This window comes from Bufo bufo, chromosome 6 (genome assembly GCF_905171765.1).
Source record: "Bufo bufo chromosome 6, aBufBuf1.1, whole genome shotgun sequence".
Lineage (NCBI taxonomy): Eukaryota > Metazoa > Chordata > Amphibia > Anura > Bufonidae > Bufo > Bufo bufo.
In genome coordinates this window covers 232,585,362-232,729,540 of record NC_053394.1, presented here as the reverse complement: position 1 = coordinate 232,729,540, position 144,179 = coordinate 232,585,362, and positions in this window count along the sequence as shown.

Sequence of the window (144,179 nt, the reverse complement as noted above, 5' to 3'; positions counted from 1 at the left end):
ACACAGATTATATTTGTTGACATTCAGGTCTTCCAAAAATTTGGATAAGCTAATCTCATCTTTGCGCCAAATAAAAATAATATCATCTATATAACGCCGCCATAGGACCAGGTCCCCCCCCAGTCTAGAACCAATGGTCTCCTGTTCCCACTGGGCCAGGAACAAATTGGCATAACTGGGGGCGAACCTGGTTCCCATGGCGGTGCCCCTCAGCTGTAAATAAAAATCTTCCTCAAACAGGAAATAATTGTGGCGTAAGATATGGTCAACTCCCTCCACAATGAAGTCTATCTGTTCTGTTTTGAGGGTATTATCCCCCTTTAATTGCTTCTTAAGAGCCTCCACTCCCTGCTCATGATCTATCACCGTATATAGTGATTGGACGTCCAATGTATTTATAATCCATTCTGGTTGGACGTCCAAACCTTCTAATTCTTTTATTATTTGTGTAGTGTCTCTAATATGAGACATAGATTTTTTAACAAAGGGCTGAAGTAAAGTGTCCAAATACTGCGACAGATTGGATGTCAGGGAACCTATTCCTGATATAATAGGGCGACCGGGGGGATTGGTCAAGTCCTTATGTACTTTTGGTAAACAGTAAAATATTGGCAATCTCCCCGGTGTGCCCATGATAAATCTGTGTTCATGTTCTTGGAGGATCCCCTGCTGTAATCCTCTGTTGCAGTATTCTAGTAAGGAGGCTCTGAATATTGTCAGAGGATCTGCTTTAATCAATCTATATGTGGATTGATCCGTAAGTTGTCTCATACATTCATTATGGTATTGTTCTTGTCCCCAGATAACTATAGCGCCGCCCTTATCAGCCGGTCGAATAATTATATTATGTTCTTTCTGGAGTTCCTGTAAGGCTTTAAACTCTCCTCTAGTTAGATTATTACTATTATAATTTCTTTCTTTCATCCGTTCTAGATCCGTTTCCACATTTTTTTGAAAAGCCATCATTTCAGGACTTATTTCGGCTCTGGGAAATTTTTTTGATTTGCACTTTAGTTGAGTATGTGTAAATGGGTCACTTCGTTCATTGTTAATAGTTACCGGATTTTTTTAAAAATATTTTTTTAAACATAATTTTCTAATAAATTTTTGAATACCTATATAGGTATTAAATTTATTCAATTTAGTGGTAGGGGCAAATTTCAAACCTTTGTTTAATAACGTGATCTGTTGTGAACTAAGATTAATAGTGCTAAGATTAATTATATTATTTGAATCCATATTTAATAGTGTCTTCTGTGCTCGAATTTTCTTTTTTCCTCTTCGTGTCTTTGTGATTTTGGAGGATACTGTTTGTGATGTTGTTGTTGATTGTCTTGTGTGTAATTTTTCTGTGTGTTGTGCTCGTGTTTTCGTAGATGAGCTTTCGCATAAGTGGGTTTCCTTTGTTCTTGTGGTGAAATTCTGTGTCGCAAATTGTAAGGGGGTCTGTGAGGGGTTTGTGTCATTATGTTTTGTTCCGGTGAACGTGACCCTCTCCGCCGAATTCTCGGTGGATGATGGGGGGGAGTTTGATCTAAAAAAGAATGATGTGTCAGGGTTTCATATCGATTTTGAGTTGGTATATTATATATCTCGCGTTCAGGGGTTTCTTCCCGTGCATAATCATGTGCATCCCCTATTGCGTCTATCCTATTTGTCCGATTTTCATTGCTGTAAGGCTTGGATATATTTTTATGTTTTTTGGCCTTCTTCAATATAATCTCCTGTTCCATTTTATCAAGACTCTTACAGAGTCTCTCCTGCCACATATTATATATCTCATTTTTTGGTAGTTTATCTAATATAATTTTTAATTCAGAGATTTTCTGAGACAAGTTAGCCAAAATCTCAGATCTCCTTTTTATAATTAATTCTACAAGCTCCCGTGATTGTTTCATAAGGAGCCCTTGCCATTCTTTGTCGAACTCTTCCCCCATTAAATCTTGTGCAGGTGTTTTTATTAGTTGCAATCCTTTTGGGATTCTATCATGAGTTAAGTACTGTTTTAAAGATCGTATCTCCCAAATTTGCCTAAGTTGTTTCTGCATAATCCATTCAAGTTCTCTGAACATATCCGAAACGGATGTCTCCCCACTTTCGCTATGGGAATTGTCCGTACCATTAAACATAAAGGTTTCTGCCTTTTGTTTTTTGCTTTCCATATGACTCCATATGTCCATGGCGGCGATATGGGGTGCTAAATTTCCTAATTGGGTGAAAATCAAGTCAAAGTAAAAGAAATATAGGAAATAGCTCACCCACTCGCATCCACTACGAGGTGCTCTAGTCTAAATGTGAAACACCCTTCACGGCAAAAATAGTAAAATAGTAGAAGACTGGCACTCTCAACACAGGGGTCATTAGGTTGCAAATCACAAAATTTAATGTAGGTACATAAAAGGTTAAAATTAATATTGATAAAATGCGTAATTACATACACTGTTGATAAATAAACACAGTCTGGTGTCAATGGTAACAAATAAATCAAGGTGATAAATTTTATCAATGTTGCAAGTCCTTGAGAAATTAGCAATAAAGGGATAAAACTTCTTTTTTGTTCCTAATGGAGAAAGATCCAGTATTGAGATACTTCAGTTATGTTGAACTTTAGGTATAATGTTCCTTTTCAAGCAGGCTGTATATTTTAACAGCTCAGAGTATATCTGATAACGCCCACTCTATTAGTATGCTTCAATAATAATCAGTCCCTCCGGTATTTCAAGACATATATATTATCAGCCCGCTATACGGGTATGTCTCTATATCAGTCCGGCACTCCGGGACGGTGTACAGATGACAACCCACTATGTGGGCTTACCTTCTCCTTTGTGTCGGACAATCCTCCAAGTGATCTAAACGCTGCTGAGAGCCGGCGTCCCGGCTGTTCCTTGGTCAGCGTTCCACGTGGAGTCGGAGACAAGATCGTCACTCCGGAAGTGACGTAGCGGCCAGTTGTATAGGGCACAAGCTTCGTTTTCGTCCGATCAGGGATACAGTGCACTGTTGTCCCGCAAAATATAAGGAAAATCTTCTTATAGCTGGGTCATATATAGATCTTTGTCCAGATCCCTAGAAACCAAACGCGTTTCGAGGACACCTCTCCTCTTCCTCAGTGGTAATGACCCTACTCCATATTGGATTGATTTTTATACTCCTGGTTGGAAATTCCAAAAGTCAGAAATGGAATATTTTTCAACAACATTTTTTCTCTTTTTAGATGCATTGGATATCATTTTTTCTTTTTTCATGTATATCCTACACATTTTTTCTCATCTACTATTTCATAAATCGCATTATTTTTCAATTTTTCTACTTGCGTTTTTATTGCGTTTTAGGTGCGTTTTTGTTTGGCACATGCGTTTTTTTGACAAAAACTGCAGATCTTCTCAGGATACAAAAATCCTTCAAGGATTTTGTTGCAACAACTCTACTTAAACTTTTATAGTGATTTTTATCAGCCAATTTTTTAAAAAACATATTTCAATTATATCTCATTAGTTCATTTGCCATCTTTCCTCATATACTGTATACCAATCAGCATCATAAATACATATAAAAAATTATAAAACTTTTATTATTAAAAATGATAAAAATGTGAGCTGCATTATTATAATTCCCATCCAAATAACATCCTATTCGGATTGTTCAAAGTACAATGGATATTTATCAAAATATTCATCCAATGTCAACAAGATATAGAGAGTGAGTCGATTTTGTATTTTAAAGATATGGCAGAAGTTCTTTTGGGATTATAGATCATTTTCCGGATATACAATATTAGACATGTGTACCCTTTTCCCTGCCTAATATTGTATATCCGGAAAATGATCTATAATCCCAAAAGAACTTCTGCCATATCTTTAAAATACAAAATCGACTCACTCTCTATATCTTGTTGACATTGGATGAATATTTTGATAAATATCCATTGTACTTTGAACAATCCGAATAGGATGTTATTTGGATGGGAATTATAATAATGCAGCTCACATTTTTATCATTTTTAATAATAAAAGTTTTATAATTTTTTATATGTATTTATGATGCTGATTGGTATACAGTATATGAGGAAAGATGGCAAATGAACTAATGAGATATAATTGAAATATGTTTTTTAAAAAATTGGCTGATAAAAATCACTATAAAAGTTTAAGTAGAGTTGTTGCAACAAAATCCTTGAAGGATTTTTGTATCCTGAGAAGATCTGCAGTTTTTGTCAAAAAAACGCATGTGCCAAACAAAAACGCACCTAAAACGCAATAAAAACGCAAGTAGAAAAATTGAAAAATAATGCGATTTATGAAATAGTAGATGAGAAAAAATGTGTAGGATATACATGAAAAAAGAAAAAATGATATCCAATGCATCTAAAAAGAGAAAAAATGTTGTTGAAAAATATTCCATTTCTGACTTTTGGAATTTCCAACCAGGAGTATAAAAATCAATCCAATATGGAGTAGGGTCATTACCACTGAGGAAGAGGAGAGGTGTCCTCGAAACGCGTTTGGTTTCTAGGGATCTGGACAAAGATCTATATATGACCCAGCTATAAGAAGATTTTCCTTATATTTTGCGGGACAACAGTGCACTGTATCCCTGATCGGACGAAAACGAAGCTTGTGCCCTATACAACTGGCCGCTACGTCACTTCCGGAGTGACGATCTTGTCTCCGACTCCACGTGGAACGCTGACCAAGGAACAGCCGGGACGCCGGCTCTCAGCAGCGTTTAGATCACTTGGAGGATTGTCCGACACAAAGGAGAAGGTAAGCCCACATAGTGGGTTGTCATCTGTACACCGTCCCGGAGTGCCGGACTGATATAGAGACATACCCGTATAGCGGGCTGATAATATATATGTCTTGAAATACCGGAGGGACTGATTATTATTGAAGCATACTAATAGAGTGGGCGTTATCAGATATACTCTGAGCTGTTAAAATATACAGCCTGCTTGAAAAGGAACATTATACCTAAAGTTCAACATAACTGAAGTATCTCAATACTGGATCTTTCTCCATTAGGAACAAAAAAGAAGTTTTATCCCTTTATTGCTAATTTCTCAAGGACTTGCAACATTGATAAAATTTATCACCTTGATTTATTTGTTACCATTGACACCAGACTGTGTTTATTTATCAACAGTGTATGTAATTACGCATTTTATCAATATTAATTTTAACCTTTTATGTACCTACATTAAATTTTGTGATTTGCAACCTAATGACCCCTGTGTTGAGAGTGCCAGTCTTCTACTATTTTACTATTTTTGCCGTGAAGGGTGTTTCACATTTAGACTAGAGCACCTCGTAGTGGATGCGAGTGGGTGAGCTATTTCCTATATTTCTTTTACTTTGACTTGATTTTCACCCAATTAGGAAATTTAGCACCCCATATCGCCGCCATGGACATATGGAGTCATATGGAAAGCAAAAAACAAAAGGCAGAAACCTTTATGTTTAATGGTACGGACAATTCCCATAGCGAAAGTGGGGAGACATCCGTTTCGGATATGTTCAGAGAACTTGAATGGATTATGCAGAAACAACTTAGGCAAATTTGGGAGATACGATCTTTAAAACAGTACTTAACTCATGATAGAATCCCAAAAGGATTGCAACTAATAAAAACACCTGCACAAGATTTAATGGGGGAAGAGTTCGACAAAGAATGGCAAGGGCTCCTTATGAAACAATCACGGGAGCTTGTAGAATTAATTATAAAAAGGAGATCTGAGATTTTGGCTAACTTGTCTCAGAAAATCTCTGAATTAAAAATTATATTAGATAAACTACCAAAAAATGAGATATATAATATGTGGCAGGAGAGACTCTGTAAGAGTCTTGATAAAATGGAACAGGAGATTATATTGAAGAAGGCCAAAAAACATAAAAATATATCCAAGCCTTACAGCAATGAAAATCGGACAAATAGGATAGACGCAATAGGGGATGCACATGATTATGCACGGGAAGAAACCCCTGAACGCGAGATATATAATATACCAACTCAAAATCGATATGAAACCCTGACACATCATTCTTTTTTAGATCAAACTCCCGCCCATCATCCACCGAGAATTCGGCGGAGAGGGTCACGTTCACCGGAACAAAACATAATGACACAAACCCCTCACAGACCCCCTTACAATTTGCGACACAGAATTTCACCACAAGAACAAAGGAAACCCACTTATGCGAAAGCTCATCTACGAAAACACGAGCACAACACACAGAAAAATTACACACAAGACAATCAACAACAACATCACAAACAGTATCCTCCAAAATCACAAAGACACGAAGAGGAAAAAAGAAAATTCGAGCACAGAAGACACTATTAAATATGGATTCAAATAATATAATTAATCTTAGCACTATTAATCTTAGTTCACAACAGATCACGTTATTAAACAAAGGTTTGAAATTTGCCCCTACCACTAAATTGAATAAATTTAATACCTATATAGGTATTCAAAAATTTATTAGAAAATTATGTTTAAAAAAATATTTTTAAAAAAATCCGGTAACTATTAACAATGAACGAAGTGACCCATTTACACATACTCAACTAAAGTGTAAATCAAAAAAATTTCCCAGAGCCGAAATAAGTCCTGAAATGATGGCTTTTCAAAAAAATGTGGAAACGGATCTAGAACGGATGAAAGAAAGAAATTATAATAGTAATAATCTAACTAGAGGAGAGTTTAAAGCCTTACAGGAACTCCAGAAAGAACATAATATAATTATTCGACCGGCTGATAAGGGCGGCGCTATAGTTATCTGGGGACAAGAACAATACCATAATGAATATATGAGACAACTTACGGATCAATCCACATATAGATTGATTAAAGCAGATCCTCTGACAATATTCAGAGCCTCCTTACTAGAATACTGCAACAGAGGATTACAGCAGGGGATCCTCCAAGAACATGAACACAGATTTATCATGGGCACACCGGGGAGATTGCCAATATTTTACTGTTTACCAAAAGTACATAAGGACTTGACCAATCCCCCCGGTCGCCCTATTATATCAGGAATAGGTTCCCTGACATCCAATCTGTCGCAGTATTTGGACACTTTACTTCAGCCCTTTGTTAAAAAATCTATGTCTCATATTAGAGACACTACACAAATAATAAAAGAATTAGAAGGTTTGGACGTCCAACCAGAATGGATTATAAATACATTGGACGTCCAATCACTATATACGGTGATAGATCATGAGCAGGGAGTGGAGGCTCTTAAGAAGCAATTAAAGGGGGATAATACCCTCAAAACAGAACAGATAGACTTCATTGTGGAGGGAGTTGACCATATCTTACGCCACAATTATTTCATGTTTGAGGAAGATTTTTATTTACAGCTGAGGGGCACCGCCATGGGAACCAGGTTCGCCCCCAGTTATGCCAATTTGTTCCTGGCCCAGTGGGAACAGGAGACCATTGGTTCTAGACTGGGGGGGGACCTGGTCCTATGGCGGCGTTATATAGATGATATTATTTTTATTTGGCGCAAAGATGAGATTAGCTTATCCAAATTTTTGGAAGACCTGAATGTCAACAAATATAATCTGTGTTTTACGGTTGGACCGGACACAGAAAAAACTGATTTTTTGGATATTCAGATCATGAGAAAAGAAAACAAATATATTTGTAATACTCATCACAAACCGACAGCAAAAAATGGGTTCATCCTTTTTTCAAGTTGTCATTTGCCAACCTGGCTTATGAATATTCCTTTTGGACAGTTTCGACGTATTAGAAGAAACTGTACAGAAGAAACTCAATTTGAAAGAGAAGCCTCCATAATGAATATACAGTTTAAAGAAAAGCTCTATCCAGATAAATTATTAGATGAGGCACTAGACAAAGTGAGAAAGTTGGAGAGAGCCACTTTCTTTGATGAAAATAAAATACAGAAATCAAACCAAAATTCTGAATTTAGGATGATCCTGCCGTATAACGCCTGCTCCAAACAGATAACGGGAATCATAAAACGTCACTGGCATCATTTCCTCCATGACAAAATTATTGGTCCATTACTCCCAGTAAATCCCCTCATAACTTATACTAAAGCGCCCAATTTAGGTATTCAGATAGCGCCGACTGTTAAAAGAAAGCAGAAGAAAATAAACCAAAACTGGCTAAAACCAGATGGCTTCTTTAGATGCGGGTCCTGTATAGGATGCAAAAAAACTAGATTTCCCAAAAAAACAGAAAAAATCTCCTCAACTCAGAATGCATTCTCGATGGATATTAAAGGCTTTTTGACATGCAACTCCTCCAGCGTGGTCTATCTGATCCAGTGCCCATGCAATAAACAATATGTTGGGAGGACTAAACGACAGTTAAAGGTTCGCATGTCTGAACATTTAAACAATATAGCCAAAGGCTGTGAAAATAATGCTCTATCAAGGCATTTTAAAGAAATCCACAATAAAGATGGCGGAGGCCTTTCCTTCCTAGCACTGGAGCAGATAGATCATGACTGGAGGGGTGGCAACCACATTGAAAAAATGTCAAGGGCAGAATCGAAACGAATTTATGATTTTGGAAGTCTTTACCTAGAGGATTAAATGCAGATTTGGAGATTTTTGGCTTTCTTTAATATTATGGGACATATGTTTCTCTCTGTTAGGGAATCGCATGCTTGACTGTTTATCAGTGCTGCGGCTCTCTCTCGGAGACAGACATGTGTACCCTTTTCCCTGCCTAATATTGTATATCCGGAAAATGATCTATAATCCCAAAAGAACTTCTGCCATATCTTTAAAATACAAAATCGACTCACTCTCTATATCTTGTTGACATTGGATGAATATTTTGATAAATATCCATTGTACTTTGAACAATCCGAATAGGATGTTATTTGGATGGGAATTATAATAATGCAGCTCACATTTTTATCATTTTTAATAATAAAAGTTTTATAATTTTTTATATGTATTTATGATGCTGATTGGTATACAGTATATGAGGAAAGATGGCAAATGAACTAATGAGATATAATTGAAATATGTTTTTTAAAAAATTGGCTGATAAAAATCACTATAAAAGTTTAAGTAGAGTTGTTGCAACAAAATCCTTGAAGGATTTTTGTATCCTGAGAAGATCTGCAGTTTTTGTCAAAAAAACGCATGTGCCAAACAAAAACGCACCTAAAACGCAATAAAAACGCAAGTAGAAAAATTGAAAAATAATGCGATTTATGAAATAGTAGATGAGAAAAAATGTGTAGGATATACATGAAAAAAGAAAAAATGATATCCAATGCATCTAAAAAGAGAAAAAATGTTGTTGAAAAATATTCCATTTCTGACTTTTGGAATTTCCAACCAGGAGTATAAAAATCAATCCAATATGGAGTAGGGTCATTACCACTGAGGAAGAGGAGAGGTGTCCTCGAAACGCGTTTGGTTTCTAGGGATCTGGACAAAGATCTATATATGACCCAGCTATAAGAAGATTTTCCTTATATTTTGCGGGACAACAGTGCACTGTATCCCTGATCGGACGAAAACGAAGCTTGTGCCCTATACAACTGGCCGCTACGTCACTTCCGGAGTAACGATCTTGTCTCCGACTCCACGTGGAACGCTGACCAAGGAACAGCCGGGACGCCGGCTCTCAGCAGCGTTTAGATCACTTGGAGGATTGTCCGACACAAAGGAGAAGGTAAGCCCACATAGTGGGTTGTCATCTGTACACCGTCCCGGAGTGCCGGACTGATATAGAGACATACCCGTATAGCGGGCTGATAATATATATGTCTTGAAATACCGGAGGGACTGATTATTATTGAAGCATACTAATAGAGTGGGCGTTATCAGATATACTCTGAGCTGTTAAAATATACAGCCTGCTTGAAAAGGAACATTATACCTAAAGTTCAACATAACTGAAGTATCTCAATACTGGATCTTTCTCCATTAGGAACAAAAAAGAAGTTTTATCCCTTTATTGCTAATTTCTCAAGGACTTGCAACATTGATAAAATTTATCACCTTGATTTATTTGTTACCATTGACACCAGACTGTGTTTATTTATCAACAGTGTATGTAATTACGCATTTTATCAATATTAATTTTAACCTTTTATGTACCTACATTAAATTTTGTGATTTGCAACCTAATGACCCCTGTGTTGAGAGTGCCAGTCTTCTACTATTTTACTATTTTTGCCGTGAAGGGTGTTTCACATTTAGACTAGAGCACCTCGTAGTGGATGCGAGTGGGTGAGCTATTTCCTATATTTCTTTTAGTTTCCAATGTAGTATTAATAACTAAACAATTACATAATAAACATATTGCATTGTCTACTTACCACCAGGACAATAAGATGATCTGGTCTCTGGCTGCAGTATGGCTCTTGGTCTGGCTCTGGGGACTCCCTTGTCACTCTCTTCTCCCCCCTCCCTCCCTTGTCACTCTCCCCCCTCCCTCCCTTGTCACTCTTCCCCCCCTCCCTTGTCACTCTCTTCTCCCCCCTCCCTCCCTTGTCACTTTCTCTCCCCTCCCTCCCTTGTCACTTTCTCCCCCCTCCCTCCCTTGTCACTCTTCCCCCCCCTCCCTTGTCACTCTCTTCTCCCCCCCCCTCCCTTGTCACTCTCATTCTACCCCCCTCCCTTGTCACTCTCATTCTACCCCCCCTCCCTTGTCACTCTCATTCTACCCCCCTCCCTTGTCACTCTCATTCTACCCCCCTCCCTTGTCACTCTCATTCTACCCCCCTCCTTGTCACTCTCATTCTACCACCCCCCTTGTCACTCTCATTCTACCACCCCCCTTGTCACTCTCATTCTACCACCCCCCTTGTCACTCTCATTCTACCACCCCCCTTGTCACTCTCATTCTACCACCCCCCTTGTCACTCTCATTCTACCACCCCCCTTGTCACTCTCATTCTACCACCCCCCTTGTCACTCTCATTCTACCACCCCCCTTGTTACTCTCATTTTACACCCCCCCTCCCTTGTCACTCTCATTTTACCCCCCCTTGTCACTCTCATTTTACACCCCCCCCTGTCACTCTCATTTTACACCCCCCCTTGTCACTTTCATTTTACACCCCCTCCCTTGTCACTCTCATTTTACACCCCCCCCCCTTCCTCTCTTGTCACCTCTAGTGTAGCGTGGTTGAGCTTTGTTCGGTCCGCGGTACAGGAGCATTTGTTTCCTGTACCCGGCCGGACTGAAAGGAAGTGCACACTAAGTGAGCACTTCCTGTCAGTCCGGCCGGGTACAGGAAATAAAAGCTCCTGTACCACGGACTGAACAGAGCTCGGCCACGCTACATTAACAACAGCAGTAGCACAGAGCAGACACAGCAGTCGCAGGCAGGCTGCGCAGCACTGAGCCGGCGGCCGGAGATTCTTTAGAGCGGCAAGTGCTCAGGAGGCGCAGCATGAGGGGCACCGCCGGCCGGCCGCCCGAACTTATATCACCAACTTTTCTTTACACCGCAAAAGGGCGCCCCCTGCTAAATGGCGCCCTAGGCGACTGCCTAAGTCACCTTACTGGTGGCGCCGGCCCTGATAGTAATAACTGATCAAATAACTGAAGTGTGAACTCACCCTAAAGTGTGTAGTATCAGGCTGCTATTTCACAACTCTGCAACTACTGATTATGGCATCGAATTAAAGGGGTTGTCCAGGTTCAGAGCAGAACCCGGACACACCTCCATATTTTCACCCCGGCAGCCCCCCTGACTTGAGCATTGGAGCAGTTCATGCTCCGATGCTCTCCTTTGCCCTGTGCTAAATCGCGCAGGGCAAAGGTATTTTTTGGAGATCCGGTGACGTACCGGGGCTCTGCATGGGGCTGCCAGTAAAACGGCTAGGTGGCGTCACCGAACACACTGCTGGGCGGAAGAGTCCGCCAGGCAGTGTGTTATTGAAAACAAAAGAGCCCGTGCCCTGTAGCGCAGGGCAAGGGAGCGCATCAGAGCATGAGATGCTCCGATGCTAGCCTCAGGGGGCTGCCTGGATGAAAATAAGCTCTGAACCCGGACAACGCCTTTAAGTCTAAAATAATTTGACCACCCTAAAAGTGTGTAGAGAAGAGTTCTGTTTCGGCGAACGGCGGCCTTGGTGGCTAACCCTTTTCGGGTTATCTGTTCTCGGCCTGTTTGTATCAGAAAACTGTTTGTATCAGATCAAAGGATTAATGGACATACTTTTATATATTTAAAATAAATGTGAGATTGAGAAACAGTTCCCATTGGTTGAACACTGTGTGTGGATTACATTAAATGTTCTGGACTGATGTTCTGCTGTTTGGCCACAAGATGTTGCTGTTTCCCAGGCACAGCTGACTGACTGCATATATATCTCCATATTAATGATAGGTGTGGTTTAAGGACTTGCTAGAAGAAGCTGCAGCCATCTTAGGAGCAAGCTGAGAACTGAGGAACTGTGTGTGAGAAGAGAAGCTAATGGATCCAGGAGTAAGAGGACCTCCTCTGTGACCACAGCTGCAGCTGAGTGAAGCTGATCGTTGTCCAAGACCCAGATCCTGTCCGGGAAAAGGAGGATTGTTTCCAGGAAGGCTGACAAGAGCTAAGGAACAAGCTGCATACCCTGTGGGACCTCATGCTTCAGTTTAGAGACATCAGTGGATAAAGAGCAGACCCGGGTCGGTAAGATCGTGCATGCATCACACTGCAGTGTTGGCACCTAGAGACTTAGACCAGGCCTGTAGTGAGATACATAATTAGGGTCTCTGCTTTGTCAGGCCTAAAGTGTTGCTACTGTACTACAAGGATTCCATTGCTAAAAGGGACATTGCACATTTTAGAGCTGATTAACACCCCCACAAACTCTATCCAGTTCAGCATTTTGCTTAGGAGAAATAGTCAGGCACATGCTACCGGACTAGTTATGGGAGGGGGAATAATATAGAGCACGCTAAGATTATGAACTGTTGTGTTGCACCATAGACCAGCCCGTACTAAGCACCCAACCAATTGTTCGTGTTTGTTTCAGAATAATAATAGGTACAGCGAGGCAGTTTTAGTTGTGCCCGCCACTAGGTAAATGACCGCAAAATCTCCTCTGGCATCATTCGGGGGCGCCGTGCTGTGCAACACAGGGGTCTCAGCCTTTGGTTTGGGTGTATGTAAACATATTTTATGTTCTCAGCATTTGTGGTTGTGTTTATTAAGACATGTTAGTAAAATTCAGTTTTTGCAAAAGCTATTGTCAGAGTTGCTTTCCTCATTCGTGATTTTGCTGTATCCTGGTGAGCCCACCCCGGTACAAGGCTTACATAAACACACCCCAGAACTGGTTGTATCAGGCCGAACCTTCACCCCAAAAGCAAGGATGAATACAGTACTTTTAATATGAAATAAACACACCACAAAACTGGTTGTATCAGACTGCAAATTTACCCCAAAAGCAAGGACTAATGGAAGTACTTTTATATATGAAATAAACACACCCCAAAACTGTTTGGATCAGGCCGCAAATTCACCCCAAAAACAAGGATGAATGGATGCACTTTTATATGTTTAAAATAAATACACCCCAAAACTGCTTGTATCAGACAGCACTTTCAATCCAATTACAGATGCTAGGATTACTGCAATTACTGTTTAAAACAACCTACAATTTGTAGTAATATCACTTTTAGCAACCCCAATTAGTGCAGCAAGGTATAATAGAATAGCTCATATTATTCAGGTTTTACACTCTCCTATTGGTCCCTGCTCTCTCCCTACAGTGTGGATAATACCTCCCTATCCCTACACTACGAATAATCTTTCCCTGAACAGCTAAATCTTTTTTATTTTTTTATTTTTATAAAGTCTTTTCTAATCACTGTCCCTAGTGCCTGCAACGTCTCTCCCTGCACTAAGTTCAATGTAAAATGGTGGGGACTGGGCATGAGGAGCAGTGATGGCCAGTTCGCCATGTTTGCACGCAAACACATGCGGGCTGCCATCTTGAATCACAAGTCCGGCGATGCACAGGTAAGTCCCTACCTGTGCCTGCGCCGCGGGCCGGTCTAAAACAAATGCTGTCACCAGGAGCAGGCAGTTCCAAGAACAGCCCGATGAAGGCCCCCGGCGGCTGTTCTCCGAACTGCCTGCTCCCGGTGACCGCATTTGTTTCAGATCGGCTCGCGGCGCAGGCAAGATAAGGACTTACCTGTGCATCGCCGGATTTAAGATGGCAGCCCGCATGTTCGCGGGCGAACACGGCGAACTGGCCATTACTAATGAGGAGGCTTTTTATAGGGCTGTGACATCACAGGGGCTGGCTATCTCCTGATTGGCTGTCTGCATGGCATTGTGGGTGCTCTCTTGTTCCCAGGCTTCTTACTTTCACTTTGTAACATGTGCAGCAGACATTTTTTTAAAAATGTGATTCGTTACCACGAAGCACAAGGAAATTTGTCTTCGAGACTAATCAAATTTCTTCTGAAATTCAGATCGAATTCCACTTCGTCAACTTCGCTTCACTCACCTCTACCCACACTCCTTCTCCAGTAGTCAAGGCTCCACCACCTCAGCAGAAGAAAGTTGTGTTTCCTTCTCATCATTTACTGATCCTGATACTCCTGCTCCTTCTCCTCCTACTCCTCGTCACTCATTTAATCAGCAATCAATCACTGAGGCAATTGCAAAAAAACAACAGTATGCGTGCACAGAAGCTGAATGTGCTCCTGGCCAAGTTGCTGATACTACAGTCCTTCCCATTTCATGTGGTGGCCTTTGTACCTTTCAGACAACTGATGGCTTGTGCCGAGTCAAGCTATCATTACTAGGGATGAGCGAACCCGAACTGTAAAGTTCGGGTTCGTACCAAACTTTAGGATTTTTGGACCCCAGACCCGAACCCGAACATTTCAGTAAAAGTTCGGGTTCGTTGTTCGGCGCTTTCTTGGCGCTTTTTGAAAGGCTGCAGAGCAGCCAATCAACAAGCGTTTAACTGTCTGACCTTAGAAGCCACCACAGCCATGCCTACTAATACCATCGCTGTGTTTGGCCAATGCAGCATGTGACCCAGCCTCTATATAAGCTGGAGTCAAGTAGCGCTGCACGTCACTCTGCTGGTACTAGTGTAAGGAGAGGATGCTGCTGGTGATTTCAGGGAGAGAATAGGAGAGAATCTTTGTTCAGAACGTGAATCTAACTCAGCGATCGACATACATTTAGATGTGTGGGTGCAGGGCACAATCTTTTTACCCTGCTCTGAGCCCAGTGACCGAAAAAAAATTACTTTTATCCGTCTGTTAGTTAGGTGGGCGGTGGCGGCGGCCATTTTATGCAAGCTCAGTGCACCAGCACTGCATCTGAGCTTTTGTGACATTGAAATCCAATCTTGAAAAACTGCACTAATAATCTGGTTGTAAAAAATCACCCCTTTTTTGGCAATAAAAAAACATCTGGTGCATTTGCAGGATTAGTCAGTGTACAATTTAAGCTAGAAATACAGCCATAATTTTCTGTTTTTTTAAAAAAAATTACTTTTTGTGCAAAATACACTATTTTACATCTCTAGCTGCATCTTGACATTCAAACGTTATATACAGCTTTCATATTCTGTTAGTAAAAAAACACACTTTTTTGGCAATATACAACATCTGGATTAGTCAATGGTCAATTTAAGCTAGAAATACAGCCCAAATTTTTGGGGTTTTTAAAAACACACTTTTTTGCCAAAATACACCATTTTACAGCCCTTGCAGCATCCGCACGTGTAAAATTCAAGGGTTATATAAGGATTATATACTGCTGTCATATTCAGTTATTAAACAAACACCCGTTTTGGGCAAAAAAGTTTATTTTGCTGCATATGTCATTGTGAGATACAGACAGTGGCGTTGCTAGGGCTGGTGTCACCCGGTGCGGTAGAAAATGGTGTCACCCCTTCCCCCCCCACCCCCTCCCCGAAGCAAATTTTTTAGCCATATATGGGGGCTATGGTGGTGCTACTGCCATAGGGGGCATCCGTTAGCTCAGCAGACCCCCCCTAGCAGTCAGAGCCTGGTCTCGGGAGGGGCACTTCCAGATTATTTTCTGTCCGCCGCCACAAAACAATGGTGCTTATAGAACAGACTACACAGTGTAGCGGTATACTGTATATTGTGGGGCACAGTGTAGAGGTATACTGTATATTGTGTGGCACAGTGGAGAGGTATACTGTATATCGTGGGGCACAGTGTAGCGGTATACTGTATATTGTGGGGCACAGTGTAGAGGTATACTGTATATTGTGTGGCACAGTGTAGCGGTATACTGTACATTGTGGGGCACAGTGTAGCGGTATACTGTACATTGTGGGGCACAGTGTAGAGGTATACTGTACATTGTGGGGCACAGTGTAGAGGTATACTGTATATTGTGCGGCACAGTGTAGAGGTATACTGTATATTGTGTGGCACAGTGTAGAGGTATACTGTATATTGTGTGGCACAGTGTAGAGGTATACTGTATATTGTGTGGCACAGTGTAGAGGTATACTGTATATTGTGTGGCACAGTGTGGAGGTATACTGTATATTGTGGGGCACAGTGTAGAGGTATACTGTATATTGTGGGGCACAGTGTAGCGGTATACTGTATATTGTGCGGCACAGTGTAGAGGTATACTGTATATTGTGTGGCACAGTGTAGAGGTATACTGTATATTGTGTGGCACAGTGTAGAGGTATACTGTATATTGTGTGGCACAGTGTAGAGGTATACTGTATATTGTGTGGCACAGTGTAGAGGTATACTGTATATTGTGGGGCACAGTGTAGCGGTATACTGTATAATGTGTGGCACAGTGTAGCGGTATACTGTATATTGTGTGGCACAGTGTAGCGGTATACTGTATATTGTGTGGCACAGTGTAGAGGTATACTATATATTGTGTGGCACAGTGTAGAGGTATACTGTATATTGTGGGGCACAGTGTAGAGGTATACTGTATATTGTGTGGCACAGTGTAGCGGTATACTGTATATTGTGGGGCACAGTGTAGCGGTATACTGTATATTGTGTGGCACAGTGTAGAGGTATACTGTATATTGTGTGGCACAGTGTAGGCTATATGTGTATAACAAACATATTTCACATATCTCTATATATGATAGCTGCTCCAGCAAACCCAGCTCTGCTACATCTATACACATGACAGCTGCCCCAACACACCCAGCACTGCTACATCTAATACACATGACAGCTGCACCAGCACACTCAGCTCTACTATATCTCTATATATGACAGCTGCTCCAGCAAACCCAGCTCTGCTACATCTATACACATGACAGCTGCCCTAACACACCCAGCACTGCTATATCTCTATATGACAGCTGTCCCAGCACACTCAGCTCTGCTATATCTCTATATATGATAGCTGCCCTAACACACCCAGCTCTGCTACATCTAATACACATGACAGCTGCACCAGCACACTCAGCTCTACTATATCTCTATATATGACAGCTACTCCAGCAAACCCAGCTCTGCTACATCTATACACATGACAGCTGCCCCAACACACCCAGCACTGCTACATCTAATACACATGACAGCTGCACAGCACACTCAGCTCTACTATATCTCTATATATGACAGCTGCTCCAGCAAACCCAGCTCTGCTACATCTATACACATGACAGCTGCCCTAACACACCCAGCACTGCTATATCTCTATATGACAGCTGTCCCAGCACACTCAGCTCTGCTATATCTCTATAAATGATAGCTGCCCCAGCACACGCAGCTCTGCTACATATGATACACATGACAGCTGGAGCAGCTGTCATATATAGAGATATAGTAGAGCTGAGTGTGCTGGAGCAGCTGTCATGTGTATCATATGTAGCAGAGCTGGGTGTGCTGGGGCAGCTATCATTTATAGAGATATAGCAGAGCTGAGTGTGCTGGGACAGCTGTCATATAGAGATATAGCAGTGCTGGGTGTGTTAGGGCAGCTGTCATGTGTATAGATGTACAGCTATAACAGTAGAAGTCTCATATATTTTCAGTCAGCAGCAAGGCTGTTCTTATGGCCGTGTGGTTAGATGCTTTGCCTCTGATACAGAAGGTCGTGGGTTTGAATCCCAGCAGAAGCTTTTCTGAAATACACAAGCACTAACTCCATATATGGACATATACAGGGCGGGACACAGGAAGAGGCTGCATCGCAGTGCTTTGCCTCTGATACAGAAGGTCGTGGGTTCGAATCCCAGACACATCTTTCTCTCTCCTGAAGACGGCAATACAAATGGTTCGTAAAAGCCGGCCCTGCTGGTGTCACCCCCATCAATGGTCGCACCCCCCGCACCCCCCTTGCAACGCCACTGGATACAGACTTTACATAGTTTAGTTCTAGTCAGTTATTTGAAATACAGCCATTTTGGGCACAAATCTTTAATTGCGGCCTAGTGTGGGTCAGGGCGTGTGACATACACCCTTTATATACAGGGGATATATTATTCTATTAATAAAACACCCTTTTTTGGGCAAAATACAAAATTTTTCTGCCCTTGCAGCATCAAGACGTTTGAAATTCCAGGGTTATATACTGCTGTCATATTTAGTTATTAAACAGACATCCGTTTGGGGAGAAAAAGTTTATTTTGCACCCTTTGCTGCATATGTCATTGTGAGATACACCCTTTATATACAGGGGTTATATTGAGTTATTTGAAATACAGCCATTTTGGGCACAAATCTTTAATTGCGGCCTAGTGGGTCGCAGGGCGGTCTAGTGGGTCAGGGCGTGTGAGATACACCCTTTAAATACAGGGGTTATATTCAGTTATTTGAAATACAGCCATTTTGGGCATAAATCTTTAATTGCGGCCTCGTGTGGGTCAGGGCGTGTGAGATACACCCTTTATATACAGGGTTTATATTCAGTTATTTGAAATACAGCCATTTTGGGCACAAATCTTTAATTGCGGCCCAGTGTGGGTCAGGGTGTGTGAGATGCACACGTTAGATACTGTGGTTCTATTCAGGTATTTGAAATACAGCCATTTTGGGCAAACAAATTTAATTGAGGCCCAGTCTGGATCAGGGCATGTGAGTTACACCCTGTACATACTGTCGTTCTATTCTGCTATTAATTAAACACCTATTTATTTGAGAAATATGAGGAGAGCATCAAATAAGGGACGTGGCCCAGGTCGTGGCGCTGCAGGTGGAGCTCCTGTTGCAGGGAGAGGATGTGGTTGATCTGTGCCAGCTACACCCACAAGTTAAACCCCTTCCACAGGTGCGAGTAGGTGACAGAACCTGCAGCGGCATTTGTTCGGGCCTAATGCGGCTCTACGAATGGTGAGTGTAAAGGATCTCCTGACACCCCAACTGTGTACCTCCGTTGATGGATGCTCCTAGTGCTTCCCGAGGACTCCAAGCACTCCAATGGACACCGATACCACCACAGGAACCAGGAACAGGAACAGCTCTTACAAGAGCTATGAGTAATAGCCAGGGGAGTATACACGTATAGCAATCCACACACACATGAGACGAGGCTCTATGTTGAATGTAAAACAGGAACTCTTTATTGAACACACAGCATTGACTTATATAAACATGACATACTGAGGACATGACATAGCAGCCAATCCTGTAGAGTTTAAACACAAAACTAACCCTATTCAACAAACACAATGGCATTGTCTGTGACGCAATTAACAAACACACTGGCATTGTCTTTGATGCAATCAACAAAATACAATTACCAAAACACATTGGGCTCTGCCTGTGATACAATTACCAAACATAATGGGCTAACTTAATCACTCACAGACAGAAACCACACATTTTTCCCAAAACACAGAAAACACCTCAAAACCCCACATATCCCCATAATGTATACATCCATGGATAGCTCTGATCTGGGTGAACAACATATCCAAAAATCACCCAGATCCGAGTAGAGGGTCCCGAATTCAATGGAAGTCACATTTGGCTGGCCGCAAGCATGGCTTTCCTGCTCAAAACCGTTCCACAGATTTAAGCTGTGCGGCCGGTCTGTCTTCCCCTTCAAAGTAAGTATGGGCCATAATTCTGAGGCAAGAGGCTGGCAAACAGGCACCTCCAAAACCCAGTGGCGAGGTTATTTTCGCCACAGTGAGGCCTGAACAAGTACAGGCGATAGTAGATTGGGTTGCAGACAGTGCCTCCAGTTCCTTCACATTGTCTCCTACCCAGTCTCCTGCTGAAAGATAAGAGTTGGCACCTGCAGCCGATGTCCATCAGTCTTTCACCTCACCCCCTTGCAAATCAGCCAAGCAGTCTGAGCCCCAAGTCATGCAGCAGTTTCTTCTGCTTTTTGATGACTCTGTTAGCAGAGTTTCCCAAGGCCAACCACCTAGCCCTGCCCCAGAAGTGGAAGACATTGAGTGCACTGATGCCCAACCACTTATCTTTCAAGATGAGTACATGGGAGGACCATCGCAGCACGTCTTGGATGATGACTAAACACAGCTGCCAACTGCTGGGGCTATCGAAAGTGTGCAGACCGACAAGGAGGGCAGGGGTGAAGACTGGGTGGAAGATGATGTGGAGGACGATGAGGTCCTCGACGCCACATGGAATCAAGGTCATGTGAGTGACCTATGTAGTTCGGAGGAAGAGGCGGTGGTCGCACAGAGCCACCAGCACAGCAGAAGAGGGAGCAGGGTGCAAAAGCTGAGCGGCCGTCCTCTAAACAGTTCGACTGCTACTGCCCACCGCAGCAAGGGACCGAGCACACCAAAGCCAGCTCCAAGGAGTTCCCTGCCGTGGCAGTTCTTCAGACAATGTGCTGATGACAAGACACGAGTGGTTTGCACGCTGTGCAATCAGAGCCTGAAGCGAGGCATAAACGTTCTCAACCTGAGCACAACCTGCATGACCAGGTATTTAAGTGCTAAGCACGAGCTGCAGTGTAGTAGACTCCTCAAAAACCAAGAAAGGTCTCTGGCTCCTCCTGCTTCCTCTTCTGCTGCAGTCTCGGCCTCTTCATCCACCTCTGGAGTGACAGTGCCACCTGCCACCCCGCAAACAGAGGATCTTCCAGCAACACCACCACCTGGGACACCAAGCATCTCCACATTGTCCCACGGAAGCATTCAGCTCTCCATCTCCCAAACACTGGAGAGAAAGAGGAAATACCCCCCTACCCACCTGCGATCCCTAGCCCTGAATGCCAGCATTTCTAAATTACTGGCCTTTGAAATTCTGACGGATAGTTTTAAAGGCCTTATGGCGGTGGCTGTCCCACAGTACATTGTGCCCAGCCTCCACTACTTTTTTAGGCGAGCCATCCCTTCCCTGCATAACAAAGTAGGGGACAAAATCAGGTGTGTACTGCGCAACGCCATCTGTGGCAAGGTGCACCTCACTACGGATACGTGGACCAGTAAGCACGGTCAGGGACGTTATATCTCCATAACAGCACACTGGGTAAATGCAGTGGCGACTGGGCCTGAGGCGGATAGAAGTTGTCCTTCTACCACAGAGGATTGCAGGGCGCTTCAGTTTGCTTCCTGTTGCTTCCTCCTCCTACTCCGCTTCCTCATCCTCTACCGGCTCCTCATCTGGTCAGCATAACACCTTCACCACCAACTTCAGAACAGCCAGGGGTAAACGACAGCAGGCAGTTTTAAAACGTATCTGTTTGGGGAACAAACCCCACACTGCGCAGGAGCTGTGGACGGGCCTTGAACAACAGACCGATGAGTGAGCCTCATGATAGAAACTTTTAAATAGTCGTTGGTGGTTGGTGCCAGTGAGTGGTTGGTGCCAGTGAGCCTCATGAGAGTAGTGGATGCATGGAATAGCCTTCCTGCAGAAGTGGTAGCTGCAAATACAGTGGAGTTTAAGCATGCATGGGATAGGCATAAGGCCATCCTTCATATAAGATAGGGCCAAGGGCTATTCATAGTATTCAGTATATTGGGCCAAATGGTTCTTATGTGCCGACACATTCTATGTTTCTATGTAAGCCCGGCCTGGTGGTGTGCGATAATGGGCGAAATCTCATTGCAGCTCTGGGACTAGCCGGTTTGATGCACATCCCTTGCCTGGTGCATGTGCTGAATTTTGTGGTGCAGAGATTCCTTAAAAATTACCCAGATATGTCAGAGCTGCTGCATAAAGTGAGGGCTGTCTGTGCGCACTTTCGGCGTTCTCACCCTGCTGCTGCTCGCCTGTCAGCGATGCAGCATAACTTCGGCATTCCCGCTCAAAGCCTCATATGCCACGTGCCCACAAGGTGGAACTCCACCTTCCACATGCTGGCCAGACTGTGCGAGCAGCTGCAGGCGATAGTGGAGTTTCAGCTGCAGCACGCACGGGTGAGTGTCATGGTCTTACCTGCTTGCTGCTCTCCTTCGTTTGACATGTGCTGGCGGCCATCTTGGTTTCTGGGTTTCTTGTAGCCTTCCACCCTGCGGCTCCTCCTTCCCCTGGGAGGAGCTGGATGCCTAGCTCATATATATAGGAGGTCTGTGTCTTCAGTTCCTTGCTTGGTCCTCTTGTGTTCACATGCTTCTAAGACTGCTGCTGCTTCTGGTTCCTGATCCTGGCTTCGTCTGACTACCCTGCTGGTTCCTGATCCTGGCTTCGTCTGACTACCCTGCTGGTTCCTGATCCTGGCTTCGTCTGACTACCCTGCTGGTTCCTGATCCTGGCTTCGTCTGACTACCCTTCTGGTTCCTGACCTCTGGCTTCGCAAAGACTCTGCTCGGTTTCACCATCCGTTTGGACTTTTGCTTTACAGCTTTATTTTCAATAAAGCCTTCTTATTTTCACTTATCTCTTGTTGTACGTCTGGTTCATGGTTCCGTGACATTAGGACCAAGCCATGAATTCTGACGGTACAGGGCCATCCTCGCTACCCACGCTGGTTGCCAGACTTGATCAGCAGGATCACCTGTTGGGTCGGTTCGCTGTGGCGTTGCAAACCCTGCTTGAACGCACGGCTCATTTCGCTCCCGTTGCCGATGGGTCGGTTGTCGCTCCTGGGCTCGCTCCTACTGCCGCTCCGGTTGTTGCGCCAGAGTCTACCCCGACACCTGTTGTTGCGCCTGCGGTGTTTCGGGGTATGACCGGTTCTGCCCCTCTTCCACAGCGCTTTGGGGGAGAGCCAACTCAGTGCCGAGGTTTCCTTAACCAGGTGGGCATTTATTTCGAGTTGCTGCCACATGCCTTTCCTACTGAGAGATCAAAGGTGGGCTTCTTGATCTCGCTGCTCTCGGACAAGGCCTTGGCCTGGGCCAGCCCTTTATGGGAGAACAACAATCCGGTGGTTGCCGAGTTTTCCGGTTTTGTTGCTTCTCTTCGGAAGGTATTCGATGTGCCGGCTCGTGCTGCCTCTGCTGCGAAGCTCCTTATGTCCATCAGACAGGGTTCACGATCCGTAGCTGAATACGCCATTGAGTTTCGTACCCTGGCAGCAGAGGTGGGCTGGAATAATGAGGCTCTGGTCGCTGCTTTCTCTCATGGTCTCTCGGATGCCTTGAAGGATGAGGTTGCAGCTAAGGACCTACCAGTTGAGCTCGAGTCTCTTATTTCTTTCCTGATTTTGATTGACACCAGACTCAGGGAGAGACCTTCCTTTAAGGAGAACCTGCGGAGGTCTTCTAACAGATTGGTGCCTACGTTTGCTGTCCCACCCGTGCCTCCCTCTCCTCCCACGCCTCCTGGGGATGACTTGTCTGGGGGTGAACCCATGCAGCTGGGGTTTGCTCGCCTGTCCGAGGGGGAGAGGGCACTCCGGAGACGCGAGGGCCGATGCATGTACTGTGGTCTCGGTGGGCATTTTCGGTTGGCATGTCCGAACCGTCCGGGAAACGCTCGTACCCTGAGATCCTGTCGGGGGCAGATCTTGGGTGGAGTCTCCTCGTCCCCGGTTTCCCGTGTTGACAAACCACTGATCACTGTTGTCCTCTCCTGGGTCGGGGGCTCGGTGACGACCCAGGCGTTGGTGGACTCTGGTGCTGGTGGTTTGTTCATTGATAGTGTGTTCGCTGCCGCCAATTCCATTCCTCTGCAGGCTCGAGGTTCCCCACTGGCTCTTGAGGCGATAGACGGCAGACCCCTTCTGCCGCCACACGTGACTCATGAGACCCTTCCAGTGGGGATAGCCATTGGTGCCGTTCACAGAGAGTCGGTCTGCCTCCAGGTTATTTCGTCTCCACACTACTCGGTGGTCTTGGGGTACCCCTGGCTCCAGAAGCATAATCCGACTTTCGATTGGAGATCGGTCGAGATCCTCTCGTGGTCACCGCAGTGTGGGGCTAGTTGCATCCATGGGTCTGTCAAGTTGCTGTGTACTTCCTCGGACTCTCTGTTGCCTCCTGAATACGAGGAGTACCGGGATGTATTCGATAAGGTGCGCGCGGTTGCCCTACCTCCGCACCGCCCATACGATTGTGCCATAGAGTTACAATCTGGTGCCGTTCCTCCTCGTGGCAAAGTCTATCCACTGTCGGTAGCGGAGAATGAGGCCATGGAGGAGTACGTGAGGGAGGCGCTTTCACGCGGACACATTCGCAAATCTTCGTCCCCGGCAGGGGCTGGATTTTTCTTTGTGAAAAAGAAGGGCGGTGAGTTGAGGCCTTGCATCGATTACAGGGGTCTCAATCGCATCACGATCAAGAACGCTTACCCGATACCCTTGATTTCCGAGCTGTTCGATCGCCTTAAAGGGGCCACGGTCTTTACCAAACTCGACCTGAGGGCGGCATATAACCTGGTAAGGATCAAGGCGGGCGATGAGTGGAAGACCGCGTTTAACACCAGGACCGGTCATTACGAATCCTTGGTTATGCCCTTTGGGTTGTGCAATGCGCCCGCAGTCTTTCAGGAATTCATCAACGATGTTTTCCGTGACCTGTTGCAGCAGTGTGTGGTAGTCTATTTGGATGACATCTTGGTATATTCTGAATCCATGGAGGCCCACATTCTGGATGTCAGACGAGTGTTGCAACGGTTACGAGAGAACAAGCTGTTCGGTAAGCTTGAGAAATGCGAATTTCACCGATCCCAGGTAACCTTCTTAGGTTACATCATTTCCGCTGAGGGGTTCTCCATGGATCCTGAGAAGGTTTCGGCTGTCTTACAGTGGCCCCAGCCCAGTGGTCTTCGTTCCCTGCAGCGCTTTTTGGGCTTCGCCAATTATTATCGGAAGTTCATCAGGGACTTTTCCATGCTGGCCAAGCCTCTCACGGATCTGACCAGGAAGGGCAGTAATTCCCAGGTCTGGCCGCTCGAGGCCATCCGAGCTTTTGAGGCCCTAAAGTCTGCCTTTGTGTCGGCTCCGATTCTGTCGCATCCCAACCCTGGGTTGCCCTTTGTCCTCGAGGTGGACGCGTCTGAGATGGGAGTAGGCGCCCTTCTGTCTCAGCGTAGAACACCAGAGGGTCCTCTGCTTCCTTGTGGGTTTTACTCCCGGAAACTGTCTTCCGCGGAGTGCAACTATCAGATTGGTGACAGGGAGTTATTGGCCATCGTGCAGGCCCTTAAAGAATGGAGGCACTTGCTCGAGGGTTCGGTGGTTCCGGTTCTCATCCTGACGGACCACAAGAATCTGACCTACCTTTCTGAGGCCAAGAGATTGACACCACGTCAGGCCAGATGGGCTCTGTTCTTGTCACGTTTTAATTACGTGGTCTCCTACCTACCCGGTTCCAAGAACATCAGGGCGGATGCCTTATCACGGCAGTACTCCGAGCTGTCCAGGGAGGAGTCGATTCCGACTTCGGTCATACCTCCGAATCAGATCCTGGCCGCCATTCGCACCAGCCTGACCTCTCCCCTGGGTGAGCAGATTTTGGCGGCTCAATCTGGTGCTCCCTCTGGGAGACCCAACGGCAGATGTTTTGTGCCTGAGGAGTTGCGCACTCGGTTGTTGCGAACCTACCATAACTCCAAGACCGCGGGGCATCCTGGAAAGAATCAGCTGTCCTGGGCTGTTTCACGTCTGTTCTGGTGGCCTTCCCTACGTTCCGACATCGCCGCATATGTAGCGGCATGCTCCGTTTGTGCCCAGAGTAAGTCCCCTCGGCACCTTCCGTTGGGCCTTCTGCAACCCATAGCCACCGGGGAGCACCCATGGTCACACCTGGGGATGGATTTCATTGTGGACCTCCCTGCATCCCGAGGCCATACGGTCATTCTCATGATTGTGGATCGGTTTTCCAAAATGTGCCACTGTGTTCCTCTCAAGAAGTTACCCTCTGCACAAGAGTTGGCCACGATTTTTGCCAGGGAGGTCTTCCGGTTGCACGGTTTGCCTAAGGAGATTGTGTCGGATCGGGGGAGTCAGTTTGTGTCCAGGTTCTGGCGCGCCTTTTGCTCCCAGTTGGGGATTCATCTCTCCTTCTCCTCGGCCTACCACCCTCAGTCCAATGGGGCCGCAGAACGATCCAATCAGGCCTTGGAGCAATTCCTTCGTTGCTATGTCTCCGATCACCAAGACAATTGGGTTGACCTCCTGCCTTGGGCTGAGTTTGCCAGGAACACGGCGGTGAACTCTTCCTCTGGGACGTCTCCCTTCATGGCCAATTATGGGTTCCAACCTGCTGTGTTACCGGAGGTATTCTCTCCCCAGGATATTCCGGCTGTGGAGGATCACCTTTCCGTCCTACGTGCTTCTTGGGTACAGATCCAGAAGTCCCTTGAGGTCTCTGCGCAGCGCCAGAGACTCCAGGCTGATCGCAGACGAGCGCCTGCTCCTTCCTACCAGGTCGGAGACCGTGTATGGTTGTCCACCCGCAACCTCAACCTTCGAGTGCCCACTCCCAAGCTGGCGCCTCGCTTTGTTGGTCCCTTCCGAGTGCTTCGCAGGGTAAACCCGGTAGCCTATGCCCTTGCACTTCCTCCTGGCATGCGGATCTCCAACGTGTTTCATGTCTCCCTGTTGAAGCCACTGGTGTGTAATCGTTTCACTTCCTCGGTTCCTCGGCCTCGTCCGGTCCAAGTGGGCAATCGTGAGGAATATGAGGTGAGCAATATCCTGGACTCACGCCTGGTCCGCGGTCGGTTGCAGTTTTTGGTCCATTGGCGTGGTTATGGTCCAGAGGAGCGTTCCTGGGTTCCCTCCGCAGATGTCCATGCTCCTGCCTTGCTCCGAGCCTTCCACGCACGCTTCCCTCAGAAACCGTTTTGTGCTCCGCGGAGGAGGGACCCTTGAGGGGGAGGTACTGTCATGGTCTTACCTGCTTGCTGCTCTCCTTCGTTTGACATGTGCTGGCGGCCATCTTGGTTTCTGGGTTTCTTGTAGCCTTCCACCCTGCGGCTCCTCCTTCCCCTGGGAGGAGCTGGATGCCTAGCTCATATATATAGGAGGTCTGTGGCTTCAGTTCCTTGCTTGGTCCTCTTGTGTTCACATGCTTCTAAGACTGCTGCTGCTTCTGGTTCCTGATCCTGGCTTCGTCTGACTACCCTGCTGGTTCCTGATCCTGGCTTCGTCTGACTACCCTGCTGGTTCCTGATCCTGGCTTCGTCTGACTACCCTGCTGGTTCCTGATCCTGGCTTCGTCTGACTACCCTTCTGGTTCCTGACCTCTGGCTTCGCAAAGACTCTGCTCGGTTTCACCATCCGTTTGGACTTTTGCTTTACAGCTTTATTTTCAATAAAGCGTTCTTATTTTCACTTATCTCTTGTTGTACGTCTGGTTCATGGTTCCGTGACAGTGAGTCACTCGGCGGAACAGCACCACTTCACCACCAATGACTGGGCCTCCATGCAAGACCTGTGTTCCTTGTTGCGCTGTTTCGAGTACTCAACCAACATGGCCAGTGCCGATAACGCCATTAGACCTGTAAAAAAAAATTAAAAATTTGTCAGTTACATTTTCTGGTGAAATTCACAAATTTTTGGGTGTGATGTACCACTGCTATACCAAGTAGACAGGTAAAAAATTATGACAATAAATTGTCTGTTACATTTTCGGGTGAAATTCACAAATTTTTGGGTGTAATATCCCCTCCTCCTAGTTGACAGCTTAATAAATTTCAATAATTTTTCTTTTACATTTTCGGGTGAAAATAAACAATTTTTTTCTATCATAGACCCCTGCTCTACCAAGTAGACAGGTTAATAAATTTCTGTAATTTTTCTGTTACATTCTTGGGTTGACATTTTACAATTTTGGACGTGAATAAACCCCTGCTCTGCATAGGTGACAGGGAATAAAATTTCAGAAATTCTTCTTTAATTGATGCGTGCCAACTCCTTTCAATGCTTAAACTTTAACAAGTTGTACCACATTTGTGCTTCAGTAACTTTTTCCCACATTTGTGCTTCAGTAATTTGTCCCATATTTGCACCTCAATAACTTTTCCCACATTTGCGCTTCAGTAATTTTTCCCACATTTGCGCCTTAATAACTTTTCCCACATTTGCGCTTCAGTAATTTGTCCCACATTTGCGCCTCAATAGCTTCTCCCACATTTCCACTTCATCCCATTGCAGACATTGACCTCCCTTGGATGAGGTCTCCCTTTCTCAAGCTCCCTCTCTGGCGTGGAACCCTGATTCGACGATAACCGCAATCAACATGGTAGGCTCAGAAAAGAACATCGAAAGTTATTAGAGAAGATATCCAAATGGATGGTGGATGTCACTGGGGAACCTCTACATAGGTGACAGGAACATAAATTTAAAAAAATCGTCTGTTACATTGTCAGGTGACATTTTTCAAAGTTGACAGGGAATACAATTTAAGAAATGCTTCATTAATTGATGTGCGCCACATCCTTTCATTGAATGCTTAAACTTTAAAAAGTTGTCCCACTTTTACGCTTTAATAATTTATCCCATATTTCCTCGCTATAATTTAAAATTTGAAAAAATGAATCCTCCCTTGGATGTGGTCTCTCTTTCTCAAGCTCCCTCTCCGGTATGGAACCCTGATTCGCCGATAACCGTGATAAACATGGTAGGCTCAGAAAAGAACATCGAAAGTTGATAGAGAAGATATCCAAATGGATGGTGGATGTCACAGGGACATTTGATCAGGCAGAAGTTAGCTAGAGTCAATAAAGCGGCAGCAGGGCCTCTCCTGGCTAACGTTTACAAATAAAAAATACAACAGTGACAGTCCCTATAATTTTTTATTAATCATTCCTATAACAGGGCATCTTAACTTCTTAAGGACACAGCCTTATTTCACCTTAAAGGGCTTCTGTCACCCCACTTAACAGTTTTTTTTTTTTTTTTTGGTTACTTATAATCCCTATACTGCGATTTATGTATACATACTGTAATTAATCATTTTGGTTCAGCAGATTCTGTTAAAAACATACTTTTAAAATATGCAAATTACCTTGCTACCAGCAAGTAGGGCGGCTACTTGCTGGTAGCAGCCGCATCCTCCTATCCTAAAGACGCCCCTTCCGCATGTTGATTGACAGGGCCAGCGGACGGGATCTTTCTCTGCTGGCCCTGTTTGCTATTAAGATCTCGCGCCTGCGCCGTAACGGTATTCAGTCGGCGCAGGCGCACTGAGAGGCGGATGCTCGCTCGGCCGCTCCATTCTCAATGTGCCTGCGCCGATGACGTCACATCTACACCCGACGCAGGCGCATTGAGGAAGGAGCGGCCGAGCGAGCGTCCACCTCTCAGTGCGCCTGTGCCGACTAAAGACAGGTACGGCGCAGGCGCCAGATTTTGAATGCAAACAGGGCCAGCAGAGAAACATCCCGTCAATCAACATGCGGAGGGGGCGTCTTTAGGATAGGAGGATGCGGCTGCTACCAGCAAGTAGCCGCCCTGCTTGCTGGTAGCAAGGTAATTTGCATATTTTAAAAGTACGTTTTTAACAGAATCTGCTGAACCAAAATTATTAATTACAGTATGTATGCATAAATCGCAGTATAGGGTTGACCCTGTACCTCACAGTCAGCAGACACATTCCAGCCAATCAGCATACCCTCCCTCCCAGACCCTCCCACCTCCTATCAAAAAGCAAGGACAGCATCCATCTTAGATTCATTCTGAAGCTGCAGTGTTAGTGAGAGCAGGGAGAGTGCTGCTGCTGCTGAATTAATAGGGAAATCGTTAGCTAGGCCAGTGTTCTGTGTCCACTCCAGTCCTCAAAGACTCATCTGATCTGCTGTAAGGACAGCGTCCTGACAGCACCCCAAAAAGCCCTTTTTAGGGCTGGTACATCAGTCTGCTTTTTTAAAAATATATATATTGCAGTTGCCTGCCCGTGTGTGAGAGGCCACAGGCCCACAGACTGTACTGTGTGCCCACCACTCATATCGGGTGGCACAGTACCTTGCAGATAATAAAGTCATTCAATTTTTTATCTGTAATATAATTGCAGTTGCCTGCCAGTGTGTGTCAGGCCCACTGACTGTACTGTGCCCACTGCCAGTGCCCACCACTCATATCGGGTGGCACAGTACCTTGCAGATAAAAAAGTCATTAAATTTTTTCTCTGTAATATAATTGCAGTTGCCTGCCAGTGTGTGTCAGGCCCACTGACTGTACTGTGCCCACTGCCCACCACTCATATCGGATGGCACAGTACCTTGCAGACAAAAAAGTCATTACATTTTTTCTCTGTAATATAATTGCAGTTGCCTGCCAGTGTGTGTCAGGCCCACTGACTGTACTGTGCCCACTGCCAGTGCCCACCACTCATATCGGATAGCACAGTACCTTGCAGACAAAAAAGTCATAACATTTTTTCTCTGTAATATAATGGCAGTTGCCTGCCAGTGAGTGTCAGGCCCACAGACTGTACTGTGCCCACTGCCCACCACTCATATAGGGTGGCACAGTACCTTGCACGCATAGTACCACTAATCTAAAAAAAAATTACAAGCAGAGGCAGTCCACCCCGCAGGGGCCGTCGTGGTAATGGTGCTGTGATTTCCTTTGGCCCTAGAATAGTGTTTAGAGGCCACATACCCTGAACTCGAAAAATTCTGAGGACATAGTTGACTGGCTTACACAGGACACCCAATCTTCTACAGCTTCTGCTCGGAACCTTGACGCACCATCCTCCTCCAGCTCAGCTTCGGGCACCTCTCAAGTTAGGGTACTTTCACACTTGCGGCAGGACGGATCCGACAGGCTGTTCACCCTGGCGGATCCGTCCTTCCGCTATTCCGCCGTGCCGCCGGACCGCCGCTCCATCCCCATTGACTATAATGGGGACGGGCGGAGCTCCCGCGCAGCGCGGTAGTGCAGGGCGAAAGGCCGCTGGACTAAAAGTCCTGCATGTCCGACTTTTTAGTCCGGCGGCCTCTCACCGCGAAATGCCATACTGCGCCCCAGTCAAAATTATAGTCAATGGGGACGGAGCGGCGGTCCGGCAGCACAGCATAATAGTGGAAGGACGGATCCGTCAGGGTGAACAGCCTGTCGGATCCGTCCTGCCGCAAGTGTGAAAGTACCCTTACCACTCGCCCGCCCACCACCAACACTAGCACCACATCCGCTTCACTTGATCTGTCAGAGGAGTTATTTACACATCAGTTGGAAGAAATGAGTGACGGGCAACCATTATTGCTAGAGGATGTGGATAACAGGGATATGTCTCAGTCAGGCAGCATTACACACATGGACGTACGGTGTGATAATGATTATGTTGTACCCGCTGCTGCTTCCTTTGCTGAGTTGTCAGATACAAGTGAAGCAGTTGTTGATGACGATGTGTCTGTGGATGTCACGTGGGTGCCCGCTCGAAGAGAAGAAGAACAGGGGGAAAGTTCAGATGGGGAGACAGAGAGGAGGAGGAGACGAGTTGGAAGCAGGGGGAGGTCATCGCAAGGAGCTAGTGGCACAGTCAGACAGCATGTATCGGCACCCGTGGTCAGCCAGACAGCACGCCAATCAACGCATGCTGTTGCCACCACCAGAATGCCATCATTGCAAAGCTCAGCAAGTGTGGCATTTTTTTTGTGTGTCTGCCTCTGATAACAGCGATGCCATTTGCAACCTGTGCCAAAAGAAACTGATTTGTGGGAAGTCCAACACCCACCTAGGTACAACTGCTTTGCAAAGGCACATGATCTCACATCACAAACGCCTATGGGATCAACACATGATGAGTACAAGCAGCACACAAACTCAAAGCCACCATCCTCCTCCTGGTCCAGCATCTTCAGCCACGTCAACCACTGCTGTCCTCCTTGCCCCCTCTCAACCACCTGCCACTCCGCCTCTCACCTTCAGCAGTTCCTGCTCATCTACCCACAGTCAGGTGTCTGTCAAGGAAATGTTTGAGCGTAAGAAGCCAATGTCACAGAGTCACCCCCTTGCCCGGCATCTGAAAGCTGGCTTGTCGGAACTCTTAGCCCGCCAGCTTTTACCATACAAGCTGGTGGAGTCTGAGGCCTTTAAAAAATTTGTAGCTATTGGGACACCGCAGTGGTAGGTACCCGGCCGAATTTTTTTCTTTCACAAAAGGCAATCCCCAACCTGTACTCTATTGTGGAAAAGGAAGTCATGGCATGTCTGGCATACAGTGTTGGGGCAAGGGTCCATCTGACCCCTGATACCTGGTCTGCAAAGCACGGTCATGGCAGGTATATCACGTACACTGCGCATTGGGTAAACCTGCTGACGGCTGCCAAGCATGGAATGCGTGGCTCTGCAGAGGAGTTGGTGACACCGCCACGACTTGCACCCCCCCAGCTCCCCAGGGGCTATTCCACATCCCGGATACGACAGTGTCACGCCGTCTTGGGGTTGACTTGCCTGAAAGCAGAGAGTCACACCGGACCAGCACTCCTGTCTGCCCTGAACGCACAGGTGGATCAGTGGCTGACCCCGCACCAACTGGAGATCGGCAAAGTGGTGTGTGGCAACGGAAGCAATTTGTTGGCGGCATTGAATTTGGGCAAGTTGACACATGTGCCGTGCATGGCACATGTGTTGAATCTGATCGTACAATGCTTTGTGCATAAGAATCCAGGCTTACAGGACGTCCTCAAACAGGCCAGGAAGGTGTGTGGCCATTTCAGGCGTTCCTACACGGCCATGGCGCCCTTTTCCGATATTCAGCGGCAAAACAACATGCCAGTGAGCCGCTTGATTTGCGACAGCCCGACACGTTGGAATTCAACACTCCTAATGTTCGACCGCCTGCTCCAACAAGAAAAAGCCGTCAACGAGTATTTGTATGACCGGGGTGCTAGGACAGCCTCTGCGGAGCTGGGTATTTTTTTGCCACGTTACTGGACGCTCATGTGCAATGCCTGTAGGCTCATGTGTCCTTTTGAGGAGGTAACAAACCTAGTCAGTTGCACCAAAGGCACCATCAATGACATCATCCCATTTGTTTTCTTCCTGGAGCGTGCCCTGCGAAGAGTGCTGGATCAGGCCATAGATGAGCGTGAAGAGGAAGAGTTGTGGTCACCATCACCACCAGAAACAGCCTTATTATCATCGCTTGCTGGACCTGCGGCAACACTGGAAGAGGAGTCGGAGGAAGAAGAGTCAGAGGAGGAATGTGGCTTTGAGGACGAGGAAGACCAACCACAGCAGGCATCAAAGGGTGCTCGTTGTCACCTATCTGGTACCCGTGGTGTTGTACGTGGCTGGGGGGAAAAACAGACCTTCAATGAGATCAGTGAGGATGAGGAACGGGACATGAGTAGCTCGGCATCCAACCTTGTGCAAATGGGGTCTTTCATGCTGTCATGCCTGTTGAGGGACCCTCGTATAAAAAGTCTGAAGGAGAACGACCTGTACTGGGTGGCCACGCTACTAGACCCCCGGTATAAGCAGAAAGTCGTTGAAATGTTACCGAATTACCGGAAGTCGGAAAGGATGCAGCAGTTCCAAAACAAGTTAAAAAGTATGCTTTACACCGCGTATAAGGGTGATGTCACAGCACAACGGGAATCAAACAGGGGAAGAGGTGAAAGTAATCTTCCTCCTACCATGACCACGTTGGCAAGGACAGGATGCTTTACAGACGTGTTGTTGATGGAGGACATGCAGAGTTTTTTTTTATTATTTATTTATATTTTTATTGATTTTTCAATAAGGAACATAAAGTAACAAGGTTACAAGGTACTGGCACGCAGGCCATGATGCATGAGATTAACAGATAAGCATGGTGAAATTGATTAAACAAGTAAATGGGTATGTGAATGAAGCAACCAGGGATGATGGTTATGGTTGAGTGAGATGAAGTGATAGTAGATGTACATATTACGACTGAGTCGGTTGTGGGATGATTTATAGCGCCTTCTCAGACGAACGAGTAAGTTAGAAACCTTTAAACTATGGCTGTGATAGCCAGTAGGGAACCAATGGGTAAAGGGTTGGTGTCGCCATATGGTTGGTTCGTTATCGTCTTGAGCCTACCTCATTTGGCCTATGGGCCAAGAATCTCTATTTGTATTTGGGAGCTCTATAGGATGACCAAGGGAGCCATTTTTTGAGGAACACAGTATGCCATGAGGACATTTCCTCAAACCTATGCAGTTGATCAACCTTCTGTAGCCATTGTTCCAAAGAGGGTGTTTGAATTTGCAACCAGTATGTAGGGAGTAAGAGGCGAGCGGCTATCAGCATTTGAGAGAAGATGAAGGGAAGTTGTGGGTGATCCTTTTCCTGACTAAGGGACAATAGAGCCAGTTGAGGCAAAGGCTGAAAGGAGGTGCGACAGATTTCGTTTGCCAGAGAAAATATGTCGGACCACCATTTGTTTATGAGAGGGCAAGTCCACCAAATGTGAAGGAAGGTCCCTTTCTCTTGTAGGCACCTCCAGCATGTGTCCGAAGCAGATTGAGAGAAGAGGGCGGTTTTATCTTGCGTGTTGTACCACCTAGTAAGAATTTTGTATCCATTCTCCTGGATTCGGACACAGCGGGAGGCCCTTTGTGGAGATTCAAGTAGCTTGTGGAGAGATACAAAGGGGATGGTGATGTTCAGGTCCAGTTCCCATTGCTTTATGAAAGCTGGCTTAGTCAGCATAGGTGGGGAGCGTAATCTGTTATAGATTTGTGAGATCGGCTTTTTAGGGTTGGAAGGAATGGAGATTATTGATTCAAACCACACCAGGGGGCGCAGGAGGTCACCCATTTGGATGTGTTGACTTATGTAGGCCCTAAGGTATAGGACTGAGAAGAAGTCACCTGGGCGGGGGTCGAGAAGAGCTTTCATGGCTTCCAGATCTAGTAATTTACTGACGTGGTCCATCAGCGAGGATAGCGTTATCGCGTCTTTTATTGTTAGAAGTGGGGAGGGGAAAGGGATGGAGCAGTGGGATGTGGATAGCCACTTCCAAGCCTCAAGGGTAGCTTTGACAATTGGATAATGTGATAGTGATCCAGATAGGGCATTTTGACGTCCTAGCAGGAGTGCTCTGATTGGTGTATTTAGTATCTCAAGTTCCATTTCTACTGCGGCTGATTGCATAGAGGGACGTAACCAGGCCACTGCTCGGGAGAGTAGTATGGCCTTGCCGTAGAGTTCTGGGTTTGGGAGGCCTATACCCCCAGCTTGTCTAGGTTTGATGAGGGTGGAGAATGCCAATCTAGCTTTCTTCCCATTCCAAATGAAGGATCTGAATTTCTTTTGCATTGTGGCGAAATAATGCTTGGGTATAGGAATCGGGAGAACCTGTTGTAGGTAAGTGAGGCGGGGAAGGATTAGGGAAGAAAGTAGATTTTTACGACCAAACCAGGACAGTGTGGGGCTGGATTGATTGAGATTGTCTATGGCTCTAAAAATTGATGACTGTAGTGGGACATAGTTAAGAGAGAATAGATCTTTTATTTTAGGGCTAATTATAACGCCCAGGTAAGTGATGGTGGGAGAGGACCAATTGAAGGGTGAGTTTTCCATTAAACGTTGTTTGGTGGTGGGGGAGATACCTGAGCATAGGACTAGGGATTTGTTGGCGTTTATTTTGAAGTCTGAAACCTCGCTGTAAAGGTTGAGATGGGACTGAATGCAGGAAAGAGAGACTACCGGATTTATTGTCATCATGAGGACGTCATCTGCAAAAGCTGCGATTTTCTGCTCCTTGCCTCCTAAATATAGACCTTCAATTTTCCAGTCTGACCTTATGATAGATAAGAGAGGCTCCAAAGCTAGAATGAATAGAAGTGGGGACAAAGGACAGCCCTGTCGCGTCCCATTTTTTATAGCAAATGGGGAGGACAGATTCCCATTAACCACAACCAGTGCTGTTGCTTGAGCGTACATGGCAAAGGTTGCTTGAACAACGGGATCAGGAAGGCCAAACTTGAGCATGACTTGCTTAAGGTACATCCAATTAACTCTATCAAATGCTTTCTCAGCATCAGTGCTGAGAAGGAGCAGGGGGGAGGAGATATGGTTGGCATGACAGAGTGCATTGATAACTCTAGATGTATTATCTTTGCCCTCTCTGTTGCAGATGAAGCCGACCTGATCCCCATGGACAAGGTGAGGAAGAAGGGTAGCCAGTCTGTTGGCTAGCATTTTGGCCAGAAGTTTGAGGTCTATATTCAGGAGGGATATGGGCCTATAATTGGAGCACTGTTTGGAATCTTTCCCTTCTTTAGGGATGAGAGCGATATGGGCCGCAGTCATATCGCTGGATAAAGGAACACCCTTAAGTGTTAGGTTTCAGACCTCAAGAAGGTGGGGGAGGAGTATTTCGTGGAATGTTTTGTAGTATGAAACTGGGAGACCGTCCGGGCCTGGGCTCTTCCCTTTCGGCATTTGACTCAAAGCTTTGTAGAGTTCGGATATTGTGAAGGGGGATTCTAATTGTAGTTTTGGTCTGGAGATATGGAAGGAATGTGGGATGAGTCTAAGAAAGTTGATATAATAGAGGCCTATTTTCTGCGGTTACACTGGAGGGGAGGTTATAAAGGTTTTCATAGAAGGAACGGAACTAAGCAGCTATCTGGGGGGCAGAAAAGACCGGTTTACCCGCGGGTGAAGTGAGCTGATGGATATAGTTTGCGGCTTTTCTATTTTTTATCCTACTCATTAGAAATTTGGTGGCCTTGTCGCCATGGGCAAAATATTTGTGCTGGGAGTTCATATAAAATTTGGCCGTTTTAGCTTTGAGGAGGACTTTAAGTTCTGCCCTGAGATTTGATAATTCCTGTAGGTGGAGATCAGTGCGACTCTTTTTGTGATGGGATTCAAGCCTTTGGATGTTTTTGAGGGTTTCGTCTATTGCTTTTTCCCTAAATTTTTTCTGGTAGGAACCAATATTGATAAATTGGCCCCTGATGAAGGGTTTGTGTGCATCCCATAGGGTGTTAGCTGAAAGGTCAGGGCACTCATTTAACGAAAAGTATTCTTTGATGTATTTAGAGATTGAATCAATCGTGGATTGGTGTCCCAGTAGAGATTTGTTTAATCTCCAGTTATAACATGTGGGGATACTATTTGGTGCCATTACAGAGAGGAAAATTGGGGAATGATCAGAGAGGTGCATGGAACCTATTGAGGCCTCCTTACAAAGATGTAAGTGTTCTTTAGAAATCAAAAGGTAATCTAGGCGATGATAGGTACCATGCATTGGGGAGAAGAATGTGTAGTCTAATGTGTTAGGGTGATGGGATTGCCACACATCAATCAATTGGAGGTTCCAGAGATTATCTCGAAAAATTTTAAGGGATTTAAGGGAGTGGTGTGACTTTTTGGAGGACGTATATATTTGTGGGTGTAAGGCCAAATTTAAGTCACCTCCTAGAACTACTATCCCTTCTTTAAAAGAGTCAATGCGTGGGCAGATATTTGAAAACCACCGGGATTGGTTAGAGTTGGGAGCATAGAGATTTATAAAGGTGTATGTTTGTGGGCCTATGGAGCCCTTTACTAGTATATATCTCCCATCAGGGTCTTGTGTGTGGTTAATATAAGAGAAGGGGATTTTCCTCCGAAATCCTATGCTAACTCCACTGGAGGCTGATGTACTTCCCCCGCAGTGAAACCATTGGGAGTAGTGGGAAAATTGCTTTCCTAAGGATGGTAAAAATTTGACTTCGCTTTGAGGGGGATTGGAAGCCTTTTACATTGTAAGAGGCTACATGGAGGTCAGCCATTGCAGGCTATGTGTGGTGGGATACCTTGTAGCCAATGGTGTGTCCTCCAGGAGAGTGCGGTGATGTAGAGGGATGACATCGTCTGGATCAGGATGCAGGAAGAAGTGATGAGGATCTCACAACGTGTTGGTGGGATTGACAAGTACCTTGGGGGCAGGGAAAAGAGGATAACAAATACAAAACAGGTCAAAACAACATAACAATATGAGACGAGCATACAAAGGTATACTTTGGGCATGGGGGGATAGAAGGTCAGGTGACCAGATAACAGACCATATAGCACCTTAGTCGGGGCCATAAGGTAGCGGGTGAGGGTGAGACTAGCATTCACGATATATAGAGAGGGTGTAACGGGGTTCCGAAGGTGCACTCTGTCCCCCATTGCCCGCAGAACTGTTGCTTAGCTTTGGGAATGAGGATCTGTGTTTGACCTCATTCCCAGGGCGGCTTTACTAGCTGGGTGGCTCCCTGCTCCTAGTCTGCCTTGAGCGTCGAGCTGATCACTCGGTGCTCGACTGGTTGGTCTGTCGGTCATGTGACGCTGGCCACGTCACATGACCCTCACTCCCCACTATAAATACAGGCAGCCTGCTGGCCACAGGTTGCCTGTTAATTTAGGTTCCACCTGTGATTTGGTCTTTCCTGGCGTACTTACCTCCTGCTGAATTCCTGACGATCCTCTGCCTGCTCCTTGTGTACTTTGCTGCTCTCCTGGTATTTGACCCCGGCCTCCTCCTGACGATCATCTGCTGACTCCTTTGGTACTTCACGTCTCTCCTGGTATTTATGACCCCGGCTTCTCCTGACAATTCTCTGCTTGCTCCATTTGTACTTTGTAGCTTTCCTGGTATTGACTCGGTCCGTTCACGTCCTGTTGTTTGTTTGTCTGTCTGTCATCCCTGCACTTATTACCAGTTAGGGATTGCCATCCAGTTGTCCCCTGTCATTAGGACTCGCGAGGCAAGTAGGCAGGGCCAGCGGTAAGGGTGGAGCGCAGTGGTCACTTCCCTCCCCCCTGTGTGTGTGTGTGTACGCGACTGTTACAGAGGGGAGAAGGAAGCAGGAAAAATACTTAATGCATTTCGAGTCCGGTAGTGACGATTTGGGGGTTCACTGAACCTCAAACGGCGATACTTTGGGAAGATCTGGTAGGTCTCCAAGGTCACGATATACAATCGCCTAAAGAATTATTAGGAACACCTGTTCTATTTCTCATTAATGCAATTATCTAGTCAACCAATCACATGGCAGTTGCTTCAATGAATTTAGGGGTGTGGTCCTGGTCAAGACAATCTCCTGAACTCCAAACTGAATGTCAGAATGGGAAAGAAAGGTGATTTAAGCAATTTTGAGCGTGGCATGGTTTTTGGTGCCAGACGGGCCGGTCTGAGTATTTCACCACCTGCTCAGTTACCGGGATTTTCACCCACAACAAGTTCTAGGGTTTACAAAGAATGGTGTGAAAAGGGAAAAACATCCAGTATGCGGCAGTCCTGTGGGCAAAAATGCCTTGTTGATGCTAGAGGTCAGAGGAGAATGGGCCGACTGATTCAAGCTGATAGAAGAGCAACGTTGACTGAAATAACCACTCGTTACAACCGAGGTATGCAGCAAAGCATTTGTGAAGCCACAACACTCACAACCTTGAGGCGGATGAGCTACAACAGCAGAAGACCCCACCGGGTACCACTCATCTCCACTACAAATAGGAAAAAGAGGCTACAATTTGCACGAGCTCACCAAAATTGGACTGTTGAAGACTGGAAAAATGTTGCCTGGTCTAATGAGTCTCAATTTCTGTTGAGACATTCAAATGGTAGAGTCTGAATTTGGCGTAAACAGAATGAGAACATGTATCCATCCTCTGATGGCTACTTCCAGCAGGATAATGCACCATGTCACAAAGCTCGAATCATTTCAAATTGGTTTCTTGAAGTCACCAGATCTCAACCCAATAGAGCATCTTTGGGATATGGTGGAACGGGAGCTTCGTGCCCTGGATGTGCATCCCTCAAATCTCCATCAACTGCAAGATGCTATCCTATCAATATGGGCCAACATTTCTAAAGAATGCTATCAGCACCTTGTTGAATCAATGCCACGTAGAATTAAGGCAGTTCTGAAGGCAAAAGGGGGTCCAACACCGTATTAGTATGGTGTTCCTAATAATTCTTTAGGTGAGTGCATTTCCCAATTTTCGATCTGTAAAGTGGGTATATCCAGTTCTTCAAGGATCGGCGCGATGTCGGCAAAGGATGAGATGTTGGACCGCTTGCCTGCTATGAAAAATGAAAGTCCAAATGGGTAGGACCAGCGGTATAGGACTTTGTTGGACCGAAGCCAGTCGGTCAGAGGCTTTAGGGCTCTCCGCTTCTTGAGAGTAGAGGGGGCAAGGTCCTGATATATTTCCAGTCTGGCATCTTCATAGGAGAGGTCAGCGTGATTGCGTGCATCTTCCAGGATGGCCGTCTTAACTGGAAAATTCTGAAATTTGCAAATAATGTTGCGCGGTGGCTCAGACGGTTTGGGCTTAGGGCGGAGCGCCCTATGAGCGCGTTCAATGGTAATTTCTTGCGGGTAATCAGGGCCTAATAAGGAGCCACAGATGGAGATAATGGTGGTAGAGATCTCTCCTGGCGGTACCGATTCGGGGATCCCTCTGAATCTTAGGTTGTTGCGGCGCCCTCTGTTCTCCTGATCCTCCAGGGCGTTGTGTAACTGATTAAGGTGCGCCGTGCAACGCTGGAGTGAGGCAGAGACCGCTGTCTGGTGATTCAGGGATGCGGCCTGGTGAGTTTTAAGTGTTTCCACCCATTCCTTAATGTGTCTCACCTCTTGCCTAAAGGCAGAAAGTTCGGTAAGAATGGGCTCCATAACTCTGCTAAGTGTCCGATCCAGGTATCTTCTGGTGAGCGGCAAATCGGAGCTAGGTAGGTGTCCTTCAGATTCGCTGTCGCCTTCAGAATGTGCGGGGACACGCTTCAGGGTCTTAGGCTGCAGGTCCGGCGCCATCTTAGGCTCTCGTGATGCGACCGTTGCGGCTGCTTTTTTCAGGAATTTATCCATATCGCCGCCTGGGATCTGGCCTTTGGGTGTCGCGGGGTGATCACCGGTCTTGGGGTTCCCAATTTTCACCATCCTCACTCGCTGATGCTGATTATAGCTGGTGTTAGGGACGGTCGGCTTGACGGAGCAGAGAACTAAGCGTCCATCTCAGTCTGGCGCTAGCTCCGCCCCCTACATGCAGAGCTTTTTAAGTCCTACACATCGCCACAGCCCTTCGGAGTCCACCCTCAGAGAACGACTCGACCGACAGGTAGCAGACTACCTCGCCTTAACTGCAGATATCGACACTCTGAGGAGCGATGAACCCCTTGACTACTGGGTGTGCAGGCTTGACCTGTGGCCTGAGCTATCCCAATTTGCAATAGAACTTCTGGCCTGCCCCGCTTCAAGTGTCCTGTCAGAAAGGACCTTCAGCGCAGCAGGAGGTATTGTCACTGAGAAGAGAAGTCGCCTAAGTCAAAAAAGCCTAAATTACCTCACCTTTATTAAGATGAATGAGGCATGGATCCCGAAGGGACTGACAGTGGGGGATGCATTTGACTAAAAAAGACCTGATGAGATGCCTTGGGCTAAAAATGGTCCACACGCTGCTGTATTTAATCTCTGCATGCCGAATGACTTGCGTGACTTCTCCACCATCTAGGGTTCAAGCCACAATGTTTTAGTGCACTTTCTGCCTGGAAAACATAAATTTTTCCGGCCGCTGCAACAATACCAGATTTTTCAGGCATGTGTACATGCCTAATTCTTCTGGCCTCTGGTGCTGCACTGTGGCTGCAAAAACAAAACAGCAAAAAAAGGCACATACATGTGTCAATTCCCCTTCGTGATCATTACCTTGTTGTGGTGAAGGGGCTTGCGTATCACAATGAAGCGATCACCTCTATGAGTGTTTTGGCACACCCCAGATGATAAGGTCGTTGCTTCATTGTGAACAGACCAAAAGCGATCGGCTGGATAATTTTGCATAGAAAAAACATTTATATTCTTTGTGTTTATCTAAGGTGATCATTAAAGCCTACTAGGCCAACAATGGGCCCTCACTGCAGAATCATTGTTTTCTGGGTCACTTAACTGTCACTGAACTACCTCAGCATGACCATAGGCTTTGAAAAACCGCCATCGCCTGCAATCTCCCAAATGTGCACACGAGCACAGTCATCACTACACCAAGATTGACGTATAGAGGAATAAAATTTATGTCATGAGTGTGTCAACTATTGACAACTCTTTGCGGTTGTCTAAAATCTATTCGATACACGTCTCCTGATAGGGGATGTAACAGGGCTTAAACTGATAAGAATAGTACTACTTAACACACCACTCATATAGGGTGGCACTGTACATTGCACGGCGCACGCGCAGTGCCCCAAATTGGAAGTAAGAGGACCGACCAACCATCTTTTTCCATCTCCCGGTTCCTAAAATCTATTCCATACACCGGCCCCTGATAGGAGACAAAACAGAGATTAAATTGGTAAGAACAGATTTTTTTAATAAAAAAAAAAAGAGGACACCCTCTGCGGAGCTAGGTATTTTTTGGCCGCGTTACTGAACGCTCATGCACAATGGCTGTAGGCTCATGTGTCCTTTTGCGGAGGTGACAAACCTGGTCAGTCAAACCCAAGGCAACATCATCGACCTCATCCCATATGCGTTTTTTCTGGAGCGTGCCCTGCGAAGAGTGTTGGATCAGGCCGTAGATGAGCATGAAGAGTTGTGGTCACCATCACCACCAGAAGCAGCCTTGTCGTCGTCGATTGCTTGACCTGCGGCAACGCAGAGAGAGGAGTCTGAAAAAGAGGAGTCAGAGGAGGAATGTGGCTTTGAGGAAGTGGAAGACCAACCACAGCAGGCATCCCAGGGGGCTTGTAGTCACCTTTCGGGGACCCTTGGTGTTGTACGTGGCTGGGTGGAGGAAGAGACCTTCAATGACGTCAGTGAGGACAAGGAACGGGACATGGCTAACTTGGTATCCAACCTTGTGCAAATGGGGAGTTTGCGGTTGTGCAAATGGACTGTTTGCGGTGCGTTAAACGGGGAGTTTGGCTTGTCAGAGTTTGGTCTGTCACTGTGAAGTGGGCGTAACCCTTACACTACGTGATCGATACAACATCATACCTGATCGTATACACACACTGGATGTTTTAAAGCACGTTATTCCAAACAATTTAGGAATTTTAGGTGATTTATGCCCTTTATGGATTAAAACCCGACTCTGCGTCAACTACGTAATTTTCCATGGGAGTTTTGCCATGGATCCCCCTCCGGCATGCCACAGTCCAGGTGTTAGTCACCTTGAAACAACTGTTCCATCACTATTGTGGCCAGAAAGAGTCCCTGTGGGTTTTAAAATTCGCCTGCCTATTGAAGTCTATGGCAGTTCGCCCAATTCGCCCGTTCGCGAACATTTGCGCAAATTTGCGTTCGCGAATGGAAAATTTTATGTTCGCGACATCTCTAGTGAAGACGTGCTCTCTCTGAGCTCCTCTGCATCCCTGGCGATATCAATCTGCACCCAGCCTCTCCAGATGGGGAAAACAGTCAAAAAGGATAGAGCCCGACCATCGGCTGGCTCCCCTAGCAGCCTCACAGGGTGATTTACCCCTTCTCTTTGCCCGGCAAGTCTCCTCTCCGGGTTCCGGACCGACAGGCCTCCATGCAGCCTCACAAGATGGCGCCGGCGCTCGGACCATGCGCCCACCTCCGACTCATTCGGACACACCGGGGAGCCCCACCGGCACCGATCCCTCTCTGTGCCCCCACTGCTTTTCACCTCACCTGCAGTTGCAGAGCCGCGGGCCTGGGATCGGACCTCCCCGGCCTCCCTGGAGTTGCGCTCATCGCTCCTGGCGTGCGCACCTGACCTGGACCTGCAGGCGCCCGCCGCAGCGCTGAACACAGCCGACTTGCGGGTCAGTCATGGGGCTCCCCACAGGACTCTAGCAACGGGGGACTAGGGGCTGGGGACCCCACCACTCCACAAAGCTGCGCCCTGAAGCCCCTTGCCCACCCTTTCTGGCCTAGTCAGCCCTCACCTGGCACATGGACGACTTCTGAGATGGCCGTGATTCACTTCAGAATTGACTCTGTCGCTCAAGACCACACATCTCTAACGGCCACGGTCTCGGCCCTCCAAGACACCATCCAATCCCACGAGACCCAGCTCTATACTTTACATCAGCACCTGGATGACATCGAAAATTGCAATTGCCGTAACAACATACGGATTCGAGGCCTGCCAGAATCGGTGACGGCCCCTGACCTTCTATGCACCATAGTTGGTTTGTTTAACAAAGTCCTGGGTCGTCCGCCCGGCTCTCACATAGAAATAGAGCGCATAGAGCCCTTAGAACCCCCAACCCGGATGGTTCTAAACCGAGGGACGTCATCTGTAGAATCCATTTCTACATGATCAAGGAACAAATCCTGAATAACGCTAGACAGTCCTCGCCTTTGTCATTTGACGGGTCCACTCTCCAGCTTCTGCAGGACCTTTCCCACTACACTCTGGCTCAGAGAGCTGCCTTACGACCCCTCTTGGACCTTCTCAGGGAGCGAAGCATCCCCTACCGGTGGGGCTATCCTTTCGCCCTTTATACAGGACCCAAAGGACATGCTGCGACACTCCGCAAACCTCCGGACCTTCCCGAGTTTCTTCACCTTCTGAACCTCCCGACATTTGATCTAGGCCCCTGGCCTTCTATTCTCCAACCCGCGCCATCGCACCAGGGCCGCACCCGCCCACTCCAGCCTGTCAACTCCAGGTCGCCGAAAACAACCCTACCGACCCCCTCTATACGGGGGCAACGTCGCTCCCCAGCCCATGGTGGCAGATCCCCACCCACAGCAGATATAGGCTCCTGAAGTCGGACGATTCGCCTTGTTTAAAACTTCCGTTACATTGCTAGTGAGGCGCCCTAGTACAACTAACCCTCATTTACCCTCTTGGTAGCAGGCATGGTTATTATTACTCTTGTTTTAGGCCAGGGTTTGCAGCTGGCTCGCTTTTCTCCTGGTTGTCACTTTCTCCAAATAGTTTGAGACACCCTCTGGGGATTGGTTGATTCCTAGCGAAATTTCAGAATTTTACTTTTTTGGCAGATTTTCCATTTTAATCATTTTTTTCCACTAACAAAGCAAAGGTTAACAGCCAAACTCAATTCAATATTTTTTGAACTGGGCAGGGCTCAGAAGGAAAGGAACGCCATATGGTTTTTGGAAGGCAGATTTTGCTGGACTGTTTTTTTGACACCATGTCCCATTTGAAGCCCCTGATGCACCCCTAGAGTAGAAACTCCAAAAAAGTGATCCCATTTTAGAAACTATGGGATAGGGTGGAAGTTTTGTTTGTACTAGTTTAGGGTACATATGATTTTTGGTTGCTCTATATTACACTTTTTGTGAGGCAAGGTAACAAGAAATAGCTGTTTTGGCACAGTTTTTTTTTTTTTGTTATTTACAAAATTCATCTGACCGGTTATATCATGTGGTATTTTTATAGAGCTGGTCGATACGGACGCGGCGATACCTAATATGTATAAAAAAAATTATTTATGTATTATTTTGCACAATGATTTCATTTTTTAAACCAAAAAAATCATGTATTAGTGTCTCCATAGTCTGAGAGCCATAGTTTTTTTCAGTTTTTGAGCGATTATCTTGGGTAGGGTCTCATTTTTTGCAGGATGAGATGACTGTTTGATTGGCACTATTTTTGGGTGCATATGACTTTTTGATCGCTTGCTTTTACACTTTTTGTGATGTAAGATGACAAAAAATTGCTTTTTTTACACTGTTTTTATTTTAAAAAAATTTACGGTGTTCACCTGAGGGGTTAGGTCATGTGATATTTTTATAGAGCCAGTCGATACGGACGCGGAGATACCTAATATGTTTACTTTTTTTTATTTATGTAAGTTTTACACAAGATGGTTCATTTTTTAAACAAGAAAAAACATCTTTTAGTGTCTCCATAGTCTGAGAGCCATAGTTTTTTCAGTTTTTGGGCAATTATCTTGGGGTGCGTATGACTTTTTTATTGCTTGCTATTACACTTTTTGTGATGTAAGGTGACAAAAAATGGATTTGTTTACACCGGGTTTTTTTTGTTTGTTTTTTACGGTGTTCACCTGAGGGGTTAGGTCATGTGATATTTTTATAGAGCAGGTTATTACGGACGTGGCGATATCTAATATGTATACTTATTTTTATTTACTTACTTTATTTATGTTTTACACAATAATATCATTTTTTAAACTAAAAAAATATAATGTTTTAGTGTCTTCATAGTCTGAGAGTAGAGTTGAGCGAACACCTGGATGTTCGGGTTCGAGAAGTTCGGCCGAACTTCCCGGAAATGTTTGGGTTCGGGATCCGAACCCGATCCGAACTTCGTCCCGAACCCGAACCCCATTGAAGTCAATGGGGACCCGAACTTTTGGGCACTAAAAAGGCTGTAAAACAGCCCAGGAAAGAGCTAGAGGGCTGCAAAAGGCAGCAACATGTAAATAAATCCCCTGCAAACAAATGTGGATAAAAATCAACCAATATCAATTAGACAGAGGTCCCATAGCAGAGAATCTGGCTTCACGTCAGCAGAGAATCAGTCTCTTCATGCCATAGCAAAGAATCTGGCTTCATGTCAGCAGAGAATCAGTCTCTTCATGCCATAGCAGAGAATCTGGCTTCATGTCAGCGCAGAATCAGTCTTCATGTCATAGCAGAGAATCAGGCTTCACGTCACTCACCACTGGAACAGGCCACTGTCACACATTTAGGCCCCGGCACCCAGACAAAGGAGAGCGGTCCCGTAACAGAGAATCTGGCCTTATGTCAGCGCAGAATCTGTCTTCATGTCATAGCAGAGAATCAAGCTTCACGTCACCCACCACTGGAACAGGCCACTGTCACACATTTAGGCCCCAGCACCCAGACAGAGGAGAGAGGTCCTGTAACAGAGAATCTGGCCTTATGTCAGCGCAGAATCTGTCTTCATGTCATAGCAGAGAATCAGGCATCACGTCACCCACCACTGGAACAGGCCACTGTCACACATTTAGGCCCAGGCACCCAGGCAGAGGAGAGAGGTCCCGTAACAGAGAATCTGGCCTTATGTCAGCGCAGAATCTGTATTCATGTCATAGCAGAGAATCAGGCTTCACGTCACCCACCACTGGAACAGGCCACTGTCACACATTTAGGCCCCGGCACCCAGACAGAGGAGAGCTGTCCCGTAACAGAGAATCTGGCCTTATGTCAACGCAAAATCTGTCTTCATGTCATAGCAGAGAATCAGGCTTCACGTCAGCCACCACTGGAACAGGCCACTGTCACACATTTAGGCCCAGGCACCCAGGCAGAGGAGAGAGGTCCCGTAACAGAGAATCTGGCCTTATGTCAGCGCAGAATCTGTATTCATGTCATAGCAGAGAATCAGGCTTCACGTCACCCACCACTGGAACAGGCCACTGTCACACATTTAGGCCCCGGCACCCAGACAGAGGAGAGAGGTCCTGTAACAGAGAATCTGGCCTTATGTCAGCACAGAATCTGTCTTCATGTCATAGCAGAGAATTAGGCATCACGTCACCCACCACTGGAACAGGCCACTGTCACACATTTAGGCCCAGGCACCCAGGCAGAGGAGAGAGGTCCCGTAACAGAGAATCTGGCCTTATGTCAGCACAGAATCTGTCTTAATGTCATAGCAGAGAATCAGGCTTCACGTCACCCACCACTGGAACAGGCCACTGTCACACATTTAGGCCCCGGCACCCAGACAGAGGAGAGAGGTCCCGTAACAGAGAATCTGGCCTTATGTCAGCGCAGAATCTGTATTCATGTCATAGCAGAGAATCAGGCTTCACGTCACCCACCACTGGAACAGGCCACTGTCACACATTTAGGCCCAGGCACCCAGACAGAGGAGAGCGGTCCCGTAACAGAGAATCTGGCCTTATGTCAGCGCAGAATCTGTATTCATGTCATAGCAGAGAATCAGGCTTCACGTCACCCACCACTGGAACAGGCCACTGTCAATCATTTAGGCCCCGGCACCCAGACAGAGGAGAGCGGTCCCGTAACAGAGAATCTGGCCTTATGTCAGCGCAGAATCTGTCTTCATGTCATAGCAGAGAATCAGGCTTCACGTCAGCCACCACTGGAACAGGCCACTGTCACACATTTAGGCCCAGGCACCCAGGCAGAGGAGAGAGGTCCCGTAACAGAGAATCTGGCCTTATGTCAGCGCAGAATCTGTATTCATGTCATAGCAGAGAATCAGGCTTCACGTCACCCACCACTGGAACAGGCCACTGTCACACATTTAGGCCCCGGCACCCAGACAGAGGAGAGAGGTCCTGTAACAGAGAATCTGGCCTTATGTCAGCACAGAATCTGTCTTCATGTCATAGCAGAGAATCAGGCATCACGTCACCCACCACTGGAACAGGCCACTGTCACACATTTAGGCCCAGGCACCCAGGCAGAGGAGAGAGGTCCCGTAACAGAGAATCTGGCCTTATGTCAGCACAGAATCTGTCTTAATGTCATAGCAGAGAATCAGGCTTCACGTCACCCACCACTGGAACAGGCCACTGTCACACATTTAGGCCCCGGCACCCAGACAGAGGAGAGAGGTCCCGTAACAGAGAATCTGGCCTTATGTCAGCGCAGAATCTGTATTCATGTCATAGCAGAGAATCAGGCTTCACGTCACCCACCACTGGAACAGGCCACTGTCACACATTTAGGCCCAGGCACCCAGACAGAGGAGAGCGGTCCCGTAACAGAGAATCTGGCCTTATGTCAGCGCAGAATCTGTATTCATGTCATAGCAGAGAATCAGGCTTCACGTCACCCACCACTGGAACAGGCCACTGTCAATCATTTAGGCCCCGGCACCCAGACAGAGGAGAGCGGTCCCGTAACAGAGAATCTGGCCTTATGTCAGCGCAGAATCTGTCTTCATGTCATAGCAGAGAATCAGGCTTCACGTCAGCCACCACTGGAACAGGCCACTGTCACACATTTAGGCCCAGGCACCCAGGCAGAGGAGAGAGGTCCCGTAACAGAGAATCTGGCCTTATGTCAGCGCAGAATCTGTATTCATGTCATAGCAGAGAATCAGGCTTCACGTCACCCACCACTGGAACAGGCCACTGTCACACATTTAGGCCCCGGCACCCAGACAGAGGAGAGGTTCATTCAACTTTGGGTTGCCCCACAATATAATGGTAAAATGAAATTAAAAATAGTATTGAATGAGGAAGTGCCCTGGAGTAGAATAATATATTGTTAAGGGGAGGTAGTTAATATCTAATCTGCACAAGGGATGGACAGGTCCTGTGGGATCCATGCCTGGTTCATTTTTATGAACGTCAGCTTGTCCACATTGGCTGTAGACAGGCGGCTGCGTTTGTCTGTAATGACGCCCCCTGCCGTGCTGAATACACGTTCAGACAAAACGCTGGCCGCCGGGCAGGCCAGCACCTCCAAGGCATAAAAGGCTAGCTCTGGCCACGTGGACAATTTGGAGACCCAGAAGTTGAATGGGGCCGAACCATCAGTCAGTACGTGGAGGGGTGTGCACAGGTACTGTTCCACTATGTTAGTGAAATGTTGCCTCCTGCTAACACGTTCCGTATCAGGAGGTGGTGCAGTTAGCTGTGGCGTGGTGACAAAACTTTTCCACATCTCTGCCATGCTAACCCTGCCCTCAGAGGAGCTGGCCGTGACACAGCTGCGTTGGCGACCTCTTGCTCCTCCTCTGCCTTCGCCTTGGGCTTCCACTGGTTCCCCTGTGACATTTGGGAATGCTCTCAGTAGCGCGTCTACCAACGTGCGCTTGTACTCGCGCATCTTCCTATCACGCTCCAGTGTAGGAAGTAAGGTGGGCACATTGTCTTTGTACCGGGGATCCAGCAGGGTGGCAACCCAGTAGTCTGCACACGTTAAAATGTGGGCAACTCTGCTGTCGTTGCGCAGGCACTGCAGCATGTAGTCGCTCATGTGTGCCAGGCTGCCCAGAGGTAAGGACAAGCTGTCCTCTGTGGGAGGCGTATCGTCATCGTCCTGTGTTTCCCCCCAGCCACGCACCAGTGATGGGCCCGAGCTGCTTTGGGTGCCACCCAGCTGTGAACATGCTTCATCCTCATCCTCCTCCACCTCCTCCTCATCCTCGTCCTCCTCGTCCTCCAGTAGTGGGCCCTGTCTGGCCACATTTGTACCTGGCCTCTGGTGTTGCAAAAAACCTCCCTCTGAGTCAGACTGGCCTGAAAGTGCTAAAAATGACCCCTCTTCCTCCTCTTCCTCCTGGGCCACCTCCTCTTCCATCATCGCCCTAAGTGTTTTCTCAAGGAGACATAGAAGTGGTATTGTAACGCTGATAACGGCGTCATCGCCACTGGCCATGTTGGTGGAGTACTCGAAACAGCGCAACAGGGCACACAGGTCTCGCATGGAGGCCCAGTCATTGGTGGTGAAGTGGGTCTGATCCGCAGTGCGACTGACCCGTGCGTGCTGCAGCTGAAACTCCACTATGGCCTGCTGCTGCTCGCACAGTCTGTCCAGCATATGCAAGGTGGAGTTCCACCTGGTGGGCACGTCGCATATGAGGCGGTGAGCGGGAAGGCCGAAGTTACGCTGTAGCGCAGACAGGCGAGCAGCGGCAGGGTGTGAACGCCGGAAGCGCGAACAGACGGCCCGCACTTTATGCAGCAGCTCTGACATGTCGGGGTAGTTGCGAATGAACTTCTGCACCACCAAATTCAGCACATGCGCCAGGCAAGGGATGTGCGTCAAACCGGCTAGTCCCAGAGCTGCAACGAGATTTCGCCCATTATCGCACACCACCAGGCCGGGCTTGAGGCTCACCGGCAGCAACCACTCGTCGGTCTGTTGTTCTATACCCCGCCACAACTCCTGTGCGGTGTGGGGCCTGTCCCCCAAACATATGAGTTTCAGAATGGCCTGCTGACGTTTACCCCGGGCTGTGCTGAAGTTGGTGGTGAAGGTGTGTGGCTGACTGGATGAGCAGGTGGAAGAAGAGGAGGAGGAAGCTGAGTAGGAGGAGGAGGAGACAGGAGGCAAAGAATGTTGCCCTGCGATCCTTGGCGGCGGAAGGACGTGCGCCAAATAGCTCTCCGCCTGGGGCCCAGCCGCCACTACATTTACCTAGTGTGCAGTTAGGGAGATATAGCGTCCCTGGCCGTGCTTACTGGTCCACGTATCTGTGGTTAGGTGGACCTTGCCACAGATGGCGTTGCGCAGTGCACACTTGATTTTATCGGACACTTGTTTGTGCAGGGAAGGCACGGCTCTCTTAGAGAAGTAGTGGCGGCTGGGAACAACATACTGTGGGACAGCAAGTGACATGAGCTGTTTGAAGCTGTCTGTGTCAACCAGCCTAAATGACAGCATTTCATAGGCCAGTAGTTTAGAAATGCTGGCATTCAGGGCCAGGGATCGAGGGTGGCTAGGTGGGAATTTACGCTTTCTCTCAAATGTTTGTGAGATGGAGAGCTGTACGCTGCCGTGTGACATGGTTGAGATGCTTGGTGACGCAGGTGGTGGTGTTGGTGGTACATCCCATGTTTGCTGGGCGGCAGGTGCCAACGTTCCTTCAGAGGCAGAGGCCGAGGCGGCGGCAGCAGCAGCAGAAGAGGCCGAGGCGGCGGCAGCAGCAGAAGAGGCCGAGGCGGCAGCAGCAGAAGAGGTAGCAGGGGGAGCCTGAGTGACTTCCTTGTTTTTAAGGTGTTTACTCCACTGCAGTTCATGCTTTGCATGCAGGTGCCTGGTCATGCAGGTTGTGCTAAGGTTCAGAACGTTAATGCCTCGCTTCAGGCTCTGATGGCACAGCGTGCAAACCACTCGGGTCTTGTCGTCAGCACATTGTTTGAAGAAGTGCCATGCCAGGGAACTCCTTGAAGCTGCCTTTGGGGTGCTCGGTCCCAGATGGCGGCGGTCAGTAGCAGGCGGAGTCTCTTGGCGGCGGGTGTTCTGATTTTGCCCACTGCTCCCTCTTTTGCTACGCTGTTGGCTCGGTCTCACCACTGCCTCTTCCTCCGAACTGTGAAAGTCAGTGGCACGACCTTCATTCCATGTGGGGTCTAGGACCTCATCGTCCCCTGCATCGTCTTCCACCCAGTCTTGATCCCTGACCTCCTGTTCAGTCTGCACACTGCAGAAAGACGCAGCAGTTGGCACCTGTGTTTCGTCATCATCAGAGACGTGCTGAGGTGGTATTCCCATGTCCTCATCATCAGGAAAAATAAGTGGTTGTGCGTTAGTGCATTCTATCTCTTCCACCCCTGGGGAAGGGCTAGGTGGATGCCCTTGGGAAACCCTGGCAGCAGAGTCTTCAAACAGCATAAGAGACTGCTGCATAACTTGAGGCTCAGACAGTTTCCCTGATATGCATGGGGGTGATGTGACAGACCGATGGGCTTGGTTTTCATGCGCCATCTGTGCGCTTTCTGCAGAAGACTGGGTGGGAGATAATGTGAACGTGCTGGATCCACTGTCGGCCACCCAATTGACTAATGCCTGTACCTGCTCAGGCCTTACCATCCTTAGAACGGCATTGGGCCCCACCAAATATCGCTGTAAATTCTGCTGGCTACTGGGACCTGAGGTAGTTGGTTCACTAGGACGTGTGGCTGTGGCAGAACGGCCACGTCCTCTCCCAGCACCATAGGGTCCACTAACACCACCACGACCATGTCCACGTCTGCGTCCGCGTCCCTTATTAGATGTTTTCCTCATTGTTCCCGTTCACCACAATTTTGAGAATGGCAAATTTGGGAATGCTTTGGTTTTTCTGAATGATACTATCAATAACTTTAATGGAAGATTTTCTTTTTGGGATAGATTTCAAGTAGGCCTGAAATACCACAAACTAGTTATTTTCAGAATGGCAAATTTGGGAATGCTTTTTCAACCCAGAACAAAAAGTCTGATTTGACGGTCACTACAAATAACTTGACCAGCTAAAACTGTGCAGATTTGGTTGAATAGAGATGTGAGACCTGTTTTTTTTTGCGCTGTGTGACAGTTATAGCTTTAATCACAGAATGACACTTCTATCAGCACGCTAGCGTGTGTCTTAGGTTTTTCTGAATGATACTATCAATAACTTTAATGGAAGATTTTCTTTTTGGGATAGATTTCAAGTAGGCCTGAAATACCACAAGCTAGTTATTTTCAGAATGGCAAATTTGGGAATGCTTTTTCAACCCAGAACAAAAAGTCTGCTTTGACGGTCACTACAAATAACTTGACCAGCTAAAACTGTGCAGATTTGGTTGAATAGAGATGTGAGACCTGTTTTTTTTTGCGCTGTGTGACAGTTATAGCTTTAATCACAGAATGACACTTCTATCAGCACGCTAGCGTGTGTCTTAGGTTTTTCTGAATGATACTATCAATAACTTCAATGTAAGATTTTCTTTTTGGGATAGATTTCAAGTAGGCCTGAAATACCACAAACTAGTTATTTTCAGAATGGCAAATTTGGGAATGCTTTTTCAACCCAGAACAAAAAGTCTGCTTTGACCGTCACTACAAATAACTTGACCAGCTAAAACTGTGCAGATTTGGTTGAATAGAAATGTCAGGTCTATTTTTTAGGCGCTGGGTGACAGGCTCAACTTGCCCCTGATGTAATATATGGCCAAAAAATAACCAGACTGTTGATGGTTAAATGCACTTCGGTGACACAGGCTCAGCCTGCAGCTGATGTAGTATATGGCCAAAAAATAATCAGACTGTTGATGGTTAAATGCACTTGGGTGAAACAGGCTCAGCCTGCAGCTGATGTAGTATATGGCCAAAAAATAACCAGACTGTTGATGGTTAAATGCACTTGGGTGAAACAGGCTCAGCCTGCAGCTGATGTAGTATATGGCCAAAAAATAACCAGACTGTTGATGGTTAAATGCACTTCGGTGACACAGGCTCAGCCTGCAGCTGATGTAGGATATAGCACAAAATAACCACACTATCGATGGTTAAATACACTTGGTGATAGCTCGTGCTGGCGCACCACAAGTCACAAAATGGCCGCCGATCACCCCAGAAAAAAATTGATCTAAAAACGCTCTGGGCAGCCTCAAAAAAGTGAGCAAGTCAATAATAGCACTTCAATGATCCACAGCTGCAGATCGATCACAGAATGAAGTCTTTTGGAGGAGTTAATCTGCCTAATCTCGCCCTAACGTCGCAGCTGCAACCTCTCCCTATACTGATCATAGCAGAGTGACGTGCGGCGCTACGTGACTCCAGCTTAAATAGAGGCTGGGTCACATGGTGCACTGGCCAATCACAGCCATGCCAATAGTAGGCAAGGCTGTGATGGCCTCTTGGGGCAAGTAGTATGACGCTTGTTGATTGGCTGCTTTGCAGCCTTTCAAAAAGCGCCAAGAAAGCGCCGAACACCGAACCCGAACCCGGACTTTTACGAAAATGTTCGGGTTCGGGTCCGTGTCACGGACACCCCAAAATTCGGTACGAACCTGAACTATACAGTTCGGGTTCGCTCATCCCTATCTGAGAGCCATAGTTTTTTCAGTTTTTGGGAGATCATCCTAGGTAGGGTCTAATTTTTTGCGGGATGAGATGATGGTTTGATTGGCACTATTTTGGGGTGCATATGACTTTTTGATCGCTTGCTGTTACACTTTTTGTGATGTAAGATGACAACAAATGGCTTTTTTTACACCTTTTTCTTTTTTTTACGGTGTTCACCTGAGGGGATAGGTTATGTGATATTTTTATAGAGCCGGTCGATACGGACGCAGCGATACCTAATATATATATACTTTTTTTAATTTACTTAAGTTATACACAATAGCAGCTTTTTTAAAACAAAAAAAAATGATGTTTTAGTGTCTCCATATTCAGAGCCATAGTTTTTTTTATTTTTTGGGCGATTATCTTAGTTAGGGGCTCATTTTTTGCGGGATGAGGTGACAGTTAGATTGGGACTATTTTGGTGTGCATTACGTCTTTTTGATCGCTTACTGTTGTACTTTTTGTGAGGTAAGGCGACAAAGAAATGGTTTATTTAGAACATTTTTTTTTTTTTTTTTACAGTGTTCATCTGAGGGGTTAGGTCATGTGATATATTTATAGAGCCGGTCGATACGGACGCGGCGATACCTAAGATGTCTTTTTTTCCCTATTTTTTACCAATTTTTTTTAACTTTATTTGGGGAAAATGACGTTTTTGAAACTTTTAATTTTTTGGGGGGAAAACTTTATTTTTTCAACTTTTTATTACTTTATTTATTGTCCCACTTTGGGACTTCAACTTTTTGGGGTCTAATCCCTTTTACAATGCATTCCAATACTTCTGTATTGGAATGCATTGGCTGTATGAGTAATACTGTGTGTATTACTCATACAGCTTCCGGCCTGTGAGATCCAGGGGACTGGATCTCACAGGCTCGTTACAGGAAGGCATTGCTCTGCCTTCCATGTCATCGGGTCCCCCTTACAGGCCCATGGGGACCTGATGGCACCGCCGCCAGCCGCCGCCGCAACATTGAAAAGCCGCAAACCGCAGGTCTTAATTGACTTGCGGATCGCCTACACGGGGGGGTCACGGGACCCCCCCGCGCATTTAGCCAAGGTGCCTGCTCAACAATTTGAGCAGGCACCGGGTTCCGATCACCGCCCGCCGAGCGGCGGTGATCGGAAATACACTTGACGTACCGGTACGTCATGTGTCCTTAAGTACCGGGACAACATGCCGTACTGGTACATCATGTGTGCATAAGAGGTTAAGAGTCCTGTATTGTTATTTATCGCCACTACCTCGCCAAGTCGGGAGTGGGTAATTGCCGCATGCCCCCTAATTTCCTCAAAATTTTTCCGTTTTAATAGATTCTCCTACATTTCCGCTCGATCACAATTAAATTTCATTCATTGACCTCCCTTGCATGTGGTATTCTTTTCTCAGGCTCCCTCTCCGGCCTGGGACCCTGATTCTCCACCACCCGTGATCACCATGGTAGGCGCATAAAAGAACATCGAAAGTTGATAGAGCAGATATCAAATTGGATCGTGAACATCACGGGGACGTGCGACATGGTGGAGTAGTAAGTGTGCACACGCCTACACGAACTGACTGACAGGGGTCCGCCCCTGCAACTTCTGGGTCTCCAAATTTGGCACATGGCCTGAGCTTGCCCTTTACCCCTTGGAGGTGCTGGCCTGCCCTGCAGACAGTGTATTGTCTGAACGTGTGTTTAGCACGACTGGAGGGGGTTATCACAGGTTATATTTCCCAATGTTTTGGGGTGTACCCTAATTTAAAAAAATAAAAATGTATTTAAAACCAAAAAGCAGTGTAGGCTACCTCCTCCTCCTCCAGTGCCACTTCCACATACACCGCCACATCCACCGCCTCCTCAAACTCCTACTCCATATATTTTTACGTATTTTATGTTATTTAAAGTCATTTCCCTATCCACATTTGTTTGAAGAGCACTTGCCATGCTCTTAACCACATTTTGATGCCATTTGCAGCCCTCTAGCCCTTTCCATGACATTTTTACAGCCATTTTAGTGCTCAAAAGTTCGGGTCCCCATTGACTTCAATGGGGTTCGAGCTCGGGGTCAAGTTCGGGTCCCGGACTCGAACTTTTTTGTAAAGCTCTCCGAACCCTTCGAACCCAAACATCTAGGTGTCCGCTCAACTCTAATCATTACTTCTCCAAAAAGGCTGTACCAGCCATGCACACATATGTTCAGCAGAAGGTAGGACAGTCTTTAAGCCTATCAGTGTCTACTAAAGTTAGCGGCGGTGCCGACGTGTGGTGCTGTAACTACGGTCAAGGACAATATATGTGTCACGGCCTCGGTGTTGTGCGTCGTGACACTTTAGCCGTGCATGCTGGTTTCCAGGGGCAATGCGTTGTTGTTGCAGCATGTATGTGCTTTGCTCCCCTTCTCCTGGTTACTTCCTTGTTTGGTGTCTTTGGGGTTAACTTTCTGGCTGGGTGTGGCCACTGGGTTCATATTGCCTATGGCTTCCAGGCTGGGGTCTGTTGTCCTTCAGCCTTGGTGTGTGCTGGAGTTGCTCCTGTACTGGATATGTCATAGATCCAGTTTGAGGGCCACCTAGTTGGACATCGATGTCACCTTGATGTCTTCCCTTTGTTCTGTACCCTTCCTTACATGTTTGGTGTGAGTTTATGTTTTGGGCTTGTAGTAATGTCTAGTTTGGTGTTTCATGTCTGGTATTTTTGGTGTTCCCCAGCATGGTTGCTAGACATTTCCCCTGTCTGTTGTGTCCTCTGGAAGGGGGTCCCTGGGTTCCCTGGAGGGGGAACTACCAGTCAGTTAGCAGCTCTGCCTAGGGCCGCCATGCATCCTGTCCACATGGGGGTCCAGGCAGTTTCTGGTTCGCTGGACTCCGTGTTTGTTGTCTTTGTGCTGTGTCCTGGTAGGTGATCGGGTTCCAGAACAGAGGCACGGGTTCTAGTTGTTGTTGCCTCGGCAGGTGAGTGCTTATTGTTGTGGGCTTTTACCTGCCTATCCAGTTGCTGTTTTCTGCCTTTCCTTTCCTTGCACCTAGGCCTGCTGGAGACTTCGGTTCATCCGTGTTGTGGATGAACTGGTTGTCTCCTTTTCCTTATCCCAGGGATCTTTAGAGCCAGTTAGGGTCTGAGGTTCTGGTGCATGAGCCCTCCTACCATCTGGGTTCGCTCATGTGGTTAGGAGGTCAGGGCTAGGATGAGGGTTGCAGTAGGAGGTGATCAGCTCCCTTTTCCCGGCATCCAGGCCTAGTTGCTACCCCATCTTCCCCACATTGTACGGTGGGGGGTTTTTCCCACTCCCCACCATGACAATATGTCCTTTGCGGCCCACTGAGTAAATGTGGTTCCTGCCCAGCCACCAGCCATAACAGCAACTTGGTCAGGTGACAGCACCGCCATCTCCGCGTTCTCAAGCTGTAAGTCCTGCGCCAATGTCCTCCTCTGCCTCCTCCTCAAACTTGTCCTCAGCCTTCACTGCAGGAACAATTCGGAGTTCTCCCCAAACATGCCACCTATGCAGAGCACAATGGTGTCATACTGTTCTGCAACTGGTTTACATAGGCGAATGGAGTCACATCCATTTTTTTATGCTTTGTAAATGCTTTTAAGAACAGATCAGGCAAGATGGCAGCCTCCATAGTCATGTTGGAATCTGGTTGCTATGGGCAACTGAGATAGTTCTACTTCTCACCAGTTTGATAAATCTGCACCCTATGTTTGCATCTGAGGATAGAAGGAGGAGAAGACTTCATTCCAACCTGCTTGGCGCCCCATTTCTTATTTCCTATGAAGCTAGGAGTGTGAGACCCACAGAGGGAGGATGTGGTGCCACAAAGTGGAATGTTTTCCTATTACACGTTACTAATCCCCCTGACCACAGGGCACTCAATCCTGGTGCCAAATGTCAGACTGATGGTGTCAATATGTTGGGTTAAACTCAGCTCTGGCAGCAAGATGCCACTTGAATATTCATGACATATCCCTGGCATTTCTACCTGCCTGTTTCCCAATGCTGTTCACCTACACTATTCAGCTCTACTATGTCAATCTCTGCTGCATTATGTTCAGCTCCACTACTGTAGCTTTTCTGTGTCAGTTCACGAACTCTTGGCTGCATCAACCCTGCTATATCAATTCGGCTCTACCTCAACCTCAACTCCATTACTCCTATTTAACTGTGCTGCATTAGGTCTACATTCTGCCACACCAGTTCTCCAGCACTGCTACAACTGTCTCCATGCTGATGCACTAGCAACACCTTTCCATGAGGCTCAAAACCCACTATCCTATAAAAGCTGCTTAGGCCAGCTCCACATATATCTAGAAATTCCGGTTCAGTTCTCCTCTGGCATTTTCTACTTCATGCCAAAGGATAACTGAAGCTAGAATTGATCCTATAGTTTTCTATGGGATCTATCATAATTATCTGGCGCATTACTGATGATGCCTGACGTCAATCAGTGCTGAATAGAAAAATGCAGCATGCAGTATTTTCCTGTCTAGCACCATCAGTGTATAGATGCCAGATCAATGCACTGTAGGGCAGTGCACATATGTCAGTTGTGTATGACTACTAGTCTAAATACACAACTAATATATGTGAATGAGGCCTTAGAGGATACACGATATAACAGAAGGGCATATGGCATCAACACAGTGTAACTAAGGTAAGCTAGAAGGGAAATATCACTGTACTACCCCAGACCTGGGGTACTCCAAATTGTTTATTGTTATGCATTGTATTTTACTGCTTGCTTCCTGCCATTACTACCAGCAAGGAAGATATAGCAAAGGTTTTTAGGAACAGGGTTAATCACCCTGTTCCTCCACTCTTGGGGGAAGTAGTTTTGTGCTGCTTCCTGCCAAGAGTTGGGGAGTTCCTGTCTAGACACAGCGAGAAAAGGATGCATCCTGCATTTCTCCTTATCCTACACATTTATCCAGAGCTAATCATCACTAAATTGCCTCAAGTAAAACCTTCAGAGTATAGAGACAGCAGAGTGAATTGCTATATACAGCTTCAGCAGACCCTGCTGCTAGGTGAGGGAAAACATGCTAAATTGCCACCAACCAACCTGCGCCAATATCCTTGCTGGTGCCAGAAGAGAATTGCACTAAAACTTGCTGCTACTGATTGTATTTTCAAGTTCTACATTGCGCTTAGTAAAAACGACTTTGTTGCGTTCAACTCTGGCCTCTTTCTTCAGTGCTACAACTTTCACTACAATGGACCCCAGGGAGATACGGCTCTACATCAGGGCCACTACCACTCCCATCCTCTACAACAGCTCCTATGGGGGCTCGCTGCCCCACCACCACTGCTCCAGCCCACTTCTTTGTGAGACTCCGGGACATGCTCTCCCTCTGGACCCTGTATGGACACAGGTGGTTCGAGGAGAGACCTATTTAACCTCTTTTTTCTTGTTCCTACATTTTTTAAATAATAGATTTTTGCACCGCTAATGCAGTAACCCAAAGCACCCCCAACTCCAAAGAAAAGTTGCCAAGCAACTTTTGCAAACTCAAGCATTAACCATAAAATGGAGGACTTTTTAACAGTGTCTTAATTTGCTTTGGAAAAAATCTTGGAGTCTTGGAGTTAAGAAGGGACTAAATAAGCCTTTCTGGTGCTGCTTAGTAGTTAAAAATTCTGCTTATGGGGTGGAACATTTCTGCATATAAAACTCGTTGTTTTATGCCATTCTTATTGACTGTCTGAGGTATCTAGTTAACGCTCACTAATACAATTCTAAGGGGGCATCTGAATGATGCTTTAATTTAGTTGAGACATCTGTGCACAGCACAAACCTTCCAGTATTAAATTTTACTAGAACTTTGTGCATTATTCCTTACATATTTGCAATACAGATTTTCATTTGAATCAGCACAAATTGCATTTATGATGTGATCCTCACCTCTCTTTGTAGTTTTATTTTTCCTGTTATCCTTCAACTTTTTACACCTTCTAACAGACACGGTGTCTGTCTAAATATAAGTTCTTACTGAAGTGTGAGAACTGATTTATGGGTAGAGATTGATGATAGAGATATTATGCAGGTTATAATATTAAAGATTGTGGTTTTCATGGCAACATAGCCTCTCATAAGGGAACCAATCTAAAACTTTCCTGCTGAAAGATGACACTAAAAAAGTGCAGACTTTTATCCCCTGCTACCCTATCTTTCACACTTTCCAGAAATGAATAAATTAACAGTTCTCCAGTCATCCAATTAAAGTGGTATAATGAGCAATTATAAATGGCTGCTTAGTAATTCACTCCAATTTTTTTTTTTAAATGCACATCTTGTAATGGTGTGACTGGCATGCCGGTGTATCATACGCAAGTAATAGAAATAGGCTTTAGTTGGACTCACCTTAAAACATATATAAATTCATTGAAGACAAAGGTAAAAAGGGTCTAGTAAGGATGAATGAATCATTCTAAACTAACCAGGTTCATTACAAATTTCACACAAATTCATTCGACTAACGAACCTGAATCTTTTTTGGTTGGCTTCAGATAAGTATTGTAAAATGTGGCACAGTGCCATTTTACTGTACATGTTGGAGGGCCAAGCCACAAGAGAGGCAAAAAAAGGATGGTCTCATGACAGTGGGAGGAAGTGAGGAAGAAGGCTTTCACTGATTGGCTCACAGGCTGACAGAAAACCTTCATTAGCCAATCAGGGGGGCAGCAGACAGGGAGGTACTATTGCAGAGTATCATTGTGCATTTGTACTTGCAGCCTGGGAAGAAGGGATGAAAATTGGCTCTTAGCAAGCTCATGTCTCAAGGACCATTTAAAGGGTCGAACATGGACATATAGGTTAGCTGCCTTACATCTGGTAGCATTAGAGGCGGAGCGTGCTAAGATATCATTTCCACCCTTTTTTCCCAGAATTCCAGAGGAGCATGTATGGCCTATAAGCCTCCTCATGCCGATTAAGACGCTCTCCGCAAGGAGAGATAGTATCCCCCAAATACTTGTAACCTAAAGGGAAACTCTAAGGCCCTTTTCACACAGGCGAGTATTCCGCGCGGGTGCAATGCGTGAGGTGAACGCATTGCACCCGCACTAAATCTGGACCTATTCACTTCAATGGGGCTGTGTACATGAGCGGTGATTTTCACGCATCACTGGTGTGTTGCGTGAAAATCGCAGCAAGCTCTATATTGTGCGTTTTTCACAGAACGCAGGCCCCATCAAAGTAAAAGGGGCTGCGTGAAAATTGCAAGCATCCGTAAGTAAGTACGGATGCGGTGCGATTTTCACGCATGGTTGCATCAGTGCGCTTATCACATGTTCCATCACCATGGTGATGGACCATGTGATGGACCATGTGATCAGCGCAGTGACGTCATCAAAGTTCCTTTAGCCAGGTCCTGAAGAAAGTAGAAAGAAGAGGAGATCCACTACGCGACCAAGTGGATGGGGTGAGTTAAATTTGTTTATTATTTTTAACCCCTCAATGGACATTTTTACTAAGCATTCTGTATTAAGAATGCTATTATTTTCCCTTATAACCATGTTATAAGGGAAAATAATAAAATCTACAGAACACCAAACCCAAACCCAAACTTCTGTAAAGAAGTCCAGGTTCAGGTCTGGGTACCAAACATGCCGATTTTTCGAGTTTCCTGGATAAAAGACTTCTTTGCTGAATATTTCTGCTCCGCTGCAGGAAGAGTGGACTGGCAGGACCAAATGATTTAAATTGATTTATTTTTTTCATGAAAAATTTATGTAATTTGAATATATTCTAGATGCAGTTTGGTTGCATGGTTAAGTGGGTGGATACAGTTGTGTGTTTATCGATCTTTTAAATTTGTTTCAGTTTAATAAACTTTTTTTTACACCTTATAATGAGTCTTTATGCATATATTTATCTCCCCACGCTGGAGTAGCGACAAATACTTGTGTCGCTCCGCCAGCGTTGGGAGATTGTCAGGCCTCTCTTCTGCAGACCAGTCTTCAACATACTCTCCCCATGCTGGAGGAGCGACACATACTTGTGTCACTCCGCCAGTGTTGGGAGAATATGTGAGCACTAAAGCCCTCCATGTCCCAATGCTGGAGGAGCGACAAATACTTGTGTCGGTCTGCCAGCGTTGGGAGAATATGTGAGCACTAGAGCCCTCCATCTTCCTTACACTGGTGGAGCGACAAATACTTGTGTCGCTCCGCCAGTGTAGGGAAAATTTAGAGGTTCCAAAAGAACCCATTTGGTATCCCCAACTTATAAAACCCATAAAAAAAGTGTAGGATGGGGAATAGGTGTGGGATGGGAATAGAGTTGGGGAGGGGGATAGGATGTGGGGCAGTGTTGCACTTGCCACAAGGCGCAGTCCACTTGTCTTCTGGCCTCAAACAATTGGTCGGGCATAAACTGTTCCATCATGGGGACTAACAAATTCAAATAAAGTTGCACCAGACTCATTTGCGAAGTCAACACAGCCCCCTCCTGAAGATGACGCAAATTATCCTCCAATCTGGCAACTCTATTTGTGAATACCATCAAGGACTTATAAATAGGGATGAGTGAACCCGAACTGTAAAGTTCGGGTTCGTACCGAATTTTGGGGTGTCCGTGAAACGGACCCGAACCCGAACATTTTCGTAAAAGTCTGGGTTCGGGTTCGGTGTTCGGCGCTTTCTTGGCGCTTTTTGAAAGGCTGCAAAGCAGCCAATCAACAAGCGTCATACTACTTGCCCCAAGAGGCCATCACAGCCATGCCTACTATTGGCATGGCTGTGATTGGCCAGTGCAGCATGAGACCCAGCCTCTATATAAGCTTGGGTCACGTAGCGCTGCACGTCACTCTGCTGTTACAAGTGTAGGGAGAGGTTGCAGCTGCGATGTTAGGGCGAGATTAGGCAGTGATTAACTCCTCCAAAACACTTAAGACAGTGATCGATCTACAGCTGTGGATCATTGAACTGCTGCTATTAAATTGCTCACTGTTTTTAGGCTGCCCAGAGCGTTTTTCTGTCACTTTTTTCTGGGGTGATCGGCGGCCATTTTGTGGCTTGTGGTGCACCAGCACAAGCTGCCACCAAGTCCATTTAACCATCAATAGTGTGGTTATTTTTTGCTATATCCTACATCAGGGGCAAGCTGTCACCAAGTCCATTTAACCATCAATAGTGTGGTTATTTTTTGGCTATATCCTACATCAAGGGCAAGCTGCCACCAAGTCCATTTAACCATCAATAGTGTGGTTATTTTTTGGCTATATCCTACATCAGGGGCAAGCTGCCACCAAGTCCATTTAACCATCAATAGTGTGGTTATTTAAATCTATCCCTAAAAGGGTATATTAGATTCAAGGTGCTAATAGGGTCATTCTCAATAACTTCACACACACGCTACTGTGCATATCCAAGTCTAATTCTGTCCGTAAACGTATACCTGTCACCCAGCGCCTATATAATAGGCCTCAAATTTATATTCAGCTAAATCTGTCATTACTGCTGTGCCTGTATTAGTGTAATACGGTACCTAAATAGATAGCCAGATAGTGTTAGGTGTCTGTAAAAAAAGGCCTGAATTTGAATTCAATACATTGGGCCAAATAATATTTTTCTTATTGTGGTGAACGGTAACAATGAGGAAAACATCTAGTAAGGGACGCGGACATGGTCGTGGTGGTGTTAGTGGACCCTCTGGTGCTGGGAGAGGACGTGGCCGTTCTGCCACAGCCACACGTCCTAGTGAACCAACTACCTCGGGTCCCAGTAGCCAGCAGAATTTACAGCGATATTTGGTGGGGCCCAATGCCGTTCTAAGGATGGTAAGGCCTGAGCAGGTACAGGCATTAGTCAATTGGGTGGCCGACAGTGGATCCAGGACGTTCACATTATCTCCCACCCAGTCTTCTGCAGAAAGCGCACAGATGGCGCATGAAAACCAAGCCCATCAGTCTGTCACATCACCCCCATGCATATCAGGGAAACTGTCTGAGCCTCAAGTTATGCAGCAGTCTCTTATGCTTTTTGAAGTCTCTGCTGGCAGGGTTTCCCAAGGGCATCCACCTAGCCCTTCCCCAGGGGTGGAAGAGATAGAATGCACTAATGCACAACCACTTATGTTTCCTGATGATGAGGACATGGGAATACCACCTCAGCACGTCTCTGATGATGACGAAACACAGGTGCCAACTGCTGCGTCTTTCTGCAGTGTGCAGACTGAACAGGAGGTCAGGGATCAAGACTGGGTGGAAGACAATGCAGGGGACGATGAGGTCCTAGACCCCACATGGAATGAAGGTCGTGCCACTGACTTTCACAGTTCGGAGGAAGAGGCAGTGGTGAGACCGAGCCAACAGCGTAGCAAAATAGGGAGCAGTGGGCAAAAGCAGAACACCCGCCGCCAAGAGACTCCGCCTGCTACTGACCCCCCGCCATCTGGGACCGAGCACCCCAAAGACAGCTTCAAGGAGTTCCCTGGCATGGCACTTCTTCAAACAATGTGCTGACGACAAGACCCGAGTGGTTTGCACGCTGTGCCATCAGAGCCTGAAGCGAGGCATTAACGTTCTGAACCTTAGCACAACCTGCATGACCAGGCACCTGCATGCAAAGCATGAACTGCAGTGGAGTAAACACCTTAAAAACAAGGAAGTCACTCAGGCTCCCCTGCTACCTCTTCTGCTGCTGCCGCCTCGGCCTCTTCTGCTGCTGCCGCCTCGGCCTCTTCCTCCGCCTCTGGAGGAACGTTGGCACCTGCCGCCCAGCAAACATGGGATGTACCACCAACACCACCACCTGCGTCACCATGCATCTCAACCATGTCACACGGCAGCGTTCAGCTCTCCATCTCACAAACATTTGAGAGAAAGCGTAAATTCCCACCTAGCCACCCTCGATCCCTGGCCCTGAATGCCAGCATTTCTAAACTACTGGCCTATGAAATGCTGTCATTTAGGCTGGTGGACACAGACAGCTTCAAACAGCTCATGTCGCTTGCTGTCCCACAGTATGTTGTTCTCAGCCGGCACTACTTCTCCAAGAGAGCCGTGCCTTTCCTGCACAACCAAGTATCCGATAAAATCAAGTGTGCACTGTGCAACGCCATCTGTGGCAAGGTCCACCTAACCACAGATACGTGGACCAGTAAGCACGGCCAAGGATGCTATCTCTCCCTAACTGCACACTGGGTAAATGTAGTGGCGGCTGGGCCCCAGGCGGAGAGCTATTTGGCGCATGTCCTTCCGTCGCCAATGATCGCAGGGCAACATTCTTTGCCTCCTGTTGCCTCCTCCTCCTACTCAGCTTCCTCCTCCTCTTCTTCCACCTGCTCATCCAGTCAGCCACACACCTTCACCACCAACTTCAGCACAGCCCGGGGTAAACGTCAGCAGGCCATTCTGAAACTCATATGTTTGGGGGACAGGCCCCACACCGCACAGGATTTGTGGCAGGGTATAGAACAACAGACCGATGAGTGGTTGCTGCCGGTGAGCTTCAAGCCCGGCCTGGTGGTGTGCGATAATGGGCGAAATCTCGTTGCAGCTCTGGGACTAGCCGATTTGACGCACATCCCTTGCCTGGCGCATGTGCTGAATTTGGTGGTGTAGAAGTTCATTCGCAACTACCCCGACATGTCAGAGCTGCTGCATAAAGTGCGGGCCGTCTGTTCGCGCTTCCGGCGTTCACATCCTGCCGCTGCTCGCCTGTCTGCGCTACAGCGTAACTTCGGCCTTCCCGCTCACCGCATCATATGTGACGTGCCCACCATGTGGAACTCCACCTTGCACATGCTGGATAGACTGTGCGAGCAGCAGCAGGCCATAGTGGAGTTTCAGCTGCAGCACGCACGGGTCAGTCGCACTGCGGAACAGCACCACTTCACCACCAATGACTGGGCCTCCATGCGAGACCTGTGTGCCCTGTTGCGCTGTTTCGAGTACTCCACCAACATGGCCAGTGACAATGACGCCATTATCAGCGTTACAATACCACTTCTATGTCTCCTTGAGAAAACACTTAGGGCAATGATGGAAGAGGAGGTGGCCCAGGAGGAGGAGGAGGAAGAGGGGTCATTTTTAGCACTTTCAGGCCAGTCTCTTCGAAGTGACTCAGAGGGAGGTTTTTTGCAACAGCAGAGGCCAGGTGCAAATGTGGCCAGACAGGGCCCACTATTGGAGGACGAGGATGAGGAGGAGGTGGAGGAGGATGAGGATGAAGCATGTTCACAGCGGGGTGGCACCCAACGCAGCTCGGGCCCATCACTGGTGCGTGGCTGGGGGGAAACGCAGGACGATGACGATACGCCTCCCACAGAGGACAGCTTGTCCTTACCTCTGGGCAGCCTGGCACACATGAGCGACTACATGCTGCAGTGCCTGCGCAACGATAGCAGAGTTTCCCACATTTTAACATGTGCGGACTACTGGGTTGCCACCCTGCTGGATCCCCGGTACAAAGACAATGTGCCCACCTTACTTCCTGCATTGGAGCGTGATAGGAAGATGCGCGAGTACAAGCGCACGTTGGTAGACGCGCTACTGAGAGCATTCCCAAATGTCACAGGGGAACAAGTGGAAGCCCAAGGCGAAGGCAGAGGAGGAGCAAGAGGTCGCCAACGCAGCTGTGTCACGGCCAGCTCCTCTGAGGGCAGGGTTAGCATGGCAGAGATGTGGAAAAGTTTTGTCACCACGCCACAGCTAACTGCACCACCACCTGATACGGAACGTGTTAGCAGGAGGCAACATTTCACTAACATGGTGGAACAGTACCTGTGCACACCCCTCCACTTACTGACTGATGGTTCGGCCCCATTCAACTTCTGGGTCTCCAAATTGTCCATGTGGCCAGAGCTAGCCTTTTATGCCTTGGAGGTGCTGGCCTGCCCGGCGGCCAGCGTTTTGTCTGAACGTGTATTCAGCACGGCAGGGGGCGTCATTACAGACAAACGCAGCCGCCTGTCTACAGCCAATGTGGACAAGCTGACGTTCATAAAAATGAACCAGGCATGGATCCCACAGGACCTGTCCATCCCTTGTGCAGATTAGACATTAACTACCTCCCCTTAACCATATATTATTATACTCCAGGGCACTTCCTCATTCAATCCTATTTTTATTTTCATTTTACCATTATATTGCGGGGCAACCCAAAGTTGAATGAACCTCTCCTCTGTCTGGGTGCTGGGGCCTAAATTATATGACAATGGACTGTTCCAATGTTGGGTGACTTGAAGCATGATTCTCTGCTATGACATGAAGACTGATTCTCTGCTGATATGAAGCCAGATTCTCTGCTATGGGACCTCTCTCCTCTGCCTGGGTGCCTGGGCCTAAATATATGACAATGGACTGTTCCAGTGGTGGGTGACGTGAAGCCTGATTCTCTGCTATGACATGAAGACTGATTCTCTGCTGACATGAAGCCTGAATCTCTGTTATGGGACCTCTCTACTCTGTCTGGGTGCTGGGGCCTAAAAATATCTGACAGTGGCCTGTTCCAGTGGTGGGTGACATGAAGCCTGATTCTCTGCTATGACATGAAGACTGATTCTCTGCTGAGTCGCTGACATGAAGCCTGAATCTCTGTTATGGGACCTCTCTCTTCTGTCTGGGTGCCGGGGCCTAAATTATATGACAATGGACTGTTCCAATGTTGGGTGACGTGAAGCATGATTCTCTGCTATGACATGAAGCCTGATTCTCTGCTATGACATGAAGACTGATTCTCTGCTGACATGAAGCCAGATTCTATGTTATGGGACCTCTCTCCTCTGCCTGGGTGCCGGGGCCTAAATATCTGACAATGGACTGTTCCAGTTTTGGGTGACGTGAAGCATGATTCTCTGCTATGACATGAAGCCTGATTCTCTGCTATGACATGAAGACTGATTCTCTGCTGACATGAAGCCTGATTCTCTGCTATGGGACCTCTCTCCAATTGATATTGGTTAATTTTTATTTATTTTATTTTTATTTTTATTCATTTCCCTATCCACATTTGTTTGCAGGGGATTTAACTACATTTTGCTGCCTTTTGCAGCCCTCTAGCCCTTTCCTGGGCTGTTTTACAACCTTTTTAGTGCCGAAAAGTTCGGGTCCCCATTGACTTCAAAGGGGTTCGGGTTCGGGACGAAGTTCGGGTCGGGTTCGGATCCCGAACCCGAACATTTCCGGCAAGTTCGACCGAACTTCTCGAACCCGAACATCCAGGTGTTCGCTCAACTCTACTTGTAAACGAGCCTTGTGAGATCCTCGTAGTCCGCCTGATGGCTCCTACCTGCCCTGTAGCGACGCATGATAGCCTCAAATAATGGGGCTAATTTGGCCATCGTTGCGTAGCCAGGGGACGGAGGTAGGGGAACATGGGAGTCCTGACTAGTTGCTTAAGCAGGACAAGAGGGACCCGAGGTGGCCGGCTCATCAGGGACCGCCTCCTGAGGAGCTGCGGGCGCCCGAGTACTGCTTGATGTTCTGTAAAGCAAAGAAAAAAAATCCACAATGAGCAATTTGATTTAGAGGTGAGCAAAGCGACTTCTGATGCTACATAGGAAGTTGCATTGCAAAAAAAAGTCATACAAATGCTGTACATACAGGGAGTGCAGAATTATTAAGCAAGTTGTATTTTTGAGGATTAATTTTGTTATTGAACAACAACCATGTTCTCAATGAACCCAAAAAACTCATTAATATCAAAGCTGAATATTTTTGGAAGTAGTATTTAGTTTGTTTTTAGTTTTAGCTATTTTAGGGGGATATCTGTGTGTGCAGGTGACTATTACTGTGCATAATTATTAGGCAACTTAACAAAAAACAAATATATACCCATTTCAATTATTTATTTTTACCAGTGAAACCAATATAACATCTCAACATTCACAAATATACATTTCTGACATTCAAAAACAAAACAAAAACAAATCAGTGACCAATATAGTCACCTTTCTTTGCAAGGACACTCAAAAGCCTGCCATCCATGGATTCTGTCAGTGTTTTGATCTGTTCACCATCAACATTGCGTGCAGCAGCAACCACAGCCTCCCAGACACTGTTCAGAGAGGTGTACTGTTTTCCCTCCTTGTAAATCTCACATTTGATGATGGACCACAGGTTCTCAATGGGGTTCAGATCAGGTGAACAAGGAGGCCATGTCAGTAGATTTTCTTCTTTTATACCCTTTCTTGCCAGCCACGCTGTGGAGTACTTGGACGCGTGTGATGGAGCATTGTCCTGCATGAAAATCATGTTTTTCTTGAAGGATGCAGACTTCTTCCTGTACCACTGCTTGAAGAAGGTGTCTTCCAGAAACTGGCAGTAGGACTGGGAGTTGAGCTTGACTCCATCCTCAACCCGAAAAGGCCCCACAAGCTCATCTTTGATGATACCAGCCCAAACCAGTACTCCACCTCCACCTTGCTGGCTTCTGAGTCGGACTGGAGCTCTCTGCCTTTTACCAATCCAGCCACGGGCCCATCCATCTGGCCCATCAAGACTCACTCTCATTTAATCAGTCCATAAAACCTTAGAAAAATCAGTCTTGAGATATTTCTTGGCCCAGTCTTGACGTTTCAGCTTGTGTGTCTTGTTCAGTGGTGGTCGTCTTTCAGCCTTTCTTACCTTGGCCATGTCTCTGAGTATTGCACACCTTGTGCTTTTGGGCACTCCAGTGAGGTTGCAGCTCTGAAATATGGCCAAACTGGTGGCAAGTGGCATCTTGGCAGCTGCACGCTTGACTTTTCTCAGTTCATGGGCAGTTATTTTGCGCCTTGGTTTTTCCACACGCTTCTTGCGACCCTGTTGACTATTTTGAATGAAACGCTTGATTGTTCGATGATCACGCTTCAGAAGCTTTGCAATTTTAAGAGTGCTGCATCCCTCTGCAAGATATCTCACTATTTTTGACTTTTCTGAGCCTGTCAAGTCCTTCTTTTGACCCATTTTGCCAAAGGAAAGGAAGTTGCCTAATAATTATGCACACCTAATATAGGGTGTTGATGTCATTAGACCACACCCCTTCTCATTACAGAGATGCACATTACCTAATATGCTTAATTGGTAGTAGGCTTTCAAGCCTATACAGCTTGGAGTAAGACAACATGCATAAAGAGGATGATGTGGTCAAAATACTAATTTGCCTAATAATTCTGCACGCAGTGTAGATAGAGCCCATACATTCAATTAGTGTTCAGAGAAGTTTCTATGTACAGTGTGATTTTTTTTTTTTTTGTTAAAGCATCTTCAGATGTATAATCTGAAGCACGCTTCGCTCATCTCTACTCCATAAAATACTATGTGGATGTCCAAGACAGAGTGCCAAATGACAGTCTGCCTGGGTCATACTCATAGATTGGATAACATAATTCAAAATCTCTATAAACATAATTTCTTACCTTCGCAGCTCTAGGGTTCTTCGTAGGAACCCCAAGGCGGAATGATAGCGATATTCCCGCCTTTAGGTTCCTCGAGATCCACCTGAGGCCGGAAGTTCCGTGTTGTAGTCTTTCTTGTAGCGGTCCCTGATGGACCGCCACCGAACCCTGATTATCGCCCCTGGAAAACAAAAAAAAATAAAAAATAAGGTTAGTCTTTAAAACACATGATTTTGTGACATCAAAAATGGTTTACTATTTAATTGATCTAGCCACAACAACACAAAAAATTAATTTGTTGTTAAACTATCAGTGGCAGTGACCCACATCAACTAGACGGTAAACCACTTCTGAGCAATAAAACATATGTGTATGCAATCTACAAATAAAATACTGTATACTTACGGCACTGCTCCCGTTGCCTGTCTACGAGGTCCTCCCAATTTGGCAAAATTGCCTCTCCGATTTCATGCCAGAGAAGCCAGGTTGCTTGATGGTCTGTGTGGCGGCGGTCGGTGCGGTCCTATAACGGTGGCCGCTCCTCCACCATTTGGATGAGGAGGTCGTTATCAATAAAAAAAAAAGCCGACCTCCTCTACATCCATTCTGGTGGAGACTCTGGAACCCTAAAAAAAAAAAATTATGTAAAATACAGTTTGAAAGTTTTTTAAATTTAAAACACTTTGATTGCAAATACTCACATGACCCCGACTGCCGCGCGTTCCCCAAATTCCTCTGGCAGAGGCTAGAAGTCCTCTCTGAGAGGCAACGGGACGAGATGGCTGTAAAATAGAAAACAAAATTATGATTTCAGAACATACAATAACTTTTATTTTTGGGGACAAAATTTAAAAGTAAACACCTACCATTTGTTGTCCTCCACCCACACTTTCCCCCTCTGAAATTTCTTCTTGGCCGGGATACATCTCCTCCACAGATGTTGACTGCGAGAAAAAATGTAAAACATAATTAGAATAATGGCAAAATATTACAGTGTGGCTTGCTGTAATCCAACTTGACGTACCGTATCATGTCGGCGACGTCGGCGAGGAGGAGAGCAAATTGGTTTTTAATGTGATGTGAACAAGTGTCGATCTTGTAAGTAAAATAAAATACGTATTGTTTCAATAACCCGTGGGTATTGCACTATGTCGTGTTCCTTTTAAAGGATAAAAGAGCTGTGATTGCTGGTGGATATTGAGACCGAGGAGCTGGAATTGTTTTGAATCGAGATAAAATCGCCTTGTGTAAGTGTTGCTGTGTGTGAACTGTTCCTTACTGATGAAGTTCAACCGCGGACCCTGAATTGCAGTTTATTTGGACTAACTGTGAAAGAACAAATAGAATCCAGCTCCTCATAAAAATGTGCTTTAATCGACTTCCATAAAATCCGACTTCAAAAAGAACAATTTGCTGTGACTCGTTTCGGGCTGTTACATCTTAGTCCTTCATCAACACAAACAAACAGACTTAAAAACCTAGGTTTTATACAATTGCATGAAACACCACTTGATTGAATAATCGACACCACCAGGAATCGACACCTGACGGTAAGTAGAATCTTGCAAAAGGAAAATCCAATCAAGTGGAACGGAGACTCAATACAGATAAAAAATATATAATTTATATTGTAGGGTTAAATCCTGCTTATTCAATCCCTTTAGTATACATGTTCCAAGGTTAAACATCCAGTATGTTTCCCTAGGGAAAAGATTCTGTCTGCGATCTCCCCCCGATCGGTGTAATGACTCTTTCAATGCCCTGCACAAAAAACGCAGAGGTATCGCCTTTGTGAACTGACGCAAAATGTAGAGTGGCTGCTGATACATTGCGCATTGAAACATGCGGGACATCACTTAAATGTTTTCGTATTCTAACCTTAAGCTGGTTCGTAGTACATCCCACATATTGCAATGTGCAAATTCGACAGGTGATGACCTACACAACATATTACGTGTTGCAATTTATATACTGTCGCAATTCATGTGTACTGCCATTGGACGTGGATACAATATTTTTACTTATTGACATATGAGAGCAGCAAATGCATTTTTTACTTCCACATTTAAAGTTCCCCTTTGTATTCAGCCAAAGTGGTTGGCAAATAACATTTTCAGAAAATAAACTGGGACTCACTTTTTGTCCAAAGGTCGGTGCTTTTTTCGCTATACACTTAATACCTGCTTCTGCCACAACTCCCCAGCCCTCATCATAACCTATAACTGAGAAATGTTTGCTTAAGATGTTGCAGATAAGGGAATACTCATTACTATAGTTTGTGACAAAAGTCACTGGCTCACTTAGACCTAGGCAGTGGCGTACATACAGGGGTCGCAGTTGCGACCGGGCCCGGCACTCCAGGGGGCCCGACCGCCTGTGGACTCTTCCTGGCCCCTGCAGTCAGTGTCAGAAACATCTCCGTCATGCGCCTCCTGCCCCGTCTGCCTGCTCCTCCCACTTTATGAATGAAGCAGGTAGGCGGGGCAGGAGTCACATGACGGAGGTAGAGTTGTTAAGCTCAAGCTGCCGGCGGCGAGTCTGCATCTCATGCCACCCTAGTTAGTAAGTACAGCAGTTTTTTTTTTTTTACAAAGATTAAAAGCTTTGTGAATATACTTTACAGCTGTGTATTAGAGTAGAGTCACTGCACCGGCCCCGCCAGTGTCCCCGCCTCCTCCCTCCCCACTGACACATTGCAACAGCAGGCCAAAATGAGCGAGGGAGAGGAGAGTGAGGAGGGACTCGAGTAATTGCTATGCTTCTTCCCAGGGCCGCTGTAACCAGAGGGCGAACCCTGTGAGATGACTCAAAGCTCTTCTATTCCTGTCTGTTTCAGACAGGAATAGAAGAGCAGGCCTGACATAGTAGACCTGACCTGGACGCTCCTCAGAGTCTCGGCTTCCCTTGTGTGCTCTCTTCTGGCTGGCCTCCGGTCTAGGCTCCCCCTACCTACTTGCCATTATCCCCACTGTTCCCAGTTACCCCATACCAGGCCTGGACTGGTCATATGGAGTCTGTGGCACTGTCTGCTGTCCCTAGAGCACTGGCTCAGCCCCCTGTCTTTACCTGCCGGCAGAAGTTCTTGTGATCTGCCTCCTGCTGAAACCTGAAGCCTGGCAGCTACATCCCATAATGAACTGTGGAGTACTAGATTTACACTAGGTAGGCACCAGCAAGCCTGTATAATACCCATAACGGGTCAGGCACAGTGTAGCAGCTGGCTGGTCTGCAGGACATGGGATAGTGTGAGCCGAGGTGCAATACTCTGCACAGCCTGCAACTGCTGTGGTTAGGGGAGGAGAGGGTGCACTGCAGACACTGAAGGATTCCTGATTGTGTCCTTCCACTAATGGGAGGCAGGGGAGGCTTATTCACTTCTTGGTATCTGGGATAAGTGGCAGCTGATAACAGACAATGAGGTATTTATTAAAACTGGTGTAAAGGAAACCTGGCTTAGTTTCCCATAGAAACCAATCAAATTCCACCTTTCATTTCCCAAAGGAGTTCTGAAAAATGGAAGGTGGAATCTGACTGGTTGCTATGGGTAACTAAGCCACTTTTCCTCTACACCAGTTTTGACAAATCTCCCCCAATGGCTATAGCGTGCACACTGCACAGTGCTACAGTTACTTCATACACAGGCCAGTGCTTCTATTATCTATGGAAAGTAGTCCTGTGCATTATGTCACACCTTGTAATTTACTGACCCTAGGCTGGATTAGGTAAACCCTGGTACTGTTTATGAGCGATACAAGAGTCTGGTGTAACAGTGTGCACAGTACTACTACATGAGCAATACTTCTGTACTCCCCTGTAGTATATTATCTCTGCTCATCAAACACAGCGCTGTACAGTACATGGTATAGCGGCTGTACTGGGTGTCACAGCTCAGCGCCATTCATTGCACCTAGGCCATGTGACCAATGAATGTGATGTTACATGGTTTAGGAAAAGCTGCCAGAAGGCAGCGGCGCTACTGTGAGGTGTCGGACCCCCACCGGTCAAATACTGCTGACCTATCTACACAATAGGTCATTAGTAAAAGAGAAAACACTTGGGAAAACCCCTTTAAACTGCTATAGAAATGTCCTATCCATGTTTGAAAAACGGACAAGAATAGGACATGTTCAATTTTTTTTGTGGTCAGACCGAACGTACAAACGGATGTAGACAACACACAGTGTGCCGTCCGCATTTTTGGCAATCGATTGAAATGAATGTCTGTATGAATAATACCTGGCCTGCTTGGAGATTTTATGTCATGCAACTACTACAACCACATGTGGTCTGCATGTGCCCTCCACAGATCCCCCCCCATAACAGTGTCCTCCACAGATCCCCCCATAAGTATGATATCCACAGATCCCCCATAAGTGTGTCATCGACAGATCCCCCATAAGTGTGTCATCGACAGATCCCTCATAAGTGTGTCATCGACAGATCCCCCATAAGTGTGTCATCGACAGATCCCTCATAAGTGTGTCATCGACAGGTTGGGCAGGGGTGCCGCGGTGGGTTGGGGGGCTTGACGGGGAGGGGGCCCCATGGATCAGTTTTGCACCGGGGCCCCATGGATTGTGTGTACGCCACTGGACCTAGGACTATCAAGTAGTCCTAGGTACTACTACTCCTAGCATCACCTATGTACTTATAACATACACCTCCTATGTATAAGTACATAGGAGCTGCTTATATTTCATTATTGTTGCCCAACATAAAAAAAAACAACTTTATACTCATCTTCAATGGCGTGCTGCCTTCTCCCTCGCAGGCTGGAGCAAAGATGCAAACAGGAAGCTGCAAAACCAGCTTCTCCTACATCCTGGCACAGGCACAGACCGGAAAACCGGATCCAGCGACGCAGCAATTTCCTGAACACTTGGTACCAGATCCGGCATTAATACATTTCAATGGAAATTAATGCCGGATCAGGCATTCCGGCAAGTGTTCCGGAATTGTGGCCGGAGAAAATATTGCAGCATACCAAATACCGTAAAAGGGATGGAACGGAAGATAGCCTGATGCATACTGATCGGATTGCTTTCCTTTCAGAATGCATTAGGATAAAACTGATACGTTTTTTTCCGGTATTGAGCCCCTATGACGGAACTCAATATAATGTGTATAACTTTAACGCTAGTGTGAAAATAGCCTTACATTCAGGCTTTCTCTTGGTTCCAGCAGGCTTTGGCATAAACTGGCATGCAAACTTGGTAACTCTACTTTCTCTATTTCTCTGCTGGGCTGACAGGCTTGCTTATCGACTGTGCTTTCTTTCTCTCTGCTGTGCTAAACTCTGCTTGGGTCTGCTTACTGGACTTTTGGTCGGTTCTGGTATCCTTGGATTGAGGTGCCTTGGGCTGTTAAACCCCTCCTGACACTCAGTAAAGTTAATTAGCATGGAGTACTGGTGCTCTACAAGCTACTTCCCTTTGGTGGCTCCTGCTCCAGCCGAAGAACACTTTCCTCTGGCTGCTACTTCTTTCAGCTCCACTATGGAGTCTAAACTGGAATATTCTAGAACTCCAACCTCTCCTTTTTGGTAGGAAGCAGGACTAGCCCACTTCTGCCCAAAGGGGGTAGAATGGAATGGTAAGTTCCATTCTGTCTAAGGATAGCTCTGCCATGTACACTGCCACCTCCTGGTGAACCAGACATAATACTTAAACATAACAGTTGCATAACCATAATAGAAATGCACAGTCTTGAAGGACCTGGAAATAAATACAAAGATGACATACAGGTTAACAGGTAGAGCCAGTAGCAGAATGAAGGAATGGTAATACCATTCCGGGTGTTACATAATCAGGGAGAGGGAGTGATAACTTGTCACTATCGGGTGTATTCGCTGGAAGGCTACTATCAACTCAACTGCTGGCAACTAGTTTTACATTACAGAATCCTGCAAAAACAGGCCTTTTTTTAAAGTTTGTCTCTACACTTCTATACAAATTAGGCTACTTTCACACTAGCGTCGTTCTGTTCTTTTCCAGTATTGAGATCCGGCACAGGGTCTCAAAACTTGAAAAAACGCATCTGTTTTGCCCGAATGCATTCTGAATGGAAAGAGATCTGTTCAGTATGCATCAAGATGTCATCCGTTCCGTCGTTGTTACGTTTTTTGGCCGGACAAAATTCTGGAACACTATCGCACTTGCCGGCATTAAATGCCATTGAAATGTATTGGTGCCGTATCCGGCACCAAGTGTTCCGGCATTTGACGCGTCGCCGGATCTGTTTTTTTCATTCTGCGCCTATGCCGGTATGTAGGAGGAGCTGCTATTGCTGTTTCTTTTTTTGTCATTTTAGCTCCAGCCTGCGAGGGTTCGATATCAAGAGACTGTAGGTGAGTATACAACTTTTTTTTCTTCTTTATTTTAAGTAAAAAAAGAACTCCCTGCAAATATATAAGCAGCTCCTATATACTTATACATAGGAGCTGTTGTTTGTATAAGTCAAATCTACCACTACTCCTAACATCTCCTGTGTACTTCTACTAATAGCACCTATGTATAGGTACATAGCAGCTGTTGGTAATACAAGTATATTGGAGATGTTAGGAGTAGTAGTCACAGCTACTACTACTCCGAACATCTCATATGTACAGTTTGTATTACCAACAGCTGCTATGTACTTATACATAGGAGCTGCGGGTTGTAGAAGTACATAGGAGATGTTAGGAGTAGTAGTCACAACTACTACTACTCCTAACATCTCCTATGTATTTGTATTACCAACAGCTGCTATGTACTTATACATAGGAGATGTTGTTAGTATAAGTACATAGGAGATGTTAGGAGTAGTAGTAGCTGTGACTACTACTCCTAACATCTCTTATGTACTTCTACTAACAACAGCTCCTATGTATAAGTACATAGCAGATGTTAGTAATACAAGTATATAGGAGATGCTACTACTGCTATCATCTCATATGTACAGTTTGTATTACCAACAGCTGCTATGTACTTATACATAGGAGCTGCGGGTTGTAGAAGTACATAGGAGATGTTAGGAGTAGTAGTCACAGCTACTACTACTACTACTCCTAACATCTCCTATGTACTTGTATTACCAACAGCTGCTTTGTACTGTTGTTAGTAGAAGTACCTAGGAGATGTTAGGAGTAGTATTAGCTATACAAACAGAACAACAGAATAAAGTGGTCCTTATTGCTCAAAACCCCATATGCTGTTGCGCATTTCTAACCGGGGGAGCAAATCCTGCACATTTAGTCCGTTGTTAACAGCAATCCCCAGCAAAAATGCATACAATGGTGGATGCCTGCAGTGGACCACATGTACCATAAAGACATCCTACATAGGATAGCCAAATGTGTGGATGTGATTGGCTAATGTGGGGCTTCGCTCTGGTAGTTAGGACTAGCGGATGCAGTATAGAGGCAAGGTACACAGTTCTTGAATCAAACAGCAGTGTTTATTCACACATTGGTGTATAACAAAACGCAGGTGGCTTGGTGTTTGTTCACACACAAGGAAAGTCCATAAACAATAAAAAGTCACCTTTATTCCTCGGTGTTAATTCACACTCTGTTAGGGCTCTTTCACACTTGCGTTGTCCGGATCCGGCGTGCACTCCACTTGCCGGAATTACACTCCGGAAAAACGCAAGTGTACTGAAAGCATTTGAAGACGGAACCGTCTTCAAAATGCTTTCAGTGTTACTATGGCACCCAGGACGCTATTAAAGTCCTGGTTGCCATAGTAGGAGCGGGGAGTGGGGGAGCGGTATACTTACAGTCCGTGCGGCTCCCGGGGCGCTCCAGAGTGACGTCAGAACGCCCCATGCGCATGGATGACGTGTCCAATGCGATCACATGATCCATGCGCTTGGGGCGCCCTGACGTCACTCTGGAGCGCCCCGGGAGCCGCATGGACGGTAAGTACACTGCTCCCCCACTCCCCGCTACACTTTACCATGGCAAACAGGACTTTAGCGTCCCGGCAGCCATGGTAACCATTCAGAAAAAGCTAAATGTCGGCTCCGGCAATGCGCCGAAACGACGTTTAGCTTAAGGCCGGATCCGGATCAATGCCTTTCAATGGGCATTAATTCCGGATCCGGCCTTGCGGCAATTGTTCCGGATTTTTGGCCGGAGCAAAAAGCGCAGCATGCTGCGGTATTTTCTCCGGCTAAAAAACGTTCCGTTCCGGAACTGAAGACATCCTGATGCATCCTGAACGGATTTCACTCCATTCAGAATGCATTGGGATAATCCTGATCAGGATTCTTCCGGCATAGAGCCCCGACGACGGAACTCTATGCCGGAAGACAAGAACGCAGGTGTGAAAGAGCCCTTAGCAGTTCAGCCTCATCAAGTCCACAGGCCGTCTGAGTCCTCCAGCCTGGCTCAAACCACAAATCCCAGCACAGCCCGCAATTCACAGCACACAGACTCCTGAGCTCCACTGTCAGAGGAAAGTAAATCCTCCCACCTGGCAGTGCTGGCTGGTTTTTATGCCTGGCAAAACCCGGCCTGGAACATGGGGAGTAGTCACCCACCCAGCACTTTGACTACTCCCAGTAAGAGCTGTCCCGGATCAGCTATGACAGCCATGCTAACTCTCAAGGTGTCAATTAGCAATAGCTGCTGCTGACACATAAAATACTGGCTCTTATTTCACCAAAGTCAGGAACCTCGGTAACACATACCTTCCATCCACGATGATTCCAGGTACCTTCTTACACTATATAAAACAGAAATTTACAAAAAAAATGGTGCACTACAATGATAACTGCAATTGATAATATATGGCTAAACCCTCACACTGATATTAAAATTAGACTTTCACCACTATATTCTTATATTAAGAACATACCGGAGCCCGCACACCCTGTCAAGAAGGCACGGGACCTAACCCTCACCTACCTGTGACGTATGGGCAATTACAGGGGCCGTATGGGCAATTACAGGGGCATAAGGTCCTACACACAGCGAACAACTCCCAGTTACCTCAAGCGTAAAATCACACATACAATGGGAGGAGGCTGGTGGTAACTGGGAGTTGTTCGCTGTGTCGGACCTTATGCCCCTGTAATTGCCCACACGGCACAGGTAGGTTAGACTTAGGTCCCATGCCACTTTGAGATACCTTGACGGGGTGCGCGGGCTCCGGTATTTTCTTGATATAAGAATATATTGGCGAAAGTCTCATTTTAATATCAGTGTGAGGGTTTAGCCATATATTGTCAATTGCATTTACCATTGTAGTGCACCATTTTTTGTAAATTTCTGCAGTAGTAGTACTTATACATAGGAGCTGTTGTTAGTATAAGTACATAGGAGATGTTAGGAGTAGTAGTCACAGCTACAACTACTCCTAACATCTCCTATGTACGTATACTATCATAGAGCCCCAATGTACAATAATATAAGTACTAGCATACTGCACCAATGTTCAAGAATATAACTTCTACTATACTGCCCCAATGTACAAGAATATAAGTACTACCATACTGCCCAATGTACAAGAATACAAGTACTACCATACTGCCCCAATGTTCAAGAATATAAGTACTACTATACTGCCCCAATGTACGAGAATATAAATACTACCATACTGCCCCAATGTACAGAATATAAGTACCACCATACTACCCCAATGTACAAGAATATAACTACTACCATACTGCCCCAATGTACAAGAATATAACTACTACCATACTGCCCCAATGTACAAGAATAAACTACTACTCCTGCTATGTATAAACGTATTATTTATTTTCCGTTTTCTTATTTTCTAGACTTTTATAAACCAAAGGAAAAAACGAATAAAAAAATATTAAAAATAAATATACCACTCCGCAATAATATGACGCACCTGCCCATAAGACGCACCTAGGTTTTAAAAGGTGAAAATAGGAAAATATAATAATTTGAACAAAAAGTGTGTTAACATTTTTTATAAAGTAACAGAATTATATCTTAACACTGTAAACATTAACAGTAGTAATCCCTGGAGTTAATGTAAACATTAACAGTGGTAAGAGGACTCCCCTGTATAACGTAATTGGGACAGATCCGTTTTGCAGCCCATAGACTTCTATTATGATGGACTGAATAACGGAATGCCGCTAAAGGCATTCCGTTATGCATTCCATCATAGAATTGCGTTATGGTCCGTGGTAACGGAATCCATAATGCAATTCTGCTTTTACCATCAAACAAAGTGTGAACGAATTACAAAATATGAAATTCGCTCATCTCTAGTCACTTTATTAGGAGGGAGGTCACTTTATTAGGAGTGGGTTCACTTTATTAGCGGGGAGCACTTTATTAGGATTGGGATCATTAGGGGTACCCTAGGGATGACTTTCAGATTCAGGGCAGAGCACAGCTCTCACAGTGTACCGTACATAGCCAGGACCAGGCACATGTCAAGACAGAGAGGCAGAGCAGGCATGTGTGACAGGGAAGGCTGCTCCGCCCCTCGTGTGTCTGCTCCCGCGCTCCCATTCAACTTTCCTTCAGCACATCACATCGCATTCAGGCCGGCCGGTCCCTACCACCCAGCCCTTGCTGCGGCCGGCCCTTACCACAGACAACGAGCAGAGGCGACTAGCCCCTGCATCCCCAGAGGGATGTGTAGAAAAAACTGCAGCGTGCCCGACCTTTCCTCCCTGCACCTGCAGCGCAGCCGGGACTTCCACTCCAGCACTGCAGCGGCAGCAAGGTTAAAAGAAAAGCGCTGGACATTTTTTCCCTATATTCACCCTATAAGACGCACTCACTTTCCCCTCCCATTTTTTGTGGGGGGGGGGGGTGCGTCTTATAGGGCGAAAAATACGGTAAGTAAAATTTTTATAGGTCTGCGTGTCTTTTGTACAGTTCAAATATTAATATTTGTTTCTTTTTATAGACATGTCTTCTTCAAGTGAAGCCGGGAGTCCTCCTCGCCAACGTAGTCGAATTGTTGAGATATTTCCAGTTGGCTAGCAAGCCAAACTGTACTTTTTTATTGTTGTTTTTGAATTAATTAATTAATAATTATGCAATAATTTGATTGTTTCTCGCAGTCATCTTCTGAAGAGGAGTTGCTTCCCGGCCAAGAGGCTCCGCAAAGCCCATTGCAGCAAAGTGGGGGTGGAGCAAATCCAGAACTGCAGCAGCAATTGGTAGGTTTTTTTATTTAGTTTTTTCAAGAAAAATTCTTCTACATTCTGTATTGTAATTTTAATTTTATTTTACAGCCATCTCGTCCCATCGCCTCACAGAGAGGTCCCCCAGCCTGGTGGTCGGTGTCGTGTATTTTCAATTAAAATCATGGCATTTTTTAATGTTGTAAATAGAGTTGAGCGGACACCTGGATGTTCGGGTTCAACGTGTTAGGCTAAACACACAAAAAAGTTCGAGTTCGGGACCTGAACTTGACCCCGAACCTGAACCCCATTGAAGTCAATGGGGACTTGAACATTTGAGCACTAAAATGGCTGTAAAAATGTCATGGAAAGGGCTAGAAGGCTGCAAATAGCATCAAAATGTGGATAAGAGCATGGCAAGTGGATAGGGAAATGACTTTAAATAACATAAAATACATAAAAATAAAAAATAATAATCGTGATCTAGGAGGACGAGGTCCATATGGAGTAGGAGGTTGAGGAGGCGGTGGATGTGGCGGTGTAGGTGGAAGCGGCGGTGGAGGAGGAGGTAGCCTACACAGTTTTTTGGTTTTAAATTTATTTTATTTTTTTTAAATTAGGGTACACCCCAAAACATTGGGTAATATAACCTGTGATAACCCCCTCCAGTCGTGCTAAACACACGTTCAGACAATACACTGGCTGCAGGGCAGGCCAGCACCTCCAAGGTGTAAAGGGCAAGCTCAGGCCATGTGCCCAATTTGGAGACCCAGAAGTTGCAGGGGGCAGAACCATCAGTCAGTTTGTGTAGGAGTGTGAAAACATACTGCCCCCCCATGTCGCACGTTCCCGTGATGTTCACGATCCAATTTGATATCTGCTCTATCAACTTTCGATGTTCTTTTCTGCGCCTACCATGGTGATCACGGTTATCGGCGAATCAGGGTTTAACCCCGGAGAGGGAGCGTGAGAAAGAGAGACCACATACAAGGGAGATCAATGGATGAAATTTAATTGTGAACGAGCGGAAAGGTGGGAGAAGCTATTAAAACTGAAGAATTTTGATGAAATTAGGGGGTGCGCGGCAATTACCCACTCCCGATTCGGGGAGGAAGTGACGATAAATAACAGTACAGGACTCTTAAGATGCCCTGTTATTGGAATGATTAATAAAAAATTATAGGGAATGTCACTGTGGTATTTTGGATTTGGAAACATTAGCCAGGAGAGGCCCTGCTGCCGCTTTGTTGACTCTAGATAACTTCTGCCTGATCGCACGTCCCTGTGATGTCCACCATCCATTTGGATATCTTCTCTATCAACTTTCGATGTTCTTTTCTGAGCCTACCATGTTGATCACGGTTATCGGCGAATCAGGGTTCCATGCCGGAGAGCGAGCGTGAGAAAGGGAGACCACATCCAAGGGAGGTTAATTGTTTCAAATTTAATATGATAGAGTGGAATTATGGGACAAAGTATTAAAGCACAAACATGGGGCAACTTGTTAAAGTTTAAGCATTGAATGAAAGGAGGTGGCGCGCATCAATTAATGAAGAATTACTTACATTTTATTCCCTGTCAACTATGCAGAGCAGGGGTTTCTATCCGACAAAATTTCAAAAATGTCACCTGAGAAAGTAACAGACGATTTTTTTCAAATTTATGTTCCTGTCACCTATGCAGAGGTGCCCCAGTGACATTCACAATCCACTTTGGATATCTTCTCTATCAACTTTCGGGCTACATGCACACGATCAGGATTCATGTGCGGAGAATCCGCACTGAAATTCGCAGGTGTTCGCAGGCAAATCCGTGCGGTCAATCCGCATTAATTGGTGCGGATTTGCATACGGATTTGCGTGCGGATTTGGTGCGGATTCGGTGCGGATTTTCCGCATGCGGATTTCACTAAGTGAATGAAGAAAATCCGGTCAGGAAAAAAAAAATTAATTGACATGTCGCGGATTTTAAAATCCGCACCGCAGGTCAAAATCCGCGCGGAAAAAATCCGCATAGTGTGCATTGAGAATTTCAAATTCTCATAGAATACAATGGACATGACCTACGGTGCGGATTTTACACACGCAAATCCGCGCGGAAAATCCGCACGCAATCCTGATCGTGTGCAGGGGGCCTCGATGTTCTTTTCTGAGCCTACCATGTTGATCACGGTTATCGGCAAATCAGGGTTCCACGCCAGAGAGGGAGAGTGAGAAAGAGAGACCACATCCAAGGGAGATAAAATATTAATTTTTTTTTGGATCGAGCACAAAATTTGGAAAAGTTACTGAGGCGCAAATGTGGGACAAATTATTAAAGTTCAAATGTGGGAAAAATTATTGAAGCACAAATGTGGGACAAATTAGTAAAGCGCAAATATGGGACAAATTATTGAAGCGCAAATGTCGGACAAATTAGTAAAGCGCAATTGTGGGACAAATTATTGAAGCGCAAATGTGGTACAACTTGTTAAAGTTTAAGCATTGAATGAAAGGAGGTGGCGTGCATCAATTAAAGAAGAATTTCTGAAATGTTATTCCCTGTCACCTATGCAGAGCAGGGGTTTATTCACGTCCAAAATTGTAAAATGTCAACCCAACAATGTAACAGAAAAATTACAGAAATTTATTAACCTGTCTACTTGGTAGAGCAGGGGTCTATGACAGAAATTTTTTTTTTATTGTCACCAGAAAATGTAAAAGAAAAATTATTGAAATTTATTAAGCTGTCAACTAGGTAAAGGAGGGGTATATTACACCCAAAAATTTCACCCGAAAATGTAATAGACAAATTTAATTTAATTTTTTTACCTGTCTACTAGGTATAGCAGTGGTACATCACACCCAAAAATTGGTGAATTTCACCCGAAAATGTAACAGACAAAGTAGTGAAATGACAGAAAATAAAATACGTACAAATAAAATAAAATAAATTGATTTTATGAGGTGGAGTTCCATATGGAGTAGGAGTTTGAGGAGGCAGTGGACGTAGCGGTGTAGGTGGAAGCGGCGGTGGAGGAGGACGAGGTATCCAACACTGGTTTTTGGTTTTAATTTTATTTTTTTATTTTTATTACTCTAAAAGAGTGTGAAATATCCAAAATACAAGAATGAGCAATTGCGTTGCAGTATAACAATGGCTGGTTAAGGCCGGTATACATGTCTATTCTGCACAATGTACTGACAAGTCCTGTGGGATCCATGCCTGGTTCATTTTAATGAACGTGCGCTTGTCCACATTGGCTGTGGACAGGCGGCTGCGCTTGTCTGTGATGATGCCCCCTGCCATGCTAAACACACGTTCAGATAATACACTGGAGGCCAGCACCTTCAAGGCGTAAAGGGCAAGCTCAGGCCATGTGCCCAATTTGAAGACCCAGAAGTTGAAGGGAGCAGACCCGTCATTCAGTAGGTGTAGGCGTGTGCACACATAGTGCTCCACCATGTTGGTGAAATGCTGCCTCCTGCTAAGATGTTCCATATCAGCTGGTGGTGCTGGTTGTTGTGGCGTGCTGACAAAGCTTTTCCACATTTCGGCCATGCTAACCCTGCCTTATGAGGTGCTGGCGGTGCCCCAGCTGCGTTGGTGACCTCTTCCTCCTCTTCTGCCTTCGCCTTGTGCTTCCACTGTGCCTCCGCTGTCAGGTGAGAATGCCACCAGCAGCGCATCTACCAGCGTGCTCTTGTACTCGCGCATCTTACAATCACGCTCCAGTGAGGGAAATAATTACGTTGTCCTTGTAACGGGTATCCAGCAGCGTTGCCACCCAGTAATCAGCACAAGTTAGAATGTGGGCAACTCGGCGGTCGTTGGGGAGACACTGCAGCATGTAATCGCTCAGGTGTGCCAGGCTGCCCAGAGGCAACAAAAAGCTGTCCTCTGTGGTAGGTGTATCGTCTGTGTCCGCTGTAAACCTCCAGCCATGCACCAGTAATGGCCATGAGCAGGTCTAGGTGCCACCCTGCTGTGAACATGGTTCTTCCTCCTCCATCTCCTCCTCCTCATCCTCCACCTTGTCATCCTTCAGAACTGTGCCCTGGCTGGATAATTGTGTACCTGGCGTTTGTGGGTGCAGGAACTCACCCTCGGAGCCACTTGTGAATGACTGGGCGGAAACCCTACAAAATGATCCCTCTTCCTTCTCCTCCTTCTGTGCCACATCCTCTTCCATCATCGTCAGCAGCGTTTTTTCAAGGAGGCATAGAAGTGGGATAGTTACGCTGAGAACGGCATTATCGGCACTGGCCATGTTTGTGGAGTACTCGAAACAGCGCAACAAGGAACACAGGTCTCGCATGGAGGCCCAGTCATTGGTGGTGAAGTGGTGCTGTTCTGCAGAGCGACTCACCCGTGCATGCTGCAGCTGAAACTCCACTATCGCCTGCTGCTGCTCGCACAGTCTGTCCAGCATGTGCAAGGTGGAGTTCCACCTTGTGGACACGTCGCATATGAGGTGATGAGCGGGAAGGCCAAAGTTACGCTGCAGCGCTGACAGGCGAGCAGCAGCAGGGTGAGAACGCCGAAAGCGCGCACAGACGGCCCGCACTTTATGCAGCAGCTCTGACATATCGGAATAATTTTTAAGGAATCTCTGCACCACCAAATTCAGCACATGCGCCAGGCAAGGGATGTATGTCAAACCGGCTAATCCCAGAGCTGCTACGAGATTTCGCCCATTATCGCACACCACTAGGCCAGGCTTGAGGCTCACTGACACCAACCACTCATCGGTCTGTTGTTCAAGGCCCGTCCACAGCTCCTGCACGGTGTGGGGTTTGTCCCCCAAACAGATAAGTTTTAAAACTGCCTGCTGTCGTTTACCCCTGGCTGTGCTGAAGGTGGTGGTGAAGGTGTTACACTGACCGGATGAGGAGCCGGTAGAGGATAATGAAGCGGTGTAGGAGGAGGAAGCAACAGGAGGCAAACTGAAGCACCCTGCAATCCTCGGTGGTGGAAGGACATGCGCCAAACTGCATTCTGCCTCAGGCCCAGCCGCCACTGCATTTACCCAGTGTGCTGTTATGGAGATATAACGGCCCTGACCGTGCTTACTGGTCCACATATCCGTAGTGAGGTGCACCTTGAAACAGATGGCGTTGCGCAGTGCACACCTGATTTTGTCCCCGACTTGGTTGTTCAGGGAAGGGATGGCTCGCCTGGAAAAGTAGTGGGGTGGCTGGGCACGACGTACTGTGGGACATCCACCGCCATAAGGCCTTTAAAACTATCTGTCTCCACCAGACGGAATGACAGCATTTCAAAGGCCTAGAGGGGCTAGGGATCGCGGGTGGGTAGGGGAATACTTTCTCTTCCTCTCCAGTGTTTGGGAGATGGAGAGCTGAACGCTTCCGTGGGACATTGTGCAGATGCTTGTTGACCCAGGTGGTGGTGTTGCTGGCAGATCCTCTGTTTGCGGGGTGGCAGGTGGCACTGTCACTCCAGAGATGAATGAAGAGGCCAAGACTGCAGCAGAAGAGGAAGCAGGAGGAGCTAGAGACCTTTATTGGTTTTTGAGGTGTTTACTCCACTGCAGCTCGTGCTTAGCACTTAAATGCCTGGTCATGCAGGTTGTGCTCAGCTTGAGAACGTTTATGCCTCGCTTCAGGCTCTGATTGTATAGCGTGCAAACCACTCGTGTCTTGACGTCAGCACATTGTCTGAAGAACTGCCATGCCAGGGAGCTCCTTGGAGCTGGCTTTGGTGTGCTCGGTCTGCTGTGCTGATGGCTCTGTGCGACCACAGCCTATTCCTCCGAACTACATAGGTCACTCGCATGACCTTGATTCCATGTGGGGTCGAGGACCTCATCGTCCTCCATATCATCTTCTACCCAGTCTTCACCCCTGCACTCCTTGTCGGTCTGCACACTTTCGAAAGCCCCAGCAGATGGCACCTACTATCGCCTGTACTTGTTCAGGCCTCACCATTCGTAGAGCGGCATTAGGCCCGACCAAATACCGCTGCAGGTTCTGTCGCCTACTCGCACCTGAGGAAGGGGTTTCACTTGTGCGTGTAGCTGGCACAGATCGACCACGTCCTCTCCCTGCAACAGGTGCTCCACCAGCAGCACCACGACCTGGGTCATGTCCCTTATTTGACGCTCTCCTGATATTTCTCAAATTTAGGATCTTGCCCTAAATGGGTGTTTCATTAATAGCAGAATAGAACCACAGTATGTAAAGGGTGTATCTCACACGCCCTGATCCAGACTAGGCCGCAATTAAAGATTTGTGACCAAAATTGCTGTATTTAAAAAAACTGAAAAGAACCACACTATGTAAAGGCTGTATCTCACACGCCCTGATCCACACTAGGCCGCAACTAAAGATTTGTGCCCAAAATGGCTGTATTTAAAAAAACTGAAAAGAACCACACTATGTAAAGGCTGTATCTCATACGCCCTTATCCAGACTAGGCCGCAATTAAAGATTTGTGCCCAAAACGGGTGTTTGTTTAATAACTGAATATCACAGCAGTATATATCCCTTGAATTTCACACGTGCTGATGCTGCAAGGCCAAAAAATTTTTGTATTTTGCCTCAAAAAGGGTGTTTTATTAATAGAAGAATATAACCCCAGTATGTAAAGGGTGTATCTCACACGCCCTGATCCAGACTAGGCCGCAATTAAAGATTTGTGCCCAAAATTGCTGTATTTAAAAAAACTGAATAGAACCACACTATGTAAAGGCTGTATCTCACACGCCCTGACCCACACTAGGCCACAATTAAAGATTTGTGTCCAAAATGGCTGTATTTCAAATAACTGAATAGAACCACACTATGTAAAGGCTGTATCTCACAATGACATATGCAGCAAAGGCTGCAAAATAAACTTTTTTGCCCAAAACGGGTGTTTGTTTAATAACTGAATATGACAGCAGTATATAACCCTTGAATTTTACACGTGATGATGCTGCAAGGCAATAAAAATTGTGTATTTTGCCCAAAAAAGGGTGTTTTATTAATAGATGAATATAACCCCAGTATATAAAGGGTGTATCTCACACGCCCTGATCCAGACTAGGCCGCAATTTAAGTTTTTGGCCCAAAATGGGTGTTTGTTTAATATCAGAATATGACAGCAGTATATAACCCTTGAATTGCACACTGACAGATGCAGCAAGGGCTGTAAAATTGGGTATTTTGGCAATAAAGTATGTTTTTAAAAACCCTTGAAATTATTGCTGTATTTCTAGCTTAAATTGCCCACTGACTAATCCAGATGTTGGATATTGCCCAAAAAAATTGTTTTTTTACTAACTGAATATGAAAGCTGTATATAACCCTTGAATTTCACACATGCTGATGCTGCAAGGGCTCTAAAATAGTGGATTTTGCGAAAAAAGGGTGTTTTTTTAAACTCAGAAAATTATGGCTGTATTTCTAGCTTAAATTGCACACTGACTAATCCAGATTATTACTGCAGTTTTTCAATCTTGGATTTCAATTTCACAAAAGCTCAGATGCAGTGCTGATGCACTGAGCTTGCATAAAATGGCCGCCGCCGCTGCCCACCTAACTAACAGACGGATAAAAGTAATTTTTTTCAATTACTGGGCTCAGGGCAGGGTAAAAAGATTGTGCCCTGCACCCACACAACTAAATGTATGTAGATCGCTGAGTTAGATTCAAGTTCTGAACAAAGATTGTCTCCTATTCTCTCCCTGAAATCACCAGCAGCATCCTCTCCCTACACTAGTAACAGCAGAGTGACGTGCAGCACGTGCTTATATAGAGGCTGGGTCACATGCTGCACTGGCCAATCACAGCCATGTCATTAGTATGCATGGCTGTGATGGCTTCTAAGGTCAGACAGTAAGGCCCCTTTCACACGGGCGAGTATTCCGCGCGGATGCGATGCGTGAGGTGAACGCATTGCACCCGCACTGAATACCGACCCATTCATTTCTATGAGGCTGTTCAGATGAGCGGTGATTTTCACGCATCACTTGTGCGTTGCGTGAAAATCGCAGCATGCTCTATTTTCTGTGTATAACCATGTTATAAGGGAAAATAATACAATCTACAGAACACCGATCCAAACATGCGCGATTTTTCTCACGCGAGTGCAAAACGCATTACAATGTTTTGCACTCGCGCGGAAAAATCGCGGGTGTTCCCGCAACACGCCCGCACATTTTCCCGCAACGCCCGTGTGAAAGAGGCCTTAAACGCTTGTTGGTTGGCTGCTCTGCAGCCTTTCAAAAAGCGCCAAGAAAGCGCCGAACACCGAACCCGAACCCGAACTTTTACTGAAATGTTCGGGTTCGGGTCCGGAGTCCAAAAATCCTAAAGTTCGGTTCAAACCAGAACTTTACAGTTCGGGTTCGCTCAACCCTAATCAGGAGCTGCCAGAAATTCATCATCTGTTGTAAATCAATTTATGACAACTTGCATTTAGCACAGAACTGCACAATAATCTGAAGTCTCACAAATCCAGAAGAAGAAGGCAGAGCAGCTATACAATAATATAAAATTGTAGCATATTGTACATTAGCATTTAAAGACCATCAACTAGTCCAGAACTTAAAATACAGTATGATCTGATTAAATATTGAAGTGCAACTGTCATTTCATTGTTTTAACATGTAGGGGCAGTGAGTGTCTTTGTAATATATTTTATTACAATAATATGTTACTTTATATTAGAAAATTCTATCTCCCCTTAGCATCCTTCTAGCTTAGCATTGCTAAGGGGAATCCAGAATGCTTAAGACACTGGATAACTATATGATGCAGAGGCAGGCTCCTCAGCATGCCTCTTGTCTCCCTGCCCTAACTTCTGCCTCCTTAAAGGATAACTGTCACATTTAGACCAAAATTTCATTTTTCAGATATGTAGTTACTAATAACAGGATATTCCCGAATCAATAACTATTAGACTTACTTACCCCATATTTAATAAGATTCAGCCCTTAGCAACCAGTCTGCACAAAACTACAATCTCACTCTCTTGTTAAGATGGCCGCCGATGTCCTCACCCTGAGGCTAATCCCACCTGCCATCACTACCTACAATGCATTCAGCTCCTCTCATGAACGAGCTTCTGGAGGCGTTCCCATGGTGATGGGGACGCACCTCTAACAGGGCGCTGCCATCCGCAGCACCCGAGGGGTTAATTGCGCAACGGCAGCTCCCTGTCAGAGGTCGGGTGCCTTCTACAATGTTTACATTGGTGGGCAGTGGGCCCCCCCTCCTCCCCAGTAAAGAGACACTGACAGGCCGTTAGAAGAATATATGTCACTTTATATGCTCTATTGGTCTTAATATACTAAATTAAATTATACCATTATTACCGCTCGCTGCCTTTCCTTTACTTATAAAAAGTGTTTTTATCAATATGCACATTACCTTACTTTGTGCCCAAGACACTGTCTCCTAGTGCCGCCCAGCTCATTAGAATTCACTGCACTGGGTGGCTTTTTTTTGTCCCGACACAGTGAAATCCTGCGCATGCCCAGTACTATCTTCCTGGCATCAGCCTTATCTCGTCGCTCCGTGCCTGCGCCGGATAAGGTGCCTGGCACCCTCCAGCTCCAGTAGAAGATAGTACTGGGCATGCGCAGGATTTAGAATAGGCGCTATGGGGGACAAATTGAATGATTTTAAGGGTTTAGGAAGAATTAAAATAAAATTTGAAGATGGCCACTAAGGTGATACTAATCACCTTTATCAAAATATGAAAAAATAATAATATGACAGTTATACTTTAACCTGTAGCGTCCCTACAGTGTTTAGGGCTAGCAGAACATATACTATGTTCCTGTATACTTACTGTCAGTGCTGCACCCTACAGCCCCGCTTCTCTCCCTATGCTCCCAATCTCTGCACTTTACATCATTTTTGGTAAGCCCTATTGCACAATTAAGGAGGCTGGGCAGCATTAAAAAGGCAGAGGGTGGGAAAGGGAGACCAAGCCCTGTTTCTATATCATACAGTTGACTGATGTCCTCAGTGTTCAGCAGAACGCTGAAGATGGATTCTCCTTAGCACCCTTCAGTTAGAGAGTTGCTAAGGGGTGACTTTACATACAGTTCTCACTGTCCCTACATATGAAAAAGTTACAATTTGATGGTTTTAATTGTAGAAATTAAACGTGACCCTCAAATCAGGTCTAAAGCTTCTAATTTAATTAGCATTATATACTACATATTAATAAGAAACTAATGCTCAGAGATACCCCAAGACCTGTCTGGACAGGTTGATGAAATCCTCTATTAAACTAAATTAGTCTTTTTACAATAAACAAACAGCAAGTCTGAGCTTGTGGTTTAGGATTCCCATCTTTGATACATGTGCTACATGTGCTGTGATATACTTGATTTTAGCTCCCTCTATAGTATACTGGCTGCAACTGCATTGTCTGCTTTTTCATATTAAAAAGAACATACCCTGGCAAAATAACTATGCCTGGGACTCATTCAACAACCCCTCTAAACCCATACACCCATATTTGGGTGTTTTTACTTTCTGCTTACCAGCATTCTGTATTTTTCACATTTTGTTTAGGGGATACAGTTTAAAATTTCAACTATATGAAATTAATACAAGATAAGTTTAAGTGATGGTTAAATCTACATAGATTGATAGTAATGGTTAATACTGAAAAATGTCAGCTAGCGACCTGCTCAATGAAGCACAAGTATAAAATTAATGAAAAAATATCAAAGCATAGGCATGTTTAACCAGGTACAGCATATTCAATATTATAAAAATCATTTACTTTAAAGCATATTGTAACTGTTTTTGTGTGCCTCCAGAAATAAAATGTTTTTTTTTTTTTCTATTTTAAGAGTTTATTTCACTAACCACATGGAGTACAGGGTGCTTAACATTACATTTAGAACTATACAGATGGTAAATCTAACTCTAAGAAGATTAGCCTTGTGTTAATCTCTGTCTTATTACATCATCGCTGGAGCTAGATGCATTGCATTGGGTGAATCAAACATACATGAGACTTGAAAACAGGGACTGATTCAAATAAATAACAGGCTCCATCACATAGACAAATATAAGTCCATTTGAAAAATGTTACACCACTTGATGTTTTCTCTGAACAATATAGGAATTGTTATTCCTTGTTACTTCCCAGGTCTTATTATTGGATCATTTCATCCCCATCATTTCTAGCCACACTTCTCTGCCATCATCCTTATGCACAAGCTGGAATGACATGTTTTCATCTTGCTGCATATACTCCTCTTATGTCTTATTCACACAGGTCCGTTTGTTGCAGTTCCTGCATATGTTTTTAAAGTTAAGACTGAGCATGGGTTCCAAAGAAAAATGTCAGGATAATCTACACTAGAGATGAGCGAATCGAATTCCATGAAGCCAAATTTCCTTGTGCTTTGTGTCAGCGAATCGATTTAACCTGAAATAGTGTAAAAAAAAAAAATCATACCTCCTTCATTTGCTCGCAAAGGGCCGCCAGCCTCCATCTTGATTGAAGATCTCATCCAAAATCCCGTGCATGGTGGTGACGTATGACGTCACCACGCCGGCCGACGTGATGATGTAATCTCGCAACGCGAAAGATTTCGCTCCAGATCTTCAAGCAAGATGGCGGCGGCCGGGTTGTTGCGAGCAAATGTAAGCGGTAAGTTTGATTTTAAAAATATATATATGTTAATTTCACACAGTTTTTACACTCAGATGCCGCGATCGTGTATAAACGGGGCCTCTGAGGGGTACAATGATGGGGAGCAGCGCTATCGCTGCTCCCTGTCATTGCACCTACTACTTACAAAAAAATGTGCTTTGTGACGAAGTTATTCGCCACAAAGCAAATTTTCTTGTAAAATTCGGCAAATCAGCCAAATCAAATTTTTTTTATAAATTTGCTCATCTTTTACCTGCACATTTTATCTTCACTGTGTTTAAAGGTTTTTCAGAACTTAAAAGGATTGGCCACTTTCTGGTTACTATTGACCAATGTGTTTCTGATATGATCATATGGCACTTACTAATATAGGCTTTGCTGAAATTCTGCACCATTTTCTATATTTCAAAAGTTATGCCTCCTTCTTTCCTCTATTCAAACACACTGCACCTGCACTAAACTCTCAAAAGAACAAGTGCAGATAGCAAGTGCATTGTGTTTGAATGGAGGAGGCATCCCATGAAGGTGATTTGCTGGTCACACGACCCTCCATCAGTGGCCATCTCATGGACAGAACACAAGACTTTGTAAAAAAGGAGGCATACCTTATGAAATTTAGAAAATGGTGCAGAATTTCAGCAAAGGATATATAGTGTCATATAATCATCTCACAAACACATTGGTCAACAATAATCAGAAAGTGGCCAACCTCTTTAACAAATAGATTGTCAACCCTTAGGACAAGGCATCAATATATGACTGGTGGATGTTCAATCTCCATGACCCTGATTAGAGATGAGCGAATCGAAGTTGACAAAGTGGAATTCGATCCTAACTTCAGGAAAAAATCAACTTCTTCAGCCATCGTGGTAAAAAAATCATATTTTTTCCGCATTTTCTAAATTGGCTGCTGCAAATGTTAGGACATGGAGCAAGGAACTCTGGGAACGAGGGATCACCCACAATGCCATGCATGCAGCCAATCAGCAGCCAGCCCTATAAATAACCTCAGCCATCTTGGATTCAGCCATTTTCCAGTGTACTTAGTGCAGGGAGAGACATCAGCAGGTGCTAGGGACAGTGGCAGAAAAGACTTTAAAACTTTTATTTTGCTGTATAGAAGTTCAGGGAAAGGATAGTGTCACTGCCGGCCCTATTAGAGATCTGAGGAGATTATATAGACTTGCTGCACGTGAGTCTATTTGACGGGTTCTAGGTGTTTCCTTTCAGTTTGTTGTTGTGGGTGGGATCCCACCTCTCCACAGGTTCGGCTCGTTTGCTGGTTAGAGGCTCTATTTTAGTCCGCCTCTGACTTCTCACCATGCGGTTGATATTTCCTTCTGGTTGTTTGTGGATCCCTTGTTCCTCACTCTTCTCAAGCTAAGTTTCGCTTTTGCTCTGTGTTGTTTGTGTAACATCCTGGAGTATGTCACTAAACTCTTTCTCCCCGCTACAACATGTCAGGTGTATATGTACAGGGTGGGCCATTTATATGGATACACCTTAATAAAATGGGAATGGTTGGTGATATTAACTTCCTGTTTGTGGCACATTAGTATATGTGAGGGGGGGAAACTTTTCAAGATGGGTGGTGACCATGGCGGCCATTTTGAAGTCTGCCATTTTGAATCCAACTTTTGTTTTTTTCAATAGAAAGAGGGTCATGTGACACATCACACTTATTGGGAATTTCACAACAAAAACAATGGTGTGCTTGGTTTTAACGTAACTTTATTCTTTCATGAGTTATTTACAAGTTTCTGACCACTTATAAAATGTGTTCAATGTGCTGCCCATTGTGTTGGATTGTCAATGCAACCCTCTTCTCCCACTCTTCACACACTGATAGCAACACCGCAGGAGAAATGCTAGCACAGGCTTCCAGTATCCGTAGTTTCAGGTGCTTCACATCTCGTATCTTCAAAGCATAGACGATTGCCTTCAGATGATACAAGATGTGCAGCACCTGAAACTACGGATACTGGAAGCCTGTGCTAGAATTTCTCCTGTGGTGTTGCTATCAGTGTGTGAAGAGTGGGAGAAGAGGGTTGCATTGACAATCCAACACAATGGGCAGCACATTGAACACATTTTATAAGTGGTCAGAAACTTGTAAATAACTCATGAAAGAATAAGGTTACGTTAAAACCAAACACACCATTGTTTTTCTTGTGAAATTCCCAATAAGTTTGATGTGTCACATGACCCTCTTCCTATTTAAAAAAAACAAAAGTTGGATTCAAAATGGCCGACTTCAAAATGGCCGCCATTGTCACCACCCATCTTGAAAAGTTTCCCCCCTCACATATACTAATGTGCCACAAACACGAAGTTAATATCACCAACCATTCACATTTTATTAAGGTGTATCCATATAAATGGCCCACCCTGTATATTGTCATCTTGTGTGATCTAACAATGCATTCTTCCATTATATGTATTTTCCAGGCCTGTATAATGTACACTGCTCAAAAAAATAAAGGGAACACAAAAATAACACATCCTAGATCTGAGTTAATTAAATATTCTTCTGAAATACTTTGTTCTTTATATAGTTGAATGTGCTGACAACAAAATCAAACAAAAATAAAAAAAATGGAAATAAAATTTTTCAACCCATGGAGGTCTGGATTTGGAGTCACACTCAAAATTAAAGTGGAAAAACACACTACAGGCTGATCCAACTTTGATGTAATGTCCTTAAAATAAGTCAAAATGAGGCTCAGTAGTGTGTGTGTGGCCTCCACGTGCCTGTATGACCTCCCTACAATGCCTGTGCATGCTCCTGATGAGGTGGCGGACGGTCTCCTGAGGGATCTCCTCCCAGACCTGGACTAAAGCATCTGCCAACTCCTGGACAGTCTGTGGTGCAACGTGACGTTGGTGGATAGAGCGAGACATGATGTCCCAGATGTGCTCAATTGGATTCAGGTCTGGGGAACGGGCGGGGCCAGTCCATAGCATCAATGCCTTCGTCTTGCAGGAACTGCTGACACACTCCAGCCACATGAGGTCTAGCATTGTCTTGCATTAGGAGGAACCCAGGGCCAACCGCACCAGCATATGGTCTCACAAGGGGTCTGAGGATCTCATCTCGGTACCTAATGGCAGTCAGGCTACCTCTGGCGAGCACATGGAGGGCTGTGCGGCCCTCCAAAGAAATGCCACCCCACACCATTACTGACCCAATGCCAAACCGGTCATGCTGGAGGATGTTGCAGGCAGCAGAATGTTCTCCACGATGTCTCCAGACTCTGTCACGTCTGTCACATGTGCTCAGTGTGAACCTGCTTTCATCTGTGAAGAGCACAGGGCGCCAGTGGCGAATTTGCCAATCTTGGTGTTCTCTGGCAAATGCCAAACGTCCTGCACGGTGTTGGGCTGTAAGCACAACCCCCACCTGTGGATGTCGGGCCCTCATATCACCCTCATGGAGTCTGTTTCTGACCGTTTGAGCAGACACATGCACATTTGTGGCCTGCTGGAGGTCATTTTGCAGGGCTCTGGCAGTGCTCCTCCTGTTCCTCCTTGCACAAAGGCGGAGGTAGTGGTCTTGCTGCTGGGTTGTTGCCCTCCTACGGCCTCCTCCACGTCTCCTGATGTACTGGCCTGTCTCCTGGTAGCGCCTCCATGCTCTGGACACTACGCTGACAGACACAGAAAACCTTCTTGCCACAGCTCGCATTGATGTGCCATCCTGGATAAGCTGCACTACCTGAGCCACTTGTGTGGGTTGTAGACTCCGTCTCATGGTACCACTAGAGTGAAAGCACCGCCAGCATTCAAAAGTGACCAAAACATCAGCCAGGAAGCATAGGAACTGAGAAGTGGTCTGTGGTCACCACCTGCAGAACCACTCCTTTATAGGGGGTGTCTTGCTAATTGCCTATAATTTCCACCTGTTGTCTATCCCATTTGCACAACAGCATGTGAAATTGATTGTCACTCAGTGTTGCTTCCTAAGTGGACAGTTTGATTTCACAGAAGTGTGATTGACTTGGAGTTACATTGTGTTGTTTAAGTGTTCCCTTTATTTTTTTTGAGCGGTGTATTTGCTGTAATTTCCATGTACACCAGCAGGTGGCAGCAATATGTTCAGCAGACCATAGCCAGTTTAGCATATCTGGACTGGAATAGTTCATTCCAGTCTAGCTCCCCCCTCTTTGAGGAGGAGTGGAATCTTCCCACATCCTACCTCATGGGGAGGAGAGGAAGTTAAGTTAGTGTTTACCAGCTACCCCTGCTAGGGGAAGGCTGTGTTGGTAGGAGCTCCCAGACACAGGGATCCCAACCTAGGATCCAGCCTCGGCTGAGGCCAAGGATCATTCTTCCCAGCCTGAGTCATCTACCTCAGCTGGTGACAAAGCAAGCAGCCACCTCCAGATCTACAGACCTCCAGGACAAAATATACCCTGCGAGCAGAACTGTGAGTACTTATCCAGAGTCCAGGAGAAGCCAAATACCTCCTCAGCTAGTCAGGCCCATACTAAGCAGAAGACAGACAGAGCAGAAGATAGATACCTGCCAGATTCTCTAGGCATATGAATAGAAGCAGAATACATATTGATTCCTGCCACATATTGCCAATATCTGCTGGGACCCAAGACCTATGCTGTAACTCATATGGATTCAAGCTGCCATTAAGTAAAGACAAGTTGGATTATATCTCAAGTCTGGATCTCATTTACTTCTACTACAACCCTCAATTACTCCTACTAACAACACTCAATTTATTGCAAGTGAGCCGCGATTCAGGAGTCAAGCCGTACCAAGGTAGGAGACACCGTTGACACAATACCTACTACACAGAGACATTATCCCCCTCTGGCATTCCTCACCTGGTACGTGAGTTATTACATCTTAAAGGGCCCTGTTACAGTACCTGAGCAAGCTGCAATTGGTGTCACAAACTACTTATAGACTTATATGCCCCTATCCTGACCCACTGCATCATTGGCCACCGTACCACGGTCCTGCTCATTGCATTTGTGTCAGTCTAGGTCTCAGGGAGACGCTGGCCCTATCACTGTGGAAGGTACTGGCAGTCTCATTAACTGTTCCCTAATATAGGGTTTGCTACAGTATTAGCAGGGTCTAGGCACGAGTGTATGTGTTCGTCCACCATCAGGGCTTGCACATACTGTCAGGAGTCAGGGAGAGACTCAGGGATTGCTAGGAGGCAACCATCTCTCCCTCCCTAGCTTCTAGGCCTAGACTGTTATTCTATGCTGTCTGTTTATCTGATGTACCTGTTATCCACCTTATCCCATCAGATAGGGAGGAATCATTCCAAAGTATTGAAGCAGAACTGGGTTCAGAAGGAGAGTTTACAGCCTGGGTAATAGGAACAATCCGATTACACCTTGCTGCACTAACTGCGGATCCAAATTGCCATTATACAGCTCTGTAATTCCAGCAAACCGTTCTTGTTATTGAGGAGCAAGTGCTGTTTGATACAGCCATTAACAGGGTTTATTACAAGTAAATATTTCTACGTCTTATTTGCCCTTGTGCGGTGCAGTTATATGTTCTCTAAAGCATTTTTTGGCTTGTATTAGTGGGGAAAAAAGGGCTTATTAGCCATTGTGTGGTGAAGTGAGAAAATTACACCCATTTTTGGCATGTAATAGTGGCAAAAAATATATATATTATTTGCCGTTCAGTGGTGCAGTTACCGTATATGTTCTAAAGCCCTTTTTGGTGTGTATTAGTAGCACAAAAATATATATTATTTGCCGTTTAGCGGTGCAGTTATATGTTCTAAAGCCCTTTTTGGCGTGTATTAGTGGCAAAAAAATATATATTATTTGCCGTTTAGCAGTGCAGTTATATGTTCTAAAGCCCTTTTTGGCGTGTATTAATGGCAAAAAAATATATATTATTTGCTGTTCAGCGGTGCAGTTATATGTTCTAAAGCCCTTTTTGGTGTGTATTAGTGGCACAAAAAAAAGGATTTACCATTGTGTGGTGAAGTGAGAAAATTACAGCCCTTTTTGGTGTGTATTAGTGGCAAAAAATATATATATTTGCCGTTCAGTGGTGCAGTTATATGTTCTAAAGCACTTTTTTGCGTGTATTTTTTGGCACAAAAAAAAGTATTTGCTGTTGTGTGGTGAAGTGAGAAAATAACAGCCCTTTTTGGCGTGTAATAGTGGCAAAAAAGAAAATATTATTTGCCATTCAGTGGTGCAGTTACCGTATATGTTCTAAAGCCCTTTTTGGCGTGTATTAGTAGCACAAAAATATATATTATTTGCCGTTTAGCAGTGTAGTTATTTGTTCTAAAGCCGTTTTTGGCGTGTATTAGTGGCAAAAAAATATATATTATTTGCCGTTTAGCGGTGCAGTTATATGTTCTAACTAGGAGCAACACACTATATGTGCGGGGTCTGCACTCCTGAACATAAATGCATAACGGCATAGGCAGGTTTAGCGTAGGACCCGCTTGAACTGAGACCACCTTGTCGCTTGGTAGGTGGGCTTAGATGTGTTTTAATCAAAATGTATTGACCAAGTGTCTCAGATTTTATCAATAGAGTGAGGGCTTACTCCATATGTTTTCTGTGATTGCATAAATGTAGCCATGTACATCCGCAACATTCATTATCATATCGTGCAGGATGTTTTATATTTTTTTTTCCGTGATTTGTTTAACTTGTCTTCATTTTTGAATACGCTCCTATTTTGGGAGTAGTATTCATGTGCACTTTTGCACTGCCTATCTAATAGGCGACCTTGATTTAAGGTGGTACATATAGGTGTATGTGCTCCTCCTCCTTCCGGTTGCTGTTGCACATGGAGGTAACTAGGCGCAATGCACTATATGTGCGGGGTCTGCGCTCCTGAACATAAATGCATAATGGCATAGGCAGGTTTAGCGTAGGACCTGCCTGAACTGAGACCACCTTGTCGCTTGGTAAGTGGGCTTAGATGTGTTTTGATCAAAATGTATTGACCAAGTGTCTCAGATTTTATCAATAGAGTGGGCTTAGTCCATATGTTATGCATGCATCTATTATTATAGTGCATTATTTTCTGTTATTATATATGTTCTAAAGCCCTTTTTGGCGTGTATAAGTGGGAAAAAAAAGGGCTTATTAGCCGTTGTGTGGTGAAGTGAGAAAATTATAGGTGTTTTAATTTCCTTTTTATTTATTTGATCTAAGGCCTCTTTCACACGAGCGTGACGGATTAGGTCCGGATGCGTTCAGTGAAACTCGCACCATTTTGCAAGCAAGTTCAGTCAGTTTTGTCTGCGAATGCGTTCAGTTGTTCAGTTTTTTCCGCGTGGGTGCAATGCGTTTTGATGCGTTTTTCACGCGCGTGATAAAAAACTGAAGGTTTACAAACAACATCTCTTAGCAACCATCAGTGAAAAACGCATCGCACCCGCACTTGCTTGCGGATGCAATGTGTTTTTCACGCAGCCACATTCACTTCTATGGGGCCAGGGCTGCATAAAAAAGGCAGAATATAGAACATGCGATTTTTACGCAACGCAGAACTGATGCGTGAAAAACAACGCTCATGTACACAGACCCATTGAAATAAATGGGTCAGGATTCAGTGCGGGTGCTATGCGTTCACGTCACGCATTGCACCCGCGCGGAAAACTCGCTCGTGTGAAAGGGGCCTAACAGTATGTCAAACAGAGAAGTGACAGGTCCTGCACAGGGGAATGGTGGAGGCCTAAGGCTGGTTTCACACGGGCGTTGCGGGAAAATGTGCGGGTGCATTGCGGGAACACCCGCGATTTTTCAGAGCGAGTGCAAAACATTGTAATGCGTTTTGCACTCGCGTGAGAAAAATCGCGCATGTTTGGTACCCAAACCCAAACTTCTTCACAGAAGTTCGGGCTTGGGATCGGTGTTCTGTAGATTGTATTATTTTCCGTTATAACATGGTTATAAGGGAAAATAATAGCATTCTGAATACAGAATGCATAGTAAAACAGCGCTGGAGGGGTTAAAAAAATATATAATAATTTAACTCACCTTAGTCCACTTGATCGCGATGCCGGCATCTCCTTCTGTCTCCTTTGTTGAATAGGACCTGTGGTGAGCATTAAATACAGGAACAGGACCTTTGATGACGTCACTCCGGTCATCACATGATCCATCACCATGGTAAAAGATCATGTGACGTACCATGTGATGACCTGAGTGACGTCATCGAAGGTCCTGTTCCTGTATTTAATGCTCACCACAGGTCCTATTCAACAAAGGAGACAGAAGGAGATGCCGGGCTGCGATCAAGTGGACTAAGGTGAGTTAAAATTTTTATTTTATTTTTTAACCCCTCCAGCGCTGTTTTACTATGCATTCTGTATTCAGAATGCTATTATTTTCCCTTATAACCATGTTATAAGGGAAAATAATAATGATCGGGTATCCATCCCGATCGTCTCCTAGCAACCGTGCGTGAAAATCGCACCGCATCCACACTTGCTTGCGGATGCTTGCGATTTTCACGCAACCCCATTCACTTCTATGGGGCCTGCGTCGCATGAAAAACGTCGCATGAAAAAAGAATATAGAGCATGCTGCGATTTTCACGCAACGCATAAGTGATGCATGAAAATCACCGCTCATGTGAACAGCCCCATAGAAATGAATGGGTCGGTATTCAGTGCGGGTGCAATGCATTCACCTCATGCTTCGCATCCGCGCGGAATACTCGCTCGTGTGAAAGGGGCCTAAATGGTTCTGGCTCAGGCACAGGTCGCAGCAGAGTAAGAGGGCGTGGCAGCACCTGTGGCATCAAGAGGCCTGAGCTCCCGATGTCATCGAGCAGTTGTGTCTTGACCAGCAACCCAGCGGTTCTTGAATGGTTGACTTTGCCATCTACTTTGTCGGAAGTGACATCAGACACCCCCAGCCGGCTGTGTCCTACATGTGGTCACGTTATTGCCTGATGAAGGGCTTATGTTAGCCCGAAAGGTTGCTACTTGTGTACCACTGTGCCCAGCTGAAATTAAATTAAATAAAAATTCACTGAGCATCATCATTATTGTTGGAGTGCTGTCTAAATTTATACGATATATACAGTTCTTGAGGTGGAGCTAAAGAATAAAACCCGAACGTGCACCCATTTTTGCCAGATTTAGAAAGAGTGCTGTGGTCAAACAGATTTGAAACTGAGGAGGACATCAATGGCGTGCAGACAGTACTCAATGATGATGTTGTAGCTAATCGTACTTGGGAGCCGGTTGAATTAGGGGCTTCATCATCATCGGGAGAAGAGGGTGGCAGCTTGCCTGTGAGGCAGCGACAGAGCCAGCAAGTCGCTAGCATGGCCGGGAGTCAGCAGGGTGGCAGCAGTAGGAGGTCGGGAGCCAAACGTGCCCGGGGTAGACCATCCGCTTCGCAGGAGCCTACCTGCCCGGAAAGTAGTGCTGCAGAAGTTCACGGAAGCAGCAGCAGTAGCAGTCAGTCAGTGCGGAGTGTTGGGGGTAAAATCACCTACTCGGCAGTGTGGCAGTTTTTTGTTAAGCCACCGGAGTAGGTGAACATGGCCATTTGTAGAATCTGTGGGCAGAAGGTGAAGCGTCAACATATGCAGCATCACCATAAAGTTGCCTGGGAGAACCGTGGCTCCAATGTGGTGGTCCAGCCTGCCGCAGCAACCACTGCATCATCCAGTGGCACGCACCCGGCAGTCAAGCTCCACCACCTTAGCCAAAGGGAACTGTCTGTCCTTCACATCATCTGATGCTCCTGCTTCTCCTCCTACTCTTCATCAGTCATTCTGTCAGCAATCGATCACCAAAGCGATTGCCAAGAGACAACAGTATGCGTGCACTCATCCAATGGCGCAGAATTTGAATGTGCTCCTTGCCAAGTTGCTGGTGCTGCAGTCCCTCCCTTTTTTTAAGTGGTGGACTCTGCATCTTTCAGAGAACTTATGGCTTGTGCCAAGCCGAGGTGGAGAGTCCCAAGCCGTCATTTCTTTGCCAGAAAGGCAGTACCAGCCCTGCACACGTATGTAGAACAGAAGGTGGGGCAGTCCGTGAGCCTGTCGGTGTCTGCCAAAGTGCACGGCAGCGTCGACGTGTGGAGCTGTAACTACGGTCAGGGACAATACATGTCCTTTACGTCCCACTGAGTGAATGTGGTTTCTGCACAGCCACACCAGCAACTTGGCCAAATGACGCCACTTCCGCCTCCACGTTCTCGCGCCGTTGGTCCTGCGACAATTTCCGTCTTTGCCTCCTCATCCTCCACCGTGTCCTCAGCCTCCACTGCAGGGACAATTCACAGTGCACCTCCAGCATACCACATGTGCACGGCACGGCGGTGTCATGCTGTTCTGCACCTCATTTGCCTGGGCAAACGGAGTCACACAGGGGGAAAAACTGTTCCGTGTCCTTCATCAAGAAATCGAATCCTGGCTTCCTCCGTGATAACTCAAAATCATAACCATGGTTACCGATAACGGGAAGAACATGGTGTTGGCACTGCGTCAAGGAGGGCTGATCCATGCCCCCTGCATGGCACACACGTTCAATCTGGTTGTCAAGCGGTTCCTGAAGTCTTTCATCCATCTGCAAGACATCCTAAAAATGGCCAGCAAACTTTGCATGCACTTCAGCCACTCGTACATCACAAAGCACACCCTACTTCAGCTGCAGCGGCAGAACGGCATCCCCCAACATAGGCTGATATGCAGCGTTTCCACCCATTGGAATTCCACCCTCCATATGTTGGACTGACTATATGAACAGAGAAAGGCCATAAACGATTTCTTGATGATCCAAGCGGACAGGAGTACTCCCCTGTGTAGATTCAATGTCAGCCAGTGGCAGCTCATGCGTGACACCTGCCTTTTTTTTTAGGCCCTTTGAGGAGGCCACGTTAATTGTCAGTAACCAGGACTATGGGATGAACAACGTTATTCCACTGCTTCATGTCCTGAAACAGATGCTGGTAAATATGGCTGGTCAGGGGACTGGAGACGTGATGCCTAGATCTCACGGCCACATGAGCCCTATGGGGGCTGAACTGGAGGAGGAGGACATTGGAGCACAAGCAATGTGTAGAGAAATGGTTGGTTTTTCTACACAGGTGACAGGAGAGGAGGAGCAGGAGCAGCCAGAGGAGCTAAGGGCAATGAGGAAGACGAGACAGAGGACCAAGACACATCATGGCAGTATGCAGTGGAGATGGAGGCAGGGAGTTCCTCCGAGTCACTTGCACAAATGGCCTGATGCATGCTCAATTTCTTGCATAGTGACAGCTGAATTGTAACCATTAGACAGAAAGATGACTTCTGGTTATCCACCTTGTTGGACCCTTGCTACCGGTCCAAAATGGGACTTTTTTACACCCGCTGAGAGGGAGGACAAACTGAACTACTATAGAGACATCCTATGTATTCAGTTGGCCGCTGCCTATCTGCGCCATCGTCCATCCTCTCGCAGGTCTGACCTGGGGGGGTCCCTCTGCGCTCACGTTCCTCTGCCATGGCTGCTGTGGCAGGGTGGGGGTAGGAGCAGTTTCAGCTCCATCAGCAGCTATTTGAGTCTAGAGTCGCTGATAAGCAGCTTTCTTCATCCGCCTAGTGAAGAAACTGCTCACCAGCAGCAGCTAGACCTGGAGCAGGACCTGAACCAGCAGGTGATGGCATACTTGGACAGCACCGTGCCACCCCACATTGAAGATTCGCTGGACTACTGGGCAGCCAAACTGGATTTGTGGCCACAACTAGCAGAGTTTGCCCTGGAAAAGCTGTCCTGCCTGGCCAGTAGTTTGGCATCAGAGTGGGTGTTTAGTGCGGCGGGGACCATAGTTACCAAAAAAGAAGAACTTGTTTTGTCCACCCAAAATGTGGAGAGACTGACCTTTGTCAAGATTATTCAGGTGTGCATCAGCCAGGATTTCCACTCACAAATGCCTGATGCATTAGACTAGATCATCCATGGTGCCACACTTGACAAAAGATACCGGTTTCTTCTGGCTACCTGCCTCAGCTACTATTCTGATGCTGCCACCCGCCTGATGCCACACATCTGATGCCAAGTGCTCCTTCTTTCACCCACCATCTTCAGCTGGTACTGGTATTGCCACCCACCTCCCCACTTTGTCATCGGGTCACTCTGTGGTCTCCTAATGCTGCTGCCACCTCCACACTATGTCACCTTGCCACTATGTGGTCTCCTGATGCTGCTACCTCAACACTATGTCACCTTGCCACTGTCACGGCTGAGGATGGGGAAAACCCTCAGCTGTGCGATGGCGAAGATGTTAGTCGCTGCAAGGCCAGGACAGAGATCAGGGAGCAGGTCACCTCCTATCATATCCCTAACTCTGACCCTGACTCCTAGCTGTATGAGCCGACCCTACCCTGATGGTGGGAGGGCTCATACTCCGGAACCTTGAAGTCCCTACTAGCCCTCAGGGTGGCCCTCAACTAGGAGCAGGGTAAGACGACCTTTTCCTCCTAGACACAAAACAACAGGAGTCTCACTGGGCAAGCTACAAGAAAAGGGGTACATAAACAACTTATGGCAATGGCAGGTAAATGCAAAGTATAGCACCTACCTGCCACAGACACAAAACCTGGAACCCATGCAGAAGCGCTGCTGTCCACAAGAACACAAAGGACACAGCACACACCACACATCACACAGGAACCCAGGACCATAAGCTGCAATAAACAAGCATACCAAAAACACACCTTCATAACATCATGTACAACATAAACTTATGACCACAAGGGTGGCCCATACTGGCAGGTGGTAAATAACCAGGAGGATGCCTCCAGCAACCATGGCTGAAGTACCCCTCAGCATCTGGTCTCCAGAAAGGTTTTATAGCCCAAAGTAGCCACACCCACACTCAGACACACCCAGTGTTCACACAGAAAGAAGGGAGTTAACCCTTCCTACACCAGGCAGGGTAGTGAAGCTACTTAAAGGGAAAAGCACATAAACACACTCACCTGTTACCGCCGGCAATGGCATGCGTGGCACCCATGTCCTGTGGAACAGCCAGCAGGCCGAGACACTGCCACCACATGCACACAACACGAGACGTTGCCGCGGACAACCGCAAGTGAAGGGAGGTGTCACAGTGCATACAAACATAACCTCGTGCACAACAAACAGACAAAGTGCATACACAAAACTATACGTTGCCAAAGACAACCGCATGCATGGACAGCAACCAGCTCAGGCTGCTCCACTGCCCAACAACCACAAGTTGCCAGCGGCAACCACACGTGAGGCAAGGTACTAGCCCTCACCTGTGGTTGACAACAATACCAAACCGCGGGCAAATGCATGCGGCTCCCAAGGAGTCACGACCATGACCATGGTCGTGACAGCCACTCTGTGACCTCCTGATGCTCCTGCTGCCACCTCCACACTGTCATTGTACCACCATGTGGCCTCCTCCTGAAGCTGCTGCCACCACCTCCTCGCTCTCTCATTGTGATACTCTGTGGCCTCCTGATGATGTTGCTGCCACCTCCACACTCTGTCATTGTGCCACCCTGTGGTCTCCTCCTGATGCTGCTGCTGCTGCCACCTCCACACTCTGTCATTGTGCCACTCTGTGGTCTCCTCATGCTGCTGTCACCTCCACACTGTCATTGTGCCACCCTTTGGCCTCCTCCCGATGCTGATGCTTCCGCCTTCTCCACACTCTGTCATTGTGCCACTCTGTGGCTTCCTGATGCTGCCGCCACCTCCACATTGTCATTGTGCCACTCTGTGGCCTCCTGATGCTGCTGCTGCCACCTTCATTGTTCCACTCTGTGGCCTACTCCTGATGCTGCTGCTGCCGCCACCTCCACACTTTGTCATTGTGCCACTCTGTGGCCTCCTCATGCTGCTGCCACCTCCACACTGTCATTGTGCCACTCCGTGGCCTCTTCCTGATGCTGCTGCCACCTCCAGACTCTGTCATTGGGCCAATCTGTGGTCTCCTCATGCTGCTTCCACCTCACCACTATGTTATAGGGCCACTCTGTGGACTTCTCATGCTGTTCCCACCCTCCCCACTTTATGACTGGGCCACTATTTTGCCTTTCGGCCTGGCTGACATCTTCATTTATTTGACCCTTCTTCTGATCTGTCAGAAGGAAAAATGAGACGCACAACAGATCCTATTTAACAGCTGTAAGGCCTGCATGACATGGTCCCTATTTTGCATCAGAATTGGTTTATGATTTGGTAGCCAAAAGCAGGAGTGGTACAAAACACAGAATACATGCAAATATTCCATTCACGTGTCATCTCTGTTTTGGATTCACTCCTGTTTTTTTTGGCTTTAGCAATACTGATGGTTTACTGACCAAATGCTGACCGAGTGAAGGCGGATGCTCCACAGACAGGATCCGTTTTTTGGGGGTTATTGTTCAGACGGATCAGAGGAGGGGCAAAATAATCAGTGACGTCAACACAAACTTACCACTGACACCCTCTCCACTCTGTCGAGGGGCTCTACTTGTATAAGCGTTTAATAGAACAGGTTCTGTAGACACCTATGTGGAATCAGCTGCCGACGGTGTAAAAGGAGTGCGCTTCTTCTTGATGCTAACGTTGACCTGTAAGGCTGAGTTCACACTTGAGATATTTGGTCAGTTTGGGCCCCATAACTGCCCAAATAAGTAAAGTGTGAAGTGATTCTAAGAGTAACGCCTGTCATCTGCATGTCATACTGACTCACAGTATTGTTTCACTACCACAGCAGACTCCCTATGATGAGTGTTACTGCAAGGCACAGTGTTCTACACCACTATAAAGGCTCTCTGCAGCGAGGAAATAGAAGTTTTTCAACGCGATTCGCCGCGAATAAATTCGTATCGAACCAAAATTTGCGAACAGGCCTAATAAAAATTTTTTGAAATTCGCTCATATCTAACCCTGATGGTCACCAATATAAATCTGAAGGACTAGGCACAGCCATACTCTGAGGCAGGGTGTAATAGGATGTCTGCAATACAGACGTATTGTAATTTATTATACTAGAAACATGGACTGGCATACTTCATAACCATATAATTAAAAACATAATGAAAGCTAGACATAGAAACTCTCTCTATATATTTTATTTTTGACTTTCATCATTTTAATTATGTAGCTATGAAGTATGCCAGTTGTCACGGTGGGGAGTGGGGGAAAAAGGGATAGGGGTAGCCGTACAATGTAAAAGGGATAGGGGTAGCAGCTAGATCAGGCTACCAAGAAAAGGGAGCTGGTCACCTCCTATAGCAACCCTAAATCTGGCTCTGTTCTCCTAACTGTATGAGCTGTCCCCTTAAGGTAGAAGGGCCCATACACTGGAAACCTCAGAACCCTGAAATTTCTGAATATCCCTGAGGTTAGGAGACAGGGACAAGAGACAACCAGGTTCATCCAAGACACGGATGAACCAGAGTCTCCACAGGCCTAGCTGCAGGGAAAAGTGAACGACTGAATACAGCAACAGAGTCGGCAGGTAGGAACACCAGAAACACACTTACCTACCGCAGCCACCACGACTGGAACCCGTGCATAAGTACAGATGCCCACACACCAAATAGAACACCATACAAACAACACCACACACAGGTATCCAGCACACCTGATACTGCCTGGGCTTCATACAGCAAGGTGCACGGCCGCCCCAGGCAGCACTGCATCCAGACTTATGGTTCACCCCTCCGGGAAAACCACACCCAGAACATAAACCCACACCACCAGTGTCGGACTGGGGTACCTAGGGCGCACCAGTAAAATTTATTTTGGGGGCCCACAGTACGGATACATTGAAATATAATAAATAATCTAACAAGTTTGTTATATGAACATAGGCTGGTTGAGGTGCTGTACATTAAATATATGTATGTAGTATAGTAAGTCTAATGTGTTATGTGCCACTTGTGCAGGGGGTGGGAGACAAGGGGCCCACCTTGCTCAGGGGCCCACCGGGGGATTCCCCTGTACCCCTGTGGGCCAGTCCGAGCCTGCACACCACACATACAACAAGTGAGGGTAAAGGTACATGGAGGGTACATAAGGGAGGACAATTTGTGTTCCATAAGGTGGCCCTCAAGGACTGAGCAGAAACACCCAGGCAAGGAGCAAAGCTCCAACACCAAGCAAGCCTGTAGTACAACTGCCCCCAGCCAGCAAGCCACAGGTATATATCAAGCCCGCGGCCACACCCAGGAAACACCTTAATCCCCACTAGCAAGAAGATTAACCCCTTGCTCACCAAACAGCAGGGAGGCAAATCTTAAAGGGGAAGTGCACATGCAAACTGCCAACATGTTGTCACTAGAGATGTCCCGAACTATTCGCTTGCGAACAGTTCCCGGCGATCATAGCTTGTTCACCGCGGCGGGCGAACATATGCGATGTTCGGTCCGCCCCCTATTCATCATCATTGAGTAAACTTTGACCCTGTACCTCACAGTCAGCAGACACATTCCAGCCAATCAGCATCATACCCTCCCTCCCAGACCCTCCCACCTCCTGGACAGCATCCATTTTAGATTTATTCGGAAGCTGCATTCTTAGTGAAAGGAGGGACAGTGTAGCTGCTGCTGATTTAATAGGGAAATCGATAGCTAGGCTAGTGTATTCAGTGTCCTGAAAGACTCATCTGATCTCTGCTGTAAGGACAGCACCCCAAAAAGCCCTTTTTAGGGCTAGTACATCAGTCTGCTTTTTTCTTTTTTTCCCCTGTGTAATCTAATTACAGTTGCTTGCCAGCGTGTGTGTCAGGCTCACAGCGTATACTGTGCCCACTTGCCCAGTGCCACCAATTATATCTGGTGTCACAGTAGCTTGCATTTAAAAAAAAACAAAAACAATTTTGACTGTAATAGAATAGCAGTCAGTTGCTTGCACGTGTGTGTGTTTCAGGCCCTGCATGTGCATAGTGTCACCAGTGCAACTCATATCTGGTGTCACAGTAGATTACATTAAAAAATAAAATAAAAATTTGACTGTAATAGAATAGCAGTCAGTTGCTTGCACGCGTGTGTGAGTTTCAGGTCCTGCAAATGCATAGTGTCACCAGCGCAACTCATATCTGGTGTCACAGTAGATTACATTTAAAAAACGTGTGGGGGATTGAGTCAGCACAACCTGTATGTAGGTGCACATCACTATGGCGAAATACATATACAAACGGAAAATACAAATGTGATAGCACTCTGCATCCAGCATTCTGCCCTGCCTCCATGCTGGATGAGGCATTGGTGTACATTTTGGCCAAAGCGTAATAAGCCACTCACCACGTTAAGGTCGCCTCTATTGAGTGGTCCCTAACACTAGTTCCTACCTGTTTATGGGCCATGACAGCCACACATACATTTAAAAAACAACAACAATTTTGACTGTGAAATAATAGCAGTCAGTTGCCTGCACGTGTGTGTGTGTTTCAGGCCCTGCAAGTGCATAGTGTCACCAGCGCAACTCATATCTGGTGTCACAGTAGATTACATAAAAACTTAATTTTTTTTGGACTGTAATAGATTGAATAGCAGTTAGTTGTCTGCAAGCGTGTGTGTCAGGCCTACAGCGTCTACTCTGCCAACTTCTGCCAGTGCACAGTGCCACTCATATCTGGTGTCACAGTAGCTTGCACGCATAGTACAACTAAACTAATCTAAAAAAAAATGACAGGCAGACGCAGGCCGTCGTGGTCATGGTGTTGTGATTCCCTTTGGCCCTAGAATAATGCCCAGTGTTCAGAGGCCACATACCGTGAACTCGAAAAGTTCTGAGGACATAGTTGACTGGCTAACACAGGACACCCAATCTTCTACAGCTTCCGCTCTGAACCTTGACGCACCATCCTCCTCCAGCTCAGCTTCGGGCACCTCTCAAGTTAACACTCGCCCGCCTGCCGCCACCACCAACACTAGCACCACAGCTGCTTCACTGTCACGAGGGTGTCAAGAACCACGCCTGACTCCATTATACCCGGGGTCAGGAAGTCGCAGCGGTTTGCTGCGCGCTCTATGTAAGATAGGGCTGTTTCCTTATGGTAGCTTTCTGGGTTTGCTTTGCAACCCTTTTGGCTCACTCAGGGATCCGTAGCTCCTTCTCCTCAGCTGTTCCTTGTCCAGCACTCCCAACCTCCTTATATTCCCCTCTCACACTTCTCTGGTTGCCAGATATAGAGCTTCCTGCCTGGACATCTATTCTGACCCTCTGGAGCTGTGTTGCTGCGTTCTCTGGTTGTTGGTCCAGAACGCTACCCTCCGGATCCCTGTTGGACCTTTTTGGTCTGCTGTGGTCGCCCATCTGGGTGTATGTGTTTGTCTGTATTGTCTGTCCTCTCCCTGGTGTTTCCCTCTTAGTGTCAGTGGTGCGGACTAGCGATCCCACCGGCCCGTTCACTATCTAGGGCTCATTTTAGGGGAAAGCCAGGGTTTAGGCACGTGATCGCCGCACGGGTGAGGAACCCGTCTAGGGACGTCAGGGCAGTCAGGTGCCAGCCGCAAGGTGAGTCAGGGGTCACCACCTTTCCCTCTCCCTTGGGCAGGGCTTTCCCTTTTCCCTCCATGTGCGTGACGCCGGTCATTACATTCACTTGATCTGTCAGAGGAGTTATTTACACATCAGTTGGAAGAAATGAGTGATGCGCAACCATTATTGCCAGAGGATGTAGATAACAGGGATATGTCTCAGTAAGGCAGCATTACACACATGGACGTACGGTGTGATGATGATGATGATGTTTTACCCACTGCTGCTTCCTTTGCTGAGTTGTCAGATACAAGTGAAGCAGTTGATGATGACGATGTGTCCGTGGATGTCACGTGGGTGCCCGCTCGAAGAGAAGAAGAACAGGGGGAAAGTTCAGATGGGGAGACAGAGAGGAGGAGGAGACGAGTTGGAAGCAGGGGGAGGTCGTCGCAAGGAGCTAGTGGCACAGTCAGACAGCATGCATCGGCACCCGGGGTCAGCCAGACAGCACGCCAATCAACGCATGCTGTTGCCACCACCAGAATGCCGTTATTGCAGAGATCAGCAGTGTGGCATTTTTTATGTGTGTCTTCCTCTGACACCAGCGATGCCATTTGCAACCTGTGCCAAAAGAAACTGAGTCGTGGGAAGTCCAGCACCCACCTAGGTACAACTGCTTTGCGAAGGCACATGATCTCAAATCACAAACGCCTGTGGGATCAACCCATGAGTGCAAGCAGCACACAAACTCAAAGCCGCCATCCTCCTCCTGGTCCAGCATCTTCAGCCACGTCAACCACTGCTGTCCTCCTTGCCCCCTCTCAACCATCCGACACTCCGTCTCTCGCCTTGAGCAGTTCCTGCTCATCTGCCCACAGTCAGGTGTCTGTCAAGGACATGTTTGAGCGTAAGAAGCCAATGTCACAAAGTCACCCCCTTGCCCGGCGTCTGACAGCTGGCTTGTCGGAACTCTTAGCCCGCCAGCTTTTACCATACAAGCTGGTGGAGTCTGAGGCCTTCCAAAAATTTGTAGCTACTGGGACACCGCAGTGGAAGGTACCCGGCCGAAATTTATTTTCACAAAAGGCAATCCCCAACCTGTACTCGATTGTGCAAAAGGAAGTCATGGCATATCTGGCACACAGTGTTGGGGCAAGGGTCCATCTGACCACTGATACCTGGTCTGCAAAGCATGGTCAGGGCAGGTATATCATCTACACTGCGCATTGGGTAAACCTGCTGACGGCTGCCAAGCATGTAATGCGTGGTTCTGCAGAGGAGTTGGTGACACCGCCACGACTTGCAGGCAGGCCTGCTGCCACCTCCTCTACTCTTCCTACTCCATCTTCTTCCATAACCTCCTCGGCTGAGTCCTCTTCTGCTGCTGCGTCTTGCTCCACATCAACTGCACCCTCCCAGCTCCCCAGGGGCTATTCCACATCCCGGATACGACAGTGTCACGCTGTCTTGGGGTTGACTTGCCTGAAAGCAGAGAGTCTCACCGGACTAGCACTCCTGTCTGCCCGGAACGCACAGGTGGATCAGTGGCTGACTCTGCACCAACTGGAGATCGGCAAAGTGGTCTGTGACAACGGAAGCAATTTGTTGGCGGCATTGAATTTGGGCAAGTTGACACATGTTCTGTGCATGGCACATGTGTGTAATCTGATTGTACAACGCTTTGTGCATAAGTACCCAGGTTTACAGGACGTCCTCAAGCAGGCCAGAAAGGTGTGTGGCCATTTCAGACGTTCCTACAAGGCCATGGCGCACTTTTCAGATATCCAGCGGCGAGACAACATGCCAGTGAGGCGCTTTATTTGCGACAGCCCGACACATTGGAATTCAACACTCCTAATGTTTGACAGCCTGCTCCAACAAGAAAAAGCCATCAACGAGTATTTGTATGACCGGGGTGCTAGGATAGCCTCTGCGGAGCTGGGAATTTTTTTGCCACGTTACTGGACGCTCATGCGCAATGCCTGTAGGCTCATGCGTCCTTTTGAGGAGGTGATAAACCTAGTCAGTCGCACCGAAGGCACCATCAGCGACATCATCCCATTTGTTTTCTTCCTGGAGCGTGCCCTGCGAAAAATGCTGGATCAGGCCGTAGATGAGCGTGAAGAGGAAGAGGAAGAGTTGTGGTCACCATCACCACCATAAACAGTCTTATCAGCATCGCTTGCTGGACCTGCGGCAACGCTGATAGAGGAGTGTGAGGAAGAGGAGGAGGAGGAAGACCAACCACAGCAGGCATCCCAGGGTGCTCGTTGTCACCTATCTGGTACCCGTGGTGTTGTACGTGGCTGGAGGGAAGAACAGACTTTCAGTGAGATCCCTGAGGACGAGGAACGGGACATGACTAGCTCGGCATCCAACCTTGTGCAAATGGGGTCTTTCATGCTGTCGTGCCTGTTGAGGGACCCTCGTATAAAAAGGCTGAAGGAGAACGACCTGTACGGGTGGCCACGCTACTAGACCCCCGGTATAAGCAGAAAGTGCCTGAAATGTTACCGAATTACCGCAAGTCGGAAAGGATGCAGCAGTTCCAAAATAAATTAAAAAGTATGCTTTACACAGTGTATAAGGGTGATGTCACAGCACAACGGGAATCTAACAGGGGAAGAGGTGAAAGTAATCCTCCTCCTACCACGACCACGCCGGCAAGGACAGGATACTTTACAGACGTGTTGTTGATGGAGGACATGCAGAGCTTTTTAAGTCCTACACATCGCCACAGCCCTTTGGGGTCCACCCTCAGAGAACGACTCGACTGACAGGTAGCAGACTACCTTGCCTTAACTGCAGATATCGACACTCTGAGGAGCGATGAACCCCTTGACTACTGGGTATGCAGGCTTGACCTGTGGCCTGAGCTATCCCAATTTGCGATAGAACTTCTGGCCTGCCCCGCTTCAAGTGTCCTGTCAGAAAGGACCTTCAGTGCAGCAGGAGGTATTGTCACTGAGAAGAGAAGTCGCCTAGGTCAAAAAAGTCTAGATTACCTCACCTTTATTAACCACCTCAGCCCCCAGTGCTTAAACACCCTGAAAGACCAGGCCACTTTTTACACTTCTGACCTACACTACTTTCACCGTTTATTGCTCGGTCATGCAACTTACCACCCAAATGAATTTTACCTCCTTTTCTTCTCACTAATAGAGCTTTCATTTGGTGGTATTTCATTGCTGCTGACATTTTTACTTTTTTTGTTATTAATCGAAATTTAACGATTTTTTTGCAAAAAAATGACATTTTTCACTTTCAGTTGTAAAATTTTGCAAAAAAAAACGACATCCATATAGAAATTTTGCTCTAAATTTATAGTTCTACATGTCTTTGATAAAAAAAAAATGTTTGGGTAAAAAAAAAAATGGTTTGGGTAAAAGTTATAGCGTTTACAAACTATGGTACAAAAATGTGAATTTCCGCTTTTTGAAGCAGCTCTGACTTTCTGAGCACCTGTCATGTTTCCTGAGGTTCTGCAATGCCCAGACAGTACAAACACCCCACAAATGACCCCATTTCGGAAAGTACACACCCTAAGGTATTCGCTGATGGGCATAGTGAGTTCATACAACTTTTTATTTTTTGTCACAAGTTAGCGGAAAATGATGATTTTTTTTTTTTTTTTTTTTTTTCTTACAAAGTCTCATATTCCACTAACTTGTGACAAAAAATAAAAACTTCTATGAACTCACTATGCCCATAACGAAATACCTTGGGGTCTCTTCTTTCCAAAATGGGGTCACTTGTGGGGTAGTTATACTGCCCTGGCATTCTAGGGGCCCAAATGTGTGGTAAGGAGTTTGAAATCAAATTCTGAAAAAAATGACCTGTCAAATCCGAAAGGTGCTCTTTGGAATATGGGCCCCTTTGCCCACCTAGGCTGCAAAAAAGTGTCACACATCTGGTATCTCCGTACTCAGGAGAAGGTGGGGAATGTGTTTTGGGGTGTCATTTTATATATACCCATGCTGGGTGAGAGAAATATCTTGGCAAAAGACAACTTTTCCCATTTTTTTATACAAAGTTGGCATTTCACCAAGATATTTATCTCACCCAGCATGGGTATATATAAAATGACACCCCAAAACACATTCCCCACCTTCTCCTGAGTACGGAGATACCAGATGTGTGACACTTTTTTGCAGCCTAGGTGGGCAAAGGGGCCCATATTCCAAAGAGCACCTTTCGGATTTGACAGGTCATTTTTTTCAGAATTTGATTTCAAACTCCTTACCACACATTTGGGCCCCTAGAATGACAGGGCAGTATAACTACCCCACAAGTGACCCCATTTTGGAAAGAAGACACCCCAAGGTATTCCGTGAGGGGCATGGCGAGTTCCTAGAATTTTTTATTTTTTGTCACAAGTTAGTGAAAAATTATGATTTTTTTTTTTTTTTTTTTTTTCATACAAAGTCTCATATTCCACTAACTTGTGACAAAAAATAAAAACTTCCATGAACTCACTATGCCCATCAGCAAATACCTTGGGGTCTCTTCTTTCCAAAATGGGGTCACTTGTGGGGTAGTTATACTGCCCTGGCATTCTAGGGGCCCAAATGTGTGGTAAGGAGTTTGAAATCAAATTCAGTAAAAAATGACCTATGAAATCCAAAAGGTGCTCTTTGGAATGTGGGCCCCTTTGCCCACCTAGGCTGCAAAAAAGTGTCACACATCTGGTATCCCCGTACTCAGGAGAAGTTGAGGAATGTGTTTTGGGGTGTCTTTTTACATATACCCATGCTGGGTGAGATAAATATCTTGGTCAAATGCCAACTTTGTATAAAAAAATGGGAAAAGTTGTCTTTTGCCAAGATATTTCTCTCACCCAGCATGGGTATATGTAAAATGACACCCCAAAACACATTCCCCACCTTCTCCTGAGTACGGAGATACCAGATGTGTGACACTTTTTTGCAGCCTAGGTGGGCAAAGGGGCCCATATTCCAAAGAGCACCTTTCGGATTTGACAGGTCATTTTTTTCAGAATTTGATTTCAAACTCCTTACCACACATTTGGGCCCCTAGAATGCCAGGGCAGTATAACTACCCCACAAGTGACCCCATTTTGGAAAGAAGACACCCCAAGGTATTCGCTGATGGGCATAGTGAGTTCATGGAAATTTTTATTTTTTGTCACAAGTTAGTGGAATATGAGACTTTGTATGAAAAAAAAATCAAAAAAAAAAATCATCATTTTCCACTAACTTGTGACAAAAAATAAAAAATTCTAGGAACTTGCCATGCCCCTCACGGAATACCTTGGGGTGTCTTCTTTCCAAAATGGGGTCACTTGTGGGGTAGTTATACTGCCCTGGCATTCTAGGGGCCCAAATGTGTGGTAAGGAGTTTGAAATCAAATTCTGAAAAAAATGACCTGTCAAATCCGAAAGGTGCTCTTTGGAATATGGGCCCCTTTGCCCACCTAGGCTGCAAAAAAGTGTCACACATCTGGTATCTCCGTACTCAGGAGAAGGTGGGGAATGTGTTTTGGGGTGTCATTTTACATATACCCATGCTGGGTGAGAGAAATATCTTGGCAAAAGACAACTTTTCCCATTTTTTTATACAAAGTTGGCATTTGACCAAGATATTTATCTCACCCAGCATGGGTATATGTAAAAAGACACCCCAAAACACATTCCTCAACTTCTCCTGAGTACGGGGATACCAGATGTGTGACACTTTTTTGCAGCCTAGGTGGGCAAAGGGGCCCACATTCCAAAGAGCACCTTTTGGATTTCATAGGTCATTTTTTACTGAATTTGATTTCAAACTCCTTACCACACATTTGGGCCCCTAGAATGCCAGGGCAGTATAACTACCCCACAAGTGACCCCATTTTGGAAAGAAGAGACCCCAAGGTATTCGCTGATAGGCATAGTGAGTTCATGGAAATTTTTATTTTTTGTCACAAGTTAGTGGAATATGAGACTTTGTATGAAAAAAAAAAAAAAAAAAAAAATCATCATTTTCCACTAACTTGTGACAAAAAATAAAAAATTCTAGGAACTTGCCATGCCCCTCACGGAATACCTTGGGGTGTCTTCTTTCCAAAATGGGGTCACTTGTGGGGTAGTTATACTGCCCTGGCATTTTCCAGGGGCCCTAATGTCTGGTAAGTAGGTAAATGACCTGAGAAATCCGAAAGGTGCTCTTTGGAATGTGGGCCCCTTTGCCCACCTAGGCTGCAAAAAAGTGTCACACATCTGGTATCTCCGTACTCAGGAGAAGGTGGGGAATGTGTTTTGGGGTGTCTTTTTACATATACCCATGCTGGGTGAGAGAAATATCTTGGCAAAAGACAACTTTTCCCATTTTTTTTATACAAAGTTGGCATTTGACCAAGATATTTATCTCACCCAGCATGGGTATATGTAAAATGACACCCCAAAACATATTCCCCAACTTCTGCTGAATACGGAGATACCACATGTGTGACACTTTTTTGCAGCCTAGGTGGGCAAAGGTGCCCAAATTCCTTTTAGGAGGGCATTTTTAGACATTTGGATACCAGACTTCTTCTCACGCTTTGGGGCCCCTAAAATGCCAGGGCAGTATAAATACCCCACATGTGACCCCATTTTGGAAAGAAGACACCCCAAGGTATTCAATGAGGGGCATGGCGAGTTCATTGAAAAAAAAAAAATTTGGCACAAGTTAGCGGAAATTGATTTTTTTGATTTTGTTCTCACAAAGTCTCCCTTTCCGCTAACTTGGGACAAAAATTTCAATCTTTCATGGACTCAATATGCCCCTCAGCGAATACCTTGGGGTGTCTTCTTTCCAAAATGGTGTTATTTGTGGGGTGTTTGTACTGCCCTGGCATTTGAGGGTCTCCGCAATCATTACATGTATGCCCAGCATTAGGAGTTTCTGCTATTCTCCTTATATTGAGCATACGGGTAATGAGATTTTTTTTTTCCGTTCAGCCTCTGGGCTGAAAGAAAAAAATGAACGGCACAGATTTCTTCATTCGCATCGATCAATGTGGATGAAAAAATCTCTGCCAAAAAAAGAAAAAGGAGGGGAAAGGCGTCTGCCAGGACATAGGAGCTCCGCCCAACATCCATACCCACTTCAGCTCGTATGCCCTGGCAAACCAGATTTCTCCATTCACATCAATCGATGTGGATGAATAAATCATTGCCGGGATTTTTTTTTTTATATATACAAAGTGTTTGCCAAAGTATATGAACACCGCCACCTCCTCAGCTCATATGCCTCGGCAAACGTATCTTTTACTGCAGAGGAGAAATCTCGTCTTGCAGCGCCGCATACACCGACTTGCGTGTAATCTGACAGCAGCGCAATGCTTCTGTCCGAATGCACATCAGTGCTGCAGCTAGTCGATCGGTTGGTCCACCTGAAAGGTAAAAAAAACAAAACAAAAAAGAAAAAACCAGGCCGCAAAGCAATAACTTTATTAACTGTTGAACAGAACATAGAAACTTTTTTTAAACTTTTTTAACTGAACATTTAACTTTTTTACTTACCGGTATTTTTTTTTTTGTTTAGTTTTTTTTACCTTTTATAGAACAAACCTCTCCTTCCCCATGGGACAATGTGCAAAGCGCAAATCGCCCAAAGATGTGGCGAAGTACATTATGCACTTTATCCCAGGTGAAAGGAGAGGTTTGCAGCAGCTGTGAGTGAATGGGCCCTAATAGCCCTGTGTGCCTGTCCTGGTGAGATGTGATCCCTATGCTAAGTGTACCTGTGTGTGGTACTTCCGGAAACACTCTCCATAGCATAGGGCAGGGTGGTCAGCACAGTCAGGACAGAAATAGCGGGTGTCACGCCTTATTCCACTCCTGCTACAGACACGACATCTTTTTCGGGGTGACGGTTGGGTTGAGGTACCAGGAACGACACTGGGGAAATGTCGCTCGTGTAGACGGCTAACTACACTGGTGGATGGGGCCACGGAACCTCCTGGGTAAAGGAGGTTCTCGATGATCTCTTCCTGGAATTTGAGGAAGGATCCTGTTCTCCCAGCCTTACTGTAGAGAACAAAACTATTGTAGAGCGCCAATTGAATTAAATATACAGACACCTTCTTATACCAGCGTCTGGTTCTGCGGGAAACTAAATACGGAGACAACATCTGGTCATTGAAGTCCACCCCTCCCATGAGCGCATTATAGTCGTGGACACAGAGGGGCTTTTCAATGACACGGGTTGCTCGCTCAATTTGGATTGTCGTGTCTGCGTGAATGGAGGAGAGCATGTAAACGTCACGCTTGTCTCTCCATTTCACCGCGAGCAGTTCTTCGTTACACAAGGCAGCCCTCTGCCCCCTTGCAAGACGGGTGGTTACAAGCCGTTGGGGGAAGCCCACGCGACTAGTTCGCATGGTGCCACAGGCGCAAATCCGTTCTAGAAACAAATGCCTAAAGAGGGCCACACTTGTGTAGAAATTGTCCACATAAAGATGGTACCCCTTGCCGAATAAGGGTGACACCAAGTCCCAGACTGTCTTCCCACTGCTCCCCAGGTAGTCAGGGCAACCGACCGGCTCCAGGGTCTGATCTTTTCCCTCATAGATCCGAAATTTGTGGGTATAGCCTGTGGCCCTTTCACAGAGCTTATACAATTTGACCCCATACCGGGCACGCTTGCTTGGGATGTATTGTTTGAAGCCAAGGCGCCCGGTAAAATGTATTAGGGACTCGTCTACGCAGATGTTTTGCTCAGGGGTATACAAATCTGCAAATTTCAGGTTGAAATGGTCTATGAGGGGCCGAATTTTGTGGAGCCGGTCAAAAGCAGGGTGGCCTCTGGGACGGGAGGTGGTATTGTCGCTAAAATGCAGAAAACGTAGGATGGTCTCAAATCGTGTCCTGGACATAGCAGCAGAGAACATGGGCATGTGATGAATTGGGTGCGTTGACCAATATGACCGCAATTCATGCTTTTTTGTCAGGCCCATGTTGAGGAGAAGGCCCAAAAAAATTTTAAGCTCGGAAACTTGGACTGGTTTCCACCGGAAAGGCTGGGCATAATAGCTTCCCGGGTTAGCGGTTATAAATTGTGTGGCATACTGGTTGGTCTCTGCCACGACTAAGTCCAAGAGCTCCGCAGTCAAGAACAGCTCAAAAAATCCCAGGGCCGAACCGATTTGAGCCGTCTCAACCCGAACTCCAGACTGGGCGGTGAAAGGGGGAACTACTGGTGCGGCTGAAGTTGGTGACTGCCAATCAGGATTTGCCAGCACCTCAGGGACTCTAGGGGCTCTACGGGCCCGTCTTTGCGGTGGCTGCGACGGGGTAACTATTGCACGTGCCACCGTACCAGCTTCAACTGCCCTTCTGGTGCTCGCTACTTCACCAGGTTGTACGGCAGTGCTGGTACTAGGTCCAGGAAGGGCTGCGCTGCTGGTGTATGCCTCACCACGTGATCCGGCAGCGACAGCCCCACTCTGCTGCTCTTGAAGCGGATCCTGCGTAACCTGTGGTCTAGCGACATGGGGCCGGGTACGCCTGGTGCTGCCAGGGACCTCCACCTCCTCGTCCGAACTTTGGGTCAGAGAGCCACTGCTTTCCACAGGTTCATATTCTGACCCGCTAGATTCGTCAGATGAGGGTTCCCACTCCTCATCCGACTGGGTCAGAATCCTGTAGGCCTCTTCAGAAGAATACCCCCTGTTTGACATTTTGGACTACTAAATTTAGGGGTATTCCCTGAGACTACCCAAGAAAAAAAGCAAACCTGTCTTACAAAGGGGAGGCTAGCGAAGTACCGGAGGCTGCTGCGGTTGATAAAAAATATCAAAACTGATTTTTTTATCGCCGCAGTGCGTGTAAAATGAATGTGCAGTGATCAAAAAATAATAATTTTTTGTCACTGCGGTGGGGCGGGCGTGGGTGAACGCACGTGTGGGCGACCGATCAGGCCTGATCGGGCAAACACTGCGTTTTGGGTGGAGGGCGAGCTAAGGTGACACTAATACTATTATAGATCTGACCGTGATCAGTTTTGATCACTTACAGATACTATAAAAGTACAAATGCTGATTAGCGATACGCTAAACAGCGAATAAAAGTGACTGCGGTGCGGTGGGGTGGGCGCTAACTGACGCTAACTACCTAACCAAGGGGCCTAAACTATCCCTAAAACCTAACAGCCAATACCAGTGAAAAAAAAAAAGTGATCAGTGTAAACTGTCACTTTTTTTTTTTCACTAGTGATTGACAGGGGCGATCAAAGGGGTGATCAAAGGGTTAATTGGGGTGCAGGTGGGTGATCTGGGGCTAAGGTGTAGTGTTTGGTGTACTCACAGTTCAGTCTGCTCCTGTGCTGGATCCAACCGACGAAAAGGACCAGCACAGGAGCAGACAAGCCATATAACAGATCATATTTACTAATATGATCTGTTATATGACTTTGGATTGGATTTTTTGAAAATCGCCAGCCTGCCAGCCAATGATCGTTGCTGGCAGGCTGGTGACGAACTTGTTCTTTGAATTTTGCCGGCCCGCGATGCGCATGCGCGGGCCGGCTTGGAGCGAAATCTCGCGTCTCGCGAGATGACGCGTATATGCGTGACTCTGCGCAGCGCTGCCACCTCCGGAACGCAATCCTGCGTTAGGCGGTCCGGAGGTGGTTAAGATGAATGAGGCATGGATCCCGAAGGGACTGACAGTGGGCGATACATTTCACTAATAAAGGCCTGGTGATGAGATGAGCTGCCTTGGGCTAAAAATGGTCCACATGCTGCTGTATTTTATCTCTGCATGCCGGATGACTTGCGTGATTTATCTGCCACCAACTAGGGTTCAAGCCAAAATGTTTTAGTGCACTTTTGCCTGGAAAACATCAATTTTTCTGGCCGCTGGTGCTGCACTGTGGCTGCAAAAACAAAACAAACAAAAAAAAGCACATACATGTGTCAATTCCCCTTCGTGATCGTTACCTTGTTGTGGTGAAGGGGCTTGCGTATCACAATGAAGCGACCACCTCTAGGAATGTGTTGGCAATGGCAATGTTGGCACACCCCAGATGATAAGGTCATTGCTTCATTGTGAACAGACCAAAAGCGATCGGCTGGATAATTTTTCATAGAAAAAACATTAATTTTCTTTGTGATCATCTAAGGTGATCATTAAAGCCTACTAGGCCAACAATGGGCCCACACTGCAGAATCATTATTTTCTGGGTCACTTAACTGTCACTGAACTACCTCAGCACGACCATAGACTTTGAAAAACCCCCATCGCCTGCAATCTCCCAAACGTGCGCACGAGCACAGTCATCACTACACCAAGATTGACGTGTAGAGGAATAAAATTTATGTCATGAGTGTGTCAACTATTGACAACTCTTTGCGGTTGTCTAAAATCTATTCCATACACCGGCCCCTGATAGGGGACAAAACAGAGATTAAACTGTTAAGAACTGATTTTTTTTTTATTTAAAAAAAAAGAGGACAGCCTCTGCGGAGCTGGGTATTTTTTACTGAACGCTCATGCACAATGGCTGTAGGCTCATGCGTCCTTTTGCGGAGGTGACAAACCTGGTCAGTCAAACCCAAGGCAACATCAACGACCTCATCCCATATGCATTTTTTCTGGAGCGTGCCCTGCGAAGAGTGCTGGATCAGGCCGTAGATGAGCATGAAGAGGAAGAGTTGTGGTCACCATCACCACCAGAAGCAGCCTTGTCGTTGTCTATTGCTGGACCTGCGGCAATGCAGAGAGAGGAGTCTGAAGAAGAGGAGTCAGAGGAGGAAGGTGGAAGACCAACCACAGCAGGCGTCCCAGGGGGCTTGTTGTCACCTTTCAGGGACCCTTGGTGTTGTACGTGGCTGGGTGGAGGAAGAGACCTTCAATGACGTCAGTGAGGACAAGGAACGGGACATGGCTAGCTAGGTATCCAACCTTGTGCAAATGGGGAGTTTGCGGTTGTGCAAATGGACTGTTTGCAGTTCTTTGCGGTGCGTTAAACGGGGAGTTTGGTCTGTCACTGTGAAGCGGGCGTACCCCTTACAGTACCTGATCGATACAACATCATACCTGATGTTTTAAAGCACGTTATTCCAAACAATTTAGGAATGTTAGATGATTTATGCCCTTTATGGATTAAAATCCAACTCTGCGTCAACTACGTAATTTTCCATGGGAGTTTTGCCATGGATCCCCCTCCGGCATGCCACAGTCCAGGTGTTAGTCCCCTTGAAACAACTTTTCCATCACTATTGTGGCCAGAAAGAGTCCCTGTGGGTTTTAAAATTCGCCTGCCTATTGAAGTCTATGGCGGTTCGCCCGTTCGCGAACATTTGCAAAAATTCACGTCCGCGAACGGAAAATTTTATGTTCGTGACATCTCTAGTTGCCATCTGCAACCAGTCTGCATTGCAACAGCGTCACAGTCAAACACCAATATGACCGTGACACCAGTCCATTTTTGTAGTTTTGGGCGCAGTCTGGGTTTTCTGGTTCACTTACCTTCTCCTGAATAATGTGACACGGCATAGAACCATTAGCACATGTTATAAAAATAAGTTAGGTTAAATACACATATATACAGTTGTGTTCAAAATAATAGCAGTCAGACATCACTAACCTGATCAATCACTGTTTTTAATAGAAATTATATTTCTACATGGCAAATAACTTACTAGCAGGTGTAGTAGAGTTTTAGAAATCCAACAGCCCCAACAGTCATGACATGCATGCAGCTGATTCTGAGTAATTGAATCACTAATTGAAAGGGGCATGTTCAAAATAATAGCAGTGTGGAGTTAAATTAGTGAGGTCATTCATTCTTTAAAAAACAGGTGGCAATTATTGCCCTTATTTAAGGAAGGAAGGCAGTAAATGTTGTACATGCTGGTTACAGTGCATTTCTCTCTGAAATTCTGAGGAACATGGGTCGTTCCAGACATTGTTCAGAAGAACAGCATACCTTGATTAAAAAGTTATTTGGAGAGGGGAAAACATATAAAGAAGTGCAGAAAATGATAGGCTGCTCAGCTAAAAAGATTGCAAATGCTTTAAAATGGCAACCAAAACCTGAAAGACGTGGAAGAAAGCGAAAAACTATCATTGGAATGGATAGAAGAATAGCAAAAATGCCAAGGACTCAGCCAACAATCAGCTCCAGGAAGATCAAAGAAGGTTTAAAGTTACCTGTGAGTACTATTACAATTAGAAGACGCCTATGTGAAGCGAAGCTATCTGCAAGAAGCCCCCGCAAAGTCCCACTGTTGAAAAAAACACATGTGCTGAAGAGGTTAAAATTTTCCAAATGGCACATTGACTGGCCTAAAGAGACATTTTTCCCAAACACTGAATTCAAGCCACAGTACACTGTGAAGACAGTGAAGCATGCAAGCATCATGATATGGAGATGTTTCTGATACTACGGTATTGGGCCTATTTATCGCATACCAGGGATCATGGATCAGTTTGAATACATCAGAAGAGGTCATGCTGCCTTATGCTGAAGACGAAATGCCCTTAAAATGGGTGTTCCAACAAGACAACGACCCCAAACACACCAGTAAACGTGCAACATCTTGGTTGCAGACCAACAAGATTGACATTATGGAGTGTCCAGCCCAATCCCCGGATCTTAATCCAATAGAAAACTTGTGGGGTGACATAAAAAATGCAGTTTCTGAGGCAAAACCAAAAAATAGAGAAGAACTGTGGAATGCAGTCCAGTCATCCTGGGCTGGAATACCTGTTCACAGGTGCCAGAAGTTGGTTGACTTTATGCAACACAGCAGTTCTCAGATACAGTGGTTATACAACTAAATATTAGTTAAGTGATTCAAAGGAAAGCAAAATCTTCAAACATCTTTTCAGTTTATATAGTGAATATTTGAGTTTGTAAAGAAGAATACAAACACTGATATTTTTTTGAACAGTCTAATATTCACTTTTCTTTCAATTTTTTTAGAGGAACAACACAAATTTGATATATTTTTCTTCATGTTTTGATTTAGAATAGAATGCGTAGTGTTCCCAATGCATTTGTGTGTAACTATGACTAAGGTCTAGTGTATAGCCTAAACTGCGTCAGTTCTGTATAATTGTCTGTACTGTCGGATTTACTGGAGCCAATAAAGAATATGCAGTTTTTTTGGAAGCTATAATCTCCTCTCTTACATTATATAGTTAGTTAGCTCATATATATATATATATATAATACAGATAGTTAGTGGGAGATAGTCAGTGTAGGTTACATAGACATATAGTGTAGCTGATAGGTTCCCGTGCAGGGTGTTAGGTAGTGTGATAGGAATTACTGTACTGTGCATTTTCTCCAGTCTCAGGAAACTTCTAGCAGCTTGAAAAATGTAACAAAAGTGAGCCACGCCTGTATTTTGCGTGCAATACGCGCATATTATATTGCCGATTTTCGCAATCAAGAAAATAATGACTGGAGATCACGAATTCTAGAATTTGCAAATTTATTGTGACTATTAGGCAAAAAACTTGCGAAATATTGCAAAAACTAAAATTGCCTATGCTGCTCATCACTTCTAGTGTTTGTTTCTACGTGTAATTTTTTATGCCATCATGTTTTTGATTGGTTGCTTCATTAACCCTTTAGGGACCGGGCTCATTTTCACCTTAAAGGGACACTGACAGGCCCAATAAGCATATTTAGGTATATATATGACAGTACAGGTCTTATAAAGTGTATTAAAATCATCTAAGTATCCCCCCTGTCCACCTTATAAATACAGTAAACTGAAGTTTTATAAGCTGCTTGAATCGTCTTCAATCTGCCCAAGGGGCGGCGTTTTACCTCCACTTGCGCCCAGCCAGCCGCCCCCAACTGCCATTTTGAAGCGCCGCCCAGCTCATCAATATTCACTTCGCTGGGCGGCTACTACTGTCCCCGACTTCACAAGATCCGGAGCATGCCCAATGCAATCCTATGGGCATCGGCCTCCGTCTCATCTTCAGCGCATGCGCCCGGCACCCTCACTGCCGGGATCACATCGCGCCTGCGTACAGTCTGTATCTTAGAGGCCGCTTCAGCCTCTGCATTATGCGCATGCGCCGGGCACTGTTCAGTGCAGCGCTTCAGAGCGGGGACAGCAGAAGCCGCCCAGCAAAGTGAATATTGATGAGCTGGGCGGCGCTTCAAAACGGCAGTTGGGGCGAGGCTGGCTGGGCGCAAGTGGAGATGAAACGCCGCCCCTTGGGCAGATTGAAGACGATTCAAGCAGGTTATAAAACTTCAGTTTACTGTATTTATAAGGTGGACAGGGGGGATACTTAGATGATTTTAATACACTTTATAAGACCTGTACTGTCATATATATACCTAAATATGCTTATTGGGCCTGTCAGTGTCCCTTTAAGGACCAGGCCATTTTTTGCAAATCTAAACAGTGTCACTTTATGTGGTGATAACTTTAAAACGCTTTGACTTATCCAGGCCATTCTGAGATAGTTTTTCCGTCACATATTGTACTTCATGACACTGGTACTTCTATAATACATAGTAATACCTACAAAAATAGTTATTACTTTACATTCCCCATATGTCTACTTCATGTTTGGATCATTTTGGGAATGAAATTTTATTTTTTGGGATGTTACAAGGCTTAGAAGTTTAGAAGCAAATCTTGAAATTTTTCAGAAATTTTCAAAAACCCACTTTTTAAGGACCAGTTCAGGTCTGAAGTCACTTTGTGAGGCTTACATAATAGAAACCACCCAAAAATTACCCCATTCTAGAAAATACACCCCTCAAGGTATTCAAAACTTATTTTACAAACTTTGTTAACCCTTTAGGTGTTCCACAAGAATTCATGGAAAATAGAGATACAATTTCAAAATTTCACATTTTTGGCAGATTTTCCATTTTTATAATTTTTTTCCAGTTACAAAGCAAGGGTTAACAGCCAAACAAAACTCAATATTTATGGCCCTGATTCTGTAGTTTACAGAAACACCCCATATGTGGTCGTAAACTGCTGTACGGGCACACGGCAGGGCACAGAAGGAAAGGAATGCCATACGGTTTTGAAAGGCAGATTTTGCTGGACTGGTTTTTTGACACCATGTCTCACTTGAAGCCCCCCTTATACATCCCTAGAGTAGAAACTCCAAAAAAGTGACCCAAAACTACACCCTTCAAGGTATTCAAAACTGATTTTACAAACTTTGTTAACCTTTAGGTGTTCCACAAGTATTAATAAAAAATAGAGATAAAATTTCAGAATTTCACTTTTTGGGCAGATTTTCCATTTTAATCATTTTTTTCCAGTTACAAAACAAGGGTTAACAGCCAAACAAAACTCAATATTTATGGCCCTGATTCTTTAGTTTACAGAAACACCCCATATGTGGTCGTAAACTGCTGTATGGGCACACGGCAGGGCGCAGAAGGAAAGTAATGCCATACGGTTTCTGGAAGGCAGATTTTGCTGGACTGGTTTTTTGACACCATGTCCTATTTGAAGCCCCCCTGATGCACCCCTAGAGTAGAAACTACAAAAAAGTGACCCCATTTTAGAAACTACAGGATAGGGTGGCAATTTTGTTTGTACTATTTTAGGGTACATATGATTTTTGGTTGCTCTATATTCCACTTTTTGTGAGGCAAGGTAACAAGAAATAGCTGTTTTGGCACCGTTTTTTATTTTTTTTATTTACAACATTCATCTGACAGGTTAGATCATGTGGTAATTTAATAGAGAAGGTTGTCACGGACGCGGCGATACCTAATATTTATACTTTTTTTTATTTATGTAAGTTTTACACAATGATTTCATTTTTGTAACAAAAAAAATCATGTTTTAGTGTCTCCATAGTCTGAGAGCCATAGTTTTTACACTTTTTGGGCGACTATCTTGGGTAGGGTATGATTTTTGCGGGATGAGATGACGGTTTGATTGGCACTATTTTGGGGTGCGTATGACTTTTTGATTGCTTGCTATTACACTTTTTGTGATGTAAGGTGACAAAAAATTGCTTTTTTTACACCGTTTTTATTTTTATTTATTTACGGTATTCACCTGAGGGGTTAGGTCATGTTATAGTTTTATAGAGCAGGTTATTATGGACGCGGTGATACCTAATATGTATACTTTTTAAAATTTACTTAATTTTTACACAATAACAGCTTTTTTAAAACAAAAAAAAATGCTGTTTTAGTGTCTCCATCAGTGATGGCCAGTTCGCAGTGTTCGCCCGCGAACACATGCGGGCTACCATCTTGACTCAAAAGTCCGGCGATGCACAGGTAACCCCCTACCTGTGCCTATGCTGCGAGCCGGTCTGAAATAAAATGGGGTCACCGGGAGCAGGCAGTTCTGAGAACAGCCGCCGGGGGCCTTCATCGGGCTGTTCTCGGAACTGCCTGCTACCGGTGACCGCACAGGTAATTCCCTACCTGTGCCTATGCTGCGAGCCGGTCTGAAAAAAAATGCGGTCACCGAGAGCAGGCAGTTCTGAGAACAGCCGCCGGGGGCCTTCATCGGGCTGTTCTCGGAACTGCCTGCTACCGGTGACCGCATTTGTTTCAGACCAGCTCCCGTCACAGGCACAGGTAAGGGCTTACCTGTGCATCGCCGGACTTGAGAGCCAAGATGGCAGCCCGCATGTGTTCGCGGGCGAACACTGCGAACTGGCCTTCACTGGTCTCCATATTCTTTTTGATCGCTTGCTGTTTCACTTTTAGTGATGTAAGGTGACAAAAAAAGGGTTTATTTAGCACAGTTTTTATTTTTTATTTTATTATGTTCATCTGAGGGGTTAGGTAATGTTATATGTTTAAATAGCCGGTCGATACCTAATGTAAACTTTTTTTTCCCCAAAATTTTTTTTACTTTATTTGGGGGAAATGACGTTTTTTTTTTCTTTACTTGAAACTTTTAATTTTTTTGGGGGGGAAACTTTATTTTTTAAACTTTTTTTTCACTTTATTTTTTGTCCCACTTTGGGACTTCAAATTTTTGGGGTCTAATCCCCTTTACAATGCATTCCAATACTTCTGTACAGTGTGTATTACTTATACAGCTTCCTGCCTGTGAGATCCAGGGGCCTTTAACCAGCAAACCTGTCTGGCTGTTTGATTCTTTAGGTTGACCGCATCCCCTGGCACATGGGGAAAACTTATTAACCCATTTGAATCCAACAGACAAGCGAGTGTAGTCCCCCAGTTTGGGACTTGTCCTAAATTGCTGTGACACAGATCTGCAGTGATTCCAGGCATCCACAGAAGCACACAGGCAAGCTTAATCTTTGTTTTCTTATAAACAATACTGTCAATTTGGTATCCTCACAATCACAGTGAATCTGTAACGGTTGCGTACACACACACAGGGGGAGGATAGTGACCACTGCGCTCCACCCTCACCCCTGGCCCTGCCTACTTGCCTCATGAGTCCCGATGACAGGGGACAACTGGACGGCAGTCCCTAACTTAGTATACGTGCGGGAAGGACAGACAAGACAAATAACGGATAGTGAACGGACCGGGTCAAAACCAAGAGGACAACGCAGTACAGAGGGATAAGCAAAGAAAGGTCAGGAGAAGCCGGGGTCATAAATACCAGGAGAGTCGAGAAGTACCAAAGGAGTCCGCAAAGAATAGTCAGGTGGAAGCTGAGGTCAATATACCAGGAAGGATGCGCAGTACAGGAGGAGCAGGCAAAGGATCGTCAGGGAACAGGATCAGGTAAGTACACAGGTATCCAACAACTGCCAGGAACCTAAATTAACAGGCAACCTGTGGCCAGCAGGCTGCCTGTATTTATAGTGGGGAGTGAGGGTCATGTGACGTGGCCAGCGTCACATGACCGACAGACCGACCAGTCGAGCACCGAGTGATCAGCTCGGCGCTTAAGGCAGAACTAGGAGCAGGGAGCCTCCTAGCTAGCAAATATGGGAGACCGAGTGTGCCTTCGGCACCCCGTTACAGTACCCCCCTTTTACGAGGGGCCACCGGACCCAAGACTTCAGGCGATGGCCTTTCAGGGTGTTCTAAATGACATTTTTGAACAAGTTTAGGAGCATGAACCTCCCTGGCAGGTACCCAAGATCTCTCTTCAGGTCCATACCCCTTCCAGTGAATCAGGTACTGCAAGGAATTGCGCACCTTCCTGACATCCACTATTTTAGACACCACATACTCGACAGCATCATTAACAAGAACCGGCAGAGGCGAGGCTTTCGATGGTACTACCGGCTCAAAATATTTTTTAAGTAGAGATTTATGGAACACATTATGAATGTGGAATGACTCAGGCAGCTCCAACCTAAATGATACCGGGTTAATCACCTCCGTGATCTTATATGGTCCAATAAAACGAGGAGCAAACTTTTTAGAATCTACCTTAAGAGAGAGATTCTTGGAGGACAACCATACCTTATCCCCAACCTGAAAATTCACCCCCCTTGAACGTCTCCTATCGGCCTTGAGTTTCGGAGAACTTTGAGCCTTTTCTAAGTTCGATTGAACCCGGGCCCAAACTGTGCACAGTTCAGAGGAGAGCCTATCTGCCTCAGGGTTAGAGGAGGAGACGGATGACCCAGAATGAAAACGGGGATGGAAACCATGGTTACAAAAGAAAGGTGAAACCCCAGCAGAAGAATTGACATGGTTATTCAAAGCAAATTCAGCCAATGGAATAAATTTCACCCATAATTGCTGGTCATCAGCAACATACAACCTCAAGAATTGTTCCACAGACTGATTAAGGCGTTCAGTCTGCCCATTACTCTCAGGGTGTTAGGCAGAGGAAAAAGACAATGAAATTTTACATTTTTGACAGAAGGCCCTCCAGAATTTGGACACAAACTGCATACCCCTATCAGAAACAATATTTTCTGGGATACCATGCAATCGAACAATTTCTTTCACAAAAATAGACGCCAGGGATTTGGCATTCGGGAGTTTAGACAGGGGAATGAAATGGACCATCTTGCTAAACCTATAGACCACTACCCAAACTACAGTCTTACCCTTCGCCGGCGGTAGGTCAGTTATAAAGTCCATCGAGACATCGGGGTCATAGGTTACCAGCGGGGCGAGTCCTAGGTGTCTTGGACCTGGCAAAAACCTCACAGGCTGACACGTAGGACTTGACATCCCTAGTTAGAGTGGGCCACCAATAAGATCTAGAAACCAGATCCTTAGTGCCCTCAACACCCGGATGTCCACAAAAGGCAGAATCGTGACACTCACCCAACAGCTGGAGACGAAATTGTACGGGAACAAACAACTTATCTGTTGGGGTGGATACCGGTGCCAGATGTTGTTCAGACCTAATGCGAGCCGAGATATCCTGGGTTAGAGCTGCTATGAAGATTTTTGCTGGTAGTATGGATTCAGGTGGTACCTCAGTAGGTTGAAAAGCATGGAAGCTCCGAGATAATGCGTCCGCCTTCACATTTTTACTTCCCGGCCTGAACGTAATGGAAAAATCAAAACGAGTAAAAAACAGAGCCCATCTGGCTTGACGGGGATTCAACCTCTTAGCAGAATCGAGAAACATTAGGTTTTTATGGTCAGTGACAACAGTTACACAATGCCTTGCCCCCTCCAGAAAATGCCTCCACTCCTCAACTGCCCATTTAATGGCCAGCAGCTCCCTATTCCCTATGTCGTAGTTTCTCTCCGTGGGAGAGAATTTCCTGGAGAAGAAGGCACATGGTCTCAGGTTAGTGAGGTTAGCAGGACCTTGTGAAAGGACTGCTCCTGTGCCATCCTCGGACGCATCCACCTCCACAATAAAAGGTCTCTCCTAATCAGGCTGGATCATAATGGGAGAGCTACTGAATACCTTTTTTAATTTTTCAAATGAAGAAATGGCCTCAGTAGACCAATTCTCCAAATCCGCCCCTTTCTTAGTAAGGTCGGTCGACGGTTTAGCAATTACGGAAAAATTTATAATAAATTTACGATAGTAATTGGCGAAACCTAAGAACCGTTGTAAGGCCTTTAAGGATGAAGGTCTTACCCATTCCTTAATTGCTAGTACCTTACCAGGATCCATCTTGAAGGCGTGAGGAGTCAGAACATGCCCTAGAAACAGAATCTCCTGTACACCAAAGACACATTTCTCTTGCTTAGCGGATAGCTGATTCTCCCTCAACACCTCTAATACTTGTTTAACATGAGACACATGGGATTCGAAGTCAGGAGAGAATATCAAAATGTCGTCAAGATAGACAATAACAAATTTACCTAAGAACTCCCTAAGAATGTCATTCATGAAGTTTTGGAACACAGCTGGGGCATTGCTGAGTCCAAAAGGCATCACCTAATATTCAAAGTGTCCTGCCGGAGTATTGAACGCCGTCTTCCATTCGTCTCCCTCCTTGATTCGGATTAGATTGTATGCCCCTTTCAGGTCAATCTTGGAAAACCAGGTTGCCCCCAGAACCTGGTTAAATAAATCCGGAATCAATGGGAGGGAGTATCTATTCTGGACAGTGATTTTATTTAATATCCGGTAATCGATACATGGCCTAAGACCACCATCTTTTTTCTTAACAAAGAAAAACCCCGCCCCCATAGGAGAGACAGAAGGTCTAATATGCCCTTTACCAAGGCTCTCCTTAATATAATCTTCCATGGCCTTGCGTTCGGGCTTAGAAAGATTATAAATTCGCCCCTTAGGAAACTTGGCCCCCTCTACTAGCTCTATAGTACAATCATAAGGTCTATGGGGGGGTAGAACCTCCGGGGTTGGTGATGAGAATACATCAGAATATTCCCTAACAACAGTGGGTAAAGTTTCAGACTTTACCGAGACCCCAGCCTGTACCACGGACAAGCACGAGTCACACTTAGGCCCCCATCTCACCAACTCCCCCTTGGACCAATCTATAGTGTGGTTATGTAGTCGGAGCCAAGGCAACCCTAGTACCACCTCAGCCGGTAGGTTCTCCAGGACTAAAAGGGAACATCTCTCTGAGTGGCACACACCCACGGTTAGAGAAATCTCTGAGGTACATGAGCTCACCATACCACCAATAAGAGGAGAAGCATCAATAGCCATGACATGGATAGGAGTTGGTAAAGCAAACATTGGAATACCCAATCTTACAGCGTACTCAGAGTCAATAAAGCTGGCCGCTGAGCCAGAATCAATAAAGGCCTTACCCGGCCATTTATCTACCCCCAGAGAAATCGTAATGGGTACCAGAAGCTTACATTTAGAAAAATCGGGGTGTACCTGGTCTTTAGGTTGCCTTGCCTTAGGAGACTTGACAGAGAGGACCTTCTTAGGACACTGGTTGATCCAATGGTCAGGATCTCCACAGTAAAAGCATTCTCCACGTCTGCGGCGAAGATTCCCTCGGGTCATGCCAACCTGCATGGGTTCCTCTGTGGAGACCTCAGCATTGTCTCTGGGATAGGCCTCTGGCTGGACCACCATCTGGGAAGAGAACTGTTGTTCCTGTCGTCTCTCTCTAACTCGTTGGTCAAGTCGGACAACAAGGGTCATCATCTCCTCTAAGCAGGGGCGTAGCTAAAGGCTCATGGGCCCTGGTGCAAGAGTTTAGCTTGGGCCCCCATCCGTCATTGCTTTGTGGCCAGGGGCAGGGAAGCACATTGCCTTCCTGCTGCCTAAGGCAAAAATTTAAACTGCACCCCCCTATGTGTCAAATTCTTGATCTAACACCTTCCCTCCAGCCAGAGGTGTAACTGGAGCAGCATGCACCTTCTATAAAACAGGTGTCTTCTCATGTGGTACAAGGGTCTTTGGGGCCCCTCAGGCTCCTGGGCCCGGTAGCGACTGCTACCTCTGCACCCCCTATAGCTATGCCCCTGCCTCTAAGGTCTCTGGAAGTTGATAACTGACCAGAAGATCCTTTAAATTATCTGACAGACCTGACCTGAACTGACTCTTCAGGGCTGGTTCGTTCCATCCAGAGGGGACACACCACCTTCTGAATTGGGTGCAATAATCCTCCGCAGGTAGATTGCCCTAAACCAGTGCCTTTAGAGCCGTCTCAGCTACTAGAGCCCTGTCTGGTTCATCATAGAGGGTACACAGGGCCTGAAAGAACCCCTCCACAGAAGTTAAACAACTGACGCCAGCAGGTAAAGAGAACGCCCAGTCCTGGGGATCACCCTGTAGTCGGGAAATAATAATGACCACGCGTTGACTCTCGGGGCCAGAGGACACGGGGCGCAAATGGAAGTAAAGTCTGCAACTCTCCTTAAAAGAGAGAAACTTCTTCCGGTCTCCAGAAAAGGGTTCTGGGAGCTTAATCTGGGGCTCAAAATGCGGACTGGAGGCCTGACGAGTGGAAGAACCTTGCCCTAACTCAAAAGAACTGAGTTTTTCCCCTAGCTCCTGCACCATCTGCGTCAGATTAGAGACATGGTCAGTCAGGGTCACCAGAGGATTCATTATACAGTGGTTATTGGGCCTGTTAATCTGTAACGGTCGCGTACACACACACACAGGGGGGAGGATAGTGACCACTGCGCTCCACCATCACCCCTGGCCCTGCCTACTTGCCTCACGAGTCCTGATGACAGGGGACAACTGGACGGCAGTCCCTAACTTAGTATACGTGCGGGAAGGACAGACAAGACAAATAACGGATAGTGAACGGACCGGGTCAAAACCAAGAGGACAACGCAGTACAGAGGGATAAGCAAAGAAAGGTCAGGAGAAGCCAGGGTCATAAATACTAGGAGAGCCGAGAAGTACCAAAGGAGTCCGCAAAGAATAGTCAGGTGGAAGCCGAGGTCAATATACCAGGAAGGATGCGCAGTTCAGGAGGAGCAGGCAAAGGATCGTCAGGGAACAGGATCAGGTAAGTACACAGGTATCCAACAACTGCCAGGAACCTAAATTAACAGGCAACCTGTGGCCAGCAGGCTGCCTGTATTTATAGTGGGGAGTGAGGGTCATGTAACGTGGCCAGCGTCACATGACCGACAGACCGACCAATCGAGCACCGAGTGATCAGCTCGGCGATCAAGGCAGACCTAGGAGCAGGGAGCCTCCCAGCTAGCAAAGCCGCCCTGGGAACGAGGTCAAACACAGATCCTCGCTCCCGAAGCTAAGCAGCAGGTCTGCGGCTGATGGGAGACCGAGTGTGCCTTCGGCACCCCGTTACAGAATCATAGGATACAGTTAGCATCTTATAGTTTGCTTGATACATTATACAGTATGTATGCCAAAATTGATCTATTAAAAACTACAACTTGTCCAATGGCAGACTGTCCAGGGACACACCCACAACCGGTAATGCCGATACTGACCTTTATTGCATACTGATGGCATATTATTTGTAAACTTCTAGTAAGAATAACAGAGTAGAGACTTAAAGAACTACCATATTTTTTAAACTATAAGACACACCATACCGTAAGATACTCCTAGAGTTTAGAGGAGAAAAATAAGAAAAAAAAACTTTTTATAAATAAATAGTGTGCTAAAATATTTAATAAAATAACAGATGGGAGGGTTCTTCTGCTGACTCATTGCTATGGGGGGGGGGGTATGCTGCTGACTCGTTTTAGAGGGATCTACTGCTGACACACTGAATCCCCCGATGGGCCCCTGAGCAAGGTGGGCCCCTAGTCTCCTACCCCCTGCACAAGTGGCACATAACACAGTAGACTTACTGCACTACATACATATATACCATATACAGGACCTCAACCAGCCATATAAAAAACTTGATAGATTATTAGAGAAACTCCCCAGTGGTCCAAAAACAGAGCCTGGAAACTATAGGCCGGTAAGTTTAACATCTGTTAAACAGACCTGACCTGAACTGACTCTTCAGGGCTGGTTCGTTCCATCCAGAGGGGACACACCACCTTCTGAATTGGGTGCAATAATCCTCCGCAGGTAGATTGCCCTAAACCAGTGCCTTTAGAGCCGTCTCAGCTACTAGAGCCCTGTCTGGTTCATCATAGAGGGTACACAGGGCCTGAAAGAACCCCTCCACAGAAGTTAAACAACTGACGCCAGCAGGTAAAGAGAACGCCCAGTCCTGGGGATCACCCTGTAGTCGGGAAATAATAATGACCACGCGTTGACTCTCGGGGCCAGAGGACACGGGGCGCAAATGGAAGTAAAGTCTGCAACTCTCCTTAAAAGAGAGAAACTTCTTCCGGTCTCCAGAAAAGGGTTCTGGGAGCTTAATCTGGGGCTCAAAATGCGGACTGGAGGCCTGACGAGTGGAAGAACCTTGCCCTAACTCAAAAGAACTGAGTTTTTCCCCTAGCTCCTGCACCATCTGCGTCAGATTAGAGACATGGTCAGTCAGGGTCACCAGAGGATTCATTATACAGTGGTTATTGGGCCTGTTAATCTGTAACGGTCGCGTACACACACACACAGGGGGGAGGATAGTGACCACTGCGCTCCACCATCACCCCTGGCCCTGCCTACTTGCCTCACGAGTCCTGATGACAGGGGACAACTGGACGGCAGTCCCTAACTTAGTATACGTGCGGGAAGGACAGACAAGACAAATAACGGATAGTGAACGGACCGGGTCAAAACCAAGAGGACAACGCAGTACAGAGGGATAAGCAAAGAAAGGTCAGGAGAAGCCAGGGTCATAAATACTAGGAGAGCCGAGAAGTACCAAAGGAGTCCGCAAAGAATAGTCAGGTGGAAGCCGAGGTCAATATACCAGGAAGGATGCGCAGTTCAGGAGGAGCAGGCAAAGGATCGTCAGGGAACAGGATCAGGTAAGTACACAGGTATCCAACAACTGCCAGGAACCTAAATTAACAGGCAACCTGTGGCCAGCAGGCTGCCTGTATTTATAGTGGGGAGTGAGGGTCATGTAACGTGGCCAGCGTCACATGACCGACAGACCGACCAATCGAGCACCGAGTGATCAGCTCGGCGATCAAGGCAGACCTAGGAGCAGGGAGCCTCCCAGCTAGCAAAGCCGCCCTGGGAACGAGGTCAAACACAGATCCTCGCTCCCGAAGCTAAGCAGCAGGTCTGCGGCTGATGGGAGACCGAGTGTGCCTTCGGCACCCCGTTACAGAATCATAGGATACAGTTAGCATCTTATAGTTTGCTTGATACATTATACAGTATGTATGCCAAAATTGATCTATTAAAAACTACAACTTGTCCAATGGCAGACTGTCCAGGGACACACCCACAACTGGTAATGCCGATACTGACCTTTATTGCATACTGATGGCATATTATTTGTAAACTTCTAGTAAGAATAACAGAGTAGAGACTTAAAGAACTACCATATTTTTTAAACTATAAGACACACCATACCGTAAGATACTCCTAGAGTTTAGAGGAGAAAAATAAGAAAAAAAAACTTTTTATAAATAAATAGTGTGCTAAAATATTTAATAAAATAACAGATGGGGGGGTTCTTCTGCTGACTCATTGCTATGGGGGGGGGGGGTATGCTGCTGACTCGTTTTAGAGGGATCTACTGCTGACACACTGAATCCCCCGATGGGCCCCTGAGCAAGGTGGGCCCCTAGTCTCCTACCCCCTGCACAAGTGGCACATAACACAGTAGACTTACTGCACTACATACATATATACCATATACAGGACCTCAACCAGCCATATAAAAAACTTGATAGATTATTAGAGAAACTCCCCAGTGGTCCAAAAACAGAGCCTGGAAACTATAGGCCGGTAAGTTTAACATCTGTTGTGGGTAAACTGTTTGAAGGTTATCTGAGAGATGCTATCTTAGAGCATCTCAACGGAAATAAGCAAATAACGCCATATCAGCATGGCTTCGTGAGGGATCGGTCATGCCAAACAAATTTAATCAGTTTCTATGAGGAGGTAAGTTCTAGACTTTACAGCGGCGAATCAATGGATGTCGTATATCTGGACTTCTCCAAAGCATTTGACACTGTACCACATAAAAGGTTAGTATATAAAATGAGAATGCTCGGACTGGGAGAAAACGTCTGTATGTGGGTAAGTAACTGGCTGAGGGATAGAAAACAGAGGGTGGTTATTAATGGTACACACTCAGATTGGGTCACTGTCACTAGTGGGGCACCTCAGGGGTCAGTATTGGGCCCTATTCTCTTCAATATATTTATTAATGATCTTGTAGAAGGCTTGCATAGTAAAGTATCAATTTTCGCAGATGACACTAAACTGTGTAAAGTAATTTACACTGAAGAGGACAGTATACTACTACAGAGGGATCTGGATAGATTGGAGACTTGGGCAGAAAAGTGGCAGATGAGGTTTAACACTGACAAATGTAAAGTTATGCACATGGGAAGGAATAATGCAAGTCACCCGTACATACTAAATGATAAAACACTCGGTAACACTGACATGGAAAAGGATCTAGGAATTTTAATAAACAGCAAACTAAGCTGCAAAAACCAGTGTCAGGCAGCTGCTGCCAAGGCCAATAAGTTAATGGGTTGCATCAAAAGGGGCATAGATGCCCGTGATAAGAACATAGTCTTACCACTTTACAAATCGCTAGTCAGACCACACATGGAGTACTGTGTACAGTTCTGGGCTCCTGTAAACAAGGCAGACATAGCAGAGCTGGAGAAGGTCCAGAGGAGGGCAAGTAAAGTAATAACTGGAATGGGGCAACTACAGTACCCTGAAAAATTATCAAAATTAGGGTTATTCACTTTAGAAAAAAGACGACTGAGGGGAGATCTAATTAATATGTATAAATATATCAGGGGTCAGTACAGAGATCTATCCCATCATCTATATATCCCCAGGACTGTGACTGAGGGGACATCCTCTGCGTCTGGAGGAAAGAAGGTTTAACATAGAAAAGGATTCTTTACGGTAAGAGCAGTGAGACTATGGAACTCTCTGCCTGAGGAGGTGGTGATGGTGAGTACAATAAAGGAATTCAAGAGGGGCCTGGATGTATTTCTGGAGTGTAATAATATTACAGGCTATAGCTACTAGAGAGGGGTCGTTGATCCAGTGAGTTAGTCTGATTGCCTGATTGGAGTCGGGAAGGAATTTTTTATTCCCCTAAAGTGGGGAAAATTGGCTTCTACCTCACAGGGTTTTTTTTTTTTGCCTTCCTCTGGATCAACTTGCAGGATAACAGGCCGAACTGGATGGACAGATGTCTTTTTTCGGCCTTATGTACTATGTTACTATGTTACTATGTTTATTATTATAGACACGATCAGAGCTGAGATGGCTTCTAGGTATAGAGAAAATTTAGCCAGTGTCCTCGTTTCCTCCGGACCTTCTTTCTCAAGTTGCTGCAGGGACCCCCCTATTCAATCATCTGGTAGCATCATGCTGCTGTGTAAGCAGGTAATATTTGAATATATCCATATGGTGGACCCCCAAAATAAATTTTACTGGTGGGCCCTGGACAACCCAGCCTGACACTGTATGGAAGGGATCTGATGCTGATGCACTGTATTGGGGGACACTGCATTAGGGCACACTGCATTAGAGGACACTGTAGGGGCCACTTTATTAGGGGTGGCACGTACAAGCGGAGCAGGCAGTTTCGAAGAGGAAAGCCTGCACTGCCCACATCTCCATCCAGCACCAGCGCCTACCATCTCCATCCAGCACCAGCCCATAGATGGGAACTGTGCCTGGGACAGCCAGGTCAGTAAGCACACTTGTGTACATTGGCCTGTGATGTACATGTACTGGCGATGTCTGCGATGTACTGAATATCGCAGTCTGGCTACATCAGGGTACTGTAAGATGTACTGCCATTTCCCCCACACTTTTGGGAGGAAAAAAGTGCGTCATAGCCCGAAAAGAAAACCTAAAAGGTTTAAATAGGGTTCTGGAGAGAAGTGTTTTTAAGCCTTTAAAAAGCTTGCCTATCCTAGCAGCTGACAGCCGCAACATGCAAAATTAACAAAACAGTAAAAAAAAAATGAAACATATCTGCAGCCCCGCCATTCCCTGCCACTGCCCCGCTTTGTCCTTCGACTGTTGCGACTAATCACTATCCTCAGCAGTCATGTGCCTAATGGCACATCACTAGGATGTCACTAGCAATGACAAGCTGTTCAAGCATACAATATGTGACCTCTAAGGCCATTGATTGCCAGCAGCTGTCAGCGGACCATGCCAGTCCATCGTGGACCTGCAGTGGCCAGGAATGGGGAGTGGAGCAAGAGCAGGCAGGTGAGTGTTTTTTGTTGTTGTTTTTTTTAACTGGGTCCTATTCTGTCCATTGAGCCTGTCCATTCCCAGGTGAATTTTGGGGCAGAAAAAACAATACTAAATATTGCCCTAAATATATGCCCTATTCTGTCCATTGAGCCTGTACATTCCCGGGTCAATTTTGGGGCACAAATAGCAATACTAAATATTTAACTCTTTTAACTCTTTCCATGGAAATGTAAAAAAACAGCAATTCTACTATTTTTTTCACACTTTCGGTTTTGCGGTGCTCTCATTGCGACTAAGTGGGCAGTACAATTACAGTGCATTTACAATTACTGTACAAATTTATATCTTTTTAAATATTTAACTACCCGATGAACAAGGCAGGGTGAACAAACAATAATTTGGCATTATTTTTCATTTGTAACGATGTGTACGGCTCAGGATCAATATGGAGATAAGTCAGTAGTAGTGATGAGCGGCAGGGGTCATATTCGAATTTGTGATATTTCGCGAATATTTTGTAGAATATTAGTCGAATATTCGCAAATTCAAAAATTCACGATTTTTTTTTTACTCGGAAAGGTAATGATTGTGTAATATGCGAATTTTCAGAATTCGAATTTTCGGATTCGAATTTTTCATTGAGAATTTTTCAATTTACAACTATTAGACAAAGAAGATTATAGCACTATATTAGCTAAATTGCTCTATATTCGATTTTTTTTCGAATATTCTCTATATTGCTATAACTTAGTTTTTTCGAATATTCGTAATATTCTAAAACAAGAATATATAGCAATATAGCAAATATTCAAAAAAACGAATATAGAGCAAAATTTGCAAACACTACTACTCCTAAAGTCAAGTATATTGCAGCCTTCTTATTGGCCCACAAGCTAGAAGCAGTGAGGGATCATGTGTACTGATAAAAAAAAAAATAATAATAAAAAAAAAAAATCGAAAAAAAAAAATCAAATTACGAATATATATAACTATATCCGAAATATTCGCGAATTTTCGAAGTACCTATACGCGATAAAAATTCGAAATTCGAATATTCATGATCAACACTAGTCAGTAGTAGGAACTCACACTGTTCTAAGGTGTCTCGCTGCAGAACAACAGGTCTCAGCGTAGCCCGATGGAGAACAATTTAGGATCAGCTGTTCAAATGCCAATAAAGGTGATCTATAATACACAGTCTTAAATGGGTTGTCCAGGACTTAAAGGGGTTGTCCGGGTTTAGAGCTGAACCCGGACATATCCCCATTTTCACCCAGGTAGAACCCCGCCCCCCCCCCCCACCCCGACATGACAGAGAATTTCATGCTCTGATGCTCTCCTTTGCCCTGCACTAAATAGCGCAAGCAAAGGCTTTTTATGGAGATCCTGTGACGTACCGGGCAGATTATCGGGAAAATTTTTCCTGTGAATGCTTGTTCCCGACAATCTGTCCGTGTGCCACAGACACCCAATGAATGAGCGAAACGCCTGTTTTTTAGATAATCCTGTTGTTCACGCAGGAACATTAATTATCATTTCTGGGCCGCAGATTGTGCGGTTTAAACAGTGATCTGCTGCCCAGAAACAATGCAACTTTATGAGGACGAGCGATCGAAATAGATGTCGGGAAGAAACGCTTCCTTTCCCACAATCTGCTGCTCCTCTGCATATCTAAATGTGCCGTTAGTGAATGCAATCATGCCTGAGATAAACATTTATCAATCCTATGAGGAACACAAAAAGATAATAACATAAGGGCAGGCCTGGTGGTCTTTTTCTGCAGCCAATTTTTTAAAGTTTGCTGCAGGAAAAAAAAAAATAATACATCAATTCATGATAATTAGATTTTAAGCAGGATGCATATAACACTGATATATGGCATTCTCTACAATGTTTTTTTGAGAAAAAGGTTTGCAAAAATAATGAAATGACTGAAGGACACAAACGCATTTATGTTCTGTCAGGCTTGATGTGAAATGTTTTGCCTATTTTTCAAAGTCTATTTCTGACCTTCTGGCAGCCCAGGCAATTTAGTATAAAGCACTGAAAACAAATGGAGTGAACAAGATAGTCTGGGAAATATTAGTAACCTTGGTCACCTCCATGAACTTGCAAATATTGTTTTTTTAGTTACTGGACAATACACAAACATCTCACACAGTGGAGTCACATTATTATGACCACTTCCTACTTTCAACATCACCAGTGTGTATGTAGCTCATTAAAAGTCACGTGTCATTAGTTGACTTGATTGGTGTATAAGGTGTGTGATAAGCTGTCTGCACACATTCCTCTGTGCTGTCATGTAGGATTTATAAGAGATGCAAAAAGGGATGATTATTGGCTTTGAGGCAAAGGGTGGCAGTATTTCTGAAACTGTGCAGTTTGTGAACTGTTCGATTGCTGCTGTGGTGAAAGTGTATTGTGAGTGGACAAATGGCACCACTGTGAATAAGTGACATGGACACTGAGCAGCACCAGGTGCCACTGATGTGAGAGCTAAATGTTTGCTACGAAGGTGTGCAAGGGTGGACCGACAAGCTACAGTGTAGCAGCTCACTGCCAAAATGAACCAGGTGGCTTACAGACGTGTGTATAATAAAACTGTTCAGTGGACTCTACTGTGTACGGGGTTCCGAAGCTAGCGAAGTTGTTTTGGCAGAAAAGGCTTCAATTTTCATCTCAGTATCGGACCTCCGCTGATTGCCAGAGGGTTGCCTTCTCCAATGAGTCACGTTTTCTGCTTCATCAAATGGTTGGACGTTGGTGTGTCAGGAGAGACACATCCGACAGTAAACACCCTAAACAATTGGTAGAAGAACAAAAGCTGGTGGTGGCAGCATTACAGTCTGGGAAATGTTTTTGTGACATTGTCTGGGCCCACTCATCCATGTAGAAGGCATTCTCAACCAATTTAGGTATGAATCCAACATTGCAGATCATGTACACCCATACATGCTGATTGTCTTCCCTAGGGTGGGTGGGATTCTCAAACAAGTCAATGCAACATGTCACACAGCTAGAAATGTCCAACACTTGTTGGAAGAGCATGACCAAGAATCCCAAGTACTGCCCTGGTCCCCTAATTCCTCAGACTCGAACC